At 42.0% G+C, this 138,248-nt stretch overlaps 6 protein-coding genes across 34 annotated transcripts in view; 2 read left to right on the top strand and 4 right to left on the bottom strand.

The window, feature by feature from the left end:
• Positions 1-14,440, bottom strand: part of NUP210L (nucleoporin 210 like) — a gene marked incomplete at both ends in the record, with an annotated part of 91,474 nt that extends 77,034 nt beyond the window's left edge. The window contains 5 exons of the mRNA XM_080916464.1: positions 900-1,050; positions 1,440-1,533; positions 4,233-4,364; positions 12,602-12,738; positions 14,250-14,440. Coding sequence (XP_080772590.1) covers positions 900-1,050; positions 1,440-1,533; positions 4,233-4,364; positions 12,602-12,738; positions 14,250-14,440 — 705 coding nt within the window. The remainder of the gene's footprint in view (positions 1-899; positions 1,051-1,439; positions 1,534-4,232; positions 4,365-12,601; positions 12,739-14,249) is intronic.
• A 2,839-nt stretch (positions 14,441-17,279) lies between these two features.
• Positions 17,280-43,496, bottom strand: TPM3 (tropomyosin 3; the record flags this gene model as incomplete). 8 transcript variants are annotated; one of them, XM_080916141.1, is made up of 10 exons in its annotated part: positions 43,272-43,494; positions 42,358-42,483; positions 30,637-30,770; positions 29,911-30,028; positions 29,747-29,817; positions 28,347-28,422; positions 27,653-27,715; positions 27,438-27,507; positions 26,444-26,522; positions 25,402-25,606 (listed from the first exon to the last, which is right to left on the bottom strand). In XM_080916141.1, exons 1-10 carry the CDS (start codon positions 43,386-43,388, stop codon positions 25,603-25,605), a joined length of 858 nt encoding a protein of 285 aa, XP_080772267.1. In that variant the 5' UTR covers positions 43,389-43,494. The 8 variants fall into 8 exon arrangements, with proteins under 8 accessions (XP_080772271.1, XP_080772268.1, XP_080772273.1 ...); XM_080916145.1 differs by lacking the exons at positions 25,402-25,606; positions 26,444-26,522; positions 28,347-28,422 and adding exons at positions 17,280-18,604; positions 29,037-29,112 and having other exon boundaries at positions 43,272-43,496; XM_080916142.1 differs by lacking the exons at positions 25,402-25,606; positions 26,444-26,522 and adding an exon at positions 17,280-18,604 and having other exon boundaries at positions 43,272-43,495.
• Positions 43,497-49,559: 6,063 nt separating this feature from the next.
• CFAP141 (cilia and flagella associated protein 141) lies at positions 49,560-51,998 on the bottom strand (the record flags this gene model as incomplete). Its single annotated transcript, XM_080915963.1, has 4 exons — positions 49,560-49,661; positions 50,404-50,533; positions 51,610-51,650; positions 51,951-51,998. The coding sequence occupies 4 exons, from the start codon at positions 51,996-51,998 to the stop codon at positions 49,560-49,562; spliced, it is 321 nt and encodes a 106-aa protein (XP_080772089.1).
• Positions 51,999-52,679: 681 nt separating this feature from the next.
• On the bottom strand, positions 52,680-62,857 carry LOC308419827 (protein C1orf43 homolog). The gene is made up of 7 exons (XM_080915657.1): positions 62,576-62,857; positions 62,106-62,207; positions 58,581-58,698; positions 58,308-58,361; positions 56,195-56,361; positions 56,046-56,104; positions 52,680-53,215 (listed from the first exon to the last, which is right to left on the bottom strand). Exons 1-7 carry the CDS (start codon positions 62,639-62,641, stop codon positions 53,020-53,022), a joined length of 762 nt encoding a protein of 253 aa, XP_080771783.1. The 5' UTR covers positions 62,642-62,857; the 3' UTR covers positions 52,680-53,019.
• A 340-nt stretch (positions 62,858-63,197) lies between these two features.
• On the top strand, positions 63,198-115,468 carry UBAP2L (ubiquitin associated protein 2 like). 21 transcript variants are annotated; one of them, XM_080916168.1, is made up of 29 exons: positions 63,198-63,236; positions 67,670-67,799; positions 70,663-70,740; positions 71,492-71,602; positions 74,558-74,726; positions 75,091-75,186; positions 78,417-78,462; positions 78,902-79,014; positions 81,822-81,896; positions 84,588-84,640; positions 86,146-86,231; positions 87,278-87,449; positions 91,799-91,997; positions 93,652-93,929; positions 94,094-94,266; positions 95,703-95,892; positions 96,600-96,654; positions 98,014-98,188; positions 98,505-98,577; positions 99,706-99,901; positions 99,984-100,072; positions 102,346-102,399; positions 104,616-104,697; positions 105,401-105,618; positions 106,379-106,484; positions 111,265-111,332; positions 112,257-112,454; positions 112,868-112,918; positions 113,723-114,135. In XM_080916168.1, exons 2-29 carry the CDS (start codon positions 67,710-67,712, stop codon positions 113,816-113,818), a joined length of 3,390 nt encoding a protein of 1,129 aa, XP_080772294.1. In that variant the 5' UTR covers positions 63,198-63,236; positions 67,670-67,709; the 3' UTR covers positions 113,819-114,135. The 21 variants fall into 21 exon arrangements, with proteins under 21 accessions (XP_080772294.1, XP_080772303.1, XP_080772301.1 ...); XM_080916177.1 differs by lacking the exon at positions 113,723-114,135 and adding an exon at positions 114,485-115,466 and having other exon boundaries at positions 63,210-63,301; positions 81,822-81,881; XM_080916175.1 differs by lacking the exon at positions 113,723-114,135 and adding an exon at positions 114,485-115,466 and having other exon boundaries at positions 63,210-63,301.
• Positions 115,469-115,849: 381 nt separating this feature from the next.
• Positions 115,850-119,436, top strand: HAX1 (HCLS1 associated protein X-1). Of its 2 annotated transcripts, none has more exons than XM_080916455.1 (7): positions 115,850-116,083; positions 116,590-116,853; positions 116,976-117,186; positions 118,576-118,627; positions 118,755-118,861; positions 118,985-119,075; positions 119,176-119,436. In XM_080916455.1, exons 1-7 carry the CDS (start codon positions 116,031-116,033, stop codon positions 119,259-119,261), a joined length of 864 nt encoding a protein of 287 aa, XP_080772581.1. In that variant the 5' UTR covers positions 115,850-116,030; the 3' UTR covers positions 119,262-119,436. The 2 variants fall into 2 exon arrangements, with proteins under 2 accessions (XP_080772581.1, XP_080772580.1); XM_080916454.1 differs by having other exon boundaries at positions 115,860-116,083; positions 116,590-116,849; positions 116,999-117,186.
• Positions 119,437-138,248: the final 18,812 nt, after the last annotated feature.

Here is a 138,248-nt window from a genome sequence, read left to right as displayed (position 1 = left end):
GTGGCAGCAAATCAGATGCAGGTGAGAAAAGCAAAAGCTGGGGTTCTTGAAAGATCCAGCACCCCATCTTCCAAGTCCTTCCCACGGGTACAACCTTTTCATCCATGCAAGACAGAGCATCTATAGAGAGTCTAAAAAGTCTACTGAGTGTCTACAGAGTCTACAGAGCATCTACAGAGAGTCTACAAAGTCTACAGAGTGTCTACAGAGAGTCTACAGAGCATCTACAGAGTCTACAGTGTCTACAGAATGTCTACAGAGTATCTACAAAGTCTACAGAGAGTCTACAGAGCATCTACAGAGTCTACAGAGCATCTACAGAGTTTACAGAGTGTCTACAGAATGTCTACAGAACATCTACAAAGTCTACAGAGAGTCTACAGAGTCTACAAGTCTACAGAGAGTCTACAGAACGTCTACAGAGAGTCTACAGAGCATCTACAGAGTCTACAAGGAGTCTACAGAACATCTACAGAGTGTCTACAGAGCATCTACAGAGTCTACAAGGAGTCTACAGAGCATCTACAGAGCATCTACAGAGCATCTACAGAGCGTCTACAGAGTCTACAAGTTCTCACCATGTAGCCCAGACTTCAAATTCTATGCAGACAACTATCTTTTTTTTTTTTTTTCTTTTCTTTCCCAAGACAGAGTTTCTCGGTGTAGCCCCGGCTGTTCTGGAACTCACTCATACACCAGGCTGTTCTGGAACTCAGAGATCCACCTACCTCTGCCTCCTGAAAGTTGGGATTAAAGGCGTGTAACACTACCACAGGCATGAAATGACTTTTTCAAGCAAATGATCAACTATTGGCCCAAATAACAAACAGCACATTAGTGCCTCTACTATATTCCCCATTGCAAGACCTCAGATGGCTGTTCTAGCACAGACTGTTTACCTTGTAGAATGGCTCGTAAATTCGGACTTTTACAACAGCAGCTCCAGTTCTCATTCCAGATACCAAAATCACATCTCCTTGTCTCTGTTCTTTTTCCATCTCAATTATATAGTCAGGGGGGGAATACTCGGCCTCCGAGTAGTTCAGAATCCTAGAGACGAAAAATAAGACTTGTCTCTTGTCCTACTGTGTAACCCTGATCTGGAACTCACTATATAAATCAAATTAGTTTTGAACTCGCAGAGATCAGCTCGCCTCTGCCTCCTGAGCGCTGGGATTAAGATGTCTTCCTACAGACCTGTTGATTATCAGATTCTCCAACAGAGGCTCTTATTAACTCTCCTGAAGGTCCTACATTTATCTCCTCTATATCTAACAAAGGCATTTGCCCTAGTGAATGTATCTATTTTGAACCCTCCCCCCAAATTAAAACAGTAAAAACAAAAAAATCGGGACAGTAGGATTATGAAGGTGCACACAGACACCTGCTGTCCACTGTGTCACCCAGGGACACTATCCTATCTTGGGCTTATGTTTTACCTAATTTTGCTAGACAGCTCTTCTCTTGATGACTCGTTGTCCTGGACAATACTCCACTCAAACACCATGCCTGCCAAAGTACTGAATGTGTTTCCTGTAGAACAAGATAGAATCACACATTCCAAAAATTCAAGTATCTTCAACAAGAAAAGAAACTAACTAGAAAATCATTTAAAGTATTTTTTTCTGTAACAAATAACAGCACTTTTTAAAATCAACTAAAACACACATATGAGAATGATCCTTACCCCAGATCATGCCGCTCCCAACAGTTCTTTTTTTTTTTTTTTTTTGGAGGGGGGAGGGTTGTTGTTGTTTTGGTGACCAGGCTGACCTTGAACTAAAGAGATCCACCTGCCTCTGCTTCTTGTGTGCTGAGATAAAAGGCATGCACAACCATTGCCTGTCCCCTCGTTCCTTCAATACATATAGTCATGAAAACTAGGGTCCAAAACAGTTACTTTTTCAACTCTTAAAAACTAGCCCGGGGCTGGAGAGATGGCTCAGTGGTGAAGAGCACCGACTGCTCTTCCAGAGGTCCTGAGTTCAAATCCCAGCAACCACATGGTGGCTCACAACCATCTGGAAAGAGATCTGGTGCCCTCTTCTGGTGTGTCAGAAGACAGCTACAGCGTACTAATATACAATAAATAAATAAATCTTTAAAAAAAAAAACAAAAAACTAGCCCAGTCTTCTTGGGCCACTGAGGAGACCCCATGAGTACACACGCTCACTATGCAAGCCTGGATGCTGAGCTCCATCTTACAAAGATGGAGGGGAGGTTGTCCTCGGACCTCCATGTCCGTGCCAGGGCAGGTACGTGTGCGCACACAAACAACACAGTAAAGAAAAATTTAAAACCTGTTTACTAAATAATTTACAAATAAAGTAGGAACTGCTGTTTTTAATATCACTTTACAAGCATTAGTATATCTAAAGCAACATAAAGACACCCTCAGGAAAACTTAATAGCTTGGCAGCAGTGGTTCATGCCTTCAATTCCAGCACTTGGGAGGCAGAGACAGGCATATCTTGTGAGTTCAAGGCCAGCCTGGTCTACAAAGCAAGTTCCAGGACAGCCAGGGTTATAAAGAAAGAGACCCTGTATTGAAATGCCAAAAAAACAAAACAAACCCCCCAAACGTTAAAAGTATTAAACTTCTTCATATATTTACTTTAAATTTTTAATTTGTTTTATGTGTGTATCTATGTGTGTAGTGCCACTGGAGGCCAGAAAACATAAAGCTGCTGGCACTGAGTTATGAATGGTTGTGAGCCACCATATGGGTGCTGGGAAGGAACCTGGATAGGCAAACTTCAGTTACTTTTAATCACCCTGACAGACAGGAAGTAGACTGATCACAGCAGAGCTAAGGTCGTGACTTAGTGGGAGAATATGGACTGTTTAGGATGCAGGAAGCCAAGGACCAAAGCCAAAACCATTAAATACAAAAGCAGAGCCGGGACGGCTCGGTGTACTTGTGGCTCTTCCTGAGGACCTGGGTTCATGTTGGTCTTCAGCATCCACAGGACAGTTCACAATTATCTGTAATTCCAGGGAATCCACTCTCTTCTGATCTCCTCAAGCACAAGGCATGCATGTGGTGGATACACATATATGCAAACACCCACACATATAAAATGCAGTCAATGAATCTAAAGAATTTAAAACAAAAACCATAACAAAAGCATATCCTTAATTAAATTAAATGTTAAGAATTATCTTTAATTGTTAATCTTGGGGCCAGGGATAGAAGCTTAGGTGGCAGAATTTCAATACTTAGAAAAAGCTCAGCCATGCGGTGGTGGTGTATTCCTGTGGTCCCCTGTACTTGGCACTCAGGAAGCAGAGGTGGGCTGATCCCTGTGAGTTTGAGGCTGTCTGGTTTACAGAGTGAGTTCCAGGATAGCTAGAGCTACACAGTGAGACCCTGCCTCAAACAAACAAACAAACACACAGTCAGTGCTGGTAAGATGGTTGGAAGTCTGAGGACCTGAGTTTGAGCTTACCCATGTGGTAGAAGGAGAAAACTGGCTTCCACAAGTTGTACTGTGACTTCTACATCCCCTGGGGGATAATAGGCCCCAACCACACATACTAATTTCTTTCAAAGTCCAAAAATAATAGCAGTAGTTTTATTTTGTTTTGTTTTTCAAAATGGCAGCTAATATTGAGAGGCCCAGAAACCTTGGGAATAAAAATTTCCCATTCCCTGGGAAACATACTGGACTCCTCAGAGGGAGCCACTGACAATGGGCCTTTAGTCAGTGATGGCCCTGACTTAGGGAGGATATGTCTGGAGCTGAGTCAGCTCCTAGGAAACCTAAGAGGAAATAACAAAGCCAGAGCAGAGCTAGTGTCCAAAATTCTTCAAGGTCTCAGCAATTATGAAACCAACATAGTAGCCAATCAAAATTACACTAATGTCACTGTTTTACTCCCTACCAATCATATTAGAATTTACTTAATCCTCCTGGGGATTTACACTAGCCCTGCATAAAAAGGGGCCTGCAAGCCCCTTGAGTAGTCGCCATCTTGACTGACCCCTGGCATGCTGGTAATTTCTGCAGAATAAATGTTCTTTACCTCTGTATACCATTGGAGTCTGGGATCTTCCTTCCTTGTTTCTTGGAGCCTAACAATACATTGAACTGTATTCTGCACTGCCAACCCTCTCTGTATATGAGCCCCAAATGAGAAGAACACAAGTCACATTTAGGGTCTGTTACCTTCACACAATTCCTGTCCCTGAACCCTCAACGTGAGGCACTCATTACTCAAATCACCTTACCTTTAGAATCCAGGGCCCTCACCATAAGTTCCAGGGGTGCGTCGTCCACATACAGTTCCCGGGTTCGAGATACAATTTCAATGTTGTCTATCACATCGACCTTAACATCACAGCGTAGCTCATGGTCCGTCACTGCAATGGAGCAAAAAGCTGCCTATTTAAGTAAACGGGCACTAATCTATTCAATGTCACAAATATTCAAGAGTTTAGAGTTTATAAAAATGTCTGCAGGCAGAGCTATGTAGAGAGACTCTGTCTCAAGAAAAGAAAAAGAAAAGGAACCTCTGCTTTCTGAGATAGCTCTATGTTCATGCAGTACCCAAGAAGGCCAGAAGAAGGCATGGGATCCCCTGTATCTAGGGTTATGGGTGGTTGTAACCTGCCATATGGGTGCTGGGAAAGAGTCTTCTGAAAGAACAGCTAGGGCTCTTGTTTGGTCAAGGGCAGAGAGGAGCTTTAGGAGTTGGTTGTGGGGCTGGAGTGATGGTTATCTGTGTTGGACGCATCCTACATAGAAAGGCTCTCTCTGGACTTACTTTATTCCTTGTCGTTTTAAGTGTAGACTTTTTAAAAAGTCTTTTATAAAATGAGGGTAATAGGCATTTTTTCCAAATTATTTATTTAGGAAAGAAAAATGGTGGCAAGTCTATGGAAGTTGTATTAATGGGCTTCTAACCTGTGTGTGGCTGTCAGAGGGCAACTTGAAAGAATGGGTTCTTTCCTTTCCTTATGTGGATGCCAGAGAGGAAACGCAAACTGTGGGGCTTGGCAAAAGGCACTTTTCCCCACTGAGCTGCCTGTCAGGCCGTCAGGGTTGGTTTTTTGTTTTTCTTAGATTCTGATTTGTTGGTTTGTTGTTGGTTTGTTTGTTTGTTTGTTTTGTGTGAGTACACTATCACTGTCTTCAGACACACCAGAAGAGGGCATCAGATCCTATTACAGATGGTTGTGAGCCACCATGTGGTTGCTGGGATTTGAACTCAGGACCTCTGGAAGAGCAGGCAACGCTCTTAACCACTGTGCGATCTCTCCAGCCTGTTTTGTTTTCTTAAAACATGGTTTCACTGTGTAGCTTTGGCAGCCTGGGAACTCAAGCAGATCCTCTGTGTGTTGATTAGGTTTATGAGACACAGTCTTACTATGGAATCCAGGATTATGACCCCCTTGCTTCTGCATCCTGAAACTGGGATTACCGGCCTGTGATGCCATGCTTAGTAACATAATTTTATTTCAGGAAACAGGCTCTTTTTTTCCACAAGAGACATTTAAGAATTAAATTTAACCCCAGAACCTAGGTAAATAGAAACAGGTGTACCTGGTAATATACAAAGACCCCAGTGTAAAAAAAAAAAATTAATCATCCTAAAAGTAGCTTTTTTGTTTTTTTATGGGGGGGGTTGTTTTTGTGTGTTTTTTGAGACAGGGTTTATCTGTGTAATCCTGGCTGTCTTGGAACTCACTCTGCAAACCAAGCTGCCCTCAAACTCAGAGATCTGCCTGCCTCTGACTCCTGAGTGCTGGAATTGTAGGCATGCACCACCAATGTTTGGCTCCTGAAACTGCTTTTAAGGCTGTTTTATATACACGGGTGCTCCACCCGTGCACCATGTGTATGCACTGTTCTTTGAGGCCACAAGCCGTCAAGGCTTTCATGGAACTGGAGTTTAGAAAGGTTTTGGAACACCCTGTAGGTGCTTGACACTGAGTCATGGTCCCCTAAAAGAGCAGCCCGTGCTTTAACCTGAGTCACCTCTCCAGTCCTTGAAACTGCTTTTTATGTGTATTAGGGTTGAAAAGACAAGAGAATACATTATAGATAGTGAAAGGTAGACTATCCCCTCCCCTGTGTGTGTGTGTGTGTGTGTGTGTGTGTGTGTGTACACATGCCATGGTGGGCATATGGATGTTAGTTGACAATTTTGTGGATTTTTGTGGCTCAAATCACTCCTTCCATCTTTACATAGGTTCCAGAGATCAGACTTTGGGTATCAGGCTTAGTGACAAGTGCCTTTACCCACCGAGCTATCTCACCAACCCACATCTGTCTGAGAGCAAAAGTTATGAAAAACAAAGAAATCTAGAGTAGAATGAGCCCACATTAGAATTAAGGCTATAGCTATGAGTTCGTATGTATATGTATATATGCAGCTAGACACATACAGAAATAAACGTAGAGATGTGTGTAGACACAGGCTGGCACGTGCATGTTTCTCTCTTAGCTCTGTCTGCTAAGAGAAACTAGGACACTCCCTTAGCAACAAGCACACCAGTATCTAGATCTTGTTTTCTAAATATAACTCTAGAGCTCAAAAGCAAGAAGTACTGTACTGGAGACACAGCTTAGTTGGTGGAGTGTTTTTGACTAGCATACAGGAAGTCCTGAGCATGAACCCCAGAACTACATGAACATAGGAGTGTGGTGCACATTTGTGATCTCAGGACCATGAAGGCAGAGGCAAAAGGAACAGTTTAAAGTTCTGCTTTGCTATATAGTGAATCAAAAGCCAGACTAAGCTACTTAAAAAAAAAAAAAAAAGTAAGGGAGTACTGTAGAAAATACCAAAAATAAGGGCCTATCCAAAGGACACAGGAACAGGAGCCAACCTGAAGGATATCACAAATGGAAGATATGAATTACAAAACTATTCCAGTCTCCTATCTATTGCTCTGACAAGCACCAAGAGCAAAAGCAATTAAAAAGCAGAAAAATCTTTTTTCCAACTTAAAGATTACAGCCCATCATCAAAAGCAGTTCAAGCAGGAACTTAAGTAGAAATCTGAACCAGGAGTCATGGAGAGTCGTGTAGGAACACTGACTGTTGGCTCACTTGCAGGCTCATATATAGGCCATTTGCCCAGGGAATGGTGATGCCCACAGTGGCATATACATATTGAAACTATACATCAATTAACAACCCAGACAATCCTCCATTGACAAGACAATGTAATTTAGGCAATTTTTCAATTGAGATTCCCTCCTCACATGACTCTAGGCTGTGTCAAGCTGAGAGTTAAGGCTAATCAGGACACCTAGTATTGGATTATTAACCTCTGTCCTGAAATAGCATAGTTCTGTAGAGGGGTTTTAATTCAGCAACATAGCTACTCTGGCTGAAATACAGACATGCCCTTAGTACAAACTGTCGGGTTTTGTTTTATTTTTTTCAGATTTATTTATTGTTTTAAGTACCTTGTTGCTATATTCAGACATATCAGCAGAGGGTGTCAGGTTTCATTACAGATGGCTGTGAGCCACCATGTGGTTGCTGGGAATTGAACTCAGGACCTCTGGAAGAGCAGTCAGTGCTCTTAACCACTGAGCCATCTCTCCAGCCTCCTAGTACACACTTTTAATCCCAAACAATGAAGGTAATAAAGTTAGTTTGTAGAAGGAAGTACCCATGTTTGAAAATGATGTCCAATTGTGAGGCAGACAGAATGGCAAATCAGAGGAAGATCTGACAAAATGAGTCAGAATAGGATATGCCCAACTTGCACAAGAACGGAGAGGAAAGAGAGGTTACTTAAGAGGAGGCATTTGTACCAGGATAGTTTTCAGAGATATAGAACAAACTAGGCACAGGTGAAAACAGAACGAGACAGAGAATAAAAAGGAGCCAGAAGATTAGAACAGACTGCTAGAGTTAGAGGTCAAGCAGAGCAATTTAGTCAGAAGTGAGATATGCCAGTTTGAGTCAGTCAGCTAGATGAGGAGTTTGAGTCAGAACAGCTGAGTCAGCCAGCCAGCCAGAGTTTGGAAACTGCTAAAAAGAGTGAGCTTATTGGGAGACTGAAAACATTCTAGCCCTAAATTAGATTGTATGGAGGCTAGAAGCTTCCAGAACTAGGCCAGGTTAGCAGACGGAGGCAGTAAGCCTCTGAGACAACAATTACATCAGGTAAATAAGTTACTTTTACAGAGTCCATACTGATAAATAACTGAGCAAGTTATTTAATGGGAAGACAAAAGATGTAAAATCTAAGACATCTTTCTTTCCCAATACTACTTACTAAATATAGAAGAAAACAGGAAAAGGGAAAAAATATTCGTTTGAACATCATAGCAGTGAGATGCATGGAAGTCAAGTGTGGCCATACACACCTGAATCCCAGCATTTGGGAGAGAAAGGTAGAAGGATGGCTACAAGTTTCAGGTTGCTCTGGGCTACACAGTGAGACAACCCTGTTTCAAAAACAGAGCAACCAATTAAACAAACAAACCAAACAACAATCAGGTCCATCTATAGCAGTGGTTCTCAATCTTCCTAATACTGCAACCCTTTAGTATAGTTCCTCATATTGTTATGTTCCAATAGTTTCCTTGAACAGAAAAATTGTTTTGTTGCTACTTCATAATATAATTTTGCTACTGTTTTGAACTGTAATCTAAATATCTGTGCTTTTTCAGTGGTTTTTGGAGATACCTGTGAAAGGTTCATTCAACCCCAAAGGGGTCGAGAAAACACTGTTCTAGAGAGATGCCTCAGCAGTTAAGAACAGTTGCTGCTCATGCAGACAACAGATTCTGTTTCCAGGGCCCACATGGTGGCTCACAGCTATTCATTTGTAATTAAAGTTTTAGGGGTCTAATGCCCTCATCTACCTTTCATGGACACCAGGGGTGAATGTGGTATACTTACATACATGCAGGCAAAACACTCATACACCGAGTTATTTTCTTTTTTTAAAAGATTTATTTATTTTATGTATATAAGTACACTGCTGTTATCTTCAGACACACCAGAAGAGGGCATCAGATCCCATTACAGATGGTTGTGAGCCACCATGTGGTTGCTGGGAATTAAACTCAGGACCTCTGTTGCTGGGAATTGAACGCAGGACCTCTGAAAGAGCAGTCAGTGCTCTTGACTGCTGAGCCATCTCTCCAGCCCCTTAGTTATTTTTCTATTGCTGTAATAACACTATGAACAAGGCGTTCAACTGGGCTTATGGTTTTAGAAGGTGAGATCCACGATGGGCAAGCAAAGGCATGGAGGCAGGAATAACTGAGCGCTCACATCTTGATCCAAAAGGAGGCACCGAGAAAGTCATGATGGGAATGGCAAGTGTTTTGAGACTCAAAGCTTGTGTGGCTTGATTATGTTTGGCCCAGGGAGTGGCACTGTTGGGAAGTGTGGCCTTGTTGGAATAGGTGTGATCTTGTCGAAGGAAGTGTGTCATTGTGGGGCTGGGCTTTGAGACCCTCCTCCTAGGCCTGGGAGACAGGACAGTATTCTGATTGCTTTCCCATCACGATGTAGAACTCTTGGCTCCTTCTCCTGCACTGTGTCTGCCTGGATGTTGCCATGCTTCCTGACATGGTGATAAAGGACTGAACTTCTGAACCTGTAAACCAGCCTCAATTAAATGTTCTTTATAAAAGGTGCCTTGGTCATGATGTATCTTCTCAGCAATGGAAACCCTAACTTAAACAAAGCCCCCGCCCCACAGTGACACACCTCCTCCAACAAGGCCACACCCCCTAATCCATCCCCAAAATTTCCACCAACTGAGGGCCAAGCATTCAAATATATGACCCTATGGATGCTCTTCTCATGGAAACTAACATACACTTAAAAATAAACAAAATCTTTCTTTAAAATTCATGGAAATGTGTTAACATTAGGGGGCAAAACTATAAGGAGTGACGAACTATATCACAGTATCTTTCCAAATATTCACTAGCTTCTGTGGTACTTAATTCAAGAGCCACAAGCTCATTGACAATTCTCCCTCCATGTGAAGTTTAGATCTTTCTCCTTTGCCTTCGGGGCTGGGTTCAGTGGTTCCTCTTCATGACTAGTGTAAAGGAAGGGGAGATAGGAACTTCACCGACACCATCTGGATCAAGTGCTAACACTGCCGCTGACATCAAACACTTTGGCATCCAATGCAAGGTGAAGACTCTTCCCTTCCATATGCCCAAAAAACCTACAGCCCAAGCTACACCCAAACTGAGGGTCACCTGACCAACACTATTTATTTACTGGTAGTACTGGGCCTCACACATGCTAGGCAAGTTTTTTTTTTGTTTGTTTTGTTTTGTTTTGTTTTGTTTTTGCCACTGACCTATATCCCTAACTCTTTTTAATTTTAAGACTGAACAGCCTAGACTACCCTTGAATCCATGATCCTCTAGCCTCCGGTTCTCAAGTAGCTGGGTACAGACCCACACCACTAAGCCTGGCTTCCCAACACACTTAAAAATGTCAAGTTATTGAGATACCAGTAGTGGTGGTACACTCCTGAATCTTCAGCACCCAGGAAGTGGAAGCAAGACAATGAGGAATTCAAGGCCAGCTTCAACCACAGAGTGAGCTCCAGGCCAGCCTGTGCTACACGAGACTGCATAGGAAGATGGCTCTGTGAGCATGTTTGGCTCACAAGCATGAAGACTGAGTTTGCATCCCCAGAATACACATAAAAACCAGGCATGGTGTGGCACGCCTCTGTAACCCCAGGGCTAGGGGAGTGAAGATATGCAGACCCTAGGGGCTCATGGACAGGGAGCCTATCCTAACACTGAGTTCCAGATTCAAGTTGAGTCCCTGCCCCCAAAATTAGATGAGGAGCAACTGAAAAAGACATCAGAAGCTAAGTTCTGGCCTCCACATGAACATGTGTACAACACACACACACACACACACACACACACACATACACACACACACACACATACACATACATACACACACACACATACATACACACACACACACGCGCACACACACACACACACACATACACACACACATACACACACACATACACATACACATACACACACATACACACACACATACACACACACATACACACACACACACATACACACACACATACACACACACATACACGTACACATACACACATATACACACACACATACACACACACATACACACACACACATACACACACACACACACATACACACATACACGCACACATGCAGCATATAATCTTGGTGCTTAAAAGCTGAGGCAGGAGGATCACCAGGAGTTCAAGGTCAGCCTTGATTAAGAGATCCTGTCTCAAAAATAAACAAATTCATAAATGAAACAAAAAAAATTAAATGAACAACAAAAAAAACCAAGCTTTAACATTATGTGCCTTCAATCTCAGCACTTGAAAGGCAGAGGCAGGAAAATCTTCGTGAGTTTGAGGATAGCCTGATCTACACAGGGAGTTTTAGGCTAGCCATGGCTACACAGTGAGACATTGTCTCAAAAATAAAAATGAAAACTAAAGCCAAAAATACAAAGTCCACACACACACAGAGAACACAACTGGGTTCTGTGAGAAGTAAAAGCAGTTGCCCCAAACCTGACTATCTGAGTTCAGTTCTGGGGACCCACATGGTGGGGATGAGAACCAACTCCTAAATGTTGTCTTCTAACCCCCACATGAGTACACACAACCTCTCCACACATTAATAAATGTAACCACAAAGACTGTTTTTTAGGCTAAGTGTGGGGCCTTCAATCCCAATAGCTGGGAGGCAGAACAGGTGGATTTCTATGAGTCTGGGAGAAACCTGATCTACAGGAAATGAGACCCTGTCTCAGAAATAACCAAACAAAAATATAAACATGATAGCAAAATTATGGCGTTAAGTTTTGAAGGTATATTCTGTGTGTGTGTGTGTGTGTGTGTGTGTGTGACACAGGTGCATATGTGGAGGAATTTGGTTCTTCTACTTGAGACTGTCTGGCTTGGCAGCAAGCACCTTTACCCACTGAGCCATACCGCTGACCCACAGAATTATAATTTATATCAGAAATCTTTTCTTATAAAGTTCTTTTTTTAAAATATTTGTTTATTTATTGTAAGTACACTGTATCTGTCTTCAGACACACCAGAAGAGGGCATCAGATCCCATTACAGATAGCTGTGAGCCAACATATGGTTGCTGGGATTTGAACTCAAGACCTCTGGAAGAGCAGTCAGTGCTCTTAACCACTGAGCCATTTCTCCAGCCCCCTCTTATAAAGTTCTTAACACTTGAAGCTAAGTCTATTTGTCAGACATTATCTGACTTTTATATTATCTTTTAACCTACCCATTTCTTTTCAGGCGTAGTGATGTACATCTTTAATCCCAGCACACAGGAGGGTCATACATGAGCATTTCTGTGAGTTCAAGGTCAGGCTGGGTTAAATAGTCTATACCAGCACTAGGAAGACTCTGTCTCGAAATTGCAAATAAACGCCTGGTCATGGTGGTACACATCCTTAATCCTAACACTCCGGAGGGAGAGGCCAGCCTGGTCTACATAGTAAATTCCAGGAAAGCCATGGCTACATAGTGTAACCCTGTGTCAGGGGACAACAGCCACAAAAATCAGTGAGTCAAATCCCATAACATACCCACTTCTCGAGCAAGAATAATGCTGCTGAGGCGTACTGGTTGTGTGGATTCGGCAACAAGAACAGCCCTTTGGGAGCAAGAGGTGCCATTTTCATATAAAGGCTGAATGGCAACTGCTTCCTGATGAGTGGAATGCCTGCCAAAACGACATGGTTTAGAGCATGAAATAAATACGTGGGTCAAGCTAGCACGTGCACAGAGTGTCTATACTTCTCCCCGGTTACACACCAGGTTACATGCCTAATGCACTCTGCAGAGCCACCGTTAAGAAGATGCAAGAATGAAAACCGGAGATTGACGAGAACCTTTTCCCAATGACCACTTGTGCAAAGATCTAAAACATTATTCCTCCCACGACGTGGTGGCGCACACCTTGAATCTCAGCACTTTGGAGGCAGAGATAGGCAGATTCCCGGATTCAATTTCCAGCCTGGTCTACAGTGCAAATTCCAGGACAGCCAGGGTTACATAGAAAAATCCCGTCTTAAAAAAGAAAAAAATATGGTTGGAGAGATGGCTCAGCGGCTAAGAGCACTGCCTGGTCTTCCAGAGGTCCTGAGTTCAATTCCCAGAAACCACGTGGTGACTCACAACCATCTGTAATGGGATCTGATGCCTTCTTCTGGTGTGTCCGCAGTGTACTCACATGTATAAAGTAAATATATGTTAAAAAATGTTAAAAAAAAAAAAAAAAAAAGTCCTCACAGTGTGGAAAAATAGCATTGTAGCTGTGTTTGCAAAAAGACAAAATAACTTCCTGTAAGCCTAGAAACCGAGCTGCTGTATAAAACGGTAAGTTGCCTACATTCTGAGACCAAAGCAAGAATACAAAATAATCATTAACGTCTTGGATGGATGGAAAATTCTCAATACTAGAACGATTCCTAAATGATGAATGAACTTCACACTGGGTTGCCCACAAAGCTAAGTTGCTTATAATTCACGAGAGTTGAGGTTCTTGTACTCCTAGAAGGCAGGAAAGGGGTTAGGAACATAGTTCCTAAGTAGAGGGCTGGTTAGCATGCGCAAAGCCCTACTCCAACCCTCAGATCTGCAAAAGTACAGGAAATGGAAATCTCCTTCACTTAGAATAAATATCCCGTTACCTAAGGGCTTCCTTCCTTCTGTTAAACTTACAGTTCAGGTAACCACATCACCCGCCATCGAGTTCTCTTAAACGCAGGAAGTTTATAGTCGTTATCCCAGAGTGGACTACCCACCTCCCCACATCCACTGAATCCCCTTGTACAGGGGGAAAGGGACTCTCATCCCCATGCATGGTGCATCCTGTCTTATGACTCTAGCTTTGTGGTTGTTGGCAGGTTCTCCAAACGTGGCTCACTTCGCCTATTTCCGTTTCCATCATAAACTTTCAAATCGGGGAAAATGAATGCCGGCAGCGTCTGCCTATGCCAACAGCTGCTTACACTGACTAGCTGTCTCAACAGGGAGGCAGACTCCCATCCTAGTTTTGGTCTTTTGGTTTGGGAAGTTTTTTTGTTGTTCTTAAAGAGCCTAACAACTTAGGGTATAACCCACCCAGATGCCACATACAGGCCCCTCCACACCGTGGGACCACACCAGATTTCTGTAATCCTTTTCCTCTTCACGGTAGGGATAAGATCATGAGATCTGTGCCCAGCTCACCAGATGTAGCAGCCCCGCTGAGCCTCCAGCAAGAAGGGCACCCGGCCTGGCTCCCGGCTAAAGGGTAGTAACACTTGAGGTACATTGAGTTTGTTGGCCAGGGTCCCAATTATAAACAGGAAGAAGTGGTACACAGTCAGGGAGGAAAGGAGCCTAAAGTTTCGGGGTCCAGGAGCCCCGAAGGTAATCATGGCGACCGCCTGGCCTCAGCTTCCCACTCAACTACAGGTGGCCAGCACCAACACCAACCAATCCGGAGCCACGACGTCAGCGGGGTGCCTTTCTTGCTAGGAACTGTGGGTACTTTCTCAGTGCGCCAAAAAGCTACTTTATAGAAATTTGGAGCAGAGGACGAAAGAGTCACACTACTAAATATTCCAGGGTAGATTTTACTAGCAAAGGACCAGACAGAAAGGTCGGCCTGCCTCAATCTCATCGCCTCACGTTGTCTTTTGTTTGACTCTAGTTTTTGGTTTTTTTTTAAAAATAAAATAGGGCAGAGACTAGGGTGAAACTCATGTGTACAAAGGTCTGGGTTCAATCTCCAGTGTTAAATACAAGAAACAAGTTATTTAATTCGGGTGTGATGGCTCACACCTCTTATCCTCGCACTTGGGAGGCAGAGATAAGTGATCTCTGTGAGTTCGAGGCCAGCCTGGTCTACAGAGTTGAGTTTCACAACAACCCTGTCTCATAAAACTATGTTTCCAGTCATCATTAGTCTAGGGTTCTAAATGGGAAAAAAAAAAAAAAATTCCAGTCTCTTAGCATAAACAGCTGGCGTTTGTCAAGGTATGTTATTTTTACTGGGAAATCAGATTTATGTCCTGCTTCAAGACCATAATGCAAGAAACGCCAGACACTCAGAAGCAACTTGAAAAGCCATTGGCTCATACAACCTGACTCAGCAAAATACTCCGAGAGCACTTGTTTTCCAGTGGGGTGGGGTATAGCACACAACCGTAATCTGTCATCAGGAGGCCGAGGCTGGAGGATCAAGAAGCCTAGTCTAAAATAATAAACCCTCTCTGTTCGGCTCCCTGGTGTTCAGTGACATGCTTGTCACACAATGATGACTTGAGCTCCCAGCACCCACATAAAATCAGGGCCCAGGGTGCTTCTCACCCCAGCACACCGAGGAGGCAAAGACAGAAGGGGTTCGAGTGTCAGCCGGTCTAGCTGAATCTGTGGACACTAATTCCCCTGCCTCAAGAGAGGAAAGTGGTTGATGAAGTCACCCAACGTCTGCCTCTGGCCCCCATGAAACCCCCACCCCACAGGGCATAAACAAATCTAAAAAACCTTGTTTTCTGCAAGTATTCAAAAGAACACTCAGGGGTATGAGCAACATCATGTCCTAAGGAGGCCAATAAATCCATGAGGTCATGGTTGTAGTGACCAGTGTGTACTTTAGTCTGTTAGCTTATGTGATCAGTTGCCTCTGTTCTATAAGTGATAGCATGCTGACCAGCAGGAGTCAGTCCTCTTACTATGTAGACCCTGGTGATCAGACTCAGGTCGTTAGGCTAGGCCCGCAGGTACCTTTAAGCACTGAGCCTTTGATTAGAGGCTGTTTCACTTCAGTCCAGGCTGATCTAGAATTTATTCATTTTTTTTAAGACTTACTATATGTAAGTACACGGTAGCTGTTTCCAGACACACCAGAAGAGGGCATCAGATCTCATCACAGATGGTTATGAGCCACCATGTGGTTGCTGGGATTTGAACTCAGGACCTCTGGAAGAGGTCAATGCTCTTAACCACTGAGCCATCTCTCCAGCCCTGATCTGGAATTTATTATGCAGTCCAGAATGGCCTCAAATATGTAATCTTTGCCCTGACCTCCCCCACCCTAGCTGGAATTACGGCAATCAGCCTTCAGGTCTGGCACACCCAGGAATTTAGGAGCTAAGGTTTTGTTGTTGCTCAAGTATTTTGGGCTAGGGATGGAGGTGCACACCTTTTAATCCCAGCACTCACTATGCAAAGGCAAGGTGTTCTGAGTTCTAGGCCAGCTAGGACTACATGGAGAAACCCTGTCTCAAAAAACAGTGATAACGTTTATAAAAAGAAATATTTAAAAGCTATGCATGGTAGCTTGTCCCTTTAACCCCAGAACTTGGAGGACAGGTGGATGTTTGAGGACACCCTAGTTTACATAAGTACTAGGCTGTCAAGAGCTATGGAGTGAAACTGTCTCAAAACACAAAAGTAAACATGTTTGTGTAGAAGACAGAGGCAGTCCCTTTGTTTTCCTCAGGTGCTAACTTTTAAACTCACTTTTTGCCCCAGGTGTGGAGGCACACACCTTTAAGCCCAGCACTTGGGAAACAGCAGAGGCAGGTAGAATTCTTTTAAATTGAGGACAGCTTGTCTATATAGTAAGTGCTAGGATAGCCTGGCCTATATAGAGAACTCCTGTCTCATTAAAAAAAAGAAAAAGTTCTAATGCACAGATGTGTGAGAACCTGCTTAAGAGCAGAAGCCCTCAGATGCCCTGAACTGGAATCATCCAGAGTACAGCTGCCACTCCCCAGCTGAAGCAGGTGCTCCCAATCCCTGCGGTACACTCCTGCACACCATTATTTTTGGAGACAGGTTTGTTTTTCAAAGCAGTCTCTGTGTAGCCTTGGCTGTCCTGAAACTCACTACATAAACCAGGCTGGTCTTCAACACAAGAGATCAACTTGCCTCTGCTGGGACTTAAGGTGTTTGACACCATGGCCCAGTTTGTGAGGGTCCAAACTGAACTTGATGATTATATGGGCTTGATGGCTGGCGAATACAGATGTGTGCTGTGCTTAATCTTTATAAGGGCTCTAGAGAGCTAACTAAAGTCCTTGTGCTTAGGTAATCACCTTACCAAGGACACTACCTTCTAAACCCCACAGCCAGACTCTGGACCTGTGTTATTTTTTTCTGTGTGTTTTATGTTAAATCTGTCTGTTGTCAAAGACATAGGATCTGTAAAGCCCTGTGGAGAAAGTGCACTTCATGTAATAAAATCAAGTAGGTCTGATCGTGGAGGGACTGGTTCTTTATTCAAAATGTCTCTTGTCAATATTCAGTATCAAAACAGTTGCACTACAGGCTCCCTTTCTCCGGTCAGAGGAGAGCACAGACAAGCCAGGAATCTGCAGGGTGCCACCTGACAGGCTGAGAAGAAACCACCTGAACATGGCAATTGGGTGGGGACACTGGGGACATTTGAAAGATCACCATACCATTTGCCCATAGACTGCAAAGAATTGACAGCCAATGGATTTTTCAAAGTAACCCAACCCCCCAAAAAAACAAAATTTCAAAATAATATAAAATTTAAAAAGTTTTTTTTTTTTTTAAACATAAGCTATTCAAGATTTCTCCAGCACTGACTGATACAAAGCACAATGAGATGGCACTTCAGAGACAGCAGCTTCAGGGAAGGGCGATGAGATGACTTTCATGTGGCTAAATCAGTGGCACAAACATAATTCTCCTTCTCTGTCTCCCTTGGGGGCAGGTGAACGCTAAGAGGTCACCACAACACTAAGGGGCAGCATGATCTGCTTTTGAACAGTTGGGAAAGGGGTAGCGCTGGGACAAGTCTGGGCTCAGGGCTGGGGCTGAACAGTAGCACGCTTGCCTAACATGCATGGGACATGGGACCCTGGGAGGTGGGGGTGTCTCAGACGTCTTCCCGTCTCATTTGGTCACATCTGATGGAAAAAGTAAAAACTAAGCTGAAAACCTTCACAGCCCGGAATGTTTTTTGTTTCTGGCTAACTTCCTGGGACCCTCCCTCCCAAGTTGCTTGGCTAAGATTTGGTGCGGAGCACCGAGGTCTCCCACAGTGGAGCCTGCCTGGGCTCTGCTGGCTCTCAGTAAGGCAGGCCCATTCCTGGGTTTCTCCTCCACGGCGAGACAGCAGCCATTAGGCTAAAATGTACTGCTCCAAGCTGCAGAAATGCTTGGAATGTTAAAAATGGTTGCTAAGATAAAAAGATGTCACACTGTGCATATCACAACTGCATTGAGGACACTTTGCGTTGTGCTCACATTCCCTTAAATATTGTTCCCAAAGGTGTTCAGCCCCTCCAGTTCGAACCCTGGGAAAGAGGCTGACACAGTTTTATGAAAAAAGACAAGAGGGGTAGAGGGGGTAGCAGGAGGGAAAGCAGCCTTCAGTTAAAAAGATCAGCCATCAGTTTCAAGGTCAGCTTCAGGGAGGCTGGCCTCAGGCGGAGTCAAGGTCAGAGGGAGGAGCGGCCGCAGGGCAGGGATGGGGGAGGTCTACATCTCATTCAGGTCCAGCAGGGTCTGGTCCAGCATCCTTTGTGTACAGAGATGCTCCTCTTTGGTGCACTTCAGCTTATCTAATGGGAATAAAGAAGAGACGTTACAGAAAGTTCCAACTTCTCCCCACTTTGAGACTTGTTTCAGTTGCATGAAAGGTACAGAAGGCAGCTACCGCACCCCTGGGTTCTGTGGGGTCTCTGGCTTGCCAGTTGAAGCCAAGGTCTTTCTCTACTGCCTGGGGGAGGGAGCTGGGCTTATTTGCCATTTCCTCTCCCTCCCACAGGCAACCACAAGGCTAGATAAAGCTTTCAGTCACAAAAGCATCTGGCAGAAAGCACCAGGCACCCACCCACTCTTTGGCTCGGTCCACAGGTTATTACCTACTTGAAATGCTACAGTGAAGTGTGACCTCTGCAAACAAGGACAAAGATCAAAATCTCAAGTAAAGAACACAGGATCCTCCAACGGTAGGTAGTTTCTTCAAAGTGGAGAGGGCAGGAGTCCTCAGGTTTAAGTCAAGAATACTACCCAGACGAGTTCTTGTAAGTAAAGCCCCACTGAGATTTTAGCAGAGTTATCAACAGAGCAGACCCAGACAGTGACTTACAACTAAACACAAAAGTAGCAAGAAGGAAAGTATCAGGAAGAAAGCCAGTGGCAGGACACCAAGCATTAACCTGCTTAGCAAGTAAACCACAGAGCTTCAGGGAAGGGAAGAAAACACGCAAATCCAGCCCATTTTCATACCACACACCCTTCTCTCCCATCCCTGCTTCCACCCAGTCAGAGGAGCCCATGGCTGGGCCTGCAGATGAAACCGTTACAACATCTTGTCCAGTCAGTGTTTTTATTGTTAGAAAATAACCATGCAGGTGAGCAAACCCTACAGTCAGTGTACAGGTGAGAGGGCTGTAGCTAAATCTCCCAGGCCTCTTCTTCATTACCCACAATCTCTTCTACAATAGAAATAGCCCCTGCAACTTGCTGGGGCTGCCAGGAAAGCAGCAGTAGTCTAGCTGCCCTCATTAAAAAGCAACTTGCTTAGGGCGAGCAGTAACTTTTAAAAAGGCAGTTAGCATTTTGCTGGGTCCAGGTCAGTGGTGTGGGTTTACTGGGCAGCAGAAAGCCCTGCCCGTCAGTCACAAAGACCGTGCAGCGTTAGCTTCAGCTCATTAGAAAGCAGGCGGTTTCGCTCAAGTTGGCTGTAGAGACGCTCTGCAGCAGCAACAGAGAGGGGAAGAGGAGGGAGAACGGGAGGAGAGAGAAAAGGGGAGGTTAGTAGAAGGTAGAGGCAAATGTGTCTTTCACCTAGCTGGTCTATGTAACACGCACCATTTGGCAGCAGAGTACAAGGGCCCAGGGCAGGAAGAGTGAGGCAGTTGGTGGAAAGACCAACAAGGAATACAGTAAGAATTTCAGCTGAAGGACCATTCTGAATGTGAACCCACACTTCCTTCACAGCATCTATGCCTGTGGTAGATACAGTGGACTTAGAAAGAGGCATTCAGCCAGGAGGGCTTGAAAACCCAAAAAGAACACTCTGCATAACGATCTCACCCACTCTGATCCTTCACTTTCATACTTCACACATAGTGCAACATAACAAAAACACCCTAAAGTTCTCCCCAATTCATGTTCAGGTTCCCCCTTTATGTAAGAAACTCAATCTATTCAAGTCAGCAGTATACCCAGCACTTAAGGATATAAGCTAATTATGACCACTATGGCATTAGAGAGGTGCTCAGAGTTTAGAGCCCTGGATGCTCTTCTAGAGAACCTAGGTTCAATTCCCAGCACCCACATGGCACCATAAACACCTGTAACTACAGTCCCAGGTAATCAATGTCTTCTTCTGGCCTCTGCAGGCACCAGGCATGCATGTGGTGTACAAACAAAGACAGTCAAACACCCCCCATAAAATAATAAAATACAATTATTTAAAGAATATTATATTATCTCCTTGCCAAAGATGTTCAGATTCCAATCAGGCCAGTGAGATGTAGGGAAGCTGGAGCTTGTGATAAAATTAGAGTTCTCTCTTGCTTTGAATATAAATGTGATGTCCAGTACTATGTATTTCAATCTTAAGAAAATCTTTAACTATAGTTAAACCAGAGGCAGGAGGATTCATAGGCTATAGTTACTCATCAGTGGCTAGACTTGTTAGGTATAAAAATAAATCCATACCACCAGGGTTTTTTTCCTTATAACCTAAAACATTACTCCAGTGTACATTTAATCCACTGCCTTTACTTATGAAGCATGAAGATTTTAGACTCTACCCATAACTCCAACAAGACAGGTTCTTGTTCTGTTTCGCTGGCTCACCTCAAACCTGATCTTGCAGCTACAGCCTCCCAAAACAACTGAGATTACAGGTGTATACCACTACACCTAGCTGTAGATAATCCTAAACCCAGAGATATAGGAAAGCTAAATTACTCTCGGTTCACCCTACTATCAATCTCTGAAGCTCAGGTGACTTTTTTTTTAAGTTTTTTTTTTTTTTTTTAATTATATACACTGTAGCTGTCTTCAGACACATCAAGAGGGCATCAGATCTCATTACAGATGGTTGTGAGCCACGATGTGGTTGGCTGGGATTTGAACTCAGGACCTCTGGAAGAGCAGACAGTGCTCTTAACTGCTGAGTCATCTCTCCAGCTCTGTTTATTTCCAAGGCAGGATCTCACTAAATAGCTCTGGCTATTCTGGAAATCACTTTAGACCAAGCTGCCTCCCAACTGCTGGGATTAAAGGTGTGTGCCACCACACCACAAGACTTAAATATGGGAATTTGTAAAGGCATGCTTGGGGGAGGGGGTCTTTTTCCCCCAAAGGTTATGTGTCTTGGGCTGGCTTCAAACTTGTGGAATCTTCCTGCCTCTGCTTTAACAATAGTTGTATGCCTCTATGAGTGGCCACAGGTAAGCTGTCACAGAGATGTACAGAGGACAGCAATATGCTAATGTGCTGAATCTTTCCGTGTGTACAAGAATTACCTATGCTACACGACGGGGGTAGTCAAAAAGGCCCTAGAGGCTTGGTGTTGGGTGTTTGATTCAGGAGACATTCTTGACACATAGTAGGCACTCAAACTCACAGCTCTCACCCCTCACACTGTTACTACAGCTATGTCTCATCCACATCCAACCTGGTTTGATCCCCACTCGAGTCTTTAGAAAGAAGGTTAAGTCGACTTTATTGCCTAACAGAATTAATCTGAGGACAGAGCTCCCTAAAATCTGCATTGTTAGAAACAGTTCTGTTTCTGAGCTTGAATTTAGCTTCTAAGTAATTGTTTCTAATGAGTAAAACATCAGGTTCAGATACTAGTTCATTAAAGCTCTTAGTTTCTGATAGCACCAAAACAGGGCAGAGTGGAACTCCCTGGCTCTGTTCTGGCCATCTCCAATCAAAGAATTCCAAAGCTGGGCCAGTAAGACAGCTCAGAGGACATTAGCTGTCAAGCCTGATGACCTGAGCTGGGCCTCTGGAAGGAACCAGTTCCTTCAGGTCCTCCTCTGAACTCCATATGCAAACATGCGTGTCATATCATGCATGGGGGGGGCCCACACTCATACAATTAAAAAAAAAAAAAAAAAACCCAAGGAACTACAGTGTGTTCATGGGAAGAAGCTCCATCACTTAGGTGCCAGGGGTCCAAACACACTGTTCCTCATTCCAACAATGGCAACAAGGAAAAAAAAAAACCCTTCATCACTCTGTTGGGTGGTATCAAGAAACAGGAGAGCTCTGGTGAAACCAGAGTGTGAGAAAAAAGAGCCAACCTCACAGCAGTCTAGGTGTATCCTCACTTTTTCTTGTAGAAAGCACAAGGAACCCTGTGGCACATTAGGTAAACAATCAACCAGTGAGATACATATATGTCTCTAACTCCTGCCTAACACCCAATAGCTCTAACTGTTCTGAGCAGTCTCACAGGATTTCTTAAATTTAAATGAATTCTATTTATTTAAAAATAAATAAAACTGAATTCTAGCCTCACCACAAGTCCTGTTTAACAGCCACAGAAACAAGTGGCTGTCACACAGAACATCAGCAGCCGGATTCTACTGGGCACTACCACTCTAAGGTGTATTTACTGCTTTTCTTCGTCCACCATTGACCTCTCTGTCTCTTGAACATGGACGGTATCTGCCTCCTGTTGACCCCAGTGCTCCAAACATACCCTCAAATAACTTCCGTATGGACGCCCACCTCACTTCCCCTCCTTCTCAGTCTGTCTGTTGGAGCAGAAGTCCACTCAGCCCTGAGTCATTCTCTCTACCCCCCAAACAAGTGCATTTGACTTCCTGCCCAACTAAGCTTTTCTCTTTATTTAACCTTTTCATATCTGTGCATGTCCATCTTTTCTTTTTAGTTTTCCTTTGAGACAGTCTGTGTAGCACTGGCTGCCCTGGAACTAACTACGTAGATTGGCCAGCCTCTGCCCTAGTGCTGTGACTAAAGACACGGACCGCCATGACTAGCATCTTTATGGTTCTAAGATGTAACTTAAAATGCTTGCAATACCCTGGATTCCAAAATCTCTCAGCCCCGCCCCTCCAAGCCTCAGGATCTTGCTCTGACCTCCACACCTGCCAGTTTCTCAGACATACGCTTCCCTTGCTTCCTAAATCCCAAACCAGGACATTACCTCCCTACATCTTGCTGTGCATGCCTGGTACCCAGCACTTTGGAGGCTGAGCTGAGAGGATTGCTGTGTCTCAGATTAGCCTGGGCTACACAGTGAGACCCAGGCTCAGAAAACTAAACAGATAAATCTGCCACCTAACCTAGCATTTCCCAAAGCACAGCATATTCTTGGTTAGTTATGTGTGTATGCTACTGTTTAAAACATTCTTGGGGCCACACACATTGCTAATGTGTTCTCAATCCAATATACACATACACACACACACCAAATATGCTATGTTTTAATTAGAAAAAAGTTTTTTGTTTTGTTTTTTTGGGCGTTGTTTCTCGGTATAGCCCTGGCTGTCCTGGGACTGGTTCTGGAGACCAAGCTCGCCTCGAACTCGTATGCCTGCCTCTGCCTTCTAAGTGTTGTATAAATAAAAGCATGTACCACCCAGCAAAAAAAAAAAAAAAGAATCTCTATACTGGTTGGCCCAGAACTTGGTATGTAGACAGGACTGGCCTTGAACTCAGAGATTCATCTGCTGAGATTGAAGGCATATACCATCACACCCCACCTTGTTTATTTTTGACCCAGGGTCTTATGTAGTTCAGTGTGGCCGTGAACTTTTTGATCTTCCATCCTCAGTGTCCTGAATGCTGGGTGCCCACCATGCCCAGATACAACTTTCGTTCTTCTCATACACAGCCTTGCTCACAAACTCCATCAGTTAAGAGACAAGGACCAAGCTGCACCGCAGCAACCACCCTGCCCCCAACCCTCACAGCCACTGTGCTCTTCCCCAGCTAAACTTTCTTACTTTGTTTTTCTGTAACTAGGATACTGAGGATTGACTATCTCAGTATTGACTGCATTCTGCTCATTAAAAGCCAATCTTAGGGCTGGTGGTGTAGCTCAGTGGTAAATGCTTGCTTAGAAGGCTCTGGGTTCAGAATTCCAAATCACCAAACGCCATGAAGAAACCTCATCTAAACTCGGCACAGTCAGTGGTACCCGTCTTGAGAGGCAGAGGCAGGACTGGATGAGCTGCAGGGCAGCCTGGGCATACTGTGAGTTCTAGGACACGCAGAGCTAGTGTAAAATTCAAAAGGACAAAGCTCAAAAAGTCCAATTTGGGGGTAATCATGAAACCAGTGCCCCTCCCAATTAGCACCTCAAACTTTACTATTGCAGCTAACACGGCAGCCTTAATGTTGGCCTTGTCCTTTAGATTCAGAGCAACCGTGCGCAGGAGTTTCCTCAGCTACACTGTGTCTATCAGGACAGGATAGCTAGAAAACACCAGGACCTGCCAAATAAATCAACCTCTACTCAGTCTCAAAGGCTATGTGGCAGGAATAGTGTAGAGAAAGGAGTCTGGCTTGGTAGAGAACCTCTTCCTTCCCTTTCTCTGTGGTACTGGGGTTTAAATTTAGGGCCTTGTGTACACTGGGTGACACTCTCTCCCCAGCGACTGAAAAGGAGTTTTAAATATGCACTCTGCTAAGAAACTGAAATACTATGCAGCATTTAGCTGTGATACCAAATGTATCTGCTGTATACACTGAACAATCTGTGAAATGTTGAGATTCAATTCTATAATATATAACAAGAATTTCACTAGTAGAAATTTAATAGTAAGTCATTACCCTTGTGTATGCGCTGTCTGAAATACCAGTGACTGTTTATTTTTTCCATCATTTGCCGTGCATTTCTGGTCTCACCTCACCACAGAACACAGTAGAACAAACAGCAGCAGCCTCAAGTGAGTGAGAAAGGTTTAAAGACGAAGCACCCATCGATCAAGGACCCAACCCACCATGCTACACGTTCTGCTGTGAGTTGGGATGATAGAATTATTCAACTGTAAGGATGGACTGAGAGTGCAGCGTCTGAATCTCTGGCAAAGGGACAGAGAGTAGTCGGAGATAATTCAATGGTTTCTGACCCTACTGTACGTGAGGGGCTGAAAGAATGAAAACGCCCAGGTGGACTATGTACAAAGTAAGACTTGAGGAATAGCACCGGACTTCCTACCACGAGGAGCCTTTACTGGTCACTCCGACAAGACTTCCATCAGCAAGTTTATGTGTCAAGAAAAACACACACACAAAGTAGCTTTGATCATACACAAGTCAGAAGAGAGGAAGCCTGTCCCCACATCACAACGGCAGGGCTCCTTTTGTGCAGCAACAGCTTTGTCAATAATACAAATGCAGGAGGGCATGAGGCTTCTGGCAGCTTAACATTTTAATATGGGGGGGGGGAGTGTGAAAGCAAATATGTAAATTGCTTTGTGCCCCGCCCCAGGCCCTCCAGTCTTAAGGCTGAGGGAACCAGCGAGGCTGACCCAAATGGAATCCAGAGCGAGTGGGGTGTTGGGTTCCCCAAGGAAAGGGGGTAGATCCAGAACAGAGCAGAAACGGTGACAGTTTATCTGTATGAAAAAGGACACTCCAGGTGAGAAGGGCTGGCTCAACTGAGGCAGCGGCTTAGGAAGAAGGAAAAAGGGCAACAGAGCAGCAGGAGAGCCAGACCCATAGGCCGCAGCTCTCGCAGGTTAGCACTAAACAGGTCCACAGCAAACAGGTAAAGGCCCCCAAAACTTTTGGTGCTGTTTACTGCTTGGCTTGCTTTGGGACTCAGCTCAATTCTTAAACTGGCTGCTTCTCACCCTGGTTATGTCCCATTAACTTTAGGATCAGGGCACAAATCAGGATCTCTACACATGACCCTGCCAGTTGATCTCCAGTTCAAGAGATCCCGACTGCCTACGCCAGGATCAACAGGATCAAGGGTGAACGCCACCAGTACTGTTCTCTTTTGCTTTTGAGATTCTGTCTTGCCATCCAGCATTGGCGGGCCTTGAACCTGCACCAATCCTACCTATCTAGACAGCAAGATTACAGTGGTGTTTCACCATGCCTAGCTTTGAGAAACCAAAGTGAAAACTCAGCTCGAAGGAGAGCTGGGCACAGTGGCATATGGCTGTCACCTTAGAGGTTGAGGGTGAGTCAGGAGAATTTGGAGTCTCAGGGCAACATGATTTATATAATTAGGCCCTGTTTGAACTAGATGGGAGAATGAGAGAGAATACAAATTACATCAAGATTAAAAGCCTCCCCAGGTTCTGCCGAACAGATAACCAGCACCAACAATGTTAGCAAGTGGGTGGAGGCTGCAGATTCAAGGACAAAACCCAAGCACAGTCTGCAAAGCCACACCCTCACCCAGGAACCAGGATCCCATCCCCACTCTGCTGCCTGATAGTTACATAGAGGTCATGTCATTGAGGGCGTGGTCCAGCTCGTCGCTAATGGCCTTGTACTTCAGTTTCTGGGCATAGAGCTCATCTGAACAGGCACAGGAACCACAGGGATGATGGAGGGGATAAAGTGAAAGGTATCAGAAGCAGATGAAGAAAGGGAGTCATTAGAAAATAGGAAAAAATGTGACTACAGGTCTAAAACCAGGAAGAAAAAAAAACAAAAACCAAAAAGCTTTTATGGGAAAAAAAAAAAAAAAACTGTTCTGGCAGCCATTTTGAATCTACTTTCCCCAATGGCCAACAGTACTTCCTGATGTCTCTTCAAATCACCTGCAGAAAGAACTGAGACCTGAACATGTGCCAGCTACTACAGGCACTCAGGACTGCTTCCACCCAATTCTGAAGCAGAGACCACTTAAGGAAGACAGACAGGGAGAAAGTGTACAGCCTTAGTGACTCTTCTCCGATCTCTCAGGGTGACTGATCCCTATTCATGGTTCTAGGGCCACCTCCTCAAACCCTTTCAAAGAACATCCAGTTACTGTATCAAGGAAGTTCTCAAAGCAAGAGACTTGTTTCTTTGTTACATGGACTGACTGTTAGGCCTGTTCAGGCTGAGACAGTGGTGTTGCTTCCTGCAGGTGTCACCCAGCCTGAATGACAAAGACCCAAAGCCCATTAGGACAGCAGGTACAACCTCACTATCTTCTAAAAACTATGGCTTCCATTTCAGCTCAGAGTCAAGATTTAAGATATTTAGGATTACTAAGTTAGAGATAAACACGGCCATTACATCTTTTCAAAGGAAGGATAGCAGATTCCAGAAATAAGTAGTCTGGCTGAAGGAAAAGATTTAAGAATCCTGACGTACTTTGCCTAGCTGAAAAATCAGGACAGGGCCATCAAACATTACAAGTCACCCATTCTCTGGTGAACAGACACAGGCTCAAGATTAATGGGCAAGGCCTTCCTCTCTCACACTCCCTCGCATGATCCATACCTTCCAAGTCGTCAATGGTCTTTTCCAGTTTGGCTACCGATCTTTCAGCAAACTCGGCACGTGTCTCTGCCTGAGGAAGTATAACAGTCAGAACAAGAGATGGTTATTTCGTCCCCTCATGCCTCTAGGCCATTTAGAACCAAGGCCACCAAGGCTCAAGATTAATATAATACAGTGTTTTCTATCTTTCCATGTGGGTCAGCCCCTCAGCTCACCTCCTTGAGTTTATCAGTAAGAATCTTTATTTCTTCTTCGTACTTGTCTTCTTTTTGAGAGTACTGTTAAGAAAAGTAGAATACAAATTTCAGAGTAGAAACTGTCTCACAGACAGCAGCCATATTATTCTTACATAAGCCATAGACATTCTCCTGGATTTGATTTGGTCCAGTACTAAAAGTAAGGACCAGTTTTTGACAATGGGTCCCAAGACCCAACCATTTCCAAACAAAACTTGCAGAGTAAAACTCTACCAGGACCCTCCCTTGCTTTTGTTAACAGTCCTAGATTTTGATCTTATTCCTACCAACTGAAAGTATTTTTCCTTTCTCCAACTTAACTAGCAGGAATCTCCAGTTAAAGCATTCCCTTTTGATGGTTAAGTGGCAATCATCTATCTTGACTGCTACAAGGTAGGGCTCAAGAGCTGGCGCTCTGTTGCCCCCTCCGATGCTCCTCATAACGAACTTTGAGCACAGCAGTATCAGCTCAAGGAGCACAGGACTCCACACTGCATCCGGTTATTGAAGCAACGGGTGTACATAGGAATTAGCATTAAACTACACTCTGATGGAAAAAGGTGGAAAGGAAGAGAATGATTTTCACTGGATTACATGGAATGGGTTTGTCTTTCATTAAGGGCAGGGCTGATCCCAAGCCCCAAAGCCTGTCATCTTCACAAACCAGCCCTACCTTCTCCGCCTGAGCCTCAAGAGACTTGAGGTTGTTGGTGACATTCTTCAGCTCCTCCTCCAGCTCAGAACACTTACTGTGAACATTTAAATACCACAGGAGAGGAAAGGGGAAAGAGGAAGAAATAAAATAATAAAAAAAAAAAAAAAAAAGGAGAGAGACACACAGATGTGAATTGAACCTATGTGTAGAGAGAGCTGGGCTGCATCTCAGGGAAGAAAAGTTTCTGGGTAACCTGAGCAAGTATCAACCCTCCTCCCTCTACCAAGGATCACGTTTGCCAGGAGCTGGCCTTCCTGCGCTCGGAGTGTTTGGCTCTGATAAAGAACACTTGAGAGAAATCACTCACTATCAGGGAAAAATTAGGACTGCTACTTGGGTGTGGATGTGGGGACAGATGCCCAACCTAAATAACCCCCCGAATCACCCAGGAGAGGCAGAGAAGCAACTAGGAAAGGAGAGATGAGAGATGCCAAGTAAGTGGAGAGGAAGAGTGGAGCATTCCATGGAGAGATGAGAACGCATTCAACAAATCGACTGGTGGAGGGAGGCAGCTGCAAAACCAAACCAAACGCAAAGAGACCGCAGCACGCGCACGCGCGCGCGCGCACACACACACACACACACACACACACACACACACACACACACACACGGAAGCTCTCCGTGCGTGGGCGTCGGGGTTAGTACCTTTTCTTCAGCAGCACTCAGACACTTCAGGTTCTGGTCCATCAGTCTGATCTGCTCATCCATCTCTCGGCAACGGCTGTTAGTGACAGTCACGGGGATGGCACAAGCCAGGTTGTGGGGAAAAGGTTAAAAAGGGAAGAGCAAGAAAAAAAAAGCCGCAAAATGGGGTGTGGGGTGGGTCAAAACAACAAACAGATGGGAAGAAAACACCACCATGGTCATGAGATGTCATGTGTGGAGGAGGACGGGGAATGCAAGGCTAGCGACACAGATACTCTCCATGCTGACTTTGTTACACAAGGCCAAGCTGGTACCAATGGGCAGCAGGTGATTTCTCTAAAGCCTTTGCTCTCAAGTTCCCAGGTAGACTGACAAAGTGTGTAAAACCAGAGACCTGGTCTGAAACCAGCACAGGCCAGGGAGGAAGAGACTCCAGGTGGAAGGTCCTGACAGGCTCTTCCAACGAGCTTTTTGCCATTAGTCTCTATGTCCCCACGATTTGAGAATCTCCCTAAGAATAAGCAAGCCTTGTTCCCTGTTACTAGTCAGGGTAAGAGAAAGCCCAAAGCCATTCTTAGAGACTGAAAGTGCTACAGAGGACCACCGCCCTCCCCGGCCTGTTTAACAAGGTCAAAGGAAGGCTAGTTGACTCGGAGTTAGTACCCAAGCAGGCAGGATGAGCTGACAAGATCCGGAGACAGAATACTCACGACTCTGCCAGCTCGGCACGTTCCTCCGTGCGTTCCAAGTCTCCTTCAATAATCACCAACTTACGAGCCACCTAGAACAAAAGACACCAGTACAGCTCAAGCAAGTCAGAGCGATGGCCCCTCGTGACTGTCTTTGCAGAGCCTGCACTGCGGAGGTGACTAACCTCTTCATACTTCCTGTCTGCCTCTTCTGCGATGTGCTTTGCTTCCTTTAGCTGGATTTCCTGGAGTTCCATCTTTTCTTCATCTTTTAGAGCCCGGTTTTCAATCACCTTCATACCTCTGCCCAAAACAGAACGAAAGATCGGACAGAGAAACGACATTCAGAGCCAAGCGTCAACTCCATGGCAAGCACTCAAAACCACACCCTCTGAGTCCATCCCTGTTTGCCACCCAAATGGAAACTCAGTAACGCTTGAGCACCTGTACCATTTAATTAAAAACTTTTTCTTATAAAACAAACAAATGAGGGCTAGGGATAGAACTTCACAATAGAGCAGGTGCCTGGTGTGTGCAAGGTCCCAGTTCAATTCGCACAGTACAAAATAATACCAGTAACATAAAAGCACCATCATTTAAAAAGCAGGTCAGGGGCTGGGAGTATCAGTCAGTGGTAGAGGATGTGCTTAGCACAGAAGGCAGATGCTGTGCTCAATCTGCAAAAACAAAAGCAGGTCTAGACCAGGATACGGTGGCATAGGCATGCAATCCCTTTAGACCATGCCTCAAACAAAACAAAAAAACAGATCTAGTGGGCAATCCAGGTCAGAACCACTATCAAATATATTGTTTGCAGGGCCAGGGATGGAACCCAGAACAACTCAGGCCAGGTAGGCGAGGGCTGCTGCCCTCAGCCACCCCGCTGGCCTATTCCTTTGGAATTCACCTACCTCTCACTCTCATCAGCAGCCTTTTCCGCTTCCTCCAGTTTCTGCAAAGCAGTGGCAAGGCGCTCCTGGGCACGGTCCAGCTCCTCTTCAACCAGCTGGATCCTGCGGTTTAAGGAGGCCACCTCAGCTTCAGCCTTAAATCAATGGGAAATGGAAAAGAACCAACTTTTGGTGAAAAGAACCAACCATGACAGAAGGCTAGACCTGACTACCATGAAAAACCCAGTCATGGGGCTGGAGATGACTCAGAGGTTGGGAGCGCTGACTGCTCTTCCAGAGGTCCTGGGTTCGATTCCCTGCAGCCACATGGTGGCTCATAACCATCTGAAGTGTGATCCAATGTCCTCTTCTGGTGTGTCTGAAGACAGCGACAGTGTGCTCACATAAATAAATAAATAAATCTTAAAAAAAAGAAAAACCCCATCATATAAGTGAGATAGATCCTGTCTTGGCTGAAATGCTAAAAGATCTAACATACAGGATTATTAATTTTTCTCCTTTCCTAAGAACTCCTCTTTGTTCTCTATGAAATGTCTTGCTCACGTGAACTAATCTCATGTAGCCCAAGCTGGCCTGAAGCTGCCATATAGTGCCTCCCAAGTGTTGGGATTACAGGTATGCACCACAATGTTGTTTATGCTGTTTGAGGGATAGAACCCAGGGTTTCATGCACGTCAGACAAGCACTCTAACAACTGAGACATACCCTCAGCCCTGAAAAGCATTTAAAATTCAGTTCCTTATCCAGACAGTATCATCTTTTCTCTTCTGCACTCAATTTAAATCCCAGAACCTGTAAGTACCAACAAAGCCAGGTGAGATGACACACCTTCAATGGGGCATGCAGGAGGTGGAGGCAAGTAGGTCTCCGTGAGTCTACCTAGTGAGATCCTGTCTCAAAAAAGCAACTAGGAGACAGACCTCTCCTTTAATGACAGATACTTCTAGCTTTTAATTCCAGATCCTCCCAAGTGGCATAGACCAGATACTTGACATTTATTTCCATCATTTTATAGTATTCATATGTACTAATTTAACTTTCAGTTTAAGTTGTTGACCTTGTGATCTCCTTCCCCGAACACACCAGGAAGATGACCAACTAATGCCTTCCAGACAGCTTTCCAGACAGGAAAGGGAAAGGATGCAAGATTGAGATCTCTGGGGCTGGAAAGATGGCTCAACAGCCAAAGGTACCAGATGCCAAGGCTAAGGACCTGAGCTCCATCCCTGGGAACCACATGCTAGACAAAGAGAATGAGTCCCCACAAATTGTCCTGACCTCCACACACACACACCCAGTTCCCTGTGCACACTCATTCACACCCACTTAAAACAAAATGAACTGGGATATTTCCCCCACACCCCGCCCCTTCAGCGTGTTCCCTTACCTATGGCCATGCCTCTGGCTGGCTGACAGCCGTTCTATTCCTCTAACAACCTCCAACTAAGCTTCACTGGCCTTCAGAACAATTCCTAACAGTAATTTTTCCAGCTTTCTATACAAAGCACAAGCTCAAGCCCCAGCAAGTGACGACCTGGCTATGAGTGAGAAACAAACAAAAAGACATAGCTAGCATACTGTCATAGTCTTGTAGTGTTCTTGTAGATGGGATTATACATGGCCACAAGCCTAGCACTCTGGAGCCGGAGACATAGGGACCATGAGTTCAAGCCCAACATGGGCTACCCAGAAAGACCCCCTTTCTTTAAATAAAAACAAACCACCCCAATTTAAGATGCTACTATGCTGGTGAGCTCTGGCTCTCCTCTCCAGCCCAGATTGTGCCTGAATTCTATTACCCTGGTTTCCTCTTAACAGTCAAGGGTGATAGCAGCTGAAGAATCTGGGCCATCAGCCCTATGGGGAGGGATATAACTGCATAAGATTCCTGCAAACAATCAGGATTAGAACAAAAATTTCCACATACAAACACAGGAGAGTGGAGAGACTGGGAAAGGAGGCAGGAGGCCAGGATACAGGAAAAGAAGATTGAGAAGTCTCCAGAAATCGAAATTCCTAAGAAACCGTTTGTGTTCCCAACTGTACCGTTCAGAACACCACAAAGGCAAGCATTCTCTAGTTCTGTCTCTTCTAGGAAAACAGATGTCACAGATTTATCCTCACAAACCCAAGGCCAGCCAGTCCAGAGCAAGCCAAGCTATCAGACCAGGGCTGCGACACACTCGACAGTACTTACCCCTTTCAATGACGCAAAAAAAAAAAAAAAAAAAAAAAAAAAAAAAACCTATGAAGAATGTAGCCAGAGGGACTGGAAATATGGTCCAGCAGTTAACAGCACTCTTTGCTCTTACAGAGAACCCAGGTTTGGTTCTCAGCACCCACACAGTGATCCAGAACCATCCATAATTCCAGCTTCAGAGGCTCCTAAGCCCTCTTCTGGCTTCCATGGACACCAGGCACATACGTGGCCCATATACATACACCACACAGGCAAAACATTCACACATATAAAAATCAATAAACCTAAGGGGGGACAATTAAAGAGAAAAATGCAGCTGGATCTGCAGGAAGTGCATGAAATGTTAAGTTCCTTTCTAGCTCCTAGTTACCCAAACTGGAAAAAGATAACAGGCTATGGGGGCAGGGTATAGTTTCCATGGCAACAAGCTGGCTCTTAGCACTTTCTCCTACAAAACAGCCATTTACAATTGAATTCTTCACATGGGTAGAAAAAAAAAAAGAGGAAGAGAAAATACTTGGTGCTCTTGTAAGAGCAAGTCTGGGTTAAAACTAGAACCAAAGATTCAGGAGTCCCAGCACAAGCTTCTGACACATTAGAGGGTGGTAGGTTCAGAACAGAAAGTTCTACTTCTTCCTCTACAGCAGAGCAGTTCCCTTTACAAGGAAACAAAAGGCTGCGAAAATCAAGATCTGATACTCCCTGCAAAGGAATAGGAAGAGAGCTTACACACACCACTCAGGTCAGCTGGTCACTCCAGGTCCTGGGGCAGGCTAGCCAGGTTCTAAGAAACATTACACTTAATGTTGTCTCCCCCCATTATTCTAGATTTTACCTAATGCCCAGTAGAGCCTGCCTACTTCCCCACAATCTAGAGGATACAGTGTGAGGTCTTCCATTCAACAATAATAGGAGTCCCCACTGTTCGGGAGGCAAAATCCTGGTGGTGGAATGCAGCAGCCATTTGTTCATATTAAAAGATGGCGGACAGCAGCTTTGGCTATGACAGTTTAGTTTAAGTGCTGCAGTGGGCGGCCCACCTATGCAAGCCTGACAATCTGGGTTTGATCCTCCGAACACATGTGATGGTGAGAATGGACTCCACAAGTTGTGCGCTGACCAACACAAGTTATGTCACACGTACTGACACACAAACATTTGACGGATACTCAACAATAATTTTTTTTAATGTGAAGAGGCCCAAAAGTAAGGAGCTGGGGGCTGGTAGGCAGAGGCAGAGCAGGGCCAAGGGCAGACGGGAGAAGTCTAAATCTGGCACTCTGCCACACTGGGGTTTCCCTATTTAGATAAAAGTCACAGGTGTAATTCATAGCAGAGATAGTACTAGAGAAGCCAGGCCGGTGCTGGAGAAAGGACCGCTGTGGCCAGTGTCCACACATGCCTCTCCCAGGGAGCTTGTCCTCAGGAAATGTTACCAAGGGGGAGGACAGCTGGGGATTGGAGTTATCAGCTGCCCCAGAGTCAACAAAGGTGGAGTCTAGGCAGAGGCAGTAGAGCAAGGGGCTGTTTGCCTCTCTGGGAGGAGTGTGCTCTGACATAGGGGCAGAGAAAGGCAACCAGCAGTCAAGCCAATCCAAACTTCTAACACACAGAGATCACAATCTTTATGTGTCCACCAACACATAAACACACACCCAAACATCCCAACCCCCTTCAGAGACCAAGAATTGAGGCTCAAAGTTAGAACCTGTGCTCAATGTCCCCTTCCCTGGGTGGTACTTCCAATGTTTTAGAGCACAACAAAAGGAAAAGTCAAAAATACTATGGAAAACTTGGGGGGGGGGGGAAATGTTTTTTTTAAAGGGTAAGACGAACTATTCACTTAAAAATTGTTAAAATGGGAGCTAGAGAGATGGCTCAGTAGGTAGAGCTGCTCTTGCAGACTTTGGCACTCCAGACCATGGTGGGGGCGGGAGGTGTGCCCACCATTACCTGCAATTCCAGCTCAAGCGGCCCATGCACACATATGAATAAAATTAGAAATAAGAAAGAAAGGACGCAGTGGAGACACAGGCATGGCAGCTGAACACCGGAAGAGACTATTCCAGAAGGCAAAGCCCGTGCAGGTAAGTTCTCATGTTATATACGCATCTTTTTATGGCTAACAACAAGAGCATTTAAATTTTACACTGTTACCTGTTGAAGCTTAGACGCAACAGGATGTAGTTGGACGGGAGAAAGTTTGTCTAGCACAAGGTCTGATCCCAGCACCACTTCAAAAACAATAAAATCCTCTTACTAAATACAAAGGAAATTCAAAATTGAAAGTAAAACTCCTCAGGGAGCTGTATTATAAAAGGCCCATCTGACCTCAAAGGCCCATCTGACTTCTCAGGTCTGGTCACCTTTAGCCTTAACAAAGGCAGCTTAGATTCCCATACAAAGTGGAAAAAGATATTCTACCAATGTAAGCAGGGCTCCACAAGGTAGTGTGGCGAGAGGAGCCTACAAAACCCACATTCCACAGTGGCCCTAAGAGAGGTGACTCAAGCACCCCCCACTTCCTCCTATGACTCTTCAGCAGAGGCTCAAAGTTCGAGAGTGCGGAAAGTCAAAAGCTCACAAAGATACTAGTTTCATCAATATTTAACTACCACCCTACTTCCCCATTCTGAGGACTTCCTCAGGAGACGGCGGTGAAATAGGCACATTTGGTAAGCCCTGAACTTGTGAACACACTCCCTCTTGTGGCTTATCGCCCCAGTCATCACAGAGAAGAAAGGAGTGCCAAATGTCACAAGGAAAGTGACCAAACTCTGGGGCAGACAGACATACCTAGCTACCCTAAAACCACTCCCAGGGTACCCACACTTAGACACCAGCCTAACACTCTGCAAAGCACAGGGCCAATTCCTTCCACTGTGCTCTCCATTTTCCCTCCTCAAGACTTCCTCATCTCCACAGCAATCTCACTAGACTTGAGAAGCTGCAGGCTAGCCAGGGGCGGCCAAGCAAGCCCACGGGAATTCCAGCGCTTGGGAGGCTTCGGCAGGAGGACTGCTGGGAATACAAAGGGACACCCTGTCTCAAACAATCACACTGGACGCCTAGGAAAGGGTGACGTGAAGATACGCTCTGTCATCTCTGTGCCCAGTTATAAAGCATTTTGAACATTAACATGGGAGCTGTGCTCTCCTTTTCCACACTCACCCCTTTTGCCCCCTCAAAAATAGTTACTCCTCAGATGAAAAGAAAAAAAAAAAAAAGACAACAAAAGCAAGAGCAATGAAGAACGACAGAAAGCCGCAAGACTTCTTTTGCATTGGGTCTAAAGCAGAAATCCATTCACCCCACTAACACTTTCAGTTGAACAAAAATCACTGTACTGGATAGCTGAAAAACAGCCGAAATCACTAGTGCCACTCACTAATCTGTCTCCAGCCTCCAATCAGTCAGGAACCTTGAAACTGGCATGGCATGACTCTGCTATACACTCCCTTATCAGCCAGCTTAGGAGAAACGTTCTAAGTCAAATTTGTACTGCTCACATTTCAGGTCTAAATCTGGCAGAAGTTCCTGCCTTCCAGGTCATGATGGGCAGGGCCTAGGAAGTTTGCTGGCTCCTACATTTGCTAACAACGGGAGGAGTACCATCTCCTCTCCCACTTCACAAGTGAGGGGCGGGAGTACCAGTTAGTTATAAAAGATCCCCCAAGCTCGAGGATGGGAGGTGGTGCTGTGGCCTTAAGCTCCGCCAGTAAGGGAGGGAACCGCGCTTCCTCTCAGCCAACTGCTGGCTCATTTCCTGAGCAGGAGGAGGGAGCGGAAAAGCTGCCATAGGCCAGGTCGGGGGCTTTCCGGCGGTTCTCACCTCCCACCCTCATCTTTCACAGGTTAGGTTCGGCCCCTCCCGGACCAGAGGAGCACTCACTTGTTTCTACCCCTCTGACCGGAAACCTCAAGCGAGAGTAAGAGGTCCCCACCCTTCGCAGAAAAGTGGGGGAGGGAAAGGCCTCTGAGCCCCTCCCCTGGCCGCGCCCGTCTCCGAGGGGACCAAATGAATGAGCTGGGGGGAAAAAGGGAGAGGGCAGCCCGCGCCGCGCGGGACTCGATTCTTTCCAGGGTCTGTCCTGCTCGCGCAAGCACTTAGTTTCCTCCGCACCCGCTACCGGGCCATGATAATCGAGTCCCACCCAACACTGGAGCTCCACGTCTAGTCTGGGCTTCCAGGGCTCCACAGCAGAGGGGTGCCGATCCCTTTCCCGCTGCGCCCCGGCTCTCCCGTGCGTACCTGCTCTCGGGCCCGCCTTTCTCCCTCCACTTCCCGCTGGAGGCGCTCGGCCCTCTCCTCCGCATCATCAGCCTGCTGCTGCAGAACCTGGATCTTGCGCTTTACCGCCTCGATGGTGGTGTTCCCGGCCATGGTTGCCTACCCAGCTGCTTCTGGAAATCGGGTTCCTACCTCCTCCGCTCGGCGTTGTAGCCGCTTTTCACCCTACTTCCGCCTGCTCCGCCCTGAAATACCGGAACTCACTCACCCGCCCGGATGTGACGCCGCCGCCACCGCGCGTCCTCCCCCTGCCAAGCAGGCGGGAACGCAGTCCACTCGTGGGGCAGCCGGCAGAAAGAGAGGGGTGGAGCCTCCCAGTAACCCTAGGCGACCACTCAGGGCGGCCTTTCCTTAGACCAGTAAAGGGGGGCGGGGTTTGGTAAGGCTACCATAGTAACTGAGAGGCGCTTCATTGTCTAGCCTCACCCACCAGGCTGCCTCCCAACAATGGCTGTCCCATTTACTAGAATGGTGCTGTCGTGAACACTTAACGCAGTTGACCGAGCCCTCTCTTATCCAGTGCCTCCCTACCACTGTGTCCGCTCTGCAATATAAAACATCCCATATGCTTTCACTTCTACTCAGTTTACGACAGACTCCAAAACCACGTTCTGAGACAAGCCTTTCTTAGAAGACTCTAGCCTTCATCTTGCAAGGAGTCCCAATGAGCTCCTTTGAAAATCTATTAGGAAAGGGCTGTGGATATTGCTCAGTTTTTAGAGCACATACGAAGCACTGGGCTGGATATCCAGGAGCACTTTAAACAGGAATAGTGGCTCATATCTGTAATCTCAGTACTTAGGGGTGGAGACAGAAAGAGCAGAAATTCAAGGTCATCCTCGGCTACATAGTGAATTCAAGGCTAGTCTGAGCTACATAAAACACTGTCTTAAAAATAAACCTAAAAAAACTATTGAGACAGTTCTCTCCCATTTCCTGGAAGTCAATACTGGATGGAAGAGATTGGCAAGTGGCATTCCATTAAGATCGGCTCTGAATTTAAGTGTTTTGTTTGAATAGCAGGCTTGTCTCCTGTAGCTTTTTTAGAAAGTCTGTAGGAATGAGCAGTTAACCTGCACCTACTTTGATCCCTGCAACGATTTAGGTCTTGGTAATTTAATATTCATGTACAACTCCTTTTGTAGACAAGATATTTACATCTCTATTATATCATTGGTGCAACAGCAAGATATAAGTATCTGGAAAACTGTTGTGGAGTTTAACCCCTAGATTGTAGTAATTTTCATTAGTTTTACTTTGGCTTTCAGGAGCTCCAAGGAGCTATTATATGAGTTAAAATCTACTTCTGCAAGCCCTGCAATTCAGGATTTCTGGAACCACAACTATAAAGAGATTTGTTTTCCCTTTGTTTCTCTAGGTTTTTTGTTTTTTGTTAAAATTCATTTATTTATCTTATGTGAGTGCTCTATCTGCATGTGCACCTGCATGCCAGCAGAGGGCATCAGATCCCATCACAGATTGTTGTGAGCCACCCTATCTTGTGAGGGTTTTGAACTCAGGACCTCTGGAAAAGCAGCCAGTGCTCTTCACCGCTGAGCCATCTCCAGCTCCTGCTTCCCTAGTTTTTGTTTTGTTTGTTTTATTTTTGGTTTTTGAGATAGTATCTCAGGAAGTCCTGACTGGCCTCCTACTCATTTTTGTGGCCCTGGTTGGTTTTAACCTCGGAATCCTTCTTGATCAACTTTCTTTGAGTTGAGATTGTTATGTGTGAGCGACCACACCTGTCTTTATTTCTCTGGATTTCTACCGCCTTCTCAATAACTAATAAAGATGAATCCCTCCTTTGATAAGCCTCTTCCATAGGATATGAAGTAGGATTCAGAACTGAGGATATTAACTTGAGGTTGGGGATTTAGCTCCGTGGAATCTCTGAGTTCAGCAAAACACTTACCGATCCCTATATCTTGTTCTAAGTCTCAGGATGTTTCTTTCTTTTGGGGGGGGGGGGTGGAGACTCCTGAACAATGAGACTATTCAGAAAAAAACAACTTGGACAAATAATAATTTTCTCAGTAGTGTATCCTGTACACACTGATTACTGCCCACCTCCCCAGGAACTAAGACAGAAGGCAAGGTTCTGACAGGCAGGGACATTCTTTTGATGGCCTAAGTATTTCTCATAAGAGGAGTTGTGGTGAGAATTTTTGTCATCTGAGTGCTGACCAGCAGGTGGCACTGTTGTACTTCCCTGAACCCTTAGACGGGCTCTAGGCCAACCAAAATTGAGACAACACCAAAATGCATTCCAGAGGCTGGTTCTTTTGTACAGATAATCTCTTCTTGATCTAGGGAAGCAGCTGGGTTGACTCCCGACAGCTTTCAGAGGCATGATGGATTGGCAGCAAGGAGACCAGCCAGTGCTATTGTTTTCCTGGTGACACACAATACAACATACCAGCAGGTGTCCTTCCCTGTCTCTTATTTCCTCATCCCTCCCAACACATGTTCCTAAAAAAAGGTGTTGTGACCCTTGTGTCCTGAGTCCCTTGCAGTCCTCTTTCCTCTATTTGTCCCTAAACAGCTTCTGATTTCATCTTGAATTAAGAGCATCTTATGTCTGGGATGATGACCTGCTGCACAAGCTCGAGGGACTGAATCCAGTTCCCCAGCACCCACATAAGAGCCAGCTGTGGCTCTGTGCATCTGCAGTCCCAACACTTGGGGGAGGGGTGGGGCACAGAGACAGGTAGATCCCAGGACTTGCTGACCAGCTAGCCTAGCTAACCTAGCTAAGTTCTGGGTTCAGTGAAAGACCTGACGCTGGCTCCAAAAACAAGGTGGAGGGATATAGAGGAAGACATCCAATGCCTACCTCTGCCTCCACACCCTGGCAGGCAACCACACACATATAAACAACACACACACACACACACACACACACACACACACACACACAAAATCTTACACGCAGTTGCACAGAATTTAAATATATTCTTCCTGTCACCACACTAAAGATGGCTAAGACTGCATATTTTGTGTATGTATATTTTGCTACAACATAAAAGTATAATAGTAGCTAAACTCTGGGAAGAGGAGAGAAAACAAGATTGTGCTGACCTTGCCACACCAGAACCCTCTCTTTGTTCAAGCAGCCCTAAAAGAAATCTCACACATTCAGGAAGGCTTCTCAGTGTAGACATGGAGAGCCGTTAGCCCTTTTTGTACTAGACGAAGCACTCTCTTTGTTCTCTACTTAAACCTCAGTGTTTCCCCGTTCCTGCTCTCCCAGCTCCTACAGACAGACACCCTCCTTGCTTTCTTGTTCTCTTTGACGCAAACGTCAGCAAGTTTTTAGTAAAGGGCCAGATAGAATGTCTGGCTTTACAGGTCATGTGGACTCTACAGCAATTATTTTATTGAGCAGAAGAAAAAAAAAACACTAGATAATATGTTCTAATAATACTTTACCGACAAAACCAGGCTGTGGCAGGCCTTAACCCACTGGTGGTACTTGAGAAAAGACACCTTTCTTCCTGTTTCTGTCTCAACAAATTTCCCCCCTCATTTTGGTTTGTTTGGTCCTTGTTTTGTTTTGTTTGAAACAGGGCCTCTCTATATAGCCATAGCTGTCCTGGAACTTACCATATAGACAGATCTGCCTGTCTCTGCCTCCCAGTTGCTGGATTAAAGGCATATATTACCATGCCTGGCCTATTTCATGTTCTTGTACATATCTATGAGGAGTACTTACTGAGCATGTGAGAAGGTAACAAATGGGGCAGAACTAGGAGGATTTAAATTTTAAGACAAAATTTTACATATTAAAATTTTTTAGCCAGGTAGTGGTGGCACAGAGAGTTAGCCGTTTGTACTGGACAAGACTTTTAGACACAGAGATTGTATTTAGTGCATCAGATTTGCATCACAAATCTCTGGTGTTGTGTGCTCTAATACTCAGGATCCGGAGCCTTTGAAAGTGAAGAACCAAAGAGAAGAGCAGACGCCTCATGGCAAAGACTGAATGTTAGGAACTTGTGATGAATGTGAGGACTGTTTGTGAGTGATCCACTCTGTCCTTTAAGCTGTTTTCCAAAACCAAATGTGATTTAAAATAACATCATTGGGCTGGAGAGATGGCTCAGTGGTTAAGAGCACTGACTGTTCTTCCTAGAGGTCGTGAGTTCAATTCCCAGCAACCACATGGTGGCTCACAACCATCGGTAATGAGATCTGCAATGAGATGTAATGCCCTTTTCTGGTGCGTCTGAATTATATATAATACATAAATAAATCTTTAAAATAAAATAAAATAACATCAGCTTCATGTTTTCTCCTCACTCTGAGAATGCCTGTAACTGACATAGTCTTTTTGCTGTTATTGTTGTTAAGATTTGTTTGGACTAGGTAAATGTAGCTGGTTGGGGGTTTGGATTTAATCCCCAGCACCCCAAATAAAAAATAAACAATCCTGTGGTATTTTCTTCAAAGCAAATGTTCTATATAGTCTCATATTCCTCTTTCGAGCAAGCATCAAGGTTGATGATGAAGGAAAGTGGCCACTAAACTGTAATAGGAGGTGGGTAAAAGCAATTAATTTTAGTCTTAAGAGGGGAAAAGCCTTAAGAACTATGCAATTTGTTCAGGGCCATAGAATAAGATCTGGGGGTACTACCTTTGCCTGCTTCTCGGCTTCTGTTATAGTTCACCCTTGATACCTCACTGCTCTCCTATGCACAGGGTTCCCTGTGGCATCTCTCTGGCTTAAAGGCACATGCCCACCTTGACTAGGACAAATAAATCCATACAGGGGCAGGGTCAGTGTGACCTCCATTTTCTATTGTGAAATCTAAGCCGGCATTCTTGGGTAATTGAGAGATGAGAGGGTCCCTATTAATACACACATGCACATGCCAAACAGTGTGCACAAAAGCTAAGTATGTGGCATGGGGGAGGAAGTGGATACCTGATAGCATGCATCTAGATGTGGAGGCCCCTCATCTGTCCAGGTTCTGGGAAAGGTCATTAGATTTCTGGGAAGGAGGTTCAATGGTACAGAAATGAGACCCACCCCTTCAGTGCTTAGTGTAGAACCCAGGGATCCATGCGTGTTAGGAAAACATGCTACCACTGAACTATGCTCTTACTTTCAATATGTCTTTGAGTAAGGAAGTATATTCCAACAGAAGAGCATGCAGTGTGTTGTTATATTTGGCATATATACCCAGAGTCTATGGGTAAGAAGGTGGGTAAGCCATCTCCCAATACTCACATCCGCTGCCTTCTTCTCGGCTAGCTCCAGCTTCTCCTGGGCATCCTTTAAAGCTTCAGAATACTTGTCCAGCTCATCTTCTGTTCCTTTCAGCTTCTTCTGCATGGTTGCTAATTCATCCTCTAGCTGTAGGAGCCCGAAGAGTGACACACAAAGACATAAATACAACCATGCATACTTGGACTCCAAGAAAGGGACGCTTCTCCAGCCGAGTTCCAGGCGTCAGGCTATGGCTTCCCCTCAGACCCTATAGTGTCTGGCCCCAAGATGACCAAGTCATTTGGAGCTTTCATGCAAGACTGTTGAATGATAAACATCTAGTGGGAAGATTTCTGTGATGTTACTGAGAGAGGGAGGAGGAAAAAAAAGATGGATCATGCTCTTACCTTTTGCTCTAGAAGTGAGACATTCTTCAAAAACATGTTCTGCTTCTACTTAAACCCAGCAGGCACGCTGTGGCTTTCTCAAGGTCATATGGACAGTCTAAAGGGGACACCCTAAAGCAGTGCTTCTCCACCTTCCTAGTGCCGAGACCCATAGTTCCTCATGCAGTGGAGACCCCCAGGCATAAAATTATTTTCATTGCTATTTCATATGTTTTCTGGTGGTCTTAGGCAACCCCTGTGAAAGGGTCTCAACCCACAGGTTTATAACTGCTGCCCTAGATGATCTGGGGGGGGGGCTTCATTGAGAGAGGCATTCCATCCACCCCGAAAAGAAGCTGGCCCAGGGGTCACTGCCTCTCCCATGAACCCCCTGCCCCTCTGGTTTTTCAAGACAAAGCTTCTCTGTATTTCAGGCTGCCCTGAAACTCAGCCTCCTGAGTGCTGGGGTTACAGGTGTATGTCACCACTGCTTGGGCCATCTCTGCCTTGCAACCAGCAAGTGAGAGAAAGGTCAATACCAGTACCGACCTGTTTGCTTCTTTCTTCTGCCTGCTTCTGCTCAGCTTCAGCTTGCTCAGCTCTGTCCAGAACATTCTCCTTGTCTAACTTCAGCATCTGCATCTTTTTCTTGATGGCCTCCATCATGAACTGTGACTGTCGGTGGGCTCACCTGTGAACACTGGAGAACTGGAGGCTAGGGTCAGAAAGGAAGGGCTGCCACCTGGGTCACCAAAGTTCCCCAAGTTTGAGCCTTTATCTGTGCTTGCAGCTCCACCTCTTATTCCTAACATGGTCTTTCTAGCTCCTTCCCACCCCTTCGTTGTTCCCCTGGGGCAACACGGGGTCAGACACCATGATAGACTGACATCACCAGCAAGAAAAAAAATTGAGGAACAGCTGGGGCTGGTTTTAGACAATGGAAAGTGGGGGAGGGGGAGGTTCTCCCTGACCTTGAAACTTTCCACTCATTTTTGGCAGCTCTGTGGGTCTTTCAAAAGTGGAGGGACAGAAGAGGGAGAACACTGAAGCTGAGAAGGGTACTTTAGCAGTTCAAGACACCGGAGGGGTCCTAGCAGCCTTCAGATCTCTCACTTTCCCCTGGACTGCGTTGGATGTGGACCAAACTCGACTAGTTTGGTCTTTTGATTCCCCGTATCTAAGAAGCATGGTCAACAGACGAGGGGAGCTCACTCATGATAGTTGACAATTCCCCCAGATTGACAGTTGGGATTGCAGTGCTATTTTGGGATTCTCTAATAGGCAAGGAGACATTAGTCTGTAAAAGCCATAGGATAAAGTAAAAGGCCTGGGATCTGTAAGGCTATTCCAGGCTGTCAAGTGGGATGAGAAATAAGGAGGTCCCAGAACAAGATCATGTTGTCTCATAGCAACCTTAAAATAGAGCTTTTGTGCCCTCACATGAGTACCAAAGATTGTCGCTTTCGTCCACCTCTTCTCTTCCACTGCCCCCTCTGTAGCCCCCTGCCCACCCCACTGCCCACCATACCACTATAATCATCACCACCAGCTCTATTTTCCCCAGTGTAGTGCCGGCCACGTTCATAATTCCACTTGGAATCTTGTTATTGACAGGTGGCAATTGATCCCATACACAGCTGCCATATACCCATCTATGCCAGAGAAGGGGACACTGTTCAAGGTGACCAGAGCTAGCAGGGTAAACAGAAATGGTTCTAATTAGTTCATAATGTCAAGAATAGTTCGTGTCAAGGCTAAACCACAGCAATGTGGGAACTGAGTCAAGCATCAGGGTGGGGGCAGGGGCAGAGACATCTCACTCATGAGAGTCTCCATGTTAAGAGTAGACAGCCACTAATAGACTGGGTAGAGAGACTGCCAGATAACTGTTGGAAGAAAGCAGAGAAAACAAGCACCCCTGATTCAAACAGAGGCCAGTCAGGGAACGGGGACAAAAGAGAACCAGAGAAAGGAAATGGGCCATAGAGAGAAGAAAAATACAAGAACAAAAGAAAAAAAGGAAGAGAGATACATCTTCTCTACCACATGGGGCAAGATATATAGAGTTGGGTCCTCGAATTTCAGCCCTCTTCCACTTCTACATGAGCCTTCCAGGTTAACATGGGCTTCATATACTTCTCTTTCAGGAGAGTTGTGGAAATTTAGTTTAAAAAAATCACAAGCTGAAGAGATGGCTTAGGGGTTAAGAGCACTGACTGCTCTCTTACAGAGGTCCTGAGTTCAATTCCCACAACCACAACCACATGATGATTCACAACCATCTGTAATGGGGTCTGATGCCCTCTTCTGGTGTGTCTGAAGACAGCTATGGTGTAATATGTATCTATAGTGATATATATATATCTATAGTTATATATATATATGTATATATATATATAACTACGTCCTGGGGCTATAGCCCAATTGTATAGTATTTGTCTGGCATCTGTAAGGTCTTGAGCTCCATCACCAACATTTTAAGAAAAACAAAAAGGAACAAAAATCAACAGGCACTGGATATGTTGCCATGTACCTTTAATCCCAATACTCAGGAGGCAGAGGCAGAAGCAGGAGGATTTCTATGAGTTTGAGACCAGCCTGGTCTATATAGTGAGCTCTAGGACTGCCAGGACTACATAGAAAGACCCTGTCTCAAAACCAAAACCAAACAGACAGACAGAGTCTCAGAGCCCCAGGGACTGAAGGAGCAAACGGTGGTGCCAGGTCTCCTCACTGCTGTGAGAATATGTCTGACATTTAGTTGGTTCAGAATTTAACAACCCAATATCAAACATATCACACAGAAGCAGGCAGGCAAACTTTGGCAGTGATCTGCCCTCCCCTCACTGTGAAGGAAGGTCAGGGGAGACAAACCAGAGCCTATCCATGTACAGGAGGAAACCCATCTTCTTCAAGGGCACTGACTCTTGGTCTTTGACTGACCAAGCATAGTCTTGGTTATCTGCCTTTCATGCTGTCCCCACCATAACCCCTCTTCTACTGTGCTCAGTGTGTGCTGGATCATGTTTTTGTAAAGCAAGAACACTGGGCAGGGCTTCACATCCGGGCACCTACCATTTTCCAAAGCTCCCACATGAAGCTTCTTCTCCCTGCTGTGTGATAGCATCAGCTTCCAGAGGATCAGCATGTCAGCAGCTCTTCAACAGCTTTGCCATCTGCCCTTCGATGCCACCTCAGCTGCCCAGAACTTCCCCCAGGTGGAAAGGTTAGGAGGTTTGCATCTCCTCTGCTTTCCCATTTCCAACCAGACTTCTAACCTTCCCAGATTTCTTTTCTCCCATGAGACTGTTCAATCTTTTCAGTGGCCTCCAACTTCATAGCTTCTAGTCAACAGGGTCATGGGAAACGTCTGAAATGTGTGGCTGCTGCTTTCAGTATCTGGTGTCTTGTTTTCTCCTCATGTCCATAAGGCATCCTTCTCCAAGTTACCATTGGGTGTCCAGTACAAAAACCTATTGCACTCACAGATTTCAGCCTGGGCTTCAGACTTGCAGACTCCCAGCTTCTCCTTCCTGGTCGAATTAAAACTAAGGCTTTTAGATCAAGAGCAAGAGGGAACTGCTTCTGTCAGGAGGCTCTTCTTCTCTCCTCTGTGAGAGAACTGGGTCTATTGTGTGTCATTTGGCAGATGTTTCACTCTCTGTGGCAAAAAGGAGCCAAAGTTATAGCTGCACAGGGGCTGGGGAGCAATGGGAAGTGCAGGGTGGGAGAACACTTTTTATCAGTCCCCAGGCATGTTCTGTGTGTCCTTGCTCCCATTAATCCTGACATCCCCCACTCCCCACACCAACTTCACAGTGACTTCAATCTAGATCAATAGCGTGTTGCAACACCCAATCAATTCCAATTAATTGGATATGGCTCTTGCCTTCCAGGGAAAGACTAATAAATGAGCCTAATTCCCAAATTAGGTGCTTGTGATACTGTCTTTTCTCTTTTGTAGTTCCCAAAGTCTTTCTCTCTGTGTGTAATAATATCCCTGCCCTCCACTTACCCTTATCCCTCATCTGTCAAGTTCTATCCCCCACCCCAAGGGTCTTGGCCACAATGGGAAACATAAAAGAGGGAGAGAGGTTGGAAGGAGACTGGCAAGAATGGAAGACTTGCTAGATGAGGTAGTGCACATCTGTAATTGCAGTACGTGGAAGGCAGAGGCAGGAGGAACTCTATGCAGTTGAGGCCAGTCTGGTCTACACAGTGAGTTCTAGGACAACTGTGACTATGTAGAGAAAACTTGACTCAAAAGCAAACCCAAACAGAATTGAAGATATTGGTGTTTAGGATACTGCAGGAACAGAGAAAGGTTGGGAATTTTGGTGTGGGAGGTACAACTCTCAAGACTCTGGGTGGTACAATTAGGAAGAAACGTCACACTTTAGCTTTCCTTTTATTTTTATTTCGCTTTTATAACTTTGTGTGGTTCTGCCCACGTGAAGGTCAGAGGGCAACTTCCAGGAATCTGTTCTTTCCTTTATGTGGGTTCTTTGATTAAACTCAAGTCATCAGGCCTAGTAGCAAGCAGCATCTCCCAGAGCTCTGCAAGTGATTTTTTAGGCAGCTATTTCACATAGGTCTGTGTCCTGAGTCACAAGGCCAGGGCTTGATATTAGCTACAGCAGCAACGGGGGCTGGTTCGGGTACAATTGAGTGATGTGATGAGAGCACACAGAATTGGCAGGGAAGGTCAGAAAAATGAATGCTATGGTGGACCAACCTGCCACTAATGGAGTCAGCCTGGTACTGACAAGCCCTGAGGAAATAGGCCAAGGTCAGAGATCCAGGCAGGCAGGATGGGCATCCAGCGAGTCCAAATGAACAAAGAGAAATTGAAGAGGTTGCTTATAAAGTGTACTGGGAGTAGAAATAAGGGAAGAAAGTACCATGGCGTAGGGAAACAGAATATGGCTTCCTGTTTCTATTAGGTATTGTATGTGACTTCTTCTAGGTATCTTATTTAATTCCCACAGTAACCTGATAAGGTTAGGATTGTTTTTATAAATAAGCAACCAAAATTCACTTATTTAAAAATATTTTATATGCATGGGTGTTTTATCTGCATGTCTGTATTCCGAGAGCTTGCCTGGTACCTGCCAAGGCTAGGAAAGGGCACTGGACCCTCTGGAACTAGACAATTGTGAGTAGCCATGTGGGTGCTAGGAATTTATCTGGGTTCCCTGAAGTAGCTAGTGCTCCTAACCACTGAGACACTCTTCAGCACCCCACCTCCCCAGTATTAAAACTTGCACCAGGCCAAACTAAGTGACAAGGCAAACACTGAAAACCAGATCTGTCCATTCTATTAACTGCCCATACTGTTAATAAGCAGGTGGTCTGGAAGACATCAGAAGAGGTGAAGATGGCACAGACCAGACTAAGGAAGGCCAGGGACAGACAACAGAAGGAATGGAAATTCAGTCTTGTCAGTCAAAATCCAGGTGGTGTCCTGTGGCTTCATCTACAAAACAAATGCTACACCTAATTCCTGTCCAAAGCCTGCTTTCCACACCAGCCTATGAGCTCCAAAACATTTGCTTTAAGCATTCAAGACTAATTACTAATGACAAGGGATTAGGAAGCAGTGACAATGAGGGTGGAGAGGGAAGAGTATGTGATTGAAAAAAAGAAGACATTTAACTGGATGTGCGCTGGCCACAGGACCAGAGAAATGGGGCCTGGGTTACAGGGAAATATAATGAAGGTATTTTAGGCCAATCACTGGGCTTGAGCTCTGTACCTTATTTAATCTTGAGGAAAATTCTAGGAGGGTCTGTCCTTTCCAGAAGAGGAATGAGGTTCTGATATGTGAACCTATACCTGACCCGACAGCCTGCCCTTTTCTTCGTACCCTGCTTGCCCCTGCACTGTCTTCATGGGTGGGATATGTAGAAGCTAGAAGCAGTAGCTTCTGACAGCTGAACTGACGTATAGGCTTTAATAAGGGATGCAGGCCAGAGACAGACTGGAGGGAGGACGCAATGAGTGTGAGCTTTGCTGTGCACACAGCCATACAAGGTTGAGCGCAGGAAAAGATCCCTTGGCACACACGCGTGACCAGCAGCACCGACAGCTCAGCCGAGTCTAAAATACTAGAAATGACTTCAGAGGACAGGCTCTTACGGCTGTGAAATGGGGGTCTCTGGATGTCAGTGTGTATGTTAATACTTTCCAGGATTTTCAGTGTCAAACACCCCGAGAATGGACACATTTTCCAGTCTCCTCAAACCTACCGCTTGATGCTTAACACCTGCTCCATGGCAAGCCGAATGCCTGGAGGGATTACAGTTTGGAGTCCTCAGTTTTCTAGAGTGGGAATGGGAATTCAGGCTAACCCATGGTTTCACAATGATGAGATGACTTCTAAATGTAACACTAGGCCCCCGAGACACTCAAGCATCACAGTGCCTACCAGATTAATAGTCATGCTTAACGGTATTTTTTCATGAATTTAGGAAACATCGGTGAAACTAAGTCTGAGGCAGTGCCCACAATCTAGCAAGTAAAATTATGGTAGCCAAGAACGAATCAAGACTCAAGGCTGAAAATAAACCCTGTGGCCTAAATCTGAACCTTTATGAGCTAACTTTATTTGTTAAACCATAAACCAGACACTGAACATAATCTCTCTCCCCTTACAACAGTGCATATCCCACACTGACCACAAGGTGTCACTTTTGTTTCCAGAGGCAACATGCAAGCGGACCTAACAGTGAGAAAGAAATTTAAGTTCCAGGTCTCGGTGTTTTGAGAAGCTCAAGGTAAAGACTGGAAGGCTGGGTTGGCAGCCATGACGAGATGGAAGCGGCGTCTTGGCAGCTGTCAGAGTCTCTCCTCATAGAAAGCTTTGCCCATCCGATTGAGTTCCTGCTGGTACTGTTGATATTCTTTTTCAAACAGCTCGTGTAAGGCAGCTTGACGGACCTGGGAGGGAAGGCAGTAAAATGTGTGGTGTTGGCTCTTCAACACCTCTTCTCAGACTCTGGACACCTTTCTCATCCCTGTGTTCTGTTGGATCTGGACTTAGCTGGGACATGAGGCAGTAGAAGAAAATATAAATCGGCAGAGAAGCCTACCTAATTTCCCTTCCCTTGGATGAAGACTCATTGTTCAACAAATATTTTACTGAGAATACACCATGAACTAGAAAATCCAACAGGTTTTCAAGAAAACAAGAGTGACGTCACAACTGTCACTCAGGAGAAGCAGCAGCTCAGGACCTCACAAGATGAAAACAGCAAAAACTATGATGTACTGGGAATTGGAAATGTGTCACTTGTAGCTGGTGGGACATGACTATAATTCCAGTATATGAAAGGCCTGATGTCTGCAAGTTCCAGGCCATCCTGTGATGCAGAGCCAGACCTTGTCTTAGAAGAAAAACATAAAGTAACCCCCCCTGGCTAGATGTAGTGGTGCATTTTAATCCTAGCATGCAGGAGGCAGAGGTAGATAGAGCTCTGAGTTCAGGGAGGCTAACCTGGCCTACTTAGCAAGTTCCAGGTCAGCATTGTGTTTCAAATAAAACCCAACCCAAAGAACCCAAGAAAACAAAGCTTTAATAACCCAAAACGAAGAGTACCATCTGAAAACACTGAAAATGTAAAAATAATCACTGAAAAGAGCTGACAGGAGGAAGACTCCAGGTTACCCTGCTAGAACTCACCACCAGTAGCTGCTTGTTGGACAGTGCTAATTCCTGTTCCCTAGTATCCTGCATCCTTAGGGCAGCATGTAAGTTTCTCCGTTGGTTCAATGTCATCTGCCACATACAGTGAGTATGAAATTTCTGCCACCTGTCCCAGGGTTAGGGGTGGGAATTAAACGGGTGAATTTGTGGTAAAGATAAGCCTTACTAATGTGGTTACTTTGAACTGATTTAGAATCTCTATGTGTGCCCTGTTACTGAATCTTTGCATGAACAGTCAGAGGCAGACCTATCAGCTGCTATGGTTCCTACCCCCTTCCCCAGCCCCCCTTTCCAGACAGGGTTTCACTGTGCAGCCCTAAAACCACCTGCCTCTGGATCCGGAGAGCTGGGTTTAAAGTCATGCATCACCACTGCCTAGCAACTAAAACAACAAGAAAAAAAAATTTTTTATGAGGCCCTAGACTGGGCTCCAACTTATAATGTAGCTAACCCTGAACTTCTGATGTACCTGTTGTCTGATGAAAAATAAATCCAAGGTTTTGTGCAAGTTAGGCAAGCAGTCTATCAGTGAGCTATCTGTATCCTCCTTTAAAAGGCCTGGAATTATGTGGACTAGTCTGGGTACAAACTCAAGAGAGCCCTCTGCCTCTGCCCCGTACTGTTGAAGCAAAGAGAAAAGACCAAACTGGGCCTCCCATTGGGGTTGAGAGTCTATCAATCACAAGGTGGCTTAGGCTGGCTTCAGACTCATGCTCATCCAAGTACTGAGATTATAGGTGTAGGCCCCACTACACTGCTTCTGCTAGCATTTTCTTTTTTTAAAGTTTAGGGTCAGAGGTATAGCTGGTGGTAGAAGGCTTCCATGCACAAAGCCCTGGATTCAATACACCCCAGAGCCAGAAACATCAGAATCTTAGTAGGTGAAATCTGCAGTTCAGTCTTCCAGGGATTGTCACTTGCTCACCAACTGTTGAAATATAATGTCTGATGTATAATCAGTACAAAGCCAGGCAAGAAACACATAAACATCCAAAAAAAAAAAAAAAAAAAATATTCTGCCTTTCCCGCAGGGGATGGGAAGCAGGACCAGAAAGGCTAATCTCAGCATCAACACACTTTCTCCTCTTGCTGTGGGAACAAAGCTGTTTCCTTTCTGATCCGTGTTTTGGCTCACTGAGAGAATAGAAGAGAAACTGATGGGAGGAGATAGAAACAGATTACCTGCTGACAGTCTTCTTAAGTGCCACAGCTCTATGCAAATTCTGCAAGAGAAGGGAGTTCTGTTCATCTCCTTGATTACTAAACCTGTATCACCTTTACCCGCTTTTGAGGAATCTAGAAGTTTCCTAGGGGCAAATGGATAGACCGAAGAGGAAATACAGGGGCCAGTGGGGATTTATATGAACAGGCACTCTGTTCCAGAAGCAGTTTCCCATATTCTGCTAACTCTCCCTTAGCTTCCAAGGGCCTTTCTCAGGAATGCTGTACTTTAAAATAAACTGTAAAGTAGCCTGGAAATCTCACCATGAGAAACTCCTCCACCAACTTCCAACCCTCCTTACCTCTTCTAGTTCTGTCATTTTTTGTGCAGATATATCTACTACAGACATGCTTGCGGAGTCTGGGGACCCTGGGAAGGCTCTCCTTTCTGTTTAGTTTGGTCACCAAGGTTTCAGTAGTCATAGCAACATTTAAGCATCCAACAATGACCTTAGTCCTGGTAGTTGACCGGTTACTTGGGCCTGTTGCCCTAGTGACCTGAAGGGAATCCTGGTTCTCCAGCTTTCTATTAGTGACAAGGCCAGACTATAAGCATGGGCCACACACAATCCCTATTTCAGGATTTCTTCTGTTGGAATTTCAGACTACCAATAGTTTAGATCCAGACACACAGTCCAATTAGTTTCTGGCAGCGACATTCCACGCCCTATGTCCTGTAAGGGAAATGTAAGCACACATCAAATGCCTGTTGTTCTAAAGACCACTCTACAAAAATGATTCACGGTATCACAGTAGATAGTTTTATTAAGTTCTTTGTAATGTGAGACTAACACACGTCATTGTCTCACCATCTTGGCCATAGGCTAAGCCAAGTGGCAGAACATTCCTTTTTACTTGTTCTAAGGATTGGGTGACGGTGGGGACAGATCCTTCCACTTTAGGAACGTCATGCTTATGTCACAATACACCTGGTTTAAGTGGAGCACCAAAATTCCAGGGACATTCTACCCACTTTCTCAATCTCCTTTCCCCATGAGGTCCTGACTGACTTCCACCAACTGTATCGGAGATGCTCTAAACCCAAACATCTTTATTCAGTTGAGTGCAATGGGGTAGACATAGAAGACACCTCACCTCAATTTACATCTTTGGGACCAAACAGCATTGAACAGGGTAGGTGAATTACAGCCAAAATCAAGCGAAGATTTTCAAGGAAGCTTCAACAGAAATGTTAAGAATGACATTTGAATTCAAATCCAGTGCTACTGGGAAATACTGAGGTTTTAGCCAATATAAGGGTTGGGAATGACCTTTTAGACACAGTTCTGTAAGAATGCTTTGGCCAAAAACGTCTGGGTCTGCTGAACCAGATACCCCAAGTGTTGTGCTGCTGGCACGTGTGCAGCTCCATCACAGAGTGCTCTCCAGTGTGTTGTAGTTGTCTTTAAAGCTCTTCAGTTCCAGGAAGTGTTTAGGGCGTTTGCTCTTCTGACTGGAGGGCAGGTATGTGACCTGGATGGTTGTTGGCGACATTTCAGGCGACTGAGTTAGGTCTTTGGCTGCTGACTGGTGTTGTCTCTGAGAACTCCCAATTCGTGCTTTGACCCTGAAGAATACATAGTAGGCATGAACGGAATGAGAGCCGGCAGAAAAGGGGCTGGAGAGATGACTGGTTAAGAGCATGTACTGCTCTTTTAGGGGACCAGAGTTCAAGTCCTGGCAATCATCTAGTTCTAGGCCAGAAATTTTGCACATACTTACATATAACTAAAACTAATGAAAAATGAATCTTAAAAACAAAAAACTCCCAAAAGAATACATTTCAGAAATTACTCCATCCCATAAATGCAGTAAAAATTATCTGATCTGTTTTATTACTTATTAATAAACAAGGTATGGTGGCACAAACCTGTAATTTCGGGAAGCAGAAGGATGTCCTAAATTCAGAGGCAGTTGCTCTACATAGCAAGTCTTCCCCAACTCCACACACCAAAAAATGAACCACCTACCACCCCTCAAAAAACCTCCACAAAACCCAAACAACTCATTAATAAAACCACTTGATAATTTATATTATCAGAGAACCTAAATTTTATTAAGTACTTCTTTCCAGTGTAATCCTTTCTTTTTGGGGATGTAGAGAAGAAGGGACAGAAAGGGTCTGACTATGCACGTGAGGCTGGCTGTACAGGAAAGTGAGCCATTATAACTGGCTCCAGCTTTTCTTATGCTCTGCTTAGAGAAAGCTTGTAACTTTGCTGACTGCCTTAAAACCTGTATGTCAATAACTTCCCAAAGAGAAGGTACTATTAAAAATAATATTAGGTACAGACTACACTATAAGAGACATAGCACTTAGTGACTTGCCATATTCTATTTACCAACATCTTAGTGTCTCCAGTATTGAAACATCAACTTTGCAGGTTAAGAAACCAGGAGTCCGGGCTGGAGAAATGGCTCAGTGGTTAAGAACCCTGACTGTTCTTCCAAAGATCCTGAGCTCAAATTCCAGAAACCACATGGTGGCTCACAACCATCTGTAATGAGATCTGTTGCCCTCTTCTGGTGTGTCTGAGGATAGCTACAGTCTACTTATGCAGTGTACTTCTATATAATAAATAAATAAATCTTAAAAAAAAAAAAAGATAGCCAGGTACGGTAGCATACACCCACCTAAAACTCAAGATGGCAAAGGCAAGAGGACTATCATTATCCTGAATTGTAGGAAACAAAACTGTATCTCAAAAAGCCTAAATTAAAACAAAGTAAAATATTTAGTGAAATACACAGCAATAAACCTTGTTTTTCAGACAAGGTTTCTCTGTGTAGCCTTGGCTGTCCTGGAACTCACTCTGTAAGCCAGGCTGGCGGAACTCAGAGACCTGCCTGCGTCTGCCTATTGAGTGCTGGGATTAAAGGCCTGTGCCACTACCCAGCTGCAAATACATCTTAACTATTTTCAAGTATATGCTTTGATAGTTAAATACAATCCTAATTTTGTAAAGCTAACCTCCAGAGTGATTTCCATTTTACAAAACTCAGGTATATGGTAATTCAATAAGGCTTTCTTATCTCCCCAGGTCCTAGCAACCACCGTTCTATATCTATCCTCTCTCTGAGTCTGATTACTTAGATCACAGTGAAATCAACATCTATATTTCAAGTGATTTTGTAACAGGTTTCCTGCCTAACTTCTTTCAAGATGTCTTATTTGTGCTTATGTGCCTGCAAGCTTATGTGCACCATGCAGAGGTAGGAACCTGAAGACACCAGAAGCTGGTGTCACATGCCCTGGCTTGTACATGTTTGGCAAGCACTCTACCAACGGAATTACATCCTCAGACTCTGGAACTAACTCTAGGTTGGCTTTCCTTTTTCAGTATGCATGTTCATTCACAATTTGCCTAAGTGGCATAATGAAAGACTTTAAAATTCACCAGATTCTTCTACAAACAAATGCTTAAAAACTGACTTTCCACTGATTTTCATTCTTTAAAGACAGGTTTTATTGGGCCAAAGCACAAAGAGGAGGACCCTAGAACAGGAGTTCTTAAGTGTTGAAGAGAAAAAACTCTTTCCTTTGCTAGCTATACCATTTTTGACATTTTACTTTTTTCTTTTCTTTTTTAAAGATTTATTTATTTTATATGAATTACACTGTAGCTGTCCTCAGACACACCAGAAGGGGACATCAGATCCCATTACAGATGGTTGTGAGCCACCATGTGGTTGCTGGGAATTGAACTCAGGACCTCTGGAAGAGCAGTCAGTGCTCTAACCACTGAGCCATCTCTCCAGCCCATTTTGCTTTTTTTTAAAGATGTATTTTTCCTCAGAGTGTATAGGTGTCTTGATTGTATAAATGTCTGTGCACTATATACATGCTTGGTCCTTCTGGAAGGCAGAAAAAGTGTCAGACCCACTGTAACTGGAGTTAGAGGTAGTTGTGAGACACTATGAGGATGGTAAGGGTTAGACCCCAGATGTCTGGAGGAGCAGCTAGTGCTCGTAACTGGAGCCGTCACTCTAGGCCTTGTGTTTAAGACAGAATCTCTCTCTGTAGTCCTGGATGTCTAGGATCTATGTAGACCAGGCTGCTCTCATTTAGATATTTGCCTACCTCTCCCTACTGAGTAAAGGCCTGCCCTAACATGTTCATACAACTTTGACATTTTAGTGGGCTAGAGAAAAAAAAAAAAAATCCAAGAGAAAAACCTCAAGATATGCATACAAAGTAGAAGTTTCTTTTGAGAGCTTATACAACAAAATATCCATTTGTTAATCCTGGCAAGTTTTATGAGAACATCTAGCACCTCTTTCTGTATTCTTGTACACTTTTGTTTACTTATTTATTTAGCTATAGCCCGGGCTGGCCTAGACCTTGTGATTTTTCTTCTTACTGTACTAGCCCTCTTTGAGGTTCCCGCCATACTCACACAGTGGCCAGCTCACTCAAGGCTTCCTGATATCGCAAGTACTCACTTTGGCCAAAGACCTTAGAAAACAGAAAGGAAAAGTCAACCTCTTTGTCTGAAGCATTTCATCCCTCTAGTTCCTCGAAGGGAAAACCAATAGTTCAACTTACCCCTGTACCATAGCGGGCTGTCTCATATCCATCCAGGAGGGTATCAATGAGGGCCTTTCGAACACCCTTAAAAGGAGTGCTAGTGTTTCGCAGATCTAGCAAGTAGGAGCGGAAATTCTTACCCATTAAAGAACAAGGGTGCCGGCCTTCAGCATGAAATGGGATCTCTGAGAAGACAACAGCACAATGACACCTCTTCTCCCTGTCTTTTTTTTTCCGACTTATTTTTCCAAACTTAGAAATCTAATTACCACCAAGAAACTCTGTATTTTGTAAAGTTAATATATGCTAATAAAAAGATTGTGTCTAATGACATGAATGAGTTGTAAAAAAAAAAAAAATTTCTAATAGAGTCAAGTCAGAGGTATATAGCTATGCCCAAGTGGTTATTTGGGTAGTGGGACACTTTTAAGCTTTACATCAATGATATATGATAGCATCAACATCCTTCTTATACTGTACTGGCCATTTCCCTTGAACTTAGTGAAAAAGCGGATGCTACATTTCCCAATTTCTTTTAAGGGAAAACAATTATCAACATTCAATTTATGAAAATAAAGGTTTCAGAGCTGGAGAGATGGCTCAGTGGTTAAGAGTGCTGACTGCTCTTCCAGAGGTCCTGAGTTCAATTCTCAGCAACCACATGGTGGCTCACAACCATCTGTAATAGGATCTGATGCCTTCTTCTGGTGTGTCTGAAGACAGCTACAATGTACTTACATATAATAAATAAATAAATCTTAAAAAAAAAAAAAAAACCAAAATTAAGTGCTAGGTGTATTGTGGTGGCTCATACCTTTAACCCCAACATTTGGGAGGCTAAGGTAGGAGGATGTTCACTCCAAGGCCTGTTTGATCTACATAGCAAGAATGTCTCAAAAACAAACAACTAAAACACCAACCACTGAGCACACATGGCTCCAGTTGCATATGTAGCAGAAGACAGCAGTGTCTGGCATCAATATGAGAAGAGGCCTTTAGTCTAGTGAGGGCACATTTTCCTAATGTATTGGACTGCCAAGGCACCGAGAGGGTGCACCTTCCTTGAGACAAGTGGAGGTGGGGGGGGGGGAGGAGCGGGGTGGGGCAAGAGGATTAACATTTCAAATGTAAATACAGAGAGTATCTAATTTAAAAAAACACAAAACAAAAAACCTCCCTAACAACACTTGCAGTAGACCTGGATTCAAATGCTTACAACCACCCAAAATCCAGATCTGATTGCTCCCTTTGTCCTCCTGCACACAAATAGTACATAGAAACCTATGCAAGCACACAATACATATAGCATAGAAATAGTAACTAAGGACAGTGTAGTGGTGTATGCCTTTAATCCCAGTAGTTGGAGGCAAAGGCAGGTAGATCTGAGTTGAAGGTCTGCCAAGACAAATATCAAGACCGCTGTCTTAAAAATCAAAACAAACCAAGTTCTCCAAAACAAAGAACTAGAAAAAAGAAACCAGAAACTATGCTAGAGGTACAGTTCAGCTGTTTGTATGCTTATTTAGCACAGGAGAACCTCTGGGTTGGACAGTTCGCACAATGCCCACATCTAGTACTTGGAGAAGGAGGCTCTCAAGTTGAAGGTCAGCTATGTGAATCCTTCTCTCCAAATTTCAAAAACTCAAATCAAAATAATTCAGACTCTTGAGGGAAAAAATAATTAACCATCAGGAGGTGGCAGCGTAAGCCAGCGCTCAGGAGGCAGAAGCAGGAGGATCTCTGAGTGTGAGGTCAGCCTGGTTTACAGATGGAGTTCTAGGGCAGCCAGGGCCATACAAAGACACCCCGTTTCAAAAAACAAAACAAACAAAACAAAAATAACAAAAACCAAGAAAAGATAGACAGAAAGTGAAAGAAAGGGAGGAAGGCAGAAAGAGCAAACTGAAGTGATTTATCTCTGCAAGGATCTCTCTCTGAATGTCCTAGAATTCCCTTAGTAGATAAGGCTGGCCTTTAACTCACTGAGATTTGCCTGCCTGATACCTGAGCTGCTGGAGTAAAGATATGTGTCACTACACCCGAAGTGATTTCTTTTAATCTCAAAACAAATCCCAACAAGAAATGGCTTCTGTTCCACAGAATCTAGAGTGTGTCTTAGTAGCTAACTTACCAGAGGCACGGATGGCATCTAGAGCTTTCATCCTATATAGATAGTTGTAGCAACCTATTGAGAAAAAGCTTTGTCTTAGTGAATACTCTCAAAATATTCCAAGATTACAGTGTATTAAGAAACTGCCTCCTTGTATCTAGCATATATCCAATAACTTAGAACTATAGAGGTTTTTTTTTTTTTTTTGGGTTATAGGTGTTGAAACTTCTAATTGAGGAATTCTAAACCTGCAGTTCTCCTCAGTGAAACATCCTTCAGGAGCTTGTCACATACTTTGATTCCCCTGGGTTTCCAGCTGTAGTAGTCTGGTATCATCATCTGCAAGGAGCTGGGGTTCATACTTGATATCCTGAACCCTGGATAGTCGAATATCAATCTCCTCTTTTAAGTCCTGTGCATTCAGAGAAAAGAATATCTCATCACTATCTTGTATTCTGCTTCCCAACAATTTGTAAAGGGGTCAGAGCATATAAACTAATATGAAGCAGAGAAAAATCAAGAATGATGTGGCTTGTATATGTTCAGCCCAGAGAGTGGCACTATTAGAAAGTGTGGCCTTGCTGGAGTAAGTGTGTCATTGTGGGTGTGGGTTTTATTATCCTCATCCTAGCTGCCTAGAAGTGAGTCTTCTTTTAACAGTTTTAGAGCTCTTAGCTCTGTGTGCACCATGCCTGCCTAAACATTGTCAGGCCCCTGCCTTGATGATAAAGGACTGAACCTCTGAACCTGTAAGCCAGCCCCAATTACATGTTGCCTTTGGTCACGGTGTCTGTTCACAGCAATGAAACTCTAAGACAAATAGGTTTCAAAGTCAGATCTCTTTTTTTTCATTTTTGAGACATGGTCTATCCATGAGGCTCTGGCTGCTCTGAAACTCACTATGCAAACCAGGTTGGCCTCAAATTCACAGAGTAGTACTTGCTACTGCCTCTGGAGGGCTGGGATCAAAGGACTGTTCCACCTCACTTTGCTTTTGTCTTCTGAAGACTGTTTGCAAATGTGAGTTGCACTTGCACCTGTGTGGCTTCGTAATCACTTGTCCTCTCTCTGACCCAAGGGTTTGGGTTTTCTTACTGAGGCTGGGAACACTCAGCAATCCTTTAATCTCTACAACCTTCAGAGTTGGGGTCACAAGGGTATAGAGGATAGCTGGTTTGAACTGGAGATCTACAGTCCTCATGACTGGACAGCAAGAGCTCTCAATCATCAGTCCCTGAGCCAGATCTCTTAACTTGCCAGAATTTCTTTAGGCTGACATCAGCATTATTTCTGATTTGAAGTTACACTAAAAAGAATATTGGTTAGATGTTATAACTTCCTGAATTGAAGAGGACAAAAAAAAAAAAAAAAAAAAAAAGAACCAAGAGAAGTTATAAAGTTATAAAAACTCTTTAGCAGTTAAGAGCACTTCTAGAGGTTCTGAGTTCAATTCCCAGCAATCACATGGTGGTTAAATATTACATAGAAAAAAAAATACCTAGAAGATCACCTTAAAATGTATAATATTTATAGGGTGTGAGGTACCTGCCTTTAATCGAAGTACTCAGGAGGTAGAAGCAGATGAATTTTTTTAAGGACAACTTACTCTTACAAAGTGAGTTCCAGGCCAGCCAGGCTACATAAAGAAACCCTATCTCCAAAAAAAAACAAAACAAAACAAGCAAAACTATGTAATACACATTCCTCTCTGTAAGAAAACAAAACAAAACAAAACAAAAAAACACTTTTAACCTACCATCTAAGCTAAGGAGCTGGGTATTTCAACACATGCTGTAATTCCAGCAGTCAAGCCATAGAGGTTGGAGATCAGGAATTCATGGCCAACTTTGTGCTCTAGAGGCCAGCCTGGGCTATAAGAGACTCTAGTCTCAAAAAGCCAAAAGGAGGAAAAAAAAGAGAGCCAAGTGAAGACCATTTTTAGTCAGTGACAGTTTGTGCAGTTATGAAGTTCAGTCGGAAAGAGCCTGATGCTGCTGATGAGGAGTCATAGAAAGGGAAGTTGGTAAAGTCAGTTGCTACCTTTTTAAAGGAGACGGTTCTGGAATACAGGGATTCTTATTTAAAGCAGGGGATGGTACCTCAGTCTCAGTTGGTAGAGCAATTGTCTAGCATGCACCTGGTTCCTGGGTTCAACCCCAGCACCACATAAACCAGGAGTGCTGGTGCATACTTATAGCCTTGGCACTTCAGAATGAAAAAGCAGGATGGTCAGTTCATATCTAGCTCTAGCCAAAGATAGAGGAGATCCAGCTGGAAAACACCAACCACCAACAAAAAACTTCAAAGGAGTTGGGAACAGGAAGCCAAGGCAGTATAGTGAAAATGGCAAATTTCAAGCTTACTGGAGAACCTGTCTCTAAAATTAAGGTGGGCAGCAATTGAGGAAAACAGAATATGCCACAGTATGGCTTCCATACAAACACACATGCATGGATACTTACCTACACCTACACAGACACACAAAAAATTTCTGATTTAGGTATATTAGGTTTGAGAGGGCTATTTGAAACCTAAGGGTTTCTAATTTTTCTTTTTTTTCCCCAGACAGGTTTTCTTTGTGGAGCCCTGACTGTTTTAGAGCTCACTCTGTAAACCAGGCTGGCCTCAAAGTCACAGATCCTCCTGCCTTTGCCTCCTGAGTGATGGGATTAAAGGCATGTGCCACAACTGCCCAGCATTAAAACCTAAGTTTTAATGTCAGAGTGTAGTTATATATCCCAACAGGTTTCTCAATAGACAAAGTTTCATTAGAAGACATTCTTCTTTTAAAGATTTATTTATTTACTTAATGTAAGTACATCATCACTATCTTCAAACACACTAGAAGAGGCATTGGATCCAATTACAGATGGTTGTGAGCCACTATGTGGTTGCTGGGAATTGAACTCAGGACCTCTGGAAGAGCTGTCAGTAATCTTAACTGCTGAGCTATCTCTCCAGCCCAGAAGACATTTTTCTTAAAGCCAAGAAAAGAAAAGCACTTAAGGATAAAGCTAAGGTACTATTAGATTATTCACTACTTTTAATTTTATTTTTTGGTTTTTCACATCAAGGTTTCTCTCTGTAGCCCTGGTTGGCCTCAGAGATCCACCTGTCACTGCATCCTGAGTGCTGGATTAAAGGTGTGTGCCACCACATCCAGCATGATTATTTTAAATTCAGTCTAATGTGGCACTTTATCTTGGTAATCTCAGCACGTTCAGGCAGGAGGGGTGCTTTGAGGTTGCAAGGCAAGGCATCTTGGGATACAATACTGAGTTCAATATGTCTCAAAATTCAAAAGTTCAATTCCCAGCCCACAAACATCTGTAATGGGATCCAACACCCTCTTCTGGTGTGTCTGAAGACAGCAGCAGTGTACTTACATAAAATAAATCTTTAAAAAATAAAGGTGGATCTAGGTGATTATCCCCCTCCAACCCCCTTTTTGTAGTGTTATGGATTAACCCCGAGCCTTTTGCATTCTAAGCAAGCACAATGGGCATCTTTACAATTCTGCAAAGGCAACCATTTTTACAACTCTGGAACTGTAACTATTCCCAACTGCATGCTTAAACTATAAAAGCACCATGAAGCATTTAATTTGAGAATGAGAGACATTTTACACCTGAACTGGCTTAAATCTTAAGGTATATGCTGTGGAGTAGCAGTGAGCAAGTGAGCCAAGTCCGAAGGCAGCTATTGCTTAGTTTGTGAAGGGGAAAATAAAAGTAATATGAATAAAAGTAATCTTTTAAAGTCAGAGAAAAATCTCCTTGTGCCAAAGAACCAGGTTTACCTTGTACTCTAATGACCTACCTTGGGGGCATTGTGTCCCACAGGGACATGAGGTCCCCTTCTAGATTTCATTGCAAAGCGCATGATTTGTCTCTTCACAAAAATAAACAGCAGTACGAACACCTGCCCAAAAAGATTAGAACCATTTTTAGTAATAATAATTTTTTAAAATGTTCACATTCAAAATCCCTGGGTTTAGGCTTTTAGAGCTGGATGCTTTGGGACGAGGCATGGTCGCTAAGGATGGAGGTGGGTCTGGGGCTAGTAACAGGAAGACATGTTCATCTGGGCACTACAATTTAAGAGGGAGGGTTCCCACTCAGGGGCCGACAGCTTTGACTTTAAAGATCTTAGGCAGTCTACGGATATAATTCGAAAGCCCAGAAACAAAGCACGTTAAGTGGCTGAAAAACGAAGACAGAGGACGGCTCAGGAGGAGGGTCCGGACTCGGACAAACGCCACAAGAGGAAATGAATGGGGATCTCCTCACCAGGCTCCCGTACGCCATCACAAGCACGACATTCACTCCGGATAGCCAGTTACTACTAGACGCCATCGCCTGTCTCCGGGAGCACCTGCTAAGATAGTCCCGCCGCGTTTGCGCGTTTTTCCAGGCTCAGCCGAAGCCAGGGCACCTAGGTTCCCTGGAGCTCTCCGGCCATTTCCATATGGTTTTCGTTATTAAAAAAAAACCAAGCAAACAACAAAAAACCAAAACAGACTAGAGTCCGTCAGAAAACATGGTGGATGGGGGCGCTAGTTAAGCATAGGACCTTCCCGTCCCACCCCCTGCCACGTGACTTCTGTCTGCAAAGGAACCTGGGAGTGCGGAGACACGGAACTACGCCAGTAAGAGGAAGCAGAGGCCGTACCGGAGTCACGTGATGGAGGCGGAGCCGTACGGGGCGGGGCGGGGGCGGGGCGGGCGCGCGGAACTCAAGAGCAGTGTTTCGTGGCGGGGAGGCGCGCGCACGCTGACGTGCGCGGTCCTTTTGCATCACGTGCTGAGGGACGCAGGAAGGCAAGTGGGAGGGGGAAGGCGCGAGAGCGAGCGCGAGAGGGAAAAGGAGGGAGGGGGTGGGGGAGGAGGGAATCTTATATCACGTGACAGGGGCGGCGCGGCCCGGGGTGTCAGTGTGGAGGAGACTGAGGTAAAGTTGGGAGCGCAGCGGCGTTGGCGGCGGCGGCGGCGGCAGCGGCAACGCGGCGGGGCCGGGTATTGTCCGCGGCCCCTTTAAATCCGCGATCCCCTTTTTACCCTCTCTTCTTTTCCTCTGTCCCCTCTGTATTCCCTTCCCTCGGTAGGCCCCCCCCCACGCTGTGTGTTTCCCCACTGTACACCCTCTCTTCTAGTCTTGTGAGCCCGGGCGTCCAAACCCCCTCCCCCTCGAGTTGGCCGCCGGGGGTTTTGTTTATAGTTGAGTTCGCGGCCTACTGGGCCGCGCCAGAGCCGGGGCCTCGATTTGGGAGCGTGGCCGGGGCGGGGCTTGGGGCAGCCGGAGGGGGGGGCATGCGGCGAGAGCCTGAAGCGGGAGAGCGAGAAAGAGCGCGGGCAAGCGAGGCCTGGGCCCATCCTGAGGTAGGGTTGTCTACTAGGGTCAGTGTTTATGGAGAAGGCCTCCTCCCTTCCCAGTCCTCTATGGGCCTCTGATCTGGATCCGGCCTGGTTTGGGGGCGGAGGGGGGTGGCGATGGGGTGGAGCTGCCCCAAACTCCCCCATGTGGCCCTCAGTTTGGAGTGCGGAGGATTAATTTGTTCCGGGTGGGAGGTAGAGAGGCGAATGGCCCCATGGGCTCTAGATGTGGCGCGGAGGAGGGCGAGTCTCCCTCCGCGCGTGGGCTTCTGTCCTCTGTTCGTTTCCAGCCTCTTTGTCAGCTCCTCTTATTACCCTGCCTTCTTTCTTACCGACCCTGGTCGTGAAAAATATTTTCGTTGCAGTCTTTGATTTCCTGTTGTCTATATTGTAGTTTTGGGTACCCAAGCAATTATATTATTTGTGAAGCTGGACATGGAGGCCCCCATGGTTTGTGTTACGCCTAAGGGACGTCACTAGATTGGGCATTTGTTCATTTTTCTCATAATGGAAATGGAATTCCAAATTTCTTGAGACCCTTCACCTGGTGGACAGCCCCTAAATTGCTTTGCAAAGTGATGTCACAAACAAGAGACTGTTTTCCCCGATTCTTAAAATTTAGCAATCGCTGGTGTAGGTTGTTGTGGAAAGAAAAACACAGTTAAAGGCGATTTTGTTGTTATTTATTTTTGCCTTTGACTCACTGTAACTACTAAATAGAGGAAACCTTTTTTGTCTCCACCTCCCATATTCTGCCTCGGGGATATCTGATGTGACTTGCTGGGAGGGGATATGGGTCAGATTGAAAACCAGCATTATTAGAGATTAAAATATTTGATGTGTATCTGTTGATAAAACTGTTGTGGGTCCTACACCATTGTTTTTAATTATAGGTTATCCCAATAATTGTTTCTGTTGTGAATGGGAGATACTGCTGTCGTGTAAAATAATGAGGAAGGGCTAAATGTACTGCTATTCCCAAGTGTTTTTAACTGGGAAGGCTCCTATTAGATTGGAAGTGATTGGGAATGGGACACAGGTCTTCTCAACGAAGCATCTAGGGAAATTAGTTTCTCTGTTAGAAGTGGTAATCCTTACCCATCCCAGTCCAACTTTAGAATGTCAGAATTGTTTCTCAAATTAGATTGTAAGCTCCCTGAGAGCAGCAACTAAGTCACATGGCTTTTGTATTTCCTGAAGTATTGGACACGTAGTAGATGCTCAATAAATACTTACTGTTTATTTTTTTCAGTAAAATTTCTCTGGCTATTTTTTTAAGTAGCTGGCTTTTAAAATGTAGTCAAGGGCACTTTATTGAAACCTGTACTTGTTCCTGTAGTGTTCCCTTGGTTTCCAATACTTCTTTCTCATCCTACTTCCCTTAAGTACTTAAGTTTTCTAATAGTTAACAAAACAAGGTCACTCACTTTCACTGTATGACTCTGGGTATTTGTCTTTGTTTGCTACTAATTCTGTGCCCTTATGTGTTTTGCCCAGATTATTTACTTTTGACCTGTTGCTCATTGTTACTAGTGAGGGGTTAATTTTTTTCTTAGTTACACATTTCAAAGTATTTGCAAAGAGGGAGATGGAAGTTAAAAGCAAGACTGATCAAAAGGATTTTTTTTTTTTTTTTTTTTTTTTTTTTGCTGGCTGGTTACATATCTTTCTGTATGACTGTAATATATCTACATCTAACTTGTTAAATGTTCAGTGATCTATACAACTAGTTTTATAACTTATATTTATGGTATAATTCTCAAAAAATTGATAAAAACGGAGTAGAAACCATATAGCATTTTAAAACCACAGGAACAGGAGTGAGTTGGGATTGATAATCTTATGACCAATTTTAAAATGTAACTTTCCCTCCTTCCCTCCCACTATTGTTGCTTTGGATCCTCCAGTATTTAGTTAAACAAAACTTTTTTTTGTAAATTAAATATTGAAACAACTATAATGTTAGCTTGGGGAAGTGAACTAATATTACACTATTTATAGGTCTTCGTACATGTATGTTGGGGTAGAGGTACTGGTTAAAAATTAGTGCTGTGCCTTTTAAAATCCAAATTTGGTGATGAGGAATGGCGTAGAAGTCTTTGTTTTTAATAACCACATCAAAAAACAAAGACTTGTGTAACCTACTGACACTATACTTGGTGAAGGATTTATCCACAGGATAGTCAGCTTTCTCCGTGTTATCCAAGAAACAGGTGAAGTTCACATCCCTACTTAATCCTTGAATATTTCTTTAGAACTCTCCTAACCTCAAAATCCACTGTCTGCTGGGCAGTCTAGAATTACCCTGTATAATATTTCGCTAGTGAAAAAAAATGTAGAGCAGGAAAGTATAAATTTGTCTTCTTTGGAAAAGGGTACAGCAATGAAAAGTAACTTGATTTTGAGCACTATCATGATGATGTTTTCTTTGTTTACTCAAAGCAGCAGCTGAGATTACATTACAAAACAATATGAAGAAAGAGATCTTGAATTTAGTAGAACACTTATTTGGTAGAAAGGACAGAAACTATGTTTTAGTTTTTGGGAGGGCTCTTGTGTTCTATGTATATTCAAAAAGTAAAGTCATCCTGCATACAGTATCAAATTTAAAGTCATTTTTTAGAAGCCCTTTCAAATAAAACTTGGTGATAGGTACATTTGATTTGGGGCAGATTTGGGATTCTCTTGTTTTAAGGTGAGTGGTGGAGGGTAATTGCCGTTCTTTTTACTTGAAAATGTATATGACCAACTGAAACAGCTGCAAAGGCAGTGTGTTGGAAATAACTGTCTAGGAAATGGATTCTGGGTAGACTCTAGGACTAACACATGCCCTAGTCATGAAGAGATAAAACTGGAAAGAAAAGGCTAGTTATAAATTTGTCTTTTTCTAACTAGTAGAAATCACACACAGCTTGTCAAACAGTAAAGCTATGACTGTTTTTAATGTGTGCTGGGTATTTTTTTTCTCTCTTCTATACCCCTGCTCTGGTTATGAACCTAGGTCCTTAACTGAGCTACGCCCATAGTTTAAACAGTATTTTAAAATTGTAATTTCTCTGACTTATAGACTAATTAGAAGTTTCTCCCTCTACTTCTTTTCCTCCCTCTTTCCTTCTTCCCTTCCTTCTTTCATGTCTGTCTATCTTTTGTGACAGGATCTTACTGTGTTGCCCAGTCTGGCCTCAAATTTATGATCCTCTCTGGTCAGCTTTCCAAGTGCTGGGATTACAGGTATGTGCTGTGCCCAACTCCTGGAAGGCATTTATTTTCTAGGGTTTGTTAATTGTCTTTTTGTCAAAGACACTTTAGATACTTTTACATGTTTAGAAAGTTTGTTAATATTTCTAATGATTTTGCTTATTTGCTAGACAGCAGTAATTGAGTTATGTTTCTAACCTCTTTAAAAAAGAGTCACATGGAACAGCACTTGGGAGGAAGAAGGAGGAGGATTGCTGTGAGTTTGAGGCCAGCTAAGGCTACATAGAAAGACTGTCTACAAACAAACATCACATATACTTTTACACATTTTTAGATGTAGGGTTTGATTACCTAGCTGAGCAGGACCTTATGCATACAGACCATATGTTTTATCACTGAGGCACATGGACAAAAATAAAATAAGAGTCATCACACTATAACAAAAAAATGTTTCAGTGTCACAAACCTGGTCATAATACTCAGGAAGTAGAGGAAAGAGGAAAGATAATTAGGTTTTCAACGTCAGTTTTGCTACAGTGTGTTTGAGGCCAGCTCACATTAAAAACCAAAATATATCTTAAAAGGTGGATCTTGAGTTGAAAAAAGTAGCAAAGTTGTACAGAGCTTGTTTAGCATATATAAAGGCCTGAGTTTGATCCCCAGCACCACTAGAAAAAAGAATGGTTAAAAACAAATAGGTGAATTTCCTTGGTTTGTTTCTTTGAGAATAGCAGAGTGATTTGTGGTAAAGTACTGATAAAATAGAATTAAAACATTTTACCTACATTTAACAATCTGTTTTTTCTTCTTCAGTATTCTTCCTTGTAAATACTGTTATTTGTATATACTGTAAATGATGACGTCGGTGGGCACTAACCGAGCCCGGGGAAACTGGGAACAACCTCAAAACCAAAACCAGACACAGCACAAGCAGCGGCCACAGGTAATAAACCCAAGGAAGTGAATCAACGAGTAATTATGCCACCTGATAGTGGTTTCTATGAATTATAGCATCATTCTGTGCTTTGGGGTGTTGATTTAGGTTCCTTATTGTTAGCTTTTCCTTGTTCTGATAACTATCAGTGACATTCTGAGATATAACCTGTTTACTTTTTTGTTGTTTAATATTGTGAGGCTTAGGCTTCGTTTAGATAATACTGTGCTAGGTATGAGTGTTTTGCAGTATCAGAGCTGATTGAGTAGTACATTACTTACTCTTTCTAGCCAATATTTGTCATGATAGCCTTTTCCTAAAAGATACTGACTTCTCTTATTTTCCCCTATGGTCTTGAGGCCTTACCTGAGTTTTTTTCCTTTCCCATGAGAAGCATCTTTACTATTCTTGTAAATTAACAAATGAGAACATCATAGAAAAGTCATTCTCAAACTCCCTAATTCTATGATCCTTTAATACAGTTTAAGTTGTAGTAATTACTATAAATTTATTTATAAACAAATTAAAATTTTGTTGCTTCATGAATAATTTTGACACTGTAACTGTGCAGTGTAACTAATGTGCAGGATATCTGATATGTGACCTCTGTGAAAAGGTTGTGGTAAGCATAGCTAAGTTTTAGAGGAATAAATTAACCTTGAATATTAAGTTTGATTTAGATGTTTTGTAAATCACAAAATCCATAACAAGTGTTATAGGTATGAGTTAATTACTTGATACTTGAATTAAGCACAGTGGTTCAGTATATTGATAATATAAAACTAGACTAAAGGTTTCCCAGTATGTTCCTTGACATACTTTTTCCCTTTTCCCTTTTCTTTATCCTCTTTTTCCTCCAGAGTCTTGGTAGGTAGCACTGACTGGCCTGGAACTCACTATGTAGTTCAGGCTGACTTCGAACTTAGAATCTCCTATGTGTCAGGTTTTGTGTAATAAATTTAGACATGGGCTGTCATCCATAATCTGTTTTCTTTTTCTTTCTTTCTTCCTCCCTCCCTCCCTCCCTCCCTCCCTCTCTCCCTCCCTCCCTCCCTCCCTCTCTCCCTCTCCCCCCCCCCTTCCTTCCTTATTTATTTATGGAGACAAGGTTTCTCTGTATCGCCCTGGCTAGCTTTGAACTCAGAGATCTGCCTGCCTCTGCCTCCTTAGCACTGGGATTAAAGGTGTGTGACACTTTACCTGGCTTCTTTTTTCTTTTCTTTTTTTTTTTTTTTTTTTGAGACACGTTTTCACTAAGTTGTTGGGACTGGCCTTGACTTGTGAGATTCTTGCCTTAGCCTTTTGAGTACATGGATTAGAGGTCTGTATCACCAGGTCTGCTCCTCTTAAACTTTTTTATTTAAGATAGGTTCTCTCTGTGTTGTATCATTCATTCTGGAACTCACTCTACAAACTAGGCAGGCCTTTAACTCTGAGATCATATTGTGTCTGCCCCTGCCTTCCAAGTGCTGGGATTAAAGGTATGCACCACCACTTCCTTAAACATTTTATTTACTAGCCTTTCCAAGTAAATTTGTAGCACTTAAATCTCTAAAATGGGTAGCTGGGTATGTAGTGGTGCATGCTTTTATCCAGGCACTCAACATGCTCTACGTGAGTTACAGGATAGCCTTAGCTAAGTAGTGAGACACTGAAAAACAAAAACAAAAAGACCACTCAATTGTGGTAGTAAAATTCCTGGTCTTACATATACTGTATTCTCATAAGATATGTTGATTATATTCTTGGGTTAAATCTAATATTTTGAGTAAGTGGTTGGTATTGGATTGAAGAAATAAAAACCTAGTATATACATATCTTTACAAATATATTAATGTAATTAATGTGAATTGATGGGCAGATAGTTCCAAGATGAAATAAGGTTCATAGCTCTCTGGAATTACATCTTAAATTAGTTTTTAAGTGTCCCCCCCCCCCCCCCCGTATAGTCATTTTATTTGTTTACATTTCAAATGATATCCCCCTTCCTAGTTACCCTTTCACAACCCCCCATCCCATCATCCCTCTCACCCTTCCCTTGGTTAAGTGTCTTTTTTTATTTTTTTAAGATTTATTTATTTCATATATATATAAGTATACTGTAGTTGGCTTCTACACCAGAAGAGGGCATTGGATCCCATTACAGATGGTTCTGAGCCACCATGTGGTTGCTGGGAATTGAACTCAGGACCTCTGGAAGAACACTCAGCGCTCCCAACTGCTGAGCCATCTCTTCAGTCCTGTTTAAGTGTCTTAAACATAACTTTATTACTTGTTTGTTTGAGGCAGGGTTTTTATGTTTTTACTATTCTGGAACCCAATGTGTAGACCAGACTGACTTTAAACTCAAGAGATCAGCCTGCTTCTGCCTCCCAAGTGCTGGGATTAAAGGCATGCTTCACCACTGCCCCTTTGTTTAGTTTTTACATTTTGTAGTGCTGAGAAGTGACCTTACAGCTTTGAGTGGTCTGGATAAAGATCTTACCCCAGTTTTGTTTTTGTGTTTTATTTTGAGACAGGATCTCATAAAGTTGCCCAGGCTGGCCTTGTACTCGTTTTGTAGTCCAGGTCAACCTTGAGTTTTCACCTCTCAAGTAACTGGGGGTACAGGCTTGGATCACAAGACCAAGCTGCTTTGGATTTTGTAGGCAAAGTTACATTACTGAGGATTGAATCTAGAGCCACAGACATGCTAGGCAAGTGCTTTATTACTATAGAGTTTCATCACAACCTACTGCTTTGGTCATATTTTTCTTTTTCTTTTTTCTCTTTTTTTTTAAATAACAACAACAAATAAACCTAGGTTGATAAAGATCTACTCCTTAATTTCCTACTCTTGATTAAGGTTTCTTGATTCTGTCTCAATTCCTAGGCCACTGCAGAGCAGATTCGACTTGCACAGATGATTTCGGACCATAATGACGCTGACTTTGAGGAGAAGGTGAAACAAGTAAGTGTTTTCTCTGAAATTTCAGAGTGACATCAGGATGATGTTTACATTGATATAGTTATCCTGGGTAGGGAAATGTCTAAGAGGGGAAAGTCCTTGGTGACCTGAGTTTGAATCCCATAAAGCTTGGCAAACCATGCTTTGGAGCATACATTTGTTATCCCAGTGCTCTTACTATGAGTTGGGTGGTTGAGACAGGAGAAAGCCCATCTGCTTTATACAGTGGTGAACAACATAAGAGAAGCTCAGGGTAGAAATACAGGACTGAAGCCAAGGCTACCTTATAACCCCTATGTATAAGCTGTGGTACACACATTCCTGTTATGTGTGTGTGTGTGTACATATATGTGTGTGTGTGTATGTATATATATATATATATGTATGTATATATATATATACATACATTCACACACATATCAGGAAAAATAATTTGTTGAAATTTTAGATCATTAAATAATTAACTTCATTGTAATTATACTGTATTCCTTAGATAGCTAACTTGTCCTAAAAGTTGTATCTTAATTATCTTTGATGGTGTGTTGTTTTTCGTCAGACACACTCAGAATCTTGGCTTACTAAAATGTCATACCTTATCACTAGGCTATATTCTCAACCCCTTCTATCTAGAAAGCATGGAAAATGATATGTAGAATAGAATCTTGTGTCTCAACTTGATTCTTCATTTGATGCTTAACTATTCTGAATACTTGTAAAGGTATAAATTTGCTTATGGTTGCCTTTTTTCTTTCAGTTGATTGATATAACAGGCAAAAACCAGGATGAATGTGTGATTGCTTTGCATGACTGCAATGGAGATGTCAACAGAGCCATCAATGTTCTCCTGGAAGGAAATCCAGACACGGTAGAGTACTAATAAAGTGTTCGAGAATGTGGGGTCTGGGTTGGGAAACTAGTAATAATTCTAAAAGCAGCTAGTGGACAGATGGTATTAAAACAATGTGACTTTTCTCTGAATAGAGTAAGAAACATCCATAGACATTCTGGCAGGTTACAAATATTGTACCTTATGTATACACACCTTTTTCATAAGTCTTATAGGAGAAAGCAAGTGAAGTCAGTTTCTTCTAATTGGTCTGGAATAAGTTGTTCTTTCCAGATAATTGATTTCAAGACTTATGGAAGATTTATGTTGCTTTGAACTAGAGGTACTACTTTATACAGTATTGATTACTAATCAGGGAAGATTTCTCTTTATATTTGTCCTAACAGGAAGTCACAAATTGCTAGATTCTAAATTGAGGATATTCCTATATAGTTATTATATCTTCATATTAACATGCTGTTTTATTGCTTGAACTTGGTTTTGTTGTGCTATTAAAAAAATGAGCTGTATAACCAGTTTACACTCTTGGATCCGATGGAGAATATCTGAGAAGATCATGTTAGACAAGTTACTTTCATTTCTTTTTCCCACCATATCAGTTGTGTGTGTGTGTGTGTGTGTGTGTGTGTGTGTTTGTCTGTGTTTGTCTTATCTTTAACAATAGAACATTGTTGGCCCTGAATCAAGGCCATCAGTTTATTGAAGCTGTTGGTTTTAAGCGGGAGTCTAAAATGTCTTTCTATGATCTGTTGGCCATTTAGAAATTTGTAAATCTAATTAATGGTCAATTTGTTAGAAACATCTGGAAAAGGAAAACAAAAAAACTAAAACAATAGAACATTCCCTTATTGCCTTTCTGATATTGCTGTAGCACTTATTAGAGAACTTTAGTTTTAGTGGATAAGATCACTAAAAAAACTGTTGGGCTGGAAAGATAGATGGCTCAGCAGTTAAGAGCACTGACTGCTCTTTCAGAGCTCCTGTTTTTAATTCCCAGCAACCAGATGGTAGCTCACAATCATCCGTAATGGGATCTGATTGATGCCCTTTTCTGGTGTGTCTGAAGACAGCTACAGTATATACAGTGTACTGTATATATATAACAAACTTTTTTAAAAAAAATCTAACTGTGTAAGGAAGATGATAGTAATTCTTTTTCCTTACAGAACTCAGTATTGCTAGCAGTTAATGTACACACCACAGACAGCTCTGGGCTGTCTTGGTCACTCAGTAAACCAGGCTGGTCTTGCATTCAGAGATCTATCTGTGTCTGCCTCCTGAGTTCTGGGATTAAAGTCATGGCTACTGTGCCTGGCTATTACACAGATTCCATAAACTTGTTAGATTTTGAGTCAGATTAGCATAAAATGTGAAAACTTGGCTGGGTATGGTTGTGCTTAATCTAAATACTCAGTGGCAGAGACAGGTAAACCTCTGGGTTTTGAGGCTAGCTATATCTTTGTAGTGGGTTCCAGGGTAACCAGAATAACATGGTAAGTTTTTGTTTCATAAACAAACAAAAAACAACCTTAAAATTTATCAGAACTTATTAGTCTAGTTTTCAGTGTTTGTACTACAGATTTTGCTATAGAATTATTATGACTCATTGAAACCTCATTGAACATCAAATGACATACCAACTGCAGAATAAATTATTGGGAAAATGCATAGGAAAATGCTATATTCTAAGTTAATATGTGTCTAGGTAAAATTGTTGTTGCTTTATTTAAAAAAGAAAACTTTATTGTGTATGTAAACTTGGCCAGCAAATATGTGATGCAGCATGTCTGTACTATTTGCATGCCTGATATCATTGAAGGCTAACAGAGCGCATTGGAAGATTAGCCAATACTCTTAACCTCTGAGCCATCAAAATGTGATACTAATGCTTTTTCTTAAATAAGTTTTATTTGTTTTTTGAAGTGATAGTCCTGGGATTGAACTCAGGCTTTCATATTTGTGTGTGTTTTAATATATAAAGCTTTTCACTCTAACCCCCAGTTCTAGATCTAAGTTTATTTTTAACTAAAATCTTTATTTTGGCAAGGTGTGCCTAGGATTATTTTAGCCTGATTTTGTATGTATAAAAGAGAAATAATTGTGTTCCTTCTAAATTTATGTGTTTCATAAAATATGCTAGGACAAATGTTGCTTATTCAGTTTGCATCTATTAGTAACATTTAGAAACCTTCTGTTATAAGTTTTACAAAATTTGATAATGAATGAGAATGTAGCCCAGCATAGTGCCTCATGCCTTTAATCTCAGTACTCAAGAGGCAGAAGCAGTCAGATCTCTGAGTTAGAGGCCAGCTATCTTGATATGGTGAGACCTTGTCTTCAAACAAAAAAGAATTTAAACTGTTAATTTGTTGATGAATCTAGAGAGACCTTTTTCTAGTTCAGGGAATGTGTTTGATAAGGACCAGTCCCTAAGTCCTTGGACTAATAAATCTGAGCTACTGAACTAAATAGAATTTGGAAGTGATTCCTGCATATATTAGCCAGGCACTGTGGTGATCCCCTGTTATTTCAGCTTCTGGAGCTAAGGTAGGAGAATTGGAAATTCAAGTGTAGCCTGACCTATGTGAAACACCCCCACCTTCCACCCTATAAAACAAAAATACTTCAAATTTGGCATCACTAAGTGTAAGAGTTGAGTTTGTACTCTGCATTAAAGAGAAGTAAACATTTTTGTTTCTTTGGTTTTTTTACTTTTGTTTTGTTTAAGACAGAGTTTCTCTGTGTAGCCCTGGCTGTGCTAGAAATTTACTCTAGACCATGCTGGCCTTAAATTTACAGAGCTCTATCTACCTGCCCTTGCTGCCTGAGTGCTGGGGTTAAAGGTGTGGACCATATTGCCTGGCTCAAAGTTTCTTAAATGTGGATCCTGAGAAAATAATTGTACCAGTTTTCATCCTTAGTGAACTAATTGTAGTTATATTGATCAGACATGAGTGCTCTACCTTTCTTTAGCATTCCTGGGAGATGGTCGGGAAGAAGAAAGGAGTCTCGGGACAGAAGGATGGTGGACAAACTGAATCTAATGAAGAAGGAAAAGAAAATCGAGACCGGGACAGAGACTATAGTCGGCGACGTGGTGGACCACCAAGACGGGGGAGAGGTGCCAGCCGCGGACGAGAGTGTATGCATGGGGCTTTATCAAAACCAGCTGTGGGTCAGTAATGTCTAGACTTCAGAGATGTGTCGGGATCCTGCTAGGCAGCTCCTGTAACTGTTACATCACCAATTTGCATTTCTTGCCATCATCTGTTTAGATCTTGACATCTTTCCTACAATAGTCACTTATATGGCAATCATATAGTCATTTGTAAATTTACTTGATTCAGCTCTCTGTCTCATCACTAGTCCCTGAGAGACCTTAATGTTCCATCCTACTAGGTCTTGTTCTCTAAGTTTTGTTTCTCTGACACTGTATTCAATATAATGTATACATTTGTATGTATCCTAATTGACCATGTTCTGCCTGTGTGTGTTTTATATTTCAGTTCGGGGCCAGGAAAATGGATTGGATGGCACTAAGAGTGGAGGGCCTTCTGGAAGAGGCACAGACAGAGGCAGAAGAGGTCGTGGCCGGGGCAGAGGTAACAGTTTTGAGAGAAGTGACAAAAGCATGAAATAGTTAACTTAGTAAGTGTGACAGGCAAATGAATGTGTGTGTGTGTTGGGTAGAATGGGAAAGAAGGGAGATGACAACCCTAGTCTTTTTTTGTTAATCTAGTACACTTGGTTGAATAGCAGTGTGTGTGAATGCCATTGCATGTGTTTATGTGTGTATCAGGGGTAGCCTAGAGGTCAACATCAGGTTGCAGTGCTCCCTAAGCACTTTTTAGTTTCCAGTTTTTCATTTTTTAAACTTAAATTTTTGTTACATATTTTTTATATTTTTATTATTTTAAAACTTTATTCAAGAAAGATTATATTTACATGATGATAAATGAGTTCATGAGTTCTCAGTTTTTTTTTTTTCCCCTTTACTTTTTTCCTCCTAATTTTCCTGAATCTGTTAAAAGTTTCTGAGAGATGTGTAAAGGGTTTTTTTTTTTTTTTTTGCATATTTGTTTTCTGTTTTTTTGATTTTTGTTTGTTGGTTGGTGGTTTATTTGTTTGTTTTATATTTCTGTACATGTGGTTAAGCCCCTCTATCATTTGAGTTATAAACCCAGAGCTCAGTAGAGGGCATTGGGTCTACACTTAGAACCACAAATAGTACATGGCTTTAATCCCAGCACTGCAGAGGCAGAGGCAGACAGATCTCTTAGTTTGAGACCAGCTTGATCTACAGAGGGAGTTCCAAGACAGCCAGGCTACTTAAAACAAAACAGACAAAAACAAAACAAAAAAGAATCACCACTGTGTAGGTTCTGGAACCAAATCTAGAGTTTCTACAAGAGCAGGAAGTATTACTATTAACCATGTAGCCACCTCTAGTCCCTCATTTACATCTTTTTGTTAAAAGTAACATTGTGATAGACCTCTTTATTTATAAATTTTGTGATGATTTCTTTTGGATAGTTTTTGGTTTTGTTTTGTTTTTTTTTTTTAAATTGGCTTATAATACACAGGGTTTTAAGACTCTTTGTGTGTGTGCCAATAGTGATGCCAGGGAATGCTAGGCAAATATTTGTTACTGTATTACTAACCAGCTCAAGGTCCATCCCCCTATGTTAGGAGTTATAAAAATTCTTAATTGCATTTCTACTGATTTTTGTGGACATATATATATATGTGACACAGGGGTCCTGGGAATCAAACCCAAATCATTAGATTTCGCAGCAAATATTTTTACCATATCACAAGCCCTGGTTTTAAGACTTTTTCAAGACTTGGTCTCACTAAGCAGCTTTGGCTATGTAGACCAGGCTGGTCTGGAACTCACAGATACCTACCTGCCACATCCTGAGTTCTAGGATCAAAGATGTGTGACACCATGTCCTGCTCTGTTAAGGATTTTGTGCACTTTTCTAAGTTTTTATAATAGCTTAAGCAAACTTACCTGTTTATTTCAACAAAGTGAACTGTGTTGGTAATGATTAAACAAACTACTATGAACCATAAATTTCAAAATTCTGAACACATTTGAAAGATGTCATACCAAAGAAATGAAACATACTACTTGTAAGGAAAGAAAAGTTAAAAATCTGAAATTAAGAGCCACTCAGCTTTTTTTCAGTAAGATAACCACCAGAAATGCTTCCTGTAAAAAGTTAAAAAACAAACAACAAAAATAAAAACCCAAAAAAACCCTGAGGTTGGAGAGCAGGTTCAGCCATTAAATAGTACTTACTGTTCTTGTCGAGGACCTGAGTTCTGATCCCAGCATCCACACAATGCCTCACAACCATCAGTAACTTCATTTTGAAGAGATCTGATGTTTGCTTTGACCTCCTCACATTTCTCCTGCAGGCATGTTACACACAGATTATACATTCAGAAGTGGTAGTGTGCATGCCTTTAATCTTAGCGCTCAGGAGGTAGAGCATGTGGATTTCTGTGTGTTTGATGGTCAGCATTGAGAGGAAATTCTGCAGTGTTTCTCCAACGTTCTCAAATGTTGTAAGAGAAAAAGTACCAAATGTTTAAAGCTTTTGAGTAACTTCACATTCATGGACAAACATGACAGTCTCCCTTGTTAGTCAGATTTTGGACAACAACAACAAAAAAAGCAAAATGCTTTATACTGAGCAGTAATAATGCTGAAGACAAGAGTAGTCTTCAGCTTTACTAATAGGCTTTCCTTCTAGCCAGATCAGATGGGGTTTCAAAATTGCTTCTGTAAGATCTTGAATGTGGTTATCACTCACCTCTGGCTATTTTCCTTAATAACATTAATTAAGAGATAAGGAGAAATTTTTGAAACAAAACACGTTTGATTTAATAATTTTCAAAACTTGTAAAATGGTATACTTTTATCATATTTCTTTGCTCTGGGAAGTTTGGCTTTAGTGACATTTGGTGGAATGGTCTTATTTTAATTGTCTATCTTTTGCTTTTCTTTCCTTATTATTCCACTTTGTATTTTAGGTTAATATTCTACAATAAGTTTACATATTTATTTGGAATGTTGTTCTCTACCTACTTTTAGTAATATCCGGCATACATTTATTCACAGTACTTTGTTGGTAATGAATAGACTACCCAACTGAGGAATTGAAGTGGGGATTTAGCATCTAACTTGGCGATGATTTTCATTTCTTGTGTACATTCAAGCCCATTGGTTTTAAAATTACCAGTAGCAATTTCATAAACCCAGGTAAAGGAAACAGCTTCCACTGTTTGGAATTCTGGCTGAAGCAGTTGAAGAATCTTCTGTCCCCTTGGGTTTTTTTGGTTTGAGACTAATTCTCATTGTCCTGGAAATTCACCAGTGGGCTGTTAGGCTTGCCCACAGATCTATCAAGTTGTGGTTTTGGGGGCTGGAGAGATGGCTCAGTGCTTAAGAGCACTGACTGCTCTTCCAGAGGTCCTGAGTTCAATTCCCAGCAACCATGTGGTGGCTCACAACCATCTGTAATGGGATCAGATGCCCTCTTCTGGTGTGTTTGAAGACTGACTGTACTCACATATACAATAAATCTTTTTTAAAAAAGACAGAAGTTGAGGTTTTTATGCTTAGATTTCAAGCACTTTACCTGAGCTATCTCTCTCACTCTTCTTTGGCGTTTAAGCAGCAGATGAACAGCTGTTGACAGTAATGATTGTCCTGTATTAGATTAGTTGGTATGTTCCATGGGACTGGAAGAAGTAAACACTTGCTATTCCAAAGCTGGTTAGGTTTTGAATATCAGCTTCTAAAATATTTGTTTTCCTGCAGGTAATTCTGGTAGGCGAGGAGGAAGGTTTTCTGCTCAAGGAATGGGGTAAGTGTCATTGTTATAAAATTTTCATCCTGAGAATGGACAAAGTTCAGCCAAAATGAGATAGAATAATTTGTGGACTTGCTTTTATTAACTGAGCTCCATTGTCTTTATATTCTAAGCCAACTTTAAACTTACAGTCCTCTTGCCTCAGCCTCTGAATTGGTGGTATTATAGGTGTGCACCATGACACCTGGCTGATCTGTAGATGAATAGAAAATGTCGCTTTGTATTTATTTTCACATCTAGGCATTTACCATCTTATGGCTTATGCTAAGCCATTCTGTAGTGGCTGATTTTAAAAAGCATGTAAAGTTAATAGAATGAGGAGCGATCTTATTAGGAAATAGTCAAGATTGTGTTTGTCTTATTTGAGTTAATGTTTGCTGAATCTGCTAATGCAATTAGAAAATATAAGGCTTTCTTTCTGTTTTTTTAAAAGAACCTTTAACCCAGCTGATTATGCAGAGCCAGCCAACACTGATGATAACTACGGCAATAGCAGTGGCAATACGTGGAACAACACTGGCCACTTTGAACCAGATGATGGAACAAGTGAGTGACTATTCTATGAATTTTTTTTTTGACATGGTGTTGTGTATATTAGCCAAATATACCATTGGGATATACTCATTCCTGGAAATAACTTTGCATACAGCATTTCTGTTATTTTAAGTTTCTACTTAATATTTAAAAATTGGAAGAGTGGTATTTAGAAACAGATAGAAAATGTAATATAAGGATGATTTAATGTGTATAGTATTGGTTTACCATGGATTTGTGAGCATATTTTATGTACCAGTTCACTTAATTTTTATGAAGTAGCCAAGGCCGTCACAACCTTTCCCACAGTACCTCTTGTTTTGTTTTTAACATACCTGTCTTGCAAGCTGGTCTGGAACTCACAGATTTTTGGCTAAGCTTCCCAGATTTTGGAATGGTTGATGTATGCTTCCACACCTGGCCTGAAATCAGTCCTATTTTTAGAGGAAATTTTATGCATTTTGTTGATGTTGAGACTAGCTAGACATGTGTCCCAAGCTGTCTTTAAGTTCACTATGACCTGTTTTAAGTGAAGATGACATTGAATGAACATATGGTCTGTCTCTACTTGTCCAGGAATTATATATAAGTGCACACATACCATACATGGCTTTAAAGGAGGGTTATCACCACCATCTTAATGATAGAGCTGGAGACTGAGAGATTATAGTATTTGAGTTCAAAACTATTTGACTCTAAAACTTTATGCTCTTTCCATTAGCCCATATGGCTGCTTCTAGTGTTGTGTGTATTACCTAGTGTTATATGTTAGGGAAGTTTCTGCTTTTGAGTATAATTAAACTGATTAAGATAATAGTCAAGATTAACAGAACCCAGAGTCAGATTCAAACACTATTGACTTACTTTCTAATATCAGCCTAGTAATGTTCTTCTTTTTAAGTTGAGACAGAGTTCCTTTTTATAGCCCTAGCTATTCTGGAACTCACTTTGTGGACCAGAGACATATCATATCAGAAACATAAGCCGGCCTCTTGAGATTAAAGGTGTGATTGGCTACCACTTAGGTTGGGATGTCCTTTTTCTGTTTTGTTATATATACCTGTATCTTATCAAGAAGAGACTCACTAGACTTCGAGCTATCCTTTGAATAGTTTTCTTGGTGTTTGTCACTTTGTAGAGTGTTTATAGGATTTGAATAAAAACAAATCCTGTGTCTAGGTATAGTGTAAATGTTTAAGAATATGTTTAGGCTTATAGGATAAACCAATGTATGTTCAAGGTTAAAAGGTAACGTGCTGTTTTAGTGAGAGCAGCCCTAGAATCTAGAGTATCTTGGTTTTTGTTTTGTTTTTTTCACAGTGCTAGCAATTGAATCAGGGCTAGCATTATTAGAATGCATGCTAAGCAAGAACTCTATCTTCCTTGCTTGAGTGCCATTTTGTGATACCTGACTTTTGTGTCTGAGCTGGCATATGAGACCTTGTGGGTTTTCGTTTTTACAAAGAGGTCTGTGTTTAACGGGGGCCTAAAATTTTAGACTTGTTGATATGTTATTCAAATTTGCCTATATTTACACACACATACACACACAGTATTTGTGTTGGGTAATTTGATTACATGTACTCTTTATACAACATGCACATGCATGCTTTGGCCTTGGAGGCCAGAAAAGGATGTTAGGTCCCTTACAGCTGGAGATTGGGCGGTTATTGACTGCTATGGGGGTGCTGGAAATTGAACCTTTGTCCTGTGAGCCACTGAGACATCTCTCAAGCTCTCTTTTTTAAAATTTTTAGTTTTTCCCCTGGGTGAAGGCAGAAGTTGAAGTATTAAAAAAAATGTGGGCATCTTATTCCCTTAATCATTTGGCTATGAGGTGATGTTTTGATGTATTGTGTGGGCTTTATTCTTTCTTTTTTATTTTTTATAGAGATAGTGTTAATAGTTTTAATATTTAAAAATTTACTGTTTTTTTGTTTGTTTTTGTTTTTTAGCTTATAGTGTATTTTTAGATATGTAGCTTTTTAATCTTTGGAAGAAAAGACAATAAAAAATAGGGGATTGGCTTTTAGATTAGAATAAAAAACTCAGGAGTGTGGGGGGGTGGGGGGATAGTGACAGGGACAGGGTTTCTTTGCATAGCCCTAGCTCACTCTGTAGACCAAGCTAGCTTCAAATTTAAGAGATCTTTCTGTCTCTTCTGTTTTAGTGCGGGGAAAGTCATGGACCACCACCATCCAACCCCTAACTCCCCCCCATCCCCCCCATCCCCCAAGCTGTCTTTAAGAATCTTGATTGGCAGGCTGGAGAGATGGCTTAGTGGTTAAGAGCACTGGCTATTCTTACAGAGGTCCTGAGTTCAATTCCCAGCAACCACATGGCGGCTCACAACTATCTATAATGAGATCTGATGCCCTCTTCTGCATTCATACTTGAAATAAATAAATTAATAAATAAGTGTATGTTTTAAAAACTGAAAAAAGCCTGATTGGGAAAGCAAGGACTGTTGTAATGATTAGAAAAGAGCAGATTTTACAAGTTTGGAGTCACAAATCAATGATGTATAGGTAGAATGAAATGATAGATAATGCCATTGTCATCTTCCTTGTGTGAAAGGATTGGTGATAGCTTCGTATGTTCCTGTTGTCATCCTCATGATGTGACATACCTTATGCATGATCTCTTTTATGTTTTCATAGAGCAAACTTCAAATTTCTTTTTTTAATTTAAGAAATAATTCAAATCTACCCTTAAAATATCCACAGGTACAATGGGAATTATGTATTGGGGGCAGATGTTCTCATTCATAAGCAAAATTTCACTGGTTGTTTTTTCTTTTCTTTTCTTTTTTGTTTCAGGACTTGATTTCATTGGGGTTGAGGGGTCAAATTATCCCCGAAAATTTGAGACTGCTCCTGGTATGATACATCCAGGTGCCTAATTGCCCCGGATATTTTTGCAGATTTTTATGAATTGAAATATCTGTGGATATGTGGATTTTTCTGTCTTTCTGCTTTTTTTTTTCTTTCTACCTTTTTCTTTCACCTTCTGTGTCACTTTTCCGCCTCAAAATGTATTCTTTTAGTAAATATTTGGCATTTACATTGACTGAGCTTACATTGCGCTGTGGGAATGTAAACTCAAATTTTGTAGAACATTTCTTCTTACTGTTTATGGCTTCCTTAGCCATGACTGGACTTCCAGTGCAGGAAAGCACCAAGCACACGTATCCCTATCAAGTCATCAGAATGCAGAAAGAGAATCCTTGCACAAAGAGCCTAGGTTGGTTAACTATTTAGTCAGTTCTAACTTCAGGATTATGTTAAGTGCTAACTCATTTGGGGTTCCATTTATTGAGGGTGAGGCAGATTTCATTGAGAAGAAAGAACTAAAAGAGTAGAGGATATGATTGTGACTTGGTTTTCTCTGTAGAAGATAGTTTCTATTAGCAAATGTTTCGAGAGTTTTAAGTGGCTTTGTAGCTATTTGATTATTTTATTTTACTCTATTTTTCTGCCTTTTTGCCTTTAATGAGGTAGGATCTTACAATGTAGACCACCAGGTTGGCCTCAAAAGTCTGTGTGCAAGCAGACATGCTCATATTTGTCTACATGTGTGTATATATATGCATGGCACCTCAATCCCAGAGATAAATATCTTTCTTAATCTGTTGTTACCTTGTTCTCTAAATGTACCTGAAGCTCACCAATTCAAATAGGCTAACTGGCCAGCAAGCCCCAGTAATCCTCCTGTTTTGCTTTCATGCCTGTGTGCTTTGTTTTGGTTTTATGATACTGGGACTCAAATCCAGGGTTTTGTACACTAAGCAAGTGTGCTCCCCCTGAGCCAAATACAGAACCTCTGCCTAATTTCTATGTAGATGATAGCAATTGAGCTCAGGTTCTCATGCTAGCAAATGAAGGCTTTACTTACTGAACCATCTTTCCTTGCCCCATGCACTCACATTATTGATGTTCTTGTGTCACCTTTGAAGTATTAGAAGGAGGCAAACTCAACCATTTGCTAACATTCTTAGTTTTACTTTAAGATTTTTATTTTATTGCAGCTTTGGCAGTTTTGGGACTTGCTGTATATACCATATTGTCCTGGAGGAGATTCCCAACCTCCTGGATTTTGGTATTAAAGGGATGTGCCACCATACCTAGCAGCCACCTGTTAATTCTTGTGGACGCGTCATACATTATGAGTTCTAGAGTTTTTTAATGAAAAGTAAAAGTTCTAGTTTCTGGTAGAGGTAAATTATTAGTGTTCTGTTAGAAGAGAAGAATCCTATTTCTCAAAAATGTTCTTATGAAACATTTTCTTTCTGAGATATGTATGTGTGAGACAAAACATTTCCAGGAAAGAATGGGGAATGTTAGAATGTCTTGGGCTGTCTAAGCATGAGGACTGGAGTTTATATTTTTATTACTTACAAGCCACATGGATTTAGAGGCCTGTTTATAGCCCAGAAATTGGGAGAAGGAGATGGGATCCTCCTTGTAAGCAAATAAGATCAGCTTCAGGTTGAGCCAGAGACCCTGCCTCAGTAAAACAGAGTGACAGAAAATATTTGAAATTGAGCTCCAAATCTATCTACATGTGAACACCTACCAGCACAAATATAGATAATGTGTCTACACATGAACATAAATACATAGTACACAAACACACACACACACACACACACACACACACAGAGAGAGAGAGAGGAGAGAGAGAGAGAATAAAGGTGCCCAGGTAAATATATAGAAGTGGGTGATTGTGTATAGAATTTTTATCTGCAAACTGTTTGAGCTCAAAAGAAGGGGAAAATGATTTTCTCATGGTCTGTGTAATACCCTTAGCAGATCAGATTCTATATTCTCTATAAGTAGGATTAGGATACTAGCTGTCGTGCGTATTTGATTTTAATTTTGCTTTGTATTCCCCAAAAGAGCAAGTCTATGCAGTGTTCCCTATATAGCTACCTGGTTTAAACCAGTAAGACTTATGAACTTGACTTGTGCTGATCATTTTTTGTTTGTTTGTTCATTTCTAATAACAGATCCTTTTGTCTGTTTTCTTTGTTTAGCTTCCAAACCTACTTAATCTCCTTTCACTAAACATGTGCCAGCTTTTTCTAATTTTCTACCACTCGTCTTGTTTCTCTTCATATTACTTTGAGTTTGGTTTTGTTTGTTTTTATACAAAATAAGTAGATGTAGCTTGCATGTTCTGTTTTAAATTAGTTGCTAACATTTCATTTAAATGACTGCTAAGACAAAACTGAAGTTTTTGAAGATCCTGCATGGCATGTTAAATACTGGTGGGGAGGAGGGTAGGAAAGGGTCTTGGATGGATGGATGTGTTTATATGTAAGTCCTTTTTTATGTATCTCGTTTACTCCTGTTACAGCTCTTGTAATCCAATTGGCTATGAAATCATAATCTTATTCAAACCTTTTTACTTTGGTGTTTCTAAAGAGTCTTTCTTTCCCTATCTCTGAAGTCAACAACTTCTTTCTGTTTGTAAAATTCTAATAATCATACTATTGCTTGTCAAAATGTTAATGCAGTAGTGTTGTCTGAACATATTTTATGCCACTTAAATTTATTTTACTTTTTTTTTACCTTCAATCCTAGGTGCATGGAGGACTGCAACAGAAGAATGGGGAACTGAAGATTGGAATGAAGATGTAGGTATTCTTGGGCTAGTTCTTACCTAGTGTATTCTATCCCTAAGTTGTGTTTAGGGATAGAAAATGGATATATTTCTGCCTTTCAAAATGCACTGTTAAGATTCTGACCTAAAACTTTTACATCCAAAATAGTGTTCTGAACCAGAACATTTCACATATGTTATATGAAGGAGACTGGGCATGGACAGGACTCTGTGGAACCACACTATGGAAAGGGCAAGTGCAGGTGTGTAAGTCCAATACCTGATTGTCAGATTGACCCAGGAAGATAGAGTGGTTGGGTAGAGTACCAACAATGGAATTAGGACTGGGAACAAGCTGAATGGTAGAATGCTTGTCTAATATGTATGAGATCTTGTAGCCAGATCCTATCACTTCAGAAAAGTCATTTTTAGTTGAAGCAGATAATTGGGAGTACATTGAGTAACAGCTGCTAATGTCATAAACTGTACTTAGAGCTGTTGCATATTTGGTATTAAGTCCTATAATGAATTGACAGTGGATAGTTATGGTTCCTAAACCTTTAAGTTTAAAATCCAGTTGGCTGTGAAACTTTTAACTACCCAGTGCCCAACTCTGTAATTGAAATAACTACCCAGTTAGATATATGCCACCTTGACTCTACTTGGATAACTTACAGATAGATGGCTTATGAAGAATTTTCTTGAATATTACCTAAGTAAAAAGAATTTTAACTGGTCACAATAAAACTTTTGCTGTGAATTGTGGTTTTCAGTGATTGCGGATAAACTTATTTTAAATTTGCTTTCCTTTATATATAGGTAGGTAAGGTACCTTTGTCAGATTGTTTTGGTTGTCAGTCTTAATGTTTTAAAACATTCTAGTGTACCATCATCACAGGGTTATGATTTTCTTTTATAGTTGAGCTAAACTGCTCTGTGAACAGAACAAGTTTTACAGTGGGTTTTTCTGTTTATTACCAAAGAGATTTTGATCAAGAAGTGAAGAAAACAAACCTAGTTCAACTCTTTTATTTAGGAATTGATTACCTAATTAGATGCCTTACAAATATAGTCAGTAGTGATGCAAAAATTTGCATATAGCTGGAATCCCGAAAAAAGACATTATTTCTCCAGCACTTGGACCTGAACTGCTCAATAGCCAGGAATTAACATTTTTTCTTTCTTCATCTTGGTCATGCTTTTCCTTTCATTGAGGGAGAGAAAATGGTGGAAGATAAATGTCCTTTGAGTAGAGGTAGGAGTTGGGATTTGTAATGAGAAAATAAAAAGGAATTTTCTCAATAGAGATAGCCTTCTTGTGAGTTCACTTTGTATATAATATGACTTTATTGTGTTTTGTTGTGTTCCTTGATTCTATTCCTTGCTTGGATAAAACATTAAGCAAACTTGAGATCAACCCATTCAGTATTCCTCAGGGTAGTTCTCCCAACCCCCAAAAGGTTTTCTTTTTTGGTACTGAATTTATCTTACTTGTGGCACATTTCTGACACCAGGAGTAACTGATTGTTTTCTTTCCAGCTTTCTGAGACCAAGATCTTTACTGCCTCTAATGTGTCTTCAGTGCCTCTGCCTGCGGAGAATGTGACAATCACTGCTGGTCAGAGGCAAGTCTGTAGTAAAATGGAAATACCTTTTGAAAACAGATAGGTGGTGGTGATTGTTGTTCTTTTCCTCTTCTCCTCCTCCCTTCTTCAATTTATTTTATGTATGTGAGTACACTTGTCACTGTCAGACACATCAGAAGAGGGCATCAGATCTCAATACAGATGGTTGTGAGCCACCATGTGGTTGCTGGGAACTGAACTCTGGACCTTTGGAAGAGCAGTCAGTGCTCTTAACCACTGAGCCATCCCTCCAGCCCTGGAAACACTTTCTTAAACACAAGCCAGAGTTTAAAATAGACTAGGTTGCTAGGAATTGAACTCAGAATCTGTAGAAAAAGTCAGTACTCTTATGTCACAGGTAAACTTAAGTTTAGAAAAAAACATCTAAAACCTCTGTTCAAAATCTATTTGAGGGTGCTAATTATCAAATATGTGGTGTTTTGTTGTTTGAGACAGAATTTTGCCATTTAGGCCAGGTTGTCCTTAAACTTTAAGTAGTCCTCTTGCATTAGCCCTCTGTGTGGTAGTGTTTGCACCACCATGCTGAGCTAAGTATATGGTTTTATATTTTAGAATTTAGTGAGTATTATGTATTAAAATCGTAGCTAAATTGTTATAAATCTTTTCCAATTATTTATTTATTAGAATTTGATAAGTGGAGGGTTAGGTGTGATGATGCTTTAATCTGGTACTTGGGAGAGAAAAGATCTCCATGAGTTTGAAGCTAGTTAGAGCTAGTGTAACCTTATCTAAGAAAAATTTCTGAGTGTGTTATGGCCCATGATTATAATTTGAGTACTTGGGATGCTGAGGCACGAGAAACATAGGTCAAGTCTTGGCTACATAGTAAGACTCTTTTTTTAAGAGACAGCCCCCCCCCCCCAAAAAAAACCCACAATGATTTCATATTTAAATTAGTGCTATTATTAAATTAAATAAGATTGTAGTATCAGAAAAATAACCTTCACATTGATTTTACCATGATCTAAGTTTTCAGGGTATGCTAGAATGTTCACTCACAAAGATTCCATTCTTTCTCAAACTAGAATTGACCTTGCTGTTCTGTTGGGGAAGACACCATCTTCAATGGAGAATGATTCATCTAATCTGGATCCATCTCAGGCTCCTTCCCTGGCCCAGCCTCTGGTGTTCAGTAATTCGAAGCAGAATGCCATATCACAGCCTGCTTCAGGGAATACATTTTCTCATCATAGCATGGTAAATATGGAACAAACCATTACACTGACCACAGCAAACACATACACATGGTCATTCCTTTGTCGAGGATTGTAAGATGTTACTGTATGGGCCAGACCTCTGGGAGTACAAACATGAGCATCATGCCTGCTTTGTGGTAACAACTTTGTAAGAATGGTTTTGTTTTAAACCCAGGTATGAAATAGGGTGTTGCTTCAGATTATCCACGACATTTATGATTTGGTTCATTGTCTGGTGGCTGTGTAATTTTGCCATTTGCAGATAGTTTCTTCAATTGTGTGATGTTTGGAATTCTGGAGACTTTTTAAAGGGTATATAAATGCTAGGGCCTCAAGGTGGGATGGGTTGTTTTTCAGTTAGTGGTTAATGTTGGGCACAGTTAAGTATTTATGTGCAAGGAAGAAACAAATTTTTAAAAAATATTTTATTTTATTTTATTTGAGAACACTGTAGCTGTCTTCAGACACACTCAAATACAGATGGTTGTGAGTCACCATGTGGTTGCTGGGAATTGAACTCAGACCTCTTGAAGAGCAGACAATGCTCTTAACCACTGAGCCATCTCTCCAGCCTAAGAAGAAGAAATTAGATACCACCATCACAAAGATAAAACTTGCCCCAAGTTTGTCCCTAATAAGCAGGAAGTAGTCTAACAATAATGCCTTCTGTTTTCTGACCCCTAACTTTTATTCAGCAGTCTCTTTACTTTCTTCTATATTCCTCTCCTATTTAGTGTTAAGGGGTTAAAAGGGTAGAAGAAAAGGGGTGGAGAAAAGAAAGTAGCAAAAGACACCGCTTGGCTTATTTTCAATTCTCAGATCATAGAGTGCCTCATTCCCTAAAATTGAATAAGTAGAAAAAATTTTCTCCAATATTCCAAGCAGAAGTTTCTTGGTTTGTTTGATATTTGGAGACAGTCTTTTTGAGTAGGCAGGCTGCCCTTAGTCTCTGTTTAGAATTCAGTCATGATTCTACATTATGGTTATTTTTTCCAGTTGCCTGCCCTTGTCTTATTAACCCTTAGAGAAATGAGTAAGGTAATAGACACTAGTAGTTTGGTTTTTGTTTCGTTTTGTTTTTTGAGAACTCTCTTTATGTGACTCTGGCTAGCTTGACACTCACTAACTAGCCTTATTTATTGACTTTGAACTTGAAACAGTTTTTGCCTCCTCAATGTAGAGATATAAAGGCATGTGCTCCTGCTTAGCCTAGTTTCTTTTCTTTCACTGTTTCTTTAAATTTTTACTTATTTATTGTAGCATGGTGTTAAATGTCTCAGGCTAGCCTCAGACTCATTGTATAGTGGAAGATTTCTCTAGTGTTTAACTTCTAGGAACTGGGGTTATAGGCATGTGCCAACATAATCTGTTTTGTGTGATGCTGTGAATACAATACAGTGCTTGTGCATGCTTGACAAGCATTCTAGTAACTGAGCTAGCCCTCTTCATTCTTTTCATTGAGAATAAAGGATCAATTTTTCTTAAAATTTAATAGCACTTGTATCATGAACATTTGTTTCTTTTCTCTGTGTGCTGATGTTCAAAGAGGCCAGAATTTGGAGCGTTAATTTCCTGGAACTGGAGTTTTTGTTTTCTTTTTTTAAAAAAAATTTAAGTAAGGTCTGCATACATATGTATACTTTTGTTTTTTTAATTCCTTTTTCTTGAACAATCTTACCATATGTATGTGTATATATGTGCATGCATGCATATATATATATGCGCACACACACACACACACACACACACACACACACACACATACACACACAACACATTGGTCTTTGACTTTATTTTAATCCTGCTCCAATTACAGATGTGATATATGCCTGGTATTTTTCTGTGTCTTTAGTGCTTTGTATTCGAATGTTAGATTGAGGTCTGGAGGGATGGTTTTGCAGTCAAGAGTGCTTACAGTTCCAGAGTTCAGTTTCCAGCACTCACAATGGGCAACTCATAACTGTCTGTAACTTCTGTTGCCAAGATTTCAGCATCCACACAGATGGCATATTTACTTAGTAGGAACCATACATGTAACTAAAAATAAAAATAATTGTTTTTCAGAAGAAAATGATAGTAATTAGTTATGTGAGGCCATCTCTTTCTAATAGTTTCGTTTTTAAATAAACTTTTGAGGGGTTTTCTACTTTTTTTTTTTAATTATTAACTTACATGTGTATATGTGCCACTGAATCTGCACAAACACACAAGAAGTAAAAGAGAACTTGTGGCATCCATGAGAGTCCTCAGGATCAAACTCAGGTCATCAGGTTTGCCATGGTAAGCACTGTACCAGTGGAGCCATTTCAGCAACCCATCTTGTGAGATTTTTGTTTTCACAGTCTTGAAATATAGACAGAAGTGAATAGAAAGTCTTTCCTTGTGAATTAGTCACTTGTTTTTCCTTTTACAAAATACCTGAGTAAATTGGCCTAACAAAGGGAAAGTTTTATTTTGGCTTGTCATCATCAACCATGTCTATCTATGGTTAGTTGGCTTTGCTGTGGGGAGTGGAGAATATTATTAAGAATAAATTATGCTTAGTGTTAATATAGATTTGGTATATACACAGAAAATAGTCCAAGTCATATGGATTTTTTGATTGTCTTGTGTAAAATTTGGGTTTCCCTATAACTTCTCTTTGTTTTTGATAGTTATATTTAAATGAGCTTCCAGTTGGTTAGTTTTGTTTGAGTTGATTAATGTAAAATAATTTTGTTTTTAAATGTCTTACTAACATTAATTTACATAGTATGAAGTGACATTTTCATATAAATATAGTTCATTTTGATAACATTTGTTTTTTTCCTTAGCCTCTCTTGACCCCATCTCTCCTCATTCTTCTTTTGAAACATGATTTCTCTATAGTTCTGGCTTTACTAGGATTCCCTATGTAGATCAAGCTGGCCTCAAACTGACTAAAATCCTTCAGCCTCTAATCCCTTCCTCTTGCTGTGGTTAAAGGTATGCACACTGTGCCTCATCTATCTGTCTGTCTGTCTGTCTGTCTGTCTGTCTATCTATCTATCTTTCTTTTCTTTTCTTTCAAGAAGGGGTTGTTCTTTGTAGCCCTGCCTGTCTTGGAATTTAGCGTATAGACCAATGGCCCTTGATGCCTGTCTCTGGTTGCTGAATTTAAATATTTGCACATATCCCTTCTCCTAACCCCATTCTTACCCCTGTCCTGACTCCTTTCCTTTTTTTAACTAGTCCCTTTTCTACTTTTGTTTTTGTTTTGTTGGCTTTTTGTTTTGTTTTAACACTCCCTATTGTAAGAAAATTCTTTGACTAAAACTGACAGCATACATAGTTTTTTTTAGTTAATTTGATGGGCACATTGTGTCTATTTAGCAAAACAGTAATAGTTATCCCTCTTGTGCCACTAGCTTTTCACCAGGTTTATGGTTACTTTCCTTTTATGTTTTTCTTTTTTGTTTTATTGTATTTAATTAGTTATTCATCCATTTATTTGTTTGTTTTGAATCAAGTCTCATAGCCCAGACTGGCTGAAACTCAGAGATCCTCTTGTGCTGGGATTAAAGGAAGCATATTTCATCATGCTTGAGGACCCTGAACTCCTGATTCTCTGCTTAGCTTTGGAAGTGTTAGCATTCCAGGCATGTGATCAGTTTATATAGTGTTAGGAACCAACTCCAGATCTTTGTGCACTATACCATTTGGTGTATATAATTAGGTCATACTTGTATTAATTTTATTAGATTATTATCAAGTACTGTTAATTTTTAAAATGTGGAAGTTTGCAATATTCTCCACTTAATAAAGGTTTATCTCTATAGAAAGAGTTGTAATAGAGTTTTATGTTTCTGAATAGACAGTTCATTGTCTGTGTCTCATTGGTTTCAAGGTCATTTATATTATTGCCTCTCAAGTGCTTAAATTTATTCTTTTATTTATTCTTTGAGGTAGGATCTTGCCATGTAGTCCATGCTAGCCTTGAATCAGATTCTTCTGCCTCATGTTTATGCAAACTAGGATTTCAGACATGTACCACCATAGTTTTCCTTAATTAAGCTTTCTGCTACTTTCTGATGTGTACTACTTTTACTCCTAATTCAGATAGGAATTTTCCAAAAAGATATACTTAGAATTTGAATATAGGTATTGTGACTCTAGAATGTGTGCTCTTAATAATGCAGTATCCTTGGTCTGGTACAAGGTTGGTGGTCTTAAACTCCTCTGTAGTACCTGGGACTATAGGCACTTGCTAGTCTTTACTTGGTAGCATTCTGTGAGTAGCATTTTTATGTGTTGACTTTTGGTCTGTCTTTGTGAGGAACCTGAGGAAGATTACCAGCTATAAACTTCTCTTATCTCTTTGTTGATCTCTAGGTGAGCATGTTGGGAAAAGGATTTGGTGATGTTGGGGAAGCTAAAGGTGGTAGTACAACAGGCTCCCAGTTCTTGGAGCAATTCAAGACTGCGCAGGCCCTTGCTCAACTGGCAGCTCAACATTCTCAATCTGGAAGCACCACCACCTCCTCTTGGGATATGGGCTCAACAACACAATCACCATCACTGGTGCAGTATGGTAAGTTGATGGGTAACTTAAATGTTTTACACATAAGAGATTTATAGTCTAGAAGATAGCAAAGGACTAGATAATCTGAGTTCAGAAAGTTAATCAAAATTTGAGGGTATATACAATTGAATTTAACTTTAGTTCCATTTCTTTATTAATCTAGGATTTTGAGAGAATTTTCTTTAGATTTTGTGTTTGTGTGATGGTGACCTTGTTGGTCTCAAACTTCCTGAGTAGACCAGGCTGGGTTCCAAGTCAGAGATCTGCCTGTCTCTCTGCTTTCTGAATGCTGGGATTAAAGGCAGGCACCATTAAGACCCTCTACCTTGTTCACATGGTCTATTGAATCTTACTTAAGCTTAACAGCCAACAAACCCTAAGAATCCTCCTTTATCTACTTCTCAGTGCTAGGATTACAGGCATGTGACAACATTATGCTCATCCTTTTTACATAGATACTGAGAGTCAAACTCAGGTCTATATACCTGCACAACATTTAGTGACTGAGACACCTTACCTGGCCCAAAATTATTTATCTTTAGTTTGATGGCTAATCAAAAATCCTACAATTTTATACTTAAAATTTGGATAATTTATAGATATGTGGCATGTACAGGAAGGGCAATGGTATTGGTTTTTCCAATTTTCTTCTTTTTTGTTTAAGACAAGGTTTCTCTGTAGCCTTGCCTGTCTTGGAATTCACTCTGTAGAGTAAGCAGGCAAGCACCTGCCTTTGGCTCCCAAGGGTTGGGAATAAAGGTGTGTACTGCCATTACCTGGCTATTGATTTTATTAAGCTATACTGAAGTACAGAAATTGTTCAGTGATTCTGTTTTGAAAAGACATGATTATATGCAATTTGGTAGCTGGATGGTTGGATGGATTGGTATTTGGGTTGTGTATGTATGCCAAGGCAGAAACTTGGAACCTAAAACTAAAACAGAGACTATGGAGGAACTGTACTTACTGGCTTGTTTGTCATAGCTTGTTTGGTTCATTTGCTTACATAGCCCTTACATTTTCTGACATTTCATGAAAATATAGGCCAGGTGTGATACACACTGTTAATCCTAGCATCCTTGACACAAGGAGGTGGCTCTTAAGTTGAAGGCTAGGACAGCATGGCCTACACTGGGAATTTTATTTAGACACCCAGTACTATAAAGATACTCTGTCTCACCCCCCCCCCAAAAGGTTGTGTGTTTATGGTTCGGGGGGCTGGGGAGAGAGGAGGTGGAGAAAGAAAATGGAGGGGTTAGAGAGATGGCTCAGCAATTAAGAGCAGTGGCTGTTCTTCCAAACATTCTGGGTTCAGTCTAGCACCCATATGGTCACTCACATTAAAAAATTGTGGCCCTAGGGTTTCATGGGGACCATGCAAATACATAGTACACAGACTTAACTTTGAACAAAACTTATGTGTACATAAAATAAATAAATTTTTTTTTAAATAAAGTCTTAAAGACTTCCCAACGGTAAGATATCTTTCAACTGAGGTTCTTTGCAAATAACTCAAGCTTGTGTCAAGTAAACAAAAAATTCTTTATGCACAGAGCCATTTTCCTAGCTGGAGTTCTTGAATCTTGGGGGTACTTGTATAATACAATAATATTTCCTAGGAATGTATCGATATCAATGACTCATACTTGTTTTTTTCTTGCAGATTTGAAGAGTGCAAATGATTCGACAGTGCACAGTCCTTTTACAAAGCGCCAGGCATTCACCCCATCTTCAACTATGATGGAGGTATTCCTTCAGGAGAAGCCACCTGCAGTGGCTACCTCGACAGCTGCACCTCCTCCTCCCTCTTCTCCTCTGCCAAGCAAATCCACCTCGGCCCCACAGATGTCTCCGGGGTCTTCAGACAACCAATCCTCCAGCCCTCAGCCGGCTCAGCAGAAACTGAAACAGCAAAAGAAGAAAACCTCCTTGACGTCTAAGGTACTTGAGCTTTAGATGCTGTTTTAAGGCAGGGAAGTTATGGGATTTCAGCATAAGATACTCAAAGGGTTTGTTTGTAAATTTAAAGTTGAAAGGAATAATTTTATTTCTATACAAAGATTGTATTAAACAGTTACATTTTTCCCCTGCCTGTTGTTTCATAGATTCCTGCTCTGGCTGTGGAGATGCCTGGCTCAGCAGATATCTCAGGGCTAAATCTGCAGTTTGGGGCATTGCAGTTTGGGTCAGAGCCTGTCCTTTCTGATTATGAGTCTACCCCCACCACGAGCGCCTCTTCAAGCCAGGCTCCTAGTAGCCTGTATACCAGCACGGCCAGGTAGAGGAATCCTCACCCAGAAGACCTCTTTTGGTAGCTTAGTTTTGTGCTTATTTCTTCACCTTTGGAAACGCCATATCTCTGACTGGATAAAAAGTAGTCAATCATAGCATTTTGTTGTGTGCTTTTAAAGAAATACATTGTTACTAGGATTATCTATGACTTTAAACATTTATATAAATGCCATTTAGGTACTTCTGCAATGTCTAAGCTGTTTTTTTTTTTTGTTTGTTTGTTTGTTTTTTTTTAAATGTGTGTACTTGCAGACACACCTACATCAGGAGGCCAGGGGTCAATATCAGGTCTCTGTTTCAATCATTCTCCATTTTTTGAATCAGGAGCTCTCACTGAACCTGGAGCTCACTGGACCAATTTGGCTGGCCAGTAAACTTCAGGAAACTTCCTGTCTCTACTTCTTTGGTGTGCTGACATCATAAATGTCCTCTTAACAGATTTTATATAGGTGTTCAATGTAAGATCAGGTCTTCCTTGTTACTTGGTTAATGGCTGTACTAACTGAGCCATCTCCCTAGCTTCTCAAGCTTTGTTTGGTTCTGACAGTTAAAATACAGCACCTCTACCAGTACCTTGACATCTTCTGCAGTGGAAGGGGCTTTATTTGCTATTGGATTATGTCTGTGAAAAGTAAAAATACAAAAAAAAAAAAACTTTTCTGTCTCTTTGTAGTTATCAAGGCAAAGTATCTTATGCATAGACATGAGGAATTTGAGAGGACAATTTTTCATTATACAGATATCTGGCTTTGGTGTAGATCAGATCAGTTGATATCATTAGTACATATAAAGATATTATGTAAAAAAATTTCTGGGCAACAGTTATAGCTCATGGGAGTAGGGGAAATATGAGATGAAAGCAGATGCTGAAACTAGTGATGGTCTGCTATTGGAATAAAAACATTTCAGTTAAGAAACTTCAGAAAGACAGGCTGGGAATGGTGGTACATTCACTTAACCCATCAAAGTCAGCCAGGACTAGCTAGTGACAGCCCCAAAGGGCATGCTGGAGAAATGACTGGTGGTTAACCTTCACTTGTTGACCATGTAGACAACTTGATTTTCAACGTTCACATGTTAGTTTACAACTATCAACAATCCAGGTTTCAAGATGCACATAATACCTAGGCATGCATGTGAACAAGATGCTGGTATACATAAATCTAAGAAGTTTTTGATTTTGGTTTTTCAAGACTGAGTTTCACTGTGTAGCCCTGCCCGTCCATCAAAATGTGATTGATTAAAAGATGACTTTTTTGTGCCCAGGTCTCATGGTATGATGTGTAGGTGCTTTAGCCTTCCAAGTGCTTGATTTTGGAAATTTCTCCTTTTTGTCTTTCATTAGTTAATTAATTGAAATTATTTTATTCCAATAAATGGTAATTATGATTTCCTAAGATTTTTTTTTTTCATTTTCCACAGTGAGTCTTCATCTACAGTTTCATCTAATCAGAGTCAGGAGTCTGGTTATCAGAGTGGCCCAATTCAGTCGACAACTTATACCTCCCAAAATAATGCTCAGGGCCCTCTATATGAACAGAGATCCACACAGACAAGGCGGTATCCCAGCTCCATCTCTTCTTCACCCCAAAAGGACCTGACTCAGGCTAAGGTAGTAGCTTCATGATTCCCTGGGCCTTTGTTAGCAACATAGTGGGTAAAAATCCCTCTAATATTATTGTTTCACTTTTCTGGAAATGGTGCTACAGTCTTGGAGGTGCCGACTGAGATGCTGACAAAAGCACATTTCTGTGATTGGTAAACTAAATGTTATTTTCAGCAAATGTGGAGAATCCTCAAGAGTCAGAACATTTCTCTTTGCAATAAAGATTTGTTGGTTATGGCAAAAAACTGTCTCAAATACCTGTCCTTTCCTCATGGAAGATCTGATTGCTAAACTTCAGGGTTTATATATATTAGTAACTCTACCTTACTCTGGTAAAAGGGATAATATATACATAAGATGGTTTGGAGTACCGGTCTAGCAGGATGGTTTTAAGTTATTGGGTCAGGGGTAGTGGCTGTGTGCATATGAGTAAATGCTGGTGCCCTAAAAAGCCAGAGCCATTAGAATCCCTGGAGTGGAGTTTAAAATATATGGGCTAGGAATTGAACTCAAGTTCTCTGTGTGGGTTATCCATGCTCTTAATTGTTGAGCTCTCTAAAATATATTTGACAAGTGAGTGTGTGTGTGTGTGTGTGTGTGTGTGTGTGTGTGTGTGTGTGTGTGTGTGTGTGCGCGCGTGCATTTGGCCAAAATTAAATGATAAACATCTTTCTTACAAATTTGTCTATTCTTGCTCATTTTTTTTCCTCCAGAATGGTTTCAGCTCTGTGCAGGCCACGCAGTTACAGACCACGCAATCTGTTGAAGGTAAGTGCTTTCCAGGCTTTTTTCTTCTCAGTTTTAGTAGGTTTCCTCAATGTTGATGTAGGGTTGTTCATTTTTTATAACATAGGACCCTGTTGTGTAGACCAACCTGGCCTCAAATTCACGAGTGATTTGCTCTCTTTCTTTTGCCTCCCAAGTACTGAAATTAAAGATGTGTCACTGTGCTCAGCTGTGTGTTGTGTTTTGTTTTGCTGGTTTGTGTACATGTATACCATGTGAGTACCTGGTGCTTGAAGATGCCAGGAGAGAACATTGGGTACCTTGAAACTGGTATCATACACAGCTCTGAGCTGACATGTCTGTGCTAGGAATTTGTTAACCTCTGGGCCATTAATTTATAAAGACTCTTGCTGTAACAAACTGACCTTGAATACTTTAAACTCAACCTTACAAATGCTGGGATCATAATCAATATACCACAGTAGTTAGCTTTCAGTTTCTCTACTTTTTGAAATTGTTTTGTTTTTGTTTTTTTTTTTTTTTTGTGTGTGTGTGTGTGTGTGGGTTTTGGGCTTTCAAGTGTCTGTTTACCAACTGTATGCCTGGTGTCTGTGATGGTTAGAAGAAGGTGTCAGATACACTGACACTGGTTGCAGATGCCATGTGGGTTGTTGGAAATCTGGGTTCTCTAAAAGAATTGAGTACTCTTAACTGCTGAGCCATCTGTCTAGCCCCATCTGTTTTTTTTTAATGCATATATTTATTTTTAAGTACATTCGTGTTTTGCCTGAATTGATGTCTATAAAGGTGACAAATTCTCTGAGAACTGGAGATTCACATATCCCGTGCAGGTGCTGGGAATCAAACCCAGGTCCTCTGGAAGAACAGCCATTGCTCTTAACTTCTAAGCTATCTCATCCATATTTAGTGTTTTGAAACATATGTTCATGCTGTAGCCATAGCTTCTCTGATAATCATGGTGATTGTTCTGTGTTAGCTTCCCATGAGGTAGATTATAGGTACGAACTACCATACATACATACATTCTCTATTTTAGTTAGAGTTTTAAGATGTGGTTTTTTTTTTTTTTTTTTTTTTGAGTACAAGCATGCATGTGCCACAATACTCATGAATGTCAGAGTCTACTCTCATTCTCTACTGAGATTTTGGAATCAGACTCAAGTCATCAGGTGGTTTATGTGGTGATAGGAATGGAACCCTGGGCCCGATATAAGCAGTTTACCACAAGCTGTCTCTGCAGTCCAAAAAAAGAGTTGTGCTTAATATGAGGAATAAATCCCACTTTTCTTCTTTCTTTTCAAGTAATTGAGGGCTGTAGTTTTTCTTTATTCATATACATTCTGTTTTCTGATGAAGGAAATGTCTTCTTCCTATTTTCAGGTGCTACAGGCTCTGCAGTAAAATCTGAATCACCTTCCACTTCTAGTATACCCTCTCTCAATGAAACAGTACCTGCAGCTTCCTTACTGACGACAGCCAATCAGCATTCATCCTCCTTAAGTGGCTTGAGCCATAGTGAGGAGATTCCAAATACCACCACCACACAACATAGCAGGTAATTGGGGGTGAGAATTTAGTTGGGATTGTGAAGATCAGTAACAGAGGCATCTGGTCTGGTCTTCCATCACTCTACCTGTTGGAGACTACATTAGCCCTGTTTTTGTGGGAAGTGGCTACAAAGGAGGCTTATTTTTTGCTTTTAGAATCTGCTCTTGCTATGATTGTTCATTTACATATCATGATCTCAGGCATCTTGTTCCTGTTTTCTGCTTTTGGGGGGGGCCGGGGTGGTGATTTCCTATTTGAGTTTCAGAGCAGGTAAAAGCATGACATTGTGTTAATAGCTAATGGTGACCTTTTTTCCCTTATAGTGCATTATCTACACAGCAGAATACCCTTTCTTCATCAACATCTTCTGGGCGTACTTCAACATCTACTCTTTTGGTAAATATGCTTAAGTTCATGGTCTTAATTTTTGAAGTTTCCCTTGCCTCTGCCTCTCAAGTGTTGGGTTTACAGGCATGCATTTAACATACCTGGCTCACCCAGTAGGAAGTTCTTGAAATTTTCTTTATGACTCATCTGAGTTTGTAGGAGAAGGATATTGCGCAGCCAAAAGAGTCCAGAAGTTTTACACTTACGGAGCATAACTAAAAATCTGCTTTTTCATTTTCACAGAAAATAGGTAGGGTCTCCATGTTCTCTATTAAATGCAGAACAACATACATTTTTTTTTTTTTTTTTAAAGAAAAAGAAAAACAATGGATGTGTACTTGTACAATAAAATCCCAGTATTTTGAATGCAGGGGTAGGAGATCTATGAGTTCAAGTCCAGCCTGGTCTACAGAATGAGTTCCAGGAGAGCCAGGAATACACAGAGAAATCCTGTCTCCAAAAAAAAAAAAAAAGATGTATGGCTCAGTGACAGAGTGCATTAACAGGCATAAGACCCTGGATTAAATTCCTACAAAAGTTGTCTTTTAACTGGTATAATTATTTCTGTTCTTAGCCTGGGAAATGCTTAAATATAAGCCTTTAAAATAATATGAAGCAGAGTATCTTTATGGAAGTGGTGTCTAGCTGAATTACTTTATGGTTATAACTCCTTTTTTTAAGGAATTAAGCTAGGGTTACTTAGGGAAAGATGCTAAGCTATGAATGCTAAAGCTTTCTTAGGAGTCTCATTCCAAAACTACAAAATTTTAGTTTCAAAGTCTAAACTGGTACTTTCTTCCAGCTTATATTTAGCCTTGTATGTTGAACTAGTGAAACAAAGTGTGGAAAAGAAGGCTGTGATACAATTTTTAGTTCTAAGCTCTTCCCCCTTACTAATTGAAGGCATTGGTCCCTATGGAATTTGTCCCCACCCACTTTGCTGTTTTTCTGTGAAAGGTGATGATATTGGGCAGTTGTGAGGAACATGTAACTAAAGATTTTCTTTTATCTTGGCAGAGGGAATCCTGGTACCCTGGGTTGGCTTTTTTAATTTTAGATTTGATGGGGTCATAGATTGCTTATCTTATTAACCTGTTGCTAATCATTTCCTTTATCTCTTACTGTTCCCCTTTGAAGCATACAAGTGTGGAGGGTGAGGCGAATCTACATTCTTCCTCCAGCAGTTTCTCTACCACGTCCAGCACTGTCTCTGCACCTCCCCCAGTGGTCAGTGTCTCCTCCAGTCTGAATAGTGGCAGTAGTCTGGGCCTTAGCCTGGGCAGCAACTCTACTGTCACAGCCTCAACTCGAAGCTCAGTTGCTACAACTTCAGGTAGCTTTGCCTATGTGGTGGTATTCCTCTGGGATGGAGAAGATAGGAAATTGTATCACAGCATAAAAATGTTCTCTTTCAGGAAAAGCTCCTCCCAACCTTCCTCCTGGAGTCCCGCCATTGTTGCCTAATCCATATATTATGGCTCCAGGGCTGTTACATGCCTATCCGGTAAGTGGGACTGAAGGATCTTCTCCACAAAGTGAGGATGGTGTGACTCTTCTTTGTAGTTCTGGATTCAGATGGAAGACGATGATTAAAGCAGAATAAATAAATGGTACCCACATTTGCACAAACAGATTTTAATTGTGTGTGTGTGTGTGTGTGTGTGTGTGTGTGTGTGTACATGTGTACACCTGTTATGTGCTAAGATCAGAAAACTAGAGTTTCCTTTCCACCTTTATTCAGGTTCCAGTTTGGCTTGCATTGTTTGGTGGCAAGCCCCTTAACTACTAAACTATATCACTTGCCCAAAAACGTAACAGGATTTGTGTGTGTGTTTGCTTTTATGTATCTGGGGCTTTTTTTTTTTTTTTTAAACATGTATGTCATATATACCATGGTATGCCTGGTGCCTGTGTAGGCCAGCATTGGATCCCCTGGAATTCAAGTTACAGACAGTTGTAGACATCCCCATGTGGGTGCTAGGAATCAAACCTGAGTCCAATGGAAGAACAGCCAGTGCTCTTGAGATACAATTCCACCCTTCAAAATGTAATAATAGTTTTGTAGAGGAAGGACTAAACTTAGACAGGACCCTTTGCTGGACATTTTGTGTGAAGTATGATCTGGTCTTGAGCACCAAAGGCCAGAGTATGTGGTTTCTCGGTTTGGTTTTTCTATATTGCTATTGCTTCTCTACCTCTTTGAATTTTTACCTTTTCTGACCTATTTAGAACTCAAATCTAGAACTACCTTAACTGTGGGTACTCGGTACCCACTAAAATGAAAAATATAAAAATTCTATTTAAAAACACCTCTATTTTTGCTGGATGTATTGTCAAATGCCCTTAATCCTGGCACTTCGGAGGCAGAGGCAGGTATAGGCATCTCTCTGAGGTTTGAGCTCAGTCTGATCTACATAGAAAATTCCAGGGCAGCCAAAGCTAATTTGAAGACTAAATAAGAAAACTAAATTATTTAAGTTTTTTTTTTTTCTTTCAATTTCTTCAGCCAGGTGTGGTGACATTGTGTTTAATCCCAGCACTTTGGAGACAGAGGCAAGCCGACCTTTTGAGCTCAAGGCTTGTTTGGTCACCCAACTGTATTTTAGGCCAGCTAGCACTACACAATGAGACCCTATCTCAAAACAACAAAATGAAAAGGCCACCTATTCTTATGCTAGGGAAGAAGTTTAGATAATAGATAGATGAAATATCTAAATTGCACTCTCAACATTTTTATCTGTAGAGTTGGGGTCTCACTTTCTAGTGGCCTAGAACTTTGAAAGATCTGTTTCTTGTCTCTTGAGAGTTGGGTTTAAAGTCATGAGCCTCTGAGTCCCGCCTTTTGTTTTGTTTCGGTTGCTCTTTTATTAATTGGCAATTTCATACATATCTATAATATTTTGATCATAACCACCCTTTTATTCTCGTTTTCCTCTCATTCCTTCTTAAACTTCCCTTCTTCCCAACACTTCCCTCTTCCTACTTAGTATCTTTTTTTTCACATGCATGAATGTTCTGCCTGTGTTATGAATGTATACCATATGGAGGTCAGAAGAGAGCATTTAACTTAGAACTAGAATTATTCATGGTAATTGTCTTCTGGGTCCTGGGGCAACTGAACTCCTTGAAAGAACAAGTGTTCCTAATCACTGAGCCATCTCTAGCCCCACATTACTAAAAAATGTATTTCCATGTTTATGAATGTTTCATCTGTATACTGTATGTGTGTACTTGGTTCCCGTGGTGGACAGAAAAAGAGCATTGAATTCCCTCGAACTGGATTTACAGATGGGTGTAAGCCACCTTGTGTATATTGCGAATCAAACCTGCTTCCTCTGGAAGAGCAGCCAGTACTCATAACTGTTGATCTATCCCGCTAGCACCCATATTGAATACATTATAACAGTAACATTTTGTACCTAGAAATATGGGGAAATAAAAATAAAATGTGAATCCTTCAAATTTCAACCCAGGTGTTAAAGACTGCAAGAGACAGTGATTGCTCAATAGAAATTAAGGCCTGCTTTTCATTTACTTGAATCTACCCATTCTCCTCTACAGGTGCCCTGATGTCAGCCTAGTCTTTATATAGTATGTAGCTTAAGGAATGCTTTAACACCTTTTGTGAAGCATTTAATCTCTTTGTACTTTATTACTTTTAACTTGAAAACAAGGAAATAATCTGCCTTGTTCTAACAATAAGGATATATAATCTTTATCTTACCTTTTTGCTATAATCATGACTAGTTCCCATTAATGTTGTTAAATGTCTTGCAGCCACAAGTATATGGTTATGATGATTTACAGATGCTCCAGACAAGATTTCCATTGGTAAGTATTTGGTATAGAATTTTAGTAAAGAATTGGGGGATTGGGGTAGGTGCTTTGAGGCAGGGTTTTACTGTGTAGCCTTGGCTGTCTTTGAACTCACTCTGTAGATCAAGCTGGCCTCAAACACAAAGAAATCCATCTGCCTCTGCCTCCTCAGTGCTGGGATTAATGGTATGTGTCACCACTTCCAGGCAAAAACATTACAGTTAATGTAGAAGTCAGTTGTGGCTCAATGCCTGTAATCTCGTTTGTGAGAAGTGGGGGAAAGAAGACCAAGAGTTCAAAACATGCCTCAGTTATATAGTGAGTTCAAAACCAGCTTGGGCTACATTAACTCCTTTCTTTCAGGGTGAAAAAAACAAACAAAATAGATGGAAGAATTCTCAGATGTTCAGTCACTGTCACAAAGCTAGCTGTTTCTCAGTCTGTCTTCCCCCCACACACCATATATTTTATTATATGCATATATACTGGTAATTGAATTGGTACCAAAATACATGTCACATAGCTGCAGCTCAAATGGACTAATAAAACTGTTAACATGCTTCCTATCAATATAAATTTCCTGTTCTGTTTTTATTATCATTATCATTATGGTTGAACCTAGGACTTCATACATGTTAGTTCGATACTCTACTGCTGAGCTGTATTCCTACCCTTTCTTTTGAATAGTTGGAGAGGTATCTCACCATGGTTTTCCGGCTAGCCCTAATTCTCAATTCTCCTGCCTCAATTTCCTAAGTATCCAAGACTACAGTCGTTTATAGTGATAAATTATAGGTAAAGATCCTTGTCTTGCTTGTTTGCTTAGTTTGTAGTCTTTCTATGTAGTCCTAGCCATGTATTCTAAGTATTAGTATTAAAGGCATATGCACCACCTCTAACCCCTCTTTTTTTTCTAATTTTTTTCTCTGTCTCTCCTCTTATCCTTTTTACTGATGAGTTCCCCTAAATTCCCAAAATGGTGTACTTTCAACCTTTAATCTTAGTAAGGTGATTTTGACAATAGTAACAGGAGTAATTTGAATTAATGGGAGCTCTAGTCAGCTTATTCAGATGATCAGGATATTTTTAATGTCTTAAGGTTTTTTTATTTGTTTGTTTGGTTTGTTTTGGTTTTAGAGATAGGGTTTCAATGTGTTTTTCTCTAGTTATCTTGGAACTCCATTTGTAAACCATGCTGGCCTCAAGCTCTTAGAGAGCTGCCTGCCTCTGCCTCCTGAGTACTGGTATTAAGGGAATCAGTTACAATAGTCTTAGGACTTTTGTAGTGCCAGTGATCAAACCTAGGACCTTTTGCATTTTAGGCAAATGCTATACTTCAACCTTTTAGTTTCATTAAATAGCTCGGGCTGATGCTGAACTCACTTTATTTTAGAATGGCCTAAAACTTGGTAGTAGATTTACAAGCCAGCATCAACAGTATCAGATTGTGTTGTAATGATAACAGAATCTCACTAGGGTATCTGGCCTTGGTGATTGTCCTCCTTCAACCTTCAAAGTCTTAAAATGTTGGGATTGTTGGGAGCACCACCAACACACAGCTTTGGTTGTTTTGAGACAGGAGCTGGGTATGATGGTCCATGCCTTTAATCTCACCACTCAGTCTACATAGCCATAAATGTGTGTAGCCTTGGCTGGTCTAGAACTTGCTATGTAAACTATCCTAGTCTCAAGCTCTAAAGATCCACCTGCAGTACATAATGTCTTACAGGTACCAGAGGACCACAGGTACATATTGAGTGTATCCTGCTTTATCACTTTGCTCACCCACCCACATACCCTATTTCCTATTGGTACAGGCATGCCCATGGTCATACCTACCTTTTTACATGGATATTGGAGATCAAAGTAGTAAGCATTCTTACCTATTGAGTCAATCTCCACTCTCAGCTTCTTAAGCACGTCAGGAGAAAGAAGAACCTGTTTTTTCAAAATTAGCTGGGAAGATATTTTTTTTAAGATTAAACCTTATTGGTCCTGCTAGACCTTAATGAGCATATCCGTAGACCTTGTCTAACTCTACTCATGGCAGGGGGAGGGGGGAAGACAGTGTATTCAAGATTAATTCGAGTTCATATGAGTTCTAAAGCTATTAAATCAGTAATTGGGTAATTTGCAATACTCCAATTTCATGCTTCCTTTCATCTTTGTGGTTTTTTTTTATGATGAAGAGTGAGTAGAATTTAATCTCTGCTCTTTTATTTTGGTTCTAGGATTACTACAGTATCCCGTTTCCCACACCCACCACTCCACTTACTGGGAGGGATGGTAGCCTGGCCAGCAACCCTTACTCTGGTAGGATTGGGATAGAGCTGAATACAGGGAGATGTATGGGAAATTAAGATTTTTGGCAGAATTCTGAATTTTTTCCTCTCCACCCCCTATTGTCATAAATGTGATGAATCCAGGCTGAGAGTTTCATAATTCCATTATGACTATGGGCCTGTGACATCTTTGTATATTATCCCTTTCTATTGACTTATTTCCAGGCATTGTGGTTTTGGATATTAAATGCAGGTTTTCACCATGCTAAGCATAAACTCTAGTACTGAACTAGATTTCTAACTTTGGGTTTCTTTTGGGTTTTGTTTTTAGCTAGTCCACTTTTTCCCTGAAAGTATGATTGAATAAATTTTTGTTTGTTTTGGCATGTTTTTTTGTTTTTTCAAGACAGGGTTTCTCTATTGTAGGTAACCCTGGCTGTCCTAGAACTTACTTTGTAGCCCAGAGTAACCTCAAACTCACCTACCTTTGCCTCCTGAATGATGGGTTTAAAGGTGTATCTGCCCACCCCTATCTGACTAATTTTTGCCTGTTTTTACATGACTGATCAATCATTATCTTTTCATTTTCCCTCAATAATTGTCCTTCAAGCTTTGGAGAAACAAGGGTGAGATGGAGATGAAAGAAAACAAGGTGGCAGAGGAACATTGGGAGGTTTCATTCTGGGAGCCTCTTTACACATTGTAGAATGTACAGCTAGCCTTTCTTTTCATAGGTGACCTCACCAAGTTCGGCCGTGGGGATGCCTCCTCCCCAGCTCCAGCCACAACCTTGGCCCAACCCCAACAGAACCAGACGCAGACTCACCACACCACGCAGCAGACATTCCTGAACCCGGCGCTGCCTCCTGGCTATAGTTACACCAGTCTGCCATACTACACAGGGGTCCCGGGCCTTCCCAGCACCTTCCAGTATGGGCCTGCTGTGTTCCCTGTGAGTAGCTGACTGGTTGTAGTCTCCTCGTTGTAAAGGATCCCAATTCTGGACACCGCCTTAGTTGCTTTCACAGTTATATGACTCCTTAGAAATAAGTGAGGATTACTTGTATATAACTTGTACCTTTGGCCCATTTCTGGCCTGAGAAGAAAGGGTATGGGATTTTTCATTAGGGCAAGAATTGCCTGATTGCTGAATTATCCAAAAGAGGATTGTCATACTGTTTTTGCTGCCCCTCTTTCCCTATAACCATTGTCTCTTTATTTCTAAACCACTCTTACCTTTTTGATTTCTTGGGCCAATTCTGAAAATATTAGTGTATCAGTTACTTTTTTGTTTTAAAATACCATGACTAAGAGCAACTCACAGTAGAACGTTGATGTTTGGGTTACAGGTTGAAGGGGAGAGTCCATAATGGTGAGGTGCCAGGAGCAGGAAGTAGTAGAGAGATGACGAATTGTAGGGCAGGGCTACAAAACCTTCAGATCCTATCCCACTAATACACTTCCTCCAGCAAGGCTCCATCTCCTAAAGATTCCATAATCTCAAGGAATGAGGAGCCAGATTTTAAAATACGTGAGCATCTATGAAGGGTGGGCCTTTTCTCATTCAACCATCAGGAAGGATCCCATTTCACTGTTCAATCTGTGACTGGACTACGTTACAATAGGTATCTATCTAAATGTCCAATCTTTGGAGTAGGACAATTGAGACAGATGCTATATGTTGCATCTTTCTGTCCTTTTTTTTTCTTCAGGTGGCTCCTACCTCTTCCAAGCAGCATGGTGTGAATGTCAGTGTGAATGCCTCGGCCACCCCTTTCCAACAGCCAAGTGGATATGGGTCTCATGGATACAACACTGGTAAGTTCCCTTTGACCCTGGCTCAGTGGTCTGTAGGATGTGTAAATCCTTAGGAAAAGACCCTCTGAAAGTGAGTCGTCAGTAAGGATATGCAATTTTTGACATACAATTGTCATTGTTTGGCTGGCTTAGGTGTCTTCTAAGAAGAGTTTCTGCTAGGACTTGTATCCACTGTTCAATGGGAATGATCAAAAGGTTTGTGTTGGCTGATCCGAGTTTAAGAAATAAAGCAAGGACCCCAGGTTTCTCTGAAACGACAGTGAGGAAAATGGTAGTATGCATGTCACTGAGAGTTGAAGAATACTGAAGAAAAGAGATAGATAAGTTCCTACTAACAGGCTGTACACAGTTTGGCATAAATGTGTTTATATCACTAATTTTGTTGCATGACTCCCCTTTTTAATTCTCTAGCTAGAAGACCTACAATGTGGAGAACAACAAGTATAGATGATTGACTACTTATTAGAGTGAGACTTGACCCCTTAGGTTTCTTGGTGTGTATAGCTGGTCGTGTTGCTATTGCACATCTGATGGCACAGAAGGAAGTGTATGGATTTTAGAGACACACATGGCCTCTTGCTTCTATACTTGATGTCTTGCTTTACTTTTGGAAACAGAAAAGATTTTATTTTTGTAGGGTTTTGTTGTTGTTCTTGTGTTGTTGAATTTTAATTTTTTTTTAATTTGGTTTATTTGTTTTTGTGAAACAGGGTCTATGTAGCCCTGTCTGTTCTGGAACTCATATAAACCAGGGTGACCTGGAATCCACGAATTTGTCTGCCTCTGCTTCCAGAGTGCTGGGACTAAAAGTGTACACCTCTCTCCACATCTGGCTTGTTTGTTTTTGTTTTTTGTTTTGTTTTGCTTTTGAGACAAGGTCTCTATGAAGCCTAGGCTTGCTTCAAGTTTGTGGCAATCCTTTTGCCACTATCTCCTGAGTAATGGTGTAGTATGTATAGGCCCATATCTGGTTCTAGGAGAAGACTAGAAACAATTCCATGTAATTTTTATAAATGACTTTTAGGTAAATCTAGGGGAGTTGGTTGGTGCAGTTGCTAAGGGGTAAGCATTGAGTTGTCTTTAAGCTTGTCAGTTTTACATTTTTATGTAAATAAAATCCCATTGTTTTATGGGATTTAGAGGAAGCAACCAGTGGCCTTCACTTTTCTTCGGGCTCTGGGTGGGTAACTAACCAAGCTTTTCAGTAATTGTAGAACTGAGCACAGAAAGACTGGGTCATGATACACATTTTAAAAATCTTGACGAACCACCGAGATTTAATACCCATACCCCTTATGGCCACTCCTCTCACTGAGCAAGACCTAGCCTAATCTTTGGATAGAGAGGTATAAACTTTTTGACTTGGAATGACTTCTCCCCAAATTTAGCACTATGTTTAAGAACTAAGTGGTCCAGTTACAAATATTTTAAAGGGCATGTGATTGATGAAAGTTTGAATCTGATTCTGAAACTTCTAGCTTCTTACCTACCTTAAGATTTCAGAAATCTTTAAGAACCCCCAGTTCCCAACCCCCAACAGAGGGCTCTTATCATTTTGTTCCTCATCAACCTCTAAATTCATTTATCTTTATGTATTTGATTCCTTTTAGGAAGAAAATATCCACCCCCTTACAAGCATTTCTGGACGGCTGAGAGCTAATTTGGCCCAAGCCTGGGGGCTGTGTTTTGTGTGTGTGTATAAATTTGCACTGAAGTCTTGTTTCAGAAACCAGACCACTGAGGAGAGCCTGCTGAGCTGAGGCCATGGCCTGCGTGGCTTGGGGAAATGAGTTGGTGGATACCTTCTGGGCTTTTGAACTTGCCCCTTCCCAATTCCCTCTCCCCCCAAGTGTCTGACCCTGTCTTACCCATTTTGAGTTCGAGCGGTGCAGCACCTCTGAAGCATCAATGCACACACCTGCTGTTGCTTTTGATTTCTGGAAGGCATGTAGTTCCAACTTGTAACAAAATATTTGTAGTCTTCAATAAACTGTGGTATTTCTTTAGCTAACTCTGCGTTCTTTCCGTGCATGTCTTTCTGGACACTAGGAGTCAATGCTGTATTGTGGATAAAGGGTGGAGGGTGGCTTTTTTCAGTAAATCCCCAGTATAGTCAAAGAGCTGTTAGTGTTTTAGTATAGTGGTTTTTATTTGGGTGGAGGGAAAACAGCCTGTTTCCAGCCTATTGATTGGTTGGTAAAGCTATTTATAAATAAAAACAAAATGATTTCCCATGCTTTTATGTCTTTACTTTTTCATATAGATCATCATATAGCCTCTGTCATAGGCTGAGGAGAAAGGACAAAATGTTAGGGTGTCATGTCATTGTGAAAGGCAAAAGAGGTAGTATTCAAAGCTATTGTTAGGGAATTATCATCCAAGTCTACATCTAGTTCTCAAAGGCTGACTGGCTGCCTGATAGCTGATCAGGTCATTAGTGATCACTTAGTTGATGACTCAGGCTTTGTGGGACCTGTGCTAGCCTGGAACATGGTCCTTTGACAGCTTTTCAGAGATTACGTCTTTTATTTGTGGATGTAGCCAAAGGTCTATGGGAGATGTTTGGTTAGTCATTCTGGCAGAAAATTTGATCTCCATGCACTCACTGAATGGTACACTATCAGCCTTTGGTGTATAGCATAAATTTGAACAATTAGACCACCACTCTTGGTTAACTGTAACCAGATATTCAGCTTTCCTTTTGTAGTTCCTACACCTCTGATCCCATAGAGTTTAACCAATTTATAAATATTGAGGTGGGGTAGGCAGGACAGGTGGGGTAGGATAAAGAGCAGAACTCTAATTAGGCTCTCTGGAATAACTAGCAAAAATAGAAAAACCAATGCCTGATTTTTTTTTTTTAATAGAGGCTATTACAGCTACTCTACAGAATTTCTCTCCCTCTGGCCCAGTTTCTAGTTCCTTCTATCTTCTATGCAATTTTAAATCTCTGAACCTAAACTTTTTAGGTAAAAAACAAAACAAGGTAGAAACTTGCTAGAACTAAGCTAACTCCTTATCACCCATCTTAAGAATTTAGTTAGTAATTCTCCTACCCTAGCTTCTCTTTGTAGATGGTAGCCAAACCAGCTAAATGTACTTATCTAGTAATGATAAGTCATTTTCTCCTTGATTTTTTTTCCTTTAAAATATTTATTTATATCTTGGCTTATCTCCCTTCTACATCAAACCTCTCACTACCTTTGGCCCCTTTCATAACTGAATTTAAAGTTATGTCTGCTACCCATTGTTATGTTAGAAATCTGGAGTCTGAAAAGGGGGAAAAAATCTGCTACCTCCAAAAGAGTTTGTTGTATTGTTCTCTTTGTGTACTCTGTGCCTTCTGAGTATGCAGGTAATCTTGCTTTATTTCTGTGGTTCTGTCTTTTTACCCCCTCCTAGATTGTATTTGTTTCTTCTGATGGGCACTGTCTGAACTTGTGTTGTGTTAGGGTTTAACAGTTAAATTCTTTTCCCTTGGTGCTAGAGGTCAAACCCTGGTCCTTCTACTGACTACAAAAGCACTTAATCCTTGACTAATAAATCTTTAACCCTTGAAGAAAATCATTCTATTGGAAGCTTCTAAAGTTGTGAACTTAACTGCTAAAGGCTGCCTTTGTTCTAGGGGTTGGTTAGGAAAATTTGAGTTACGGAATTTGTATGGAGACTGTTGAATTGTGAGTGAATGGAGGATTCCTTTTGATTTTTGTCATTAATACATTTCTTCTCAGGAAAACAAAACAAAACTCCCACCAGAGTGCTCCCAAATAAAAGAATAATGTACCTCTGGAGGCAAGAATTTAAGAGCATAGGAATGCAATCTTTCTGGTTTCCTTTTTATCTTTGCAGGAACTGATAATATACTTTTTCAAATGTGAATTAAATTTCTAGTTTAATTAACTTCACATTTTTGTTTAAAATGTCTCTAGTGAGATGCTAGATGGTCCCATGGCTTTTATTGTCTTCTTGATTTATTGACTTAAACCCTCAGAATAAAAGAGTATATTAGTAAGGTCATTTCAGCTTGAGAACAAATTAAAATGGATTATACCACTATAGGCTCCTTTGAATTCTGGTGGTATGGCATTTTTCTACAGGAAACATGAGTTCGGTATAGATTAAAGCTTATTTCATGGACAAGCAGAAGTAATGAAAATGACATTGTTTCTACATTCTGTATAGGCTTAAAAACTACCCCTTACTATGTCCTCCCCATGCTCCATGTCACTAAAATTATAGGACTAGAAATTCATCTGTGTCAGTCCTTTGCTTTATAAGGATATTAATCTAGAATTCCTACAACCAGAAAAGTAAGACTTAAGTAAACTGAGATTCTAATAAGTGCTCTGGGGACTGCACTAGACTATTTTTACTTAAAAATTAAGAATTTTGAGTACTGAAGTGTGTATAGAACAGAAAGAGCCAAATTACCCATCTAAAAGGGCACAATCAAGAGTTTGAGTAGACTGGTTCACAATGGACACTAAACTTATATCCTTTTGCTTAGAGATCATACACTACTGAGATTTTGCTAATAGCCCCTGCTTCCCTCAAAAAGCAGCTCACACATATATTCCATACATATTATCTATAAAAGACAAAAGAGTTCTTAAGCAGCATTTGTGTCATGAATTCTGACATCTCAGAACTGAACTAAAAGTGGAAAAATATGCCAAAATTCCTTTACAGTGTCATAGCTAGAAAGACTGCAGACATCACCGCTTCCTAGGAACAGAGACTAGGCTGATAACAGCTAATCCTCTCTTTCCTCCTCCACTAGGTGTTTCAGTCACCTCCAGTAACACGGGTGTGCCAGATATCTCGGGTTCTGTGTACTCCAAAACCCAGGTAGGTACCTGGTCTGGATGAAAGTAGAAAGAGACATAGAAGAGGTGGAGTTGAAGTTAGAACAACCCTCAGGAGGGATGTCAGGAACCTGTCCTAACTTCTAAAAATGAATTGTCTCTATTTTCTAGAATTGTCTTCAGTTTCTCTAGAACTTTAAATTTAGCCCTCTGAGGGGGGGGAAAATGAGAAATTACAAGGGCAAGTATCTTAATGTAGTGCTGCTGGCCCGTTGACAACTTTGCAAGAGAATAAATACCAGAATGAAGTGAAAGTAGTTGGTTTCATTCTTTGTAACTCTATAACCAAAAGTGGGAATGAATTGAGGTGTTTGTTACTAAGTACCTACAGATATATCTGTTGTCTATCATTTTTATATCCTAACAAGATACTCATTTCTTCTAATATATCTAAGGAGTTTTAATTTACGCTAAACTACAGAGGCAGGAAAGCCCAGACTATTCAGCAAATTTCTCTATATTCTCACGAAATTATTTTTCCTATTTATTTTGAGGAAGGGTTTCACTTTATAGTTCTAGCTGACCTAGAACTCATTGATTAGACCAGACTAGTCTCTAAGATCCACCTGCTTCCCAAGTGATTGGGATTAAGAGTACACTATCACGTCTGGCCGATGTAAGACTTCACGGCATACTCTAACAGTCATTTTCCTGCTTGGTCCTTATGACAAGGACTCAGCAGTATTTTATTTAAGAGGAAACTGAGGTTGAGTATTTAAATTGCCTAGGATCATGGAGCTAGGAAAAGGCAGAGCTAGAACTAAGACTTGTGAATATTTGAGTTGAGGCATGCTATTGCTTCTGACCATGGCTACTTTCTGAGGATAAAGGTGTTTGGCCTCAGAAAGTCCTAGGATTCTTCTAATGATCTCATTTTACTATTTTCCCTCCTGTTCTCCTGGGATAGCAGTCCTTTGAGAAACAAGGGTTTCATTCCGGTACTCCTGCTGCCTCCTTCAACTTGCCTTCAGCCCTAGGAAGTGGAGGACCCATCAATCCAGCCACAGCTGCTGCCTACCCACCTGCCCCCTTTATGCACATTCTGACCCCACATCAGCAGCCACACTCTCAGATCCTTCACCATCACCTGCAGCAGGATGGCCAGGTAACAGCCCTTCCCCATCTCTCCTTTCCCTTCCTCTTCCTTCCTATCCCTTATAACTACCTCCCTTTTCCTTTTCTTAACCTTCCTTACCACCACCTTCACCCAGCCCTCACCAGTGCCAGCCAGGGGCACACAGCACATACAGACACAAGCGCACATAACACAAGCAGTTAGCAAAGGAAACATGAAAGAATGGGACAGATTGAAACCCTTTTGTTCAGTTCCTTTGGTACCTTTCTCCACCACCTCCCATGGCACAGTTGTCCTCATCCTGTCAGACCTGGGTCACACCTTCCCTCTAACCTCTCCCAGCCTTCTCCCCTCCCTGACATTATAGCTTTCCCTGCTAACAGTGGAGTTCTATTGTCAAAAGTTTGTCCCTTTATTTTCCATATATCCTGGTTCTGCCTCAGCTACCATATTTGCAGATGATTCTCTGTTGCCAGCGCCAGCAGGAGGAGCAGGTAATGAAACTGAATAATATGCTTGAACCAACCTTTTTAGTCCCCATTTCACCTCCACAGCCTCAGATAACTTGAAAAGCCTACCCAATCACAAATCGGGATACACAAACAGAAACACTATGCTAAGCTCTCTGGCTTCCCCGTCCTCTCTCTTCCTTCCCCCCTCAACACCCTCTTTATCTTTCTACCCTCCCCAACTCTGGAAAACACTTGGTTACTAGAATGGAAATGATTCTTGGGGCAGCATCTGGAGCCTGATGCCTCAGGTCTTTGTGGCTTTGAATTGGTTTCACATTAATTAATGTGTGGTGGTGGGTGTATCTGAAGGGTGGTAAAAGAGACCTTTTAAGATCCCCAACATAGATGGCTGGGCAACTAAAATAGGGCTTTGTTGCTCTCAAAGATAGCTTTATATGTTTCGGCATTCACAGAGATAAGTGACAATGTAAGCCTGTGATCACTCACTTTGAGAAGGTCAGAATTCTCATAGTTGCTTTTTAGACCAGGGCAGTGGGTCGTGGGGAGACAACTGAATAAGAATAGAACAAACTCACCGTCTTATCTCCAAAGTTTCCTTGTCCACTTTTCATTTTCCTCTACTTTATGGTTAAGAAAAAGTCACCTTGTAAATGAGTCTATGTAGACCAAAGTTTCTGTGCTTGAAAAGTAAGCTTCATAGTAGGTTCTAAGTAAAAGAAGTGAGAGAGCGTGACTGTTTGCACATTTCCACTTGAAGATGTTACAGATTGGTCCCACTAACTAGACACCTTTTTCCTCCCCCATAACCCTCCCATTCCCCTGCAGACGGGCAGCGGGCAACGTAGCCAGACCAGCTCCATCCCGCAGAAGCCCCAGACCAACAAGTCTGCCTACAACAGCTACAGCTGGGGGGCCAACTGAGGCCCTGACCCTCTTCTCCTGTCCCATCTTCTGAGAGGGCTTCTCAGCCTGGAAACTATGGAAACAGCATCAAAGAGAGAAAAGAATGTGGGGCGATTCCGCTGCTCCACACCCCCAGCGGCCCATCCCACACCTCAGCTTCATGTCTGTCCCATCCCTATACCATCCCACCCTGTTGTATGTATTATAGGATTTGTATTTTCTTCCCTCCCCTCCTCTTCCTTCTTTCTCTTTGCATTCAAGATTATGAAACTTTGCTGTGGGCCCTGCCTTTCCTTCACTTCCTCCTATTCACCCTGGTGGTGTATGGATGAGATGGGAAGGTGAAACCCCTCCCCCACCCCAAATATATATTAGCCCAACAGCCCTAAGTCGTCTCCTTTATTATTAGGAAAACCAAACCACACACACACACACACACACACACACACACACACACACTCACATACACACAAAAAAAATGGTGTCATAAATATGAACAGCATTGTCAGATGGATTAGTTTAAGTGGTTTTCTTTTTGTACTGTGTCCTCAAATTTAATGGATTAATGTGTCTTGTATATATATATATATATATATACATACATATATATATATATAAAAAGGAGAAAAAAAAAAAAAAAACAAACCTCTACCTTCAGCCTCTGCCCATTCTTGCTCCGTCTAGGATATCCTCACTCTCGTCGATGACCAGCTTGGTGAATAAGTATTACCGTACCAACTGGGCCTCTTCTAGCAGGCTCGAAGGCTGTGGAATAAAGTGAAATCTTTGCCCTTTAAGAACTCTCACCTTAATGTGCTAATATTTTACCCTTAAGGGGATTCCTTTTACATCCTGTGACCGGAAAGAACCACAAAAGTCATTTCTTCTAGAAACTGCCTCATCTACAGCAAGTTTCAGGAAGTGAAGGGGGGAAGGAGCTAAGGACATTGAAAAAGAAAAGGACCTTGTGGGAATCTAAGCATAATTTTAAAGGATTCTGAAATCAGAAGCCAGCATTACCTGCTGGTTGGCAGAACTAAATCTTAGGACCCTTTTTTCTTTAGAGGAGTATCTATTCAGTGTGACTTTGAAATGCCTAAATTTTGGGAAAGGAGCAGATTGTGGTAGAGCAAGACTTGGAGTGGAGACATAGTGCAGTAAAAGGTTTTGGACTTAAATTATATGGAAAGAGAAGTTTTCTTTGTAAGAACCCATATTGCCAAGGACTCAAGAGATCCTGTTTCAGCCTTCCAAAACTGCAAGTATCCTCTGTGCTGGGGTGGGGAGGGGGGTTTATTTTGAGTCAGAGCCTCACTGTATCTCTGGTTTGCCTGAAAGTGTGTGGAGCAGATGGAGACCCGCCTACCGTTACCTCCCCAGTGAATTAAAGAATTAAAGAGTACCATCAAATTTCATAACTGCACGGTCTTTCCAACGCTTGAATCTTCTCATACCTGCCTAGTCTACAAATTTTGCCTTGTTGGTTGCCATCTATAAAAAGCAGCAGTGTGTGGTGGCAACCGCCTTTAATCCCAGAATTTGGTCCCCTCTGAGTTTGTCCCCCCCCCCCCCCCTTGGTCGAGTTCAAGGACAGCCAGAACTACCTACCCTTTGTTGAAAAAAAAAAAGCAATCTTTAAAACTCTCCCTACTAGATGAAGAGATTCCTAGCATCTTTATTCAGCAGTAGGGAAATCGCGGTGTAAGGATCTTGGTAAAGCACATCGCCTAACCTAGTTAGTAGACGTTAGCTACGTCAGTCTAGAAACAACACACGGCGGGAGGTGTTCAGTATTAGGCTTCACCTACGTCAGTCTAGAAACTAAACACAAGGTGGGGGGGTGTTTTCTGATCCTGGGTGAAGCAGGCCTGAGTAAACAGGCCACTCCCTCTGGCCGCTACCTCAGACCCTCCAGAGAGAAACGGAAACACCCCCTGGGGCCTGGCAGATAGGCAGGAAGAAGAATCACCTAGAAGGGATGTGATCCTTGGACAATGGGAATTTCGCACGCCCTCACTCAAAACTGAAATGTAGCATATAGAAGCTTCGCGTCTGAGGAGCGGCCTCAGCCCCGCCTCTTCCTCCTCCGGGTTACAGCTTTTACGACAACGCCGCACCGTAGGCTTGCTTTCCAGCAGCGAACGCTGAACCGTGACGGGGTAGCGTAAGTTGGTGGTCTCGTGTTGCCCATGGGCTGCAGAGGTTCAAAATTTCTAGTACCCCTACGGGAATGAGCGTCTTTGATCTTTTCCGAGGCTTTTTCGGCTTCCCTGGATCTCGGAGGTGAGAATAGTTATGGGGGGGGGGTTTTGGTGGACACTTGACCCCTTCATATTTTTGGAAGGTTTTCTTTCCCGCCCCCTTCAAGTCCTACCAAGAGGTCAAAGATCGCATTCTTGAGTACTCACCCCGCCACTGTAATCAAAGCGGTGGTTAAGAGGACAGAAACGGCACCTTTCTCCAAACGAGTGATGCAACAGGGACCTGGGCGGAGAAAACAATGGGGGAAAGAGGACCATGAGCAAGTCATTGGGCGATTAATAGTGGGCAGGATGACCCTGAAGGAAAAACCATGGGGCGTCATTTTGGAGCTGTTGGGAGGTGCGGAGAGACTCTGTTTAGAAATAATACAAAACTCTAGTAGATCCATCAGTGTTGTATTGAAACCAAATCTTCAGTGTTTTCTTCAGCTGCCCAGACCCCTCTTTGGCCCGTTTTGCTGCCCTTGGGTTAATTTTATGGCTTAGACAGTGTTGAAGTCTTCGTGGCTTACCTGCCTCCATTCTTAGCCACAGAGAACCTTTTTTTGGAGGGATGACTCGAGATGATGACGATGATGATGACGATGAAGAGGAGGAAGACAGAGGCGCGAGGGGTCGAGAGAGCTATGCGTTTGATGATTCTCGTCCTACAGAGGAATTCGGTTTCAGCTTCAGCCCCAGAGGAGGGATGCGATTCCACGGCAACTTTGGCTTTGATGATCTAGTACGAGATTTTAATAGCATCTTCAGCGAGATGGGGGCCTGGACCTTGCCTTCCCACTCTCCTGGTGTGTGAACTTCCCTGAGGGAGAACCTATGGGTTTAACAGAACTTGCAGAGTAGTTGGGGATGGATAATCTGCAGAAGTTGATTTTTTAAAGATTTAAAGTGTTTTAAGGCCTTTCCTATCCCAGAATCACCTACCAACTTTCTACAGAACTTCCAGGTCCTGAGTCAGAAACACCTGGTGAGAGATTGCGGGAGGGGCAGACACTTCGAGACTCAATGCTTAAGTACCCAGATAGTCACCAGCCCAGGATCTTTGAGGGGGTCTTGGAGAGTCATGCAAAACCTGAATCCTCCAAACCAGCTCCAGATTGGGGGTCCCAGGGACCTTTTCATAGGGTGAGTACTCTTGCCTGCACCTGAACTGTAAACCCTTACTGGAATCTTAGAGATGAGTTGGAAATCGAGCCCATCCGATTAGTGCATTTATCTGGGTTTTTTTCTTTATTGGGATTTTTGTTTTTAAACTTAACTTCACTGTGTATATTTTGAGATCTGCCTGCCTGTGCCTCTGGATTAAATGTGTACCACCACACCTAGTCTAAGTATGTGAGTGTTTTGTTTGCTTCAATGTCTCTGTACCACATGTACCGTTTGCCCACAGTGGTCAAAAAAAGATATTGAATCCCCTGGAACTCAAGTTTTGTATGATCATAAGCCACCATGCTCTTGCTGAGAACTATAAACTATGATCTTCTGCAAGAATGTCTCCTCCCCTCTCTCCTTATTTTGTTTGTTTATGTATTTTGAAGCAGGGTTTCTGTAGTATTGGTTAACCTGGAACTTGCTATGTAGACCATGCTGGCCTTAAACTCAGGGATCTGTCTGCCTCTGAGTTTGTTAGTTGGGATTTTTTTTATTGTTTGTTGTTTTTAAGATTTACTTATCTTTGGGCTGGAGAGATGGTTCAGTGGTTAAGAGCACTGACTGCTCTTCCAGAGGTCCTGAGTTCAATTCCCAGCAACCACATGGTGGCTCACAACCATCTGTAATGGGATCTGACGCCCTCTTCTGGTGTGTCTGAAGACAGGTACAAGTGTACTCATATAAATAAAATGTATGTATGTGTATGTATGTGTGCCTGTGTGAGTTTGTATTACCATGTTGGTATAGATGCTTGTGGTGATGAGGTGCTGAATCCCCTGGAGCTCTGAGCTGCTTGATGTCCTCTAGAAGAGCAGCTAGTGGGCTGGAGAGGTAGTTCAATGGTTAAGAGCACTGAGTGCTCTTCCAGAGATCCTGAGTTCAATTTCTGGCAACCACATGGTGGCTCACAACTATCTGTAATGGGATCTGATGATTTATTCTGGTGTGTCTGAAGAGAGCTACAGTATACTCACATAAAATAAATAAATCTTAAAAAAAAAAAAAAAAGGCAGCTAGTGTTTTTAACCTATGAGCCTTCTTTCCAACCCCATTGCTTCTGTTCTGTTTTTTACAGTACTGGAACTAGACTAGAATACAAAGGGGAAAAATGGAAATATTGTGCGCTTTTAAAAATTTCTAGTTTCAATTCTTGGTTAAGAAAGAACCTTAAGAGTGCAGAAAAGAATTTCAGGAATTCTTCTTAGTAGAAATCATATAAAACTAAGGAAGAAAGTGTAACTACAAGCTGCCCAAATGACAGTGTTTCTGGGGTTTTGGAACTAGGGTGGAGTATGGGCTCTCTGACCTTCAAGTTTAAGATTGAAAGGTGTCTTTTCACTGATTTTGTGGCTTCTTCTACAGTTGGACGATACATGGCCTGTGAGTCCCCATTCTAGAGCCAGAGAGGACAAGGGTGAGTGTAGAGGGAGGCACATCTACCTTGCCCTTCTCCTCAAGTTCTCTAAAGTTCCTTCCTGAAACACTTGTCTAATTTTCTTCCCTCCACTCTCTCCTGGCTTGTCATCTCTCTCCCCCTCCAGATCTTGACTCCCAGGTTTCCCAGGAAGGTCTGGGTCCACTTCTTCAACCCCAACCCAAATCATATTTCAAAAGCATCTCTGTGACCAAGATAACAAAGCCAGATGGGGTAAGTTGAGAGAAAGAAGTTTTAAAAAACCGGCCAGATAATGCTCTGGAGAAAGGGACCAATAGAAGGATATGCCAACCTCAACATAGTGCTGTTAGGAATATGATGGTACTTTTCTTACAGACGGTGGAGGAACGCCGCACTGTGGTAGACAGTGAGGGCCGGAGAGAGACCACTGTGACCCATCAGGAAGCCCATGACAGCTCCAGAAGTGGTAAGTTAAGAGCATGGCTCTAAAGGCCCAGCTCTTATTTTGGGGAAAGACTATGCCTACCTTTTGATAATTTTTTTTCTCTTGTTGGCATGTTTCTTAGATCCAGACTCTCAAAGATCTTCAGCTTTGGATGATCCTTTTTCCATCCTGGACTTGCTCTTAGGACGTTGGTTTCGGTCCCGATAGCTTTCTTAAACTTCAGAAGCCTTCAGGTCCTTCTCACTCCCTTCCTGTTGCCCATTGCCAATAAGAGTAGCCTCTTCTGTCATCCTGGGATCTTAAATGTATGAAACAGTTAGTTGACCTCATGCCAGTCTGTCATTCATCCGAACTGACCAATAAAGCCTTTATTTATGCTAGATGTCTTGGTCTTGGTTTTGTTAAGATTCTTTTAATTCTCAGATCATCCAGTGCTTGTAAAATTGTCTTGGCTTATGACTCTATTTTGTGTGTGTACAGCAGGGGAGGTTTACACATGTAGAAGTCAAGACAACATGTGAGAGTTGATTCTTTCCACAGCGTAGGTTCTGGGAACTCAAGTCAGGGTCTCAGGCTTAGCAGCAGACTCTTTTACTCACTAACATATCTCACCAGCTCTTTATTAAATATTTCTTCTGTTTCCAAAACAAGATATAAAAAATTGGAGTAAGACACAAAAAGAAATATTACGGAGGAAATAGTTAATTACAGTAGCATTTCTACAAAAAGTAAGCCAGGAGGTATTTATATAAAATGAGATTACTGCTTCCCTAAATATAAGAACACTAACTCAATAATTCATGAGAGAAATTGCACTCTGGCCAAACAGGGTTTTTTGTTTTTAAAACATGGCCTTACTGTTATGCTTCTGATTTCCTGGAGCTCCTTAGTAGACCTCAAAGACCTGTCTTAATCTGCTTCCTGAGGCTGGGATCAAAGATGTTTGCCACCACTCATGTGCAATTATTTTTATTAATTTTAATGTTAGAAAAATTATAACCAAAAAACAACATTTTTTAAATTAAAAATTCTTTAGCTAAACTGAAGTTACTTTTTAAAAAAAAATTTGAGACAGGATCTTAATATAGCCCAGTTATTCTAAAACTCCATATGTAGTTCCAGGATAACCAGGGCTATACAGAGAAACAAAGCAAGGCAAAAAGCATCATAATCAAGGAAAAGACATGGAAATTTAAAAACAAAAAACTGGGCTGGAGAGATGGCTCTGCAGTTAAGAGCACTGACTGCTCTTCCAGAGGTCCCAGCAACCACATGGTGGCTCACAACCATCTGAGATCTGATGCCCTCTGCTGGTGTGTCTGACAGCTACAGTATACTCACATAAAATAAATCTTTAAATTGCCTGGCAGTCAGTATCTGAGACCAGTCTGGTCTGGTTTACAGAGTGAGTTCCAGAACTGCCAGGGCTACACAGAGAAACTCTGTTACAAACAAAATCTGTTTCTTTGTTTCCTTATGTCTTTTTGGAAATAAAATCTTCTTTATCTTTGCATAGTGTGCACTGTTGGTTTTCTTTTTTTTTCTTTTTCTTTTTCTTTTTTTAATCTCTTCTAAACCAAGATTAAGATGGTACTCTTAGAGTTAGCTGGTAAATTTTTGTTATTATTTGTTCTTAAATTCACATGAGCTCTGCAGTGGCGATTTGGGCCTTTGAGGCAAAGAACCTTTAACATGAACCATGTTTCTAGACCTGATGCACTTTTCATATTTGTACTTTTTCTTTTAGGTCTCTTTTTTTTTTAAGATTTTATTTTATTTATACGAGTACACTGTAACTGTCCTCAGACACACCAGAAGAGGGCATCAAATGCCATTACAGATGGTTGTGAGCCACCATGTGGTTGTTGGGAATTGAACTCAGGTCCTCTGGAAGAGCAGTCAGTGCTCTTAACCACTGAGCCATCGCTCCAGCCCCCACTTTTAGGTCTCTTTAAGTTCTGGATTTTATCTTTTTTTTAAGTATTTATTTTATGTATGTGGGAACACTGTCTCTGTCTTAAGACATACCAGACGCGGGCATCAGATCCCATTACAAATGGTTGTGAGCCACCGTGTGGTTGCTGGGAATTGAACTAAGCTGTCTCTCCAGCCCAGATTTTATCTATGGCATAAATCAAGAAACCAAGTTTATTTTTTCCCATTTAGAAAAAAGTATACTGCTGATCATATAAGTATTTATAAATGACTTAACTGGAGGTGGTTTGATGGTGTATGCTTTTAATCCCAGCATTTGGAAGGCAGAGTTATAAGTGTCTTTCTGAGTTTGAGGTCGACCTGATCTACATACTATTTTATGTCTGCGTGCATGTGTGAATAGCATGTGTATGCCTGGTGCCTGTAAAGGTCAGAAGAGAACATGGGATTCCCTGGAATTACAGGTCCAGACAGTTGTGAGCCAGTGTGTGGGTTTTAGGAAATGAACCCAGGTCTTTGAAAAAGTGAGCAGTCAATGGTCTGAACTGCTGAGCATCTCTCCGCTTTATCACACTTTAAATACGATAGGCCCAGGTGTGTTCGTGCCGCCTGTAAGCCCAGGCAGAGAGAGGGGCATTGCAAGTTTGGGACCAGCCTAGCCCGTATGTAGTGAGATCCTGTCTCATAAATGCTATGTAATTGTCTTTTTAGGTGATGTCTTTGAATTTTCTTATTTTCCTGTTCCTATAAGTTTATATCAGAATACAATTGATTTTTTCCAATGAACTTTTCAATGTTTAGTTAAATATAAATTAAGCCAAAGCTCACCAGATACAAGTAATAAAGACACAAACACAAAAGTAACTTGGAAGAAAATGCGTAGAGACAAAAACTTGACAAGTAAATGAGTCTCGATGGCTTTAGCAATATGAGATAATGTATGAAATATCATAAGGGGTCACCAAAATTGTCTCAGGGTAAAGGCGCATACCTGACTGTCTTCTAAGGACTCACATGGTAAAAGAGGACTAATTTCCATAAGTTGTTTTTTTGACTTTTCACTGTGACATGTATGTGTCCATACATATGCACAAATGTAAGTTTAAAAATATAACAATCCAGTGAGATGTTGCAGCAAAAAAGAGAATACTTTCCATTGAGGGTCACAACCTGACTTAAATTTCCAGGACCCATATGATGGAAGAACCGACTCCCACAAGTTACCTTCTGACCCCAGAAGCACTGTGGCATGCACTTACCCACACAGCCATATAGACTATACAAAATCATGGAAACTAACTGTTCACTAAAAATTGTTAATGAGAAAATATAAATTTGTCTGGGTGCTTTAGTAGATTGACATACTTGTGCAAATATGAGGTCTATGGATCCTCATATCCTGGCTCCCAGATTAAAAAGCTGGGCATAATGGCACACACTCTGTATCCCAAGGCTGGGGAGGCAGAAGAAGGAATCTTGGTCTTGCTTGCCAGCCAGTCTAGCAGAATCAGTGATCTTCAGGTTCACTTTTTTTTTTGTTTGGAGGAAAGGTGGTAAAGAGTAATTGAAGGAGGCACCCCATGTCAAGTCTGCCCCCCCGCACATGGGCGTGCATCCTGACCACTCACACAACTTTCAAAATGAGTAAGTAAATAAGAACAGTGCACAGGCTGAGCATTTTCTGCTCTTGGAGAGGGTCAAGTTCAGCTATCAGCACTGAAGTCAGGCAGTTTACAACCACCTACAATCCATTTCCAGGAAGAACACACAGTTAAATATGGAGAAGGCCAGAGCATACCCTTGAATGTCTTCCTCTGTGGTTACTGAGACAGAGCCACCCACACACACCAAAGAACAAAAAGGAAGCAAGACTGGTGATAGGGTTGGAGAGGTGGCTCAGTTGTTAAGAGCACTGACTTCTCTTCCAGAGTCCTGAGTTCAATTCCTAGCAACCACATGGTGGCTCACAACCATCTGTGATGAGATCTGACACCCTCTTCTGGTGTGTCTGAAGACAGCTACAGTGTACTCACGTACATGAAATAAATCTTAAAAAAAAAAAAAAAAAAAAAAAAAGGAAAAGAAACTGGAGATATACCTAACTTAGTGGTGCTCACCTGGCATTTATGAAGCTGCAACCCTGGGTTTAAACCTCAGAACTTCATAAAATTGGGCCAGTGTAGCAGCAAATATTAGAAAAGGCGAATCTTTCCAGGGCATCATGTGCTATGCCTGCTACTCTGTCTCTGGTGGTCTCTGCACCTCACAGCCTCATGCAGTAGCTGCCTCTCCTGCTGGCTCTCTGCTGGGAACCCTGCTCAAATTCCCAGTATTCACCCCCCAAAAAATCTAAACTCTTGAAGCTTGAATCAATCAGATTTATATCAGTAAATTCTCACTACACAGAACATCCACATAATAAACTCAGAGTCAATTAATATTGATACAAACTGCCTACCTAGATAAGACAGATTGTCCTATAATGATCCATCCCTTATAAGATATTCATAGCTACCTGTAGCTATATAAAGCCACATGGGAGTGGGTTATCCTCTTCCTCCTCCATCTCCTCTTCTTCTCTCTCTTCCCCACCTTTCCAAAACTCTGCCCCGCCTAATTTTCCACTGCCCAATCACAGGCCTTGCCTTATCTTGTACCTGCCCTCACCTGCAATTAGACATCAACCACAGGCATAGCTGTGTGTGGCACACCTTGGGACACTCAGGTTTATGTAGTGAGTCTTGGATGGAAAATAGACAGACAGACAGATATTTAAAGAAGAAAAAGGACTTTGAAGACAAAGATGAGGAAATGTTCTCCCCAAAAAGGTGTTTTTTTAAATCACTATAGGGAGCTGGAGAGATGGCTCCGTGGTTAAGAGCATTTATTGTTTTTGAAGAAAACCTGGGTTTGGTACTCAGTACCCTCACAGTGGTTCATAATTATCTGTAACTCCAGTTCTAGAGGACCTAAGGGGTCTAATAGGATCTTTTTGAGTTCTGCACCAATTTTAAAGATAGCACACAAACTCCTAAACATAAGTATATTTAAAGACAATTTTAAATCCTCAGTACAAATTGTTGTGCTTTTTATTTTTTACCAAAGTATGTCAGGTATATGAGTGTCTTCTTGTCTGTGTGTATGTCTGCACTACTTTCATGATGCAGTGTGTCCAGAAACCAGAAGACAGAGAGCATCATGTCCCCTGGAACTGGGGTGCTGGGCTTAAAGGTGTGCACCACTACAGCTCTGAGACTGCTCATGAAACTTCCTTGGGAAGTTTTATGTTTTGTATTTGTTTGTTTGAGACAAGGTCTCCCCATGTAGCTGTCCTGGAACTCACGCTGTAGACCAGGCTAGCCTTGAACTCAGAGAGTCACCTGCCTCTGCCTCCCAAGTGACAAGATTAAAGGTGTGTGCTACCAAGCTCATCTAGGAAGTTTATTTTTATGTTTTAAGGTTTATTTATTTTAACTCCTAGCTCCTATAGAGGTCAGAAGAAGAGTATCGATTTCCTAGAACTAAAGTTATAATGGTTGTGATCAACCATCAAGTTATGATGGCATGTGAGGGAACAGAGTGGAGCTGGGAATTGAACCTGGAAACTGCACAAGCAGTCAGTGCCTTTAACCAACAAGCCATCTTTCAAACACCTTCTTTGGGAAGTTTATCAGTGTAGAATTGGCTATGAAAACCAGCATTTTTGTTGGGTAAGCTAAACTGTGGGAACTTGGTGGAAATGGCTAAAAGCCTGCAACTTGTTCAGTTGAGTGGTTTTTTTGTTTGTTTCTTAAGATTTATTTATTTATTATTTATAAGTACACTGTAGCTGTCTTCAGACACACCAGAAGAGGGCATCAGATCTCATTACAGATGGTTGTGAGCCACCATGTGGTTGCTGGGAATTGAACTCAGGACCTCTGGAAGAGCAGTCAGTGCTCTTAACCACTAAGCCATTTTTCCAGCCCCCCCTCAGTTGAGTGTTTTAAGGTTTTTAGAGAACAATGTGGAAGAACATGCCTACACTCCCAGAATATGGGAGGCTGAGGCAGAAGGATCCTGATTTAAGGTTAGCCTGGGCTACAGAATGGGGCTGTCTAGGGAGTTGATGGGCAATAAAGCTGGATGTGTGCTCATCTGTAATCCCAGCACTTGGAGAGTCTGGAGAATTGCAGCCACTTCTAGGTCAGCCTGGTCTATATAGCAAGCTCCAGGTGACTAACCTTCAACAACAACAGAGGGACAAGCTCCTTATAAGACCTAATTGAGATAAGTGGTAGACAAGCCAGAAATGTAACTAAAAAAATAAGAGAGCCAGGGATGGAGTGATTCCACATCTAAGATGACTGATTGTTCTTAGGGGACCCATGTCCACTTCCTAGCACTTAAATGGTAGCCCATAGCTACCTGTATTCCAGTTCCAGTAGTTCCAATGCCCCCTTCAGGCCTCTTTGCTTTGAGTACCAGGAATGCATGTGGTGCATAGACATACGTGTCAGCATAACACCTGTACATACTAAAAAATAGTGAGAGCCATTGAAAGAGAAATGAGCTCTTCACATGCTAGTGGCTTGCTGGGCAACAATGTGTCTGCATAAGGAATGTCTGGGAGGACTAGTAAAAATTTAAAACACAAGATACACTTGAGAACTGGTTGAAAAAAAAATTGAGACAGCATTTTACTATATAGCCCTGGAACTCTCTATGTAGGCCCCGTTGGCCCAAACCTTCAAAGATCTGCCTGCCTCTGCTTCCAGGGTAATGAGTGTTGTATTTTATAAAAAGATAAAGAGAGAAGTATGTTTGTAGTCAGGTATTAAAAAGGGAAGACACCTTTGAGGGCCCATGCTGAAGCATCCCTCCCCACTGAGGGACCAGCCACATGATGGTATAGTATATTATAGAGTTTATTCAGGCCATGGGGAGGGGTTGAGAGGGTAGTAGAGACAGAAAGGCAGAGAGGAGTAGAGGAGTAGAGGCTAGCCATGAGCATATGGAGAAAGAGGGGGGAGGAGAATGGGGAGAAAGAGAGAGAGAGAGAGAGAGAGAGAGAGAGAGAGAGAGAGAGAGAGAGAGAGAGAGAGAGAGGAGAGAGAGTGAGTAAGGAATGAGAGGACAGAGAGCAAGAAGGCAAGAGAGCAAGAGAGAGTGCAGGGGGCAAGCAGCCCCTTTTATAGTAAGTCAGGCTGTTGCCAAGTAACTGTGGGGTGGAGCTTAGACAAAAGGCTAACAGTGAGATTCAGTGTCACACCAGCCACACGGGATTTTTATTTTATCCCTTATTTTTTTGTTTTCAAAACAACCTAACTGCAGTTTTCCCTCCCTCCATTGTCCCATTTCTCCCCACTTTCCCTCTCCCAGATCCACAGTTCCTCCTGTTTTCCTTCAGAAAAGAACAGGCCTCCCAGGGATATCCACTGAACAAGACATCACAAGATGCAACAAGAGGAGCCTCCAACCCAGTGGGAGGAAAGGGGTCCCAAGAACAGATGGAAGAGTCAGAGCCAACACTGTGTTATGACAAACACTTCCATGGTTAGGAGTCCCCCAAAAACACAAGGCTAACCACCATAACATACACAAAGGACCTAGCATGGGCCCATGTGGGCTTTGTAATTGCCCTTCATTCTCTGTGAGCCCCTATGAGCCCTGCTTAGTTGATGTCTGAAGGCCATGCCATGTTCTTTTGTCCTTGATCCCTCTGGCTGGCCGGAACTTTCAAAGCTTAGTCTTTGAACAGATCTGTTGGCAGTGAAGGACATCTTGTGGGCTTGAGGCTTTGAAGTGGAATGCCCGTTCAGCTCTGCTGCTGCCCAGTTGCAGGGTGACCTCTAAGGAAACACATGTTATAGAGCCAAGAAACAACAGCCCCACAGGACAGAGAAGTCATATTCTACATTCCAAAGAAGCCACACACCACAGCTGCCACTACAGCCTCACAGTAAAGAAACCAACAGACATCCTAAGAGGGGCTTAGTGTTTGTGCTAAAGCACACACACGCATAGCATATGCAAAGCCTTGGGTTTGATCCCCAGTGCTACCCAAAAAGAAATGTTTGCTTGTTTGTAGAGGGTTGTGTTATGTTTTGTTTTGTTCTGAAACTCAAAGACTGAATTCTTGGAGCTTCCTAGAAGCACTTTTTACTGTTACACAAAGGGTACTTTCAGCAAGTCAATTTCAGGGAGTAGTATTGAAAGCCTTAAGCAATTCTCAGCCATACTAGACTTCCCCATCCTGCAAAGTCTCTGAGAATCCTTCAGAACTCCATAGAATCTCAGATAGCAATCACAAAAGGCTACTTCAAAGCCTAGGTGCCACCAGTCTGGAACTCATGCCAGATACAACTGCTAAAAATCTGCTACATTTTATCCTAAGTATCTGAGTGCACCACAGTCAGCCCAGTTCCCTATGACTCTAGCCTCAGACCAGGACAAGAAGTCACACTCATAGTGGCTTGAACTAATCTTAATGTTCTAGTATTGTACGGACTGTCCTCCTTCCCACTGCACAAGTTACATACCCTGAGGTTTTATACACACACACACACACACACACACACACACAGAGGGGGGTGGGGGGGGAGGGAGAGGGACAGGGAGAGGGAGAGAGAGGGAGAGAATCATTACCCAAATACTTGCTCCAAATACCTCATCTGCCTACAACCAGCCCAATTGCCCTCTTTCAGAGTATTCAATAAAGTGTTTCTATTTTAAAAAAGAAAATACATATTTAAAAACTGTCCACTAAGAATTTTTTTTAAGGATGAGTCTTTAAAAATAAAAGCATCAAAAACTAAAACACAAAGAATATATGCCAGGAAGCAGAGGCAGATCTCTGAGTCCCAGGACAGCCAATGTTACACAGGGAAACCCCCCACCTATCTCAAAATCAGCACATAAAGAAAAGCAAGGTAGACACAATGGAACTAGGCTGCCGTTCAGACAAGATCACACCATGCTACAAGGTCTCACGTGGGAGGTTTGTAAAGGGGAGGGGCTGAGGGACACACAGGCTGCCTCTACGGGGAGAAAGAAAAGAAGGGGGAATTGGCTCTTTAAAGGGCAGAAGGTGCATGCCCAGGGAGCTGTGGGGGCAAAGGCAACAATGGGAATGCTTCCCCACTGGGCAGTTAGTGATCACCTGTCTTCTTGTTGCTAGGTTGTCTGATGGTCCCATGTCACCAGGCAGGGCTGGCCATGGAGGCTGCCTGATTGCCAGCAAGACATGCTTGACAAACATAAGCACTTTGTTGTAAACAGACCTGTGCTATAAGTAAGGAAAGCCAGGCATGGCGGCTCATGACTATAATCTCAGAATTTGGAGGCACAAGTCAGATAATTTCAGATCCCATTACAGATGATTGTGAGCCACCACAAGGTTGCTAGGAACTGAAATCAGAACCTCTGGAAGAGCAGTCAGTGCTCTTAACCGCTGAGCCATCTCTCCAGCCTCAAGGAGGCCTTTTTTAAAAAAAAAAAAAAAAAAAAAAACTAAGTTCTTACATGGAATTTTGTACAATGGTGATTACAGTATAGTTATAATTTAATTATAATTTCTAAGGTCAAGAGTTTATCATACTAAGATAAAATTAGTACCTAATTCTTTGGTCCCAATAAAGCCTCAAAACTTTATCTGATGTTATTCTTGTTCACAAAAACTGACTCAGAAAATGAGGAATTTTGTTTTATCCTTTTCCTAAGAAAGACATTTAAAACTGGTGGTTAAATCTCTCCAAATGCTGGATATGTTTTATTATTGGGTAAAACCTTCCTCTGCTAGATGAACCCTGTCTTAAAGTTACGGAAAATTCTTTTACAAAGAATTATCGAAGCCGGGCAGTAGTGGCACAGCCTTTAACCCTAGCACTCAGGAGGCAGAGGCTGGGATTAAAGACAACCAAAACTACACAGAGAAACCCTGTCTTGGAAAAAAAAAATAGAGAGAAACAAAGATTTATTCTTCCTTAAGACATTCAACTAAGTTATACAGTGATCATAAAGTTTACTGGACCGAAATTTAAATTTGTATAAATTTGACCTATAATACAGATATTCATTGAGTCTACGATCCCCAGTTACCTAGAATAAGAGTCAGGAAAGCCCCTCCCACTGTTAACTTCCTGCCAGAAATGGCAAAAGAATTTCACTACCTGAAAAAAGACTCTGCAACCAAAAGGAAAAGACTGCAGTTGTATTAGAGATGACTCTGTGGTTAAGAGATCCTCTTTCAGAGGATCTGGGTTCAGTTCTCAGACCCATATGGTAGTTTGCAACTGTCTGTAGCTCCAATCCCAGGGTCTCCCAGCATCCTCAGACAGATAGACGTGTAGGCAAAACACCAAAGCACATAAAAACAAAACAAAACAAACAAACAAAAAAGAACTACAGGTAAAGATAATACCAAGTCCTCACTTTTATCAGGTTTTTGATGTAAATGATTTACCCACATCTCCTCCCTCACTTAGGCCAACTTTTCATGTTATAAAAGACTGAAAAGTTTTCACTATTTGTAAAAGAGTTTTCTCTTCCCGTATAATTCTGTAATAATTCTGGCTGTCCAATCAAGCTGAGCTCACTAAACCTGGTGTAATGCAGATGCTGAACAAGACATCTGCCCCAACCCAGAGAGCAGAATGGTGTGGATGTTGAAAGTTGATTCTTTCGCTGGGCACTGGCACACCACAGAGTTCCAGCACAACCTGGTCTACATAGAAAAACTCTGTCTAAAGCTGATTCTTTCTAATTTTTTTTTTTCATTTCTATTTGCTTGTTTGTAAATGTGCATTGGTGTTTTGTCTGCATGTATGTTTGTCTGAGGATGCCAGATCTGGGGTTATAGACAGTTGTGATCTGCCATGTGGGTGATAGGAATTGAATTTTCCAGGTCCTCTGGAAAAGCAGCTTTAAGGCTCAAAGGATTGTTAAAGGAAGACTCCAGATTCAAATGGTGTGCAAAGGCAAAGAGTGTTTATTCTGCAGAAATTACCAATATGCAGGGGTCAACCATTCATCAAAATGGCGACCACTCAAGGGGCTTGCAGGCCCCCTTTTATGCAGGGCTGGGAGAATTTTCCAGAAGGCTTAGATAACCTCTAATATAATTGATAGGGGCAAAGCAATGGCATTGGTACAATTTTGATTGGCTATTATGTTAGTTTCTCTATATTTGATGAGACCCAGAAGAGTTTCAGAGACCAGCTCAGTTTTGGCCTTTTTATCTCCTCTGACTAGGTGTCCCAGGAGCTGACTCATTTCCAGATGTATCCTCCCTAAGTCAGGACCATCACTGACTAAAGGCTCATTGTCAGTGGCTTCTTCTGAGGAGCCAGTATGCTTCTCAGAATTGACAATTTTATTACCAAAGTTTTTGGACCTCTCATAGCCAGTGGTCTTAACCACTGAGTCAGTGGTCCAGGTTGATTCCTTTTTTTCTTTTTATGTAAGATTTTATTAATTATTTTATGTAGTTGAGTACACTGTTCAGACACACGGAAGAGGGCTTCAGATCCCATTACAGATGGCTGTGAGCCACCATGTGGTTGCTGGGAATTGAACTCAGGACCTCTGGAAGAACAGTCAGTGCTCTTAACCACTGAGCCATCTTTCCAGCCTGAAATTTGATTCTTAATAAGAGGTACAGTGGGAATAAAAAAGAGGGAGCTGAGCTGTGCTTCCTGGATCACAAGTTAGTCATAGGAACGGATGTGGCTGTTGCCACCATTTAATGATGTTCTTGTTGAAGCGTTCTTTGGTTTTCTCCGCAGCAGCCAGTGCCATCGTCTCTTTTGCTGCCTACCTGGTCTCAACAAGTGCTCTGGAAGGAGCTTACCTTGCAACAAAGTCCCTCATTGTCTTGGTTGGTCACATTGCTTTTCAGCTGAGCAACACCAAACAATGGATAACTCGGGAGATGTGAAATAAGGCAAAGGGGACTTGGATTGCCCGGGAGGTTTAGTTCCAGTCACAGTCACCAGAGCACACAGCAAGCACATCTTTCCCCTCTACCATCAGCTGGATGTAGTGGGTGTTCCAGGGGAAGGCAGTCATGGTCTGAGTTGGGCAGTCCACAGTGGAGTGCAGAATGAGCAATGGACACAGGGGGCAGTTGCTCTGCTCTCTCCATCTAGGTCAGGAGTGTCTGAACAGAAGCATCACCAGGAGTCACGTCTTCAGTTAAGACATGCTTGCTCATGTCATGCTCTGACTGTCCCCACCCTGCGCCACAAATACTTCACCATTATCCTGGCCTGTGTGGGCTCTGCATAGCATTAGAAGATATATATGTGCCTTGAGCATGCCTGCCATGGTCACAGGTCACAGCTCGGCTATCACAACTCACAATTCCCGAGTTGCCGCCAGTGCCGACAGGACCACTTCAGTCTATGAAGCACATTTGTACCTCATGCTGTAGAGAGGACTCGACACGCATGCACTGTCAATGGTTTGTTCAGAGTTAATCGTCTATGTCATTCCAAGGCTAGAGGTGGCTGAGCAGTTACAAACACTGGTTGTTATTGGAAAGGAGCTGGATTGGTTGCCCAGCACCCATATTGTGGCTCACAACCATATGTAACTTTAGCTCAAAGGGATCTAGTACCCACTTCTGACCAGTGAAGGCACTGTGCACACTATAGCGTGCAGAGATCAATGAAGGCAAAACACCAACACATACATTTTTTTTTTTAATAAAAAATAATAGGTATCACTCAAATGGTGGGCTCAGTAGAAACACATGACTTAGTGAGTTCGGAGCATGTGCACCCGCTACACCCACTATACAGGCAGGAGAGATTACAGGGAAGAACACCCACAAGTCAATGACAACACTGCCTGCCTGACCAAAGGAAGGTGTTCATCCTCAATGACCTCCAAGCCTTCTAAAGCTGGTTTTGATGTGAATGTACACTGTACAATAACCAGGACAGTCAGGTGTGGCAGCACATGTCCTTAATCCCAACACTTGGGGAGACAGAGACAGCTGGGGCTCTGTGAGGTTTGAGACCAGTCTGGTCTCCGAAGTCCATTATGGGTTATGTAGTGAGATGGTGTCTAAAATAAATAAAGGGATAAAGTGTAACTGATAGAATGCATTTAAAGCTTTATTTTTAGGGCCAGCAAGATGGTTTAGTGGATAAAGGCACTTGCTACACAAGTCTGGAGACCTGAGTTTGAAAGTCTTAGAACCCAAGTGAAGGTGAAAGGGAGAAGCAATTCCACAAAGTTGTCCTCTGACTTTCACATTTGTGGAGTCACACACACACACACACACACACACACACACACTCACGAATGCACGCACTATACAATAACAGCAATAACAATGATTTGGTCTTTGTGTTCCGGTCGTCCTCAGCTTTTTCATCAATGGTGAGGACTCAGGAGGATGCTAAAAAGGTGGCTGTTCAGGTATTTGACTGTTGTTACATGAGAAATAATCCATGTACTTCATACAGTATTTCTCTGCCGGAGACATGAGGAAAGTATAAGGCAGTCTTTATTCACAAGTAGTTTCCTGCCAACTTCTCATGGTTTTTTAGGTTAAAGATTTAGTAATTAATTAGCTTTGAAACAAATTTTCACTATGTAGCCCTAACTGGCCTGGAACTCATTATGAAGGCCGGGTTCGAGCTCCTAGACTCCTGAATAGATATGCCTGGCTCATTTTTTATTATGTGTGTACGGGTACTGTATGTGAGTGTAGGCGCAAGAAAGTCAGGAAGAGGGTGTATGACCCGGAGCCGCAGTTGCAAGAGGTTGTGACCTGAGACAAGAAAGCCTCTGTTGCTCTCAGGGACATCATACACACACACACACACACACACACACACACACACACACACACACACTTTTCCTGTATCAGATAAGTGAGTTGGCTGGAAAATTCAGGAATGCATAAATCACCATTCTTTCTCTTTCCGGCTTTAACACTACCTTACTAATCTTCCCCTTCCTGTTCTCAATCTGACCTTTGCTGCTATACCATAAACAGGAAAGGGGCCTCTCATTCGTCTCCTGAGATTTTTTACACACTGTGTCCCTACATTCTCTAGAGTAGAGGGATGTAAATCCAGAATGTGTTTGGTGAAATACATTATAGCTCTTCCCACACAGGCTGCCTAACTGATCACCTCTCCTAGCCTCAGATTCACACCGGGTGCCCACACGCTGGCTTCCTGTCCAGACTGAGGAATGTAACACGGGCTGGCAGATTATGAATTTGAAGAAAGGAAAGATCAGAGAAAACATCTAAGGAGAATATCGGAGGCTCCAGTCTCGTAATTAATAGAAATTTGTTGGCTATTCTGACACGTAAGGCCCTTAATTAATGGCGGGCCCATCACAGCAGGTTAGAATTAGCCAAGGGAAAATTCGGGAAGGATTCAGTGAGGTCAGGTCTTAAGGTATTGTAGTCACTTAGGTGACAGACCTCCCTAATGCCCACTCCTTAACTTCTGGTCACTCATCAGATGCAAGGAGACAGGAGGTTTTCTTTTTCTTCCTTCCTTCCTTCCTTCCTTCCTTCCTTCCTTCCTTCCGTTCTTTTTTCTTTCTTTCTTTTAGATTTATCTGTTTTATTTGTGTGAGTACACTGTAGCTGTCTTCAGACACACCAGAAGAGGGCATCAGATCTCATTACAGATGGTTGTGAGCCACCATGTGGTTGCTGGGATTTGAACTTAGGACCTCGGGAAGAGCAGTCAGTGCTCTTAACCACTGAGCCATCTCTCCAGCCCCTTCCCTTCCACACTTTTATAAAAGAAACTTTTTAATCTTTATTTTATGTTTGTTAGTGCTTGCCTGCAAAAATATTATTTTTCTTTTTTAATATATAATTTATTTTTATTTTATGTGTATTGGTGTTTTCCTTCATGTATGTCTGTGTACGTGTATCAGAAACCCTGGTACTGGAGTTACAGAAAGGTGTAAGCTGCCATGTGGATACTGGAAATTGAACTCAGAACCTCTGGAAGAGCAGCCAGTGCTCTTAACCACTGAGCCATCTCTCCAGCCCCAGTTGCTTTGGTTTTCTTTGAGACAAGTTCTTGCTGTGTAGGTAACCCTAGCAGTTGTGGAACTTGCTATGTAGACCTGGCTTGCCTGAATTCACAGAGACACATCTTCTAGGACTGGGATTAAAGGTGTGTGACACCACATCTCCTGAATTTCCTGTATGTCTGTACAGGGTGCCCCAGAGTCCAGAGAGGAAGTTTATTTTATTTGTATGAGTGTTTGCCTGTATTTATATCTGTATACCATATGTGTGCCTGGTGGCCACAGAAGCCAGAAGACAATGGGGCATCAGATTCCATAGGACTGGAGTTATAGATGCTTAGGAGCAGCCATGTGGGTGCTGGGAATCATACGTCTGTCCTTTGCAACAGCATCCAATGCTTGCGACAGCTGAGCCATCTCTCCAGGGCCCCCACCTACTCATTCTTAACCATGCCTAAGACTCCAACTCCTTCACCCAGTAGTATTCCATGGTATTCCTTCATACCATGGTACCAGATGGGGGTAGAGGTCAACTCTGTAGACTTAGTGCTTTCAGTCACCTTTACATGGGTTCTTGGAATGGGTCACCAGGCTTGCGTGGAATGTGCCCTTACCCACCAAGCCACCTCACAGGCACTGTAGTATGGTTCTTACCATTGAAGGGCAAACTATTTGTTTATCTTTGGTGGAGGCACACATAAACCCAGAGGTCTGACAGTTTCATTGAAGAATGGTAAAACCATTACTGCCAATCCAAGCTCTTCTTTAAAACAGCACTTTTATTTTCCCCATTGGAGGCAATACACTCTCTGGCCAGAGGCTCAGAAGAATGAACAGGAGCTGCCCAGACAGTGAGAGAGTTTACGACACTTACTGCTCTTGAGGACCTGAGCTTGTTCTCCAGCACCCACAGGGTAGCTCACAGCCATCCATATCTCCACTTCCAGAGAAAGCTGACACCCTCTTCTGACTTCTGGGAGCACTAGGCCCACATGTGGTGCACATGCATACGTTAAGGTAAGGGTAAGATACACATAAATAAGTCTAAAGAATATTAACAATTATAGACAATATCTTAAGTCACACGTCCTTTTAAATCCTGGAATAGCCCCTAAAACATCTCGTGCTAGGGAAGCAGAACCTAGTAAGAAACGAAGGTTAGTGTAGAACCTTTAATGCATTTACAAGGCTGTGGTTCTCATCCCTGCCCTCTGGTGACTCAAGTTCCTGAGAAAACGGAATGCTCCATGGTTCCAGACTTAATGCCTCCCTTTATATTCTGCTGTACCTTGACTCCCAATATCTTTTTTTTTCTCCCGTGATCCTTCAGACTCGGGTCCCCAGTGACTTGGGTGGGGGGTGGGGGTGGGGGCGGTGCTGTTCTGTTGTGTAGCAATTTACTCCCCACAGACATATTTCACCTCAGATAGAATGTATCTCAAAATAAAATAAACTGGCCTCTGATTGAGGTCCTGGCCTTGAGCCTCCTAATTGGAAAGGTACTTAATTTTTGTGTGTCAGGAAGGAAAAGGATGGCCTTGAAGGTTCTGACCAAGGTAGGGTCTGCCCATCAGCCTACCAGGAATTCCAGCAGAGACTCCAATTACAACTAATGGCCAAGGCATAGTCTTCTATGAAGGCAAGCCTGTCTTCAGGCAGGAGTGCCAGGTGTTCTCTGATCCCTAAAGTCATTCATTAACTTTGAGAAACAACCTGTGTACACTCTTTATGATGTATCAGACATGTTTTCCTCTACAGATAGGAGGCATGCCCTCTGGAGGGACTGCTATTCAGTTAAGAACTTCAAGTTCCTTCAAGTTTCCATCAAACGATGGCTGAGCGGCTAAGAGCACTGGCTGCTCTTATAGAGGACTTGGTTTCGATTCCCAACACCCACATGGTGGCTCATAACCACCTGTAACTCCAGTTCTAGGGGATCCAATGTCCTCTTCTGACCTCTGGGGCCATCAGACACACAAGTGATACACATATATAAGTGAAAGCAGAACAGCTCTGCTTTTTTTTTTTTTTTTTTTTTTTTTTTTTTTTGAGACAGGATTTCTCTGTGTAGCCCTGGCTGTCTGAAACTCACTCTGTAGAACAGGCTGGCCTTGAACTCAGAGACTCTCCTTCCTGTGCATCCCAAGTGCTAGGATTAAAGACATGCATCACCACTCTCAACTACACACACACACACACACACACACACACACACACAGAGGGCTGGAGAGCTGGCTCATGGTTAAGAGCACTGACTACTCTTCCAGAGGTCCTGAGTTCAAATCCCAGCAACCACATGGTGGCTCACAATCATCTGTAATGAGATCTGATGCCCTCTTCTGGTCTGAAGACAGCTACAGTGTACTCATATATAATAAATAAGTAAATCTTTTTTAAAAAGGAGAAAGAAAGAAAGAAAGAAAGAAAGAAAGAAAGAAAGAAAGAAAGAAATTGTTCATCCCAGAAGGGGCTACAGGCCCAGAACACAGCTGTGTGAAAACAGTCTCTTTGAGTATATGTTCTGAGAGAAAGCTACAGAGACATCTGCAGAAAACCTATATTGGAACCTTTTACTGAACAGGGGACCACAGGGCCTGGCTATGCAGTCACCAGTGTGTGGACTGTTCAGTGAGCACCTTTCGCTCCAGATCTGGTTCCGCTGGCAGAGCTGGACTCAGCAAAGATCAGAGAATAGGTATCTATATAGATTTGGAGTGTGCCTTCCCGGTTCTCTGTGCCCATGACACTGTGTGGAAGGAGATACTTCATCCAACAGTATACAGCACCAGGAGATGGATCAACTTTTGGTCAATGCCCTTCTTCCTCCCAAGGTTGCACCAACACTCCGAAAAGGGCATCAAAGGGGGATGAAAGAGAATGTCAGAGGGGAACAGACTGGACAGGCAGTCAAAGTTGCTGCTAGGATCCCACTAAAATCAGGGACTAAACAAGGCTGTCCACGCTTCCCTACCTATTCAATATAGTACTTGAAGTACTAGCCAGAGTCATAAGACAACAAAAATAGGTCAAAGGGATACAAATTAGAAAGGAAGAAATCAAAATACCACTATTTGCAGATGATATGATAATATACTTAAGTGACCCCAAAAATTCCACCAGGGAACTGGTGATACACACCTTCAGCAAAGTAGCTGGATATAAAATTAACTCAAACAAATCAGTAACCTTCCTCTACTCAAAGGACAAACAGGCTGAACAAGAAATTACAGAATTGACACCTTTCACAATAGCCACAAAGAGTATAAAATACCTTGGGGTGACCCTAACGAAGCAGTGAAGGACCTGTATGACAAGAACTTCAAGTCTCTGAAGAAGGAAATTGAAGAAGACCTCAGAAGATGGAAAGATCTCCCATGCTCATGGATTGGAAGGATCAACATTGTAAAAATGGCCATCTTACCTAAGGCAATCTACAAATTCAATGCAATTCCCATCAAAATTTCAACTTAATTCTTCATAGAGTTAGAAAGAGCAATTTGCAAATTCATTTGGAACAATAAAAAGCCCAGGATAGCAAAAACCATTCTCAAAAAAAAAAAAAAAAAAAAAAACAAAAAAACTTCTGGGGGAAGCACCATCCCTGTCCTCAAGCTGTATTACAGATCAATTGTGATAAAAACTGCCTGGTATTGGTACAGAGATAGGCAGGTAGACCAATGGAATAGAATCGAACCCCCAGAAATGAACCCACATACCTATGGTCAGTTGATTTTTGATAAAGGAGCTAAAAACATTCAATGGAAAAGGACAGCCTCGTCAATAAGTGGTGTTGGTTCAACTGGCAGTCAGCACACAGAAGAATGCATATCGATCCCTTCTTATCTACTTGTACAAAGCTCAAGTCCAAGTGGATCAAAGACCTCCAGGTACACCGAAACTAATAGAACAGAAAGTAGGGAAGAACTTAGAACACATAGGCACAAGGGAAATTTTCCTGAACGGAACACCAATGGCTTAGGCTCTAAGATCAAGAATCGACAAAATGGGACCTCATGAAATTGCAAAGCTTCTGTAAGGCCAAGAACACTGTCAAGAAAAAGAAAAAAAAAACCGGCAACCAACAGATTGGGTAAAGATCTTTACCAATCCTACACCTGATAGAGGGCTGGTATCCAATATATACAAGAACTCAAGAAGTTAGATTGAAGAGAATCAAGTAATCCTATTAAAAAATAGGGTACAGAGCTAAACAGAGACTTCTCAACTGAGGAATATCGAATGACTGAGAAGCACCTAAAGAAATGC

Source organism: Micromys minutus (assembly GCF_963924665.1).
Source record: "Micromys minutus genome assembly, chromosome: 4".
Taxonomy (NCBI): Eukaryota; Metazoa; Chordata; class Mammalia; order Rodentia; family Muridae; genus Micromys; species Micromys minutus.
The sequence above is the reverse complement of the archived record's forward strand: the minus strand, read 5'-3'. Positions and strand labels throughout refer to the sequence as shown.

What these genes read in the sequence shown, in the direction of transcription:
- HAX1 (XM_080916455.1), top strand. Translation starts at nt 116,031, where the DNA reads ATGAGCGTCTTTGATCTTTTCCGAGGCTTTTTCGGCTTCCCTGGATCT. An exon ending in CCCAGGGACCTTTTCATAGG is followed by an intron (nt 117,187 to 118,575) that starts GTGAGTACTCTT and finishes CTTCTTCTACAG; the next exon opens with TTGGACGATACATGGCCTGT. An exon ending in CCATGACAGCTCCAGAAGTG is followed by an intron (nt 119,076 to 119,175) that starts GTAAGTTAAGAG and finishes CATGTTTCTTAG; the next exon opens with ATCCAGACTCTCAAAGATCT.
- LOC308419827 (XM_080915657.1), bottom strand. Translation starts at nt 62,641, where the DNA reads ATGGCGTCTAGTAGTAACTGGCTATCCGGAGTGAATGTCGTGCTTGTG. An exon ending in TGATGGCGTACGGGAGCCTG is followed by an intron (nt 62,208 to 62,575) that starts GTGAGGAGATCC and finishes CTTTTTGGGCAG; the next exon opens with GTGTTCGTACTGCTGTTTAT. An exon ending in GGAAACCCAGGGGAATCAAA is followed by an intron (nt 58,362 to 58,580) that starts GTATGTGACAAG and finishes TTTTCTCAATAG; the next exon opens with GTTGCTACAACTATCTATAT.
- UBAP2L (XM_080916168.1), top strand. Translation starts at nt 67,710, where the DNA reads ATGATGACGTCGGTGGGCACTAACCGAGCCCGGGGAAACTGGGAACAA. An exon ending in TGGAAGGAAATCCAGACACG is followed by an intron (nt 71,603 to 74,557) that starts GTAGAGTACTAA and finishes ACCTTTCTTTAG; the next exon opens with CATTCCTGGGAGATGGTCGG. An exon ending in TCCTGGTATGATACATCCAG is followed by an intron (nt 81,897 to 84,587) that starts GTGCCTAATTGC and finishes CTTCAATCCTAG; the next exon opens with GTGCATGGAGGACTGCAACA.